Consider the following 144,179-nt stretch of genomic DNA (forward strand, 5'->3'; position numbering starts at 1 on the left):
ATGCACCGAAAAAACCCTAAAGAGACGAGGTGCTCACATCCCATTAAGAGTTTCCCAGGCAATGACACAGAGGTTGACTCACATTTCAGAACAGTGCCACACAGAGGCTCCCAAGTGCAAATGATTATTGATTTCCAAATGAATGGATATTTGGCCTTATTTTTCGCATTAAAGAAAAGATTTTTTTGGCCCAGTGGGGCCTCTTGTTGGCCCGAAGGCCCACCAGGCCTATACAATAATAGGGGAAACATTGGGCTGTATTTTGGAAAGTGTATGGATGTTGCGTGTTTGTGCTGCAAACTACCACTTAAATGAGCAAATTTTGATCGTGCGATTGTTTGTGTAGAGAAAGAGGTCCACATCTAATAAAATGTGATACAATATAATACAATACCAGATAGATATTTTTCATGTAGATTTTTAATATGATTGATACATTTAATGTAGGCAGTGATCTCTTAACAAGATTTTCTTATTTTTTAAATTCTTTATTTAATTTTGTGCTGGGCATAAATGTACTGCACTCCATTGTTTACTAGAATAAGTACAACAACAAATTCCATGTACAACCCATAAATGGAATTCAGTAAGGCAAAAATGCTGCCAAGCTGTGACAAACCAATTAGCTGAGAGGTTACTTCGCTCTTGTCCTGTGAAAATCAGGTCGCAAGATCTATCAGCTGTGGTTTTTTCATTTTTCAGGCTTTTAATTTGGTAACTTCCGGTTTTATTTTGTTAAAGGGCTAGGTTAGGGTTAGGGGGTTAGGGATTAGGGTAAGGTTTAGGGCTGAAAAAAACAACCTGTTGTCATTCCTGCATAGGCTACTATTCATGTAACCCTGGAGATTTTTTTGTACCTTCATGATTCTTGGTTTTGGGATTTTATGTCAGCATGACATACAGTAGCACATTCAGTCAGCATCTGTTTTATTAGCCAAATCGCCACTTCAGTGGGATTTCTTTTCAGTCTGTTTATTTTGTCCTTGTAGGGCACTTGTAGTGTAGGGGGGGAGGATACCAAAGTTTTCCCCTCCTGAAGCTATATCCACCTGCAATCACAATTATTGAAGTGTATTACAGTATGGTGAAGTCTAAAACACACATGCATGCATTGATTGCAGGTGGATATAGCCTCAGGAGGGGAAAACTTTGTTGTCCTCCCCCATACACTGAAGGGACAACCCTAAAAGATTTCACATGGATGATTTTTATTTACAGCCTTCCCATTCAGATAAGAATCCCAAGGTTGCCTGCATTAAGGCTGAGGAACACCATTCTTCAAAAAGATATTCCCTCATTTGGTGTTTTGATGATGGTGGTGGAGAGGCACCTGTTAGGTGTTCATTTGGGTTGAGATCTGGTGACTGTGAAGGTCATAGCATATGATTCACATCATTTTCATACTCATCAAACCATTCAGTGACCCCTCGTGCCCTGTGAATTGGGGCACTGTCATCCTAGAAGAGACCACTCCCATCAGGATAGAAATGTTTCATCATAGGATAAAGGTGATCACTCAGAACAACTTTGTATTAATTACTTTTTCAGTCTGATCCCCACAATAATATCTGTACAGTCCCTAATAAACTAAGTTAAGTAATACCCACATGATCTGTAAAAAAACTCAGCAGTGACTTCTTTGTTTAACAGGTCTTTGATGTTACTGTTTTATAGATCTTATTGAGTCAGTTGTTGCATTTTCTGTTGTGATGCTTTCGGCTCTCATGGCCAAATAGAAAAATATGTTAAATAGGGTGGAAAATGTTTGCATCATAATCACTGGTACTCGAGTCTATCTGTTCTGTGCAACAAGCAGCATTTAAAGGGCTCCCTGGTTCTATTTCCTAGAGTCCTGTTAGCTAAAATCAACAAATAGATATGATGCATCCTCCTTGTGTCCCAGTTCACTCAAGTGGAACTTCTTTTGTCAACAAAACTTTATCTGTCACTCGCTACTGTTTGGACTATCTGGTTGGATGCTAACTGCATTCTGTTGAACCATTTACTGCATGCAATGACAATAAAAGTGAATCTAATCAAATGTAGTACATAATATATTACACAAGATTGTTTATTTTTCTTCACATAAACTCCCTATATTAGCATATATTTACATACCAGAATTTTCATAATTCCCTACAACAAATACCTTGGCGCCACCAAAACATTTACCTAATACGGTAACTTACAGGTCACCAGTATTTGGAAATAAACCCACATGTTACATACATTTGCATAGACAACTCATCAAAATGTGCATAACCCCTCACCTCATCTTTAAAATGTGAATATCATTCACCAGGTAATAAGTCACCAAACTTTGTGTTGTACAGACACATGTGTCCCTTTCTTCTGCAAACTAGTCTCAACTGTAGCTGTCAGATAGGTCTGGGTTGTCTCATAGCCTATGCTTGTGTGAGGATGAGCTGCCATTCTGAAGTCTTAATGCTGTCTAACAACACATTTTGTAAAGTAAAGAAGGACAACACAACAAACTTTGTAAAGCTCTACAATGTAAGTTCCAAGCACGTAATATGAGTAATATCAAAAATTAATAAAACCAATAATACATTTCTGAAAATAATGATTTTGTTTTCCCTCCGTTTGTTAATATATGTGGCTTTAATACCACCTACTGGCAGGAGGATTAAAAAGTCTAGGGATGCAATATTATGACATAAGCAGACAACAAATATTTATATGAGTATATATAATATAATGTATAAATTCGATATATATATATATATATATATATATATATATATATATATATATATATATATATATATATATATATATATATATATATATATATATATATATATATATATATATATACATACACTGTATATTGATATATATTTTACATAGAGGCTGTATATAAATATAAATTCTATATAGACTGTATATAAATGTATATTTTATATATTCAATGGTTTCAGCCGAGCCCCGCATATTTCTGCTCCTCAAAACTGGTATTTTAATGTAACAGAGTAGAACTTAATTTGTGGCGACAGGGGGAGGGGGAGAAATACAGTGCTGCACATAACAAGACGCATACAGGCCATGGATGTATTACAGGCAGTAAAGTTGCTGTTTACAGTGAGCGGAGCTGTTTCCAGTGTTTCAGGCTTTTCTCCACATTTCAGCACACAGATTGGTCCATAATGAAAACTGTAGAGAGCACAAAAGCCTCAAATCGTGTGTCTTTAATTAGCAGAGGTGCACACACACAGAGCTCTCCACAATCACAAACCAACTTTCATGTATTTTGCTTCTTTTACCTCTCTAGTTTTTCGCCTCAGGACTCAGGCAAGTGTGAAACGTGATAGATTAATGTCTGAATTTTACATTGGTGTCGTTCAGGAGTCATTGAATGTATCCAGGATGTTGCAGAAACATCAGTACTGATGTTCTGTTTGTTGCTCACTGCTGCTGTCAGGATCTGACGGTACTAAATGTTCTGTGTTCTGCTACACATCTACACTATTGACTGTATATAAAGAGGTCAGCTGTTACACACAGATTCCGGGTTTATACGATGGAATTGTTTGTAACATAGCAGCCCTTATGATCGCCCCTGCTGAAAACAGTCCTGTGTAAAACAATGCAAGGGGCTGCGTTGGTGTGGGCATGTTGTTTAAAATGTTGGCGAGACAATGAAACATGATCCAGCAGTCCGATAGGGATAACAGATTATTGCATTTAAAGGCGGAGCAGAAAAAACACTGCACAGCGATAATATTCACAACCCTGTTTATTAGTGCGCACATGTGGAGTGCATCTGTGTCCGCAGAAAATATGAAAAGGCCACACACACACACACACACACGCACACGCGCATGCACACAGAAACGTTTTGGCCCCCCGCACTTCTGTAATAAATCCGGCGCCCCTGGCTATTGCTGCAAAAGGTGGTCACACCAGTTACTGAAAGCAAGGGGTCAGTTAATGTTTTTAATGTTTTTGTCTCATTTGTTTAATTGGGTCCCCTTTATGTAGTTGTAGGACTTGTATAAAAATCTGATCATGTTTTAGGTCATATTTATGCAGCAATAGAGAAAATTCTAAAGGGTTCACAAATTTGCAAGCAGCACTGTATGTTATAGACTGCACAGATATTTTTTATATGTAGACTGTATATAAATATGTATTTCACATATAGACTGCATATAACTATAAATTCTATATATAGACTGTATAAAAATATATAGTTTATATACAACGTATGGTACGGCAGCCCGGGGCAGGGTTCAGCGGGAGAGGCACAGATGGATAGTAAGAGCGCTTATGATACATCTATGGGGAGAGGAGGGCGCTTACAGCCAAACACCGTGGTGACGCTGCACTTACCCAGCATTCAGTGGCAGAGCATCATGGCGGAAACCAGGGAGAAAGCGCTGCAAGATTACAGGAAAAAATTACTTGAACACAAAGAAGTGGATGGGCGATTAAAAGAACGTGAGGATATAAAATTTAAATGTGGCTTTCGTGTTGTGGCAGAAAGACATTTTGTTTGTTTTGATGACATACACTGTATTGGACAGTCAGAATCAGCTAGCTGGCCGGCTAGCTAGTGCTTTGTCATGCAGGAACATCGTCGTAGAAAACCAGCTAGTTACAAGCGTTAACTAAACAACTAACTAACGAGAAGAAGCAGACAAACAATAGTTACTCTGTGTAAAATATAAAATTGGTTAATAACTTGTCAAAGACGGTTTAACTAAACCTGCAATGCTGTTGCTTGATATACATAATGAGTCGTATTTTCGTCGCTTCTGTAATGGTTATCTTTTAGAGCTTTATGCTAAGCTAACGTTTGGCAGCTACCGCTAGCATTACGCTAACTTGCCTTCACGAACATGTTTCTGTGACAGTGTTTGACTGTTTAGCAACAATTGAAATGACGCTTTGCATCCTTGGTGCCCTTTCTGTTTTTTTTCCAGTGAGAGAGCAGCTCAGAGAACAAACTAAACAGTATGAGAAATCAGAGAACGACCTCAAGGCTCTACAAAGTGTTGGTCAGGTAAGACTGTTTTCAAGTTGTAACAGTAGACTCAAGCCTAACTCCTTAAAGTAACGTTACCCTTCCACTCAAAAATGTGTTTTTCTTATTGCTCCTACAGATAAATGTTTGAGCTTCACTGTACAGAATCCTTTGAAAGTAGGAAGTTTTTCTGTGCTCATTGAAAATCCGATTGTTAGGGGTGAGCCTACGAGCATGATTTGTGACATCGCAATTAGTTTGGAAGCCAATCGTGGTCCAATAATCAACTTAGACACAGTGTTGTGCCTCCAGTGCACAAACACTGAGAATGGACTTTACAGTGAAGTAGGAGACATAAAAAGTATTAATTTAATATTTATTCTCTCATGGTTATATTTTTAATTCTCTCTTACACACACACACTCTCATTGCAGTTGTTTTTGACTTTCCTTGTGCGATGCACATCACCTCCCTGTGGCATTCGGAGGCTTCGTTGTCCTTGATAGCCTCCAATTTAAAAAACTTTGGTGCCCACAATAAAGCTGCTGCCGGCAACAGTGTGAGCAAACATTGACTGACTGCTCTCATCGAAAACTAGCCAGTCATGTAACTCCCTGTTGTCAGTTCTTCTCCACCTCTCATTGAAAAATTGCCTTTTAACTTTTGGTTTATGAGTTGTCTCCCGTTGCGTAGGCGTACTGACATCAGCCAGTCTTTTTACACCCGCAACGTAACGCCACATTGTTGTTAAAATAATATGTCAGATTAGGCTAGAAGCACTCTCCAGGTTTTTTTAATTTTCTTTTTAATCTTCTTCTTCTGATGAAATTTATGGCAGACTAGAGGCAGCAAATGCGTATTGCTGCCCTCCCCAGGTTATTTGTAGAACTCCATTGAATGCCAGCGGTCACCATGGCTGGTAGGTTGAGTAAATTCACCAGCCACTCCACAGATTCATGGGCATTTGACCGATGCTAATTTCCATCCCTAATCTAGGGTTGCAACTATCAGTTATTTTTATTATCGATTACCTAATCTGTCAGTATTTGTTTCGATCAATCAACTAGTTGTTTGGTCTATAAAATGTCAGAAAATGTTGAAAAATGTTGTCTACTGTTCACTTTACTGTCACAGAGGACTTAAGAAACCAGAAAATATTCACATTCATAAGAAGCTATAGCCAGCGAATTTGGAAATGTTTTCTTATAGAATGACTCAAAATGATTGTCAAAACAGGGTCTTCCCTGCTTATATAAACTCAGAGGCCTTTGTATTACTGGCCGCCGCCTTTGTTGAAAATACCGGCATGTGATGTTGACGGAATGAAAAACGTTGAACTCAACTGCCAGCACACTGACAGTCTACAGCTGGCACACACTAGAGGTAATTCATCCTCAAAAAAAGGCAGCGGTTGCAAACATTGTTTTGATTTAATGACTCAATAATCACCTTTGCAAGATGAATGTGAAGTATATTGTGAACTTTCTATGCCATCATTCAGAGACTAACGTTAGCAGAGCAGTGAACTCCAGCAGTAACAAATGAGACCAGCTGACCAACACACACTGCAGCATTAAACAACTTATTGCTCAGTGTTCAGTGCTGTTTCACCTCACAAACCCTGCACCTGCTCAGCACGTTGTGGACAGCGATGTCTTTTCCCGGAGCTAACGGTGCAGCAGAGAGGCTGCTATCCACTGCTGGAGACATGACATAAATAACACAACGGAGCACTCCGTCTGTTATTATTCTCATACAGGCAGGAGACCGTAAGATGCTTTCAAATGAATTTATTCATTAATTAATGCAGTTAACTTTTAAAAATAAGAAGCCTGCGGACCATTTATCTTATCTGCCAGTTATGTTTCATATCGTATTTCAGTGGGCTAAGGACACCAGTGAATAGTTTGTCATACATTATGCTGGAGCAAGAGACTGAAAATTGTGCCATCTTTTCTATTCATTCGATCGATTCTGAATCGACACCAAAGAATCGGAATCTAGTGGAATCGGGAGATAAGCATATCGTCCCAGGCCTACAAAATAAACTGTCATTTGACACAACCTTTATTTTTCATCTTTTTGTTCCATCTTGGTACAAAATGTAAATCCCTGTGGACACTTGCATCTGTCAAATCATGGGTTTTTTTGTTTTTTTTTTCTGCTTAAGCACACAACACTCTAAAGGTGTGTGCACAAACTGTGTACGCCGCACCACGCACATTCTCCGGCCTTTGCCACCTTTGTCTCAAATAAATCCAGGGGAAACCCTGCAAAATAGTTGGTCAAATTTAATAGCTGGCAGCTCTAGATTAATCAGCAGTGAAAATAATGTCCATTTGTCAACAAAGTCAAGAAGCCAGTGTTGGTTCCAGACTCTGAAATAGGCTTTTTGTCTTTTTATGTTCCACATCACACAATACAGGTGTTGATTTTGAAAAGAACGCCTTTGTTATAGTCAGACAGCTGCATTGTTAAAGTATTAAATGATTTCATCAAAGGTTTCAGTGTTTCCCGCAGGTTGAGAATTTACTTGTGGTGGTGGGTGGCGTGGCGTGGGACCGATGTGCACGCAGAGATTCATGCAGTTTAGAGGGAGGGGGAGTGTAACCTAGGTTTTCTCTAGCTACAATTTACAGATGTCTCCTTAACACCTCACATGCAGGCTATCGGTAGACACTAGCTAGATGGCTGCACAAAGAGAAGCCTCTAGTCCTCACTCAGTCACAGCAGCACACAACTCAGACAGATTTTATCTACATGGGTGGGCAGCCCAAGTAGAGCCTATGTATGGGAAATGCTGGTTTTTAAATTCAAACAGGCTAACCAAGCACATGCATGTAGAGACATGCTAAAATAGTACACATGGTAGTTGTTGCTATCATATCCAACATGTTTATCACCCATCTCATATTTACTCTGTATCGTCCAACCTAACTTTTCAAAGATTCAATCCAATTGTAAACACTTTATTTTTCCCCAACGAGCAATTTGCAGAGATTTACAAAGATGATGATCCAGTGGAAAGGAGCTAACTAGGCAGCCGAGAGAGAGAGAGAGGAGTAGAGGCTGATTTATTCTGTCTTCCTAACCACATGTGTGCCTTGTGTCTTTGCAGATTGTTGGAGAAGTGCTCAAACAGCTCACTGAGGAGAAATGTAAGTTCACTGGTAGATATCTCACATTTATATGTAAAACTGTGTCAGACATGTGATGCTAATGTGTTTCTTGTTTAATTCCAGTCATTGTCAAGGCTACCAACGGCCCCCGATATGTGGTTGGATGCCGCAGACAGGTAGGTGCTGAACAGTTACTTTCATACATCATCTTCTCCAGGGTTTCTGAGCCCTTTCTGAACCTTGACACAACTTTAAGGGCTAAAAACTTCATGACACCACCAATTAAAGAGTTGACAAATGCCATGGATACTTGATTATGGCATATTTTTGTTCTTGTTGCTCATTGAACATTTACGTCAAACATAAATTGATACATTGCAAACTTACCTCAGAGATGCAAACTCCTCACCTTTCGGCAAGACTCACCATTTTGAGATCTAAATAGGTCACCTATGAGATTTGTAAAGAATTTTTTCTTGGTCGGGCTGATCGGTGTTATACAAGTAGCGTAGCTCTTTTAAAGGATAGCTCAGTGTGCAGGTTTTGTGCGTAGTGAGTGTGCGGTGAGGCAGTCGACCGGAGCAGAGAGTATAAAGTTATCAGCATAGCTGTGAATAGGACTGGGCTATATGACCAATATCTCATATCCCGATATAGGTCATTTCAAATCCTGATAGTGATACCTATCCTGATATAGCACACCTTAATTCAATGAATAAATTGTTTCCATGTACCCCCCCCCCCCCGGCTGTCTGTCCAGCAGTTGCTCAGATTAAATTAAATTACTCCTCTTGGCTTTTTACTCCTGAAGCTTTAATTGCACTTACAGTAATGTAACCAATGTAGTTGTTGTCAACCCGAGTACTTCACCTGCTTCACCTGCACACACGGAGGGCTCTGCCCTGCAGCGGTGAACCATAGGGAGCAGAGGAGAGTAGTCTTACCATAAACGAAACGACAGCAAAAAGCAGCAGAGACTCTCACATTGAGCTGAAATGAAACGAGTGCATTTGGTAAATAACATAAATAAAGACAGTCTCTACTGTGTTTTGCTGTCATTTATTGTGGCCGTCTTGCTGCTTCTCTGCTCTCTCTCAGCGCAGGCGGGGCTGAGCCTTCAGCAGCGCAGGCGGGGCTGAGCCTTCAGCAGCGCAGCAGAGGAGAGTTGACAACTAAACTTGTTATGTTACTTTAAGTGCAATAAAAGCTTCACAAGTAAAAAGCTAGTAAAAGTAATTTATCAATATAATCCCGTATTATTTTTTTTTCATAGTTTATATTACTTATAGTAAACAAAGAAAACTGAATTCATTATGGAGCAGCTGAAGCTTGTTAAGGGCTTCATAAGGAGTTAATAATTAGAATAGGGTGTGTTAGAGTAGAGACATACTTCAAACTTGCAAGGCGGGTTGCTGACCACTGGGCTAGATGTAAGCTTCTTATGAATTCTACCCATTACATGCCTGATAGTGGAAGAGTGTTAATAAAGAAACACAACATACTTTTTCATCTTGTAGTTGTCTTCTTGTTTTTGTCTTGTTGATGTAACTCCCACATCTATTGATTCCTTTTATGTGTTATATGTAGGGTTGTTTTACCCCATAATGGCTCTTAGAATTAGTTTTCAAGCAGATGCAAATATACTAAAAAGTAACTAGAATATATTTCAAAATGTTCTGTCAGGGGAGCACGTCCCTGGACTCCACTAGTCGTGGCAGGTTTTCTCTATCCATGCAATGTTCTCACCTTTTTTTTTTTTTTACCCCTTACCTGTTTGTACCCCTGTACCTGCATATCAAGTTACCCTTTTGTGTTTGTTGTCATAAGCTATGCAAAACATTATGACAACATAAAATGGAACTGGTCAAGTGAGAACAATGATAATGAATCTGACCTTATTTGAATGGTGAGCTTGATATAATCAATGGATTTTGATGGGTCAAAAGAACATTTGTAATGGTGCTTATCATGAGATGATTCAGCTGCACATTGTCAGAGATGTTGTCATGCTGTATACCATGGTATCTGTTTCTTTATTGTCTCTGGTCTCGGGTATTAGTCACATGTGGGCATTGTTGTAATCACTGAGCAGGTCTGCTTTATGCAAGATTGGATTTTTTTTTCATCTACTGTTGTTGTTATGTCTGTGTTTGGCTGATCCATCCAAATGAATTCCTGACCAGTTTAGGTACATATCATTTTGGCTACACATTTATTTATTTTCAAAAATCAAAATTGTTGGATGAAAAATTCAGTTTGCCAAGACAATGCAGTAAATCTTGACCTCAGTGTTGAGAATGTAAACTCTTAATGTGTAATATTTTTCATTCCAGTTGGACAAGTCACAGCTGAAGCCAGGCACCAGAGTGGCTTTGGACATGACTACGCTCACTATAATGAGGTAGACTGGACACAGTCATCACACTGAACTGGCTGATTGTGTTTATGTGGAATTTTCTGTTTGAAATAGTGCCACTGTTCTTTTTCTCTGAAGGAAACTGTTTAATTTTAGAGCACATTGTTTGATAAATCATGTTAGTACTGGTGAAGCGGCCCACCCTTCATGGACTTTTTAGGTTGGACTAATAATGTCTGAGGTTTTGAAGGGTGACTATTAAGCATCTGCAAACGGCTGCTTACCTTACAGAAATAATTACAGCTAATAAACCACTTTTTAGTGTTTTATATTTGGTTTCCTCAGCACACCAAAAACATATTGAGCAGTGATTCCCAAAATGTTTGTTCACAACTTTGAATTTAGTGTGCCCAAGCTATACACGTGCCATAAAAGCTGGCAGTGAGTGAACCATATACACAGCTGGTGATGTCTGTGTGCTCAGCATGAGTTTTCCTGTTCTTTCAAAGGTACTTGCCCAGAGAGGTGGACCCTCTGGTGTACAACATGTCCCATGAAGACCCTGGCAGCGTCTCCTACTCTGAGATCGGGGGCTTGTCTGAACAGATCCGTGAGCTGAGAGAGGTAGGACCAAGCATCAGCAATACAATATATAAGGCAGACTCTTCATTTTGGGCTGTTTTTGAGTCTGGTACCCAGGACTGGGCAATAAAATAATCTCCATATAGGATCGCAATAAAAATAATGTCTAATGATGATAAACTTTGGACATTTTTTACTTTATGGATGATCTAACAGCCTATCACACAGCAGAAATAAATGTGACAACAGCCAGTCAATCTGCAGTTTTTGGCTTGCACGTCAAAGTACATGCCTGTGTCCTACTGCAAAGCATTGTTTAAGCCACCGGTGAAGAAAGCGGATGTCTCTGGAAAAGAGGGAAAAATTAATGGAACTGAGGGACACGAAAGTGATATGATGATGCCAGCGTTAGAGGGGCGAAGAAGGACAAACTCTGCTAAATCAGGGACACTTCTCTCTAGTAGAGAGAAAAGATGTTGGGAGTGAAGGCAACAGAGGTGCCAGTGGTAATTGGAGCACTGGGGGCATGTTTGCAAAGTTAAATGTTATGTTATTCTATTTTTAATGTTAATAAACTATATTCTAAGGTTTAACCCTTTATGAACCCTCTGGTTTCTTCAGGCTTCAGTCATCATCAGGACTTCAAACTGGCAGCATTATCAAAATATATATTGTGATAAATATCGATTTTGATCAATATGGAAAAAAAATGATCGATCAGACTTTTTGCCATATGGCCCAGCCATATTCTGATGAGTGTATCTGCATGATTTCCAGTATGTGTTTTATGAGGTGACAGCTGTATTGGTTGGGGTTCTGTTTTAGATTAGACAGGCATCAAGTCCAGATGATTTTCAAGCCAATGATTTCAAACCAGTGCTGTTATGATTTGATGGCAGGTAATTGAGCTGCCTCTGACCAACCCTGAGCTCTTCCAGAGAGTGGGCATCATCCCTCCTAAAGGCTGTCTGCTCTATGGACCTCCAGGTTAGTAGTCTGATCATGTGTTTATCATTCAAACTGACCTCACACAGTAAGAATACATAAACCATTAACATCCATATATACACATCACAACACGTGTTTCTGAGGTACTATACTTTGTGTAAGGTTCATATTATTCATTTGAATTTTGTGATAACCTTAGAAGTGTAGCGTAGATAGGTGATTGTTTGTTTAATCCAGTTGATCTGCTATTGATGTGATTATTTCTGTAACAGGCACTGGGAAGACTCTTCTGGCCAGAGCAGTTGCCAGTCAGCTAGACTGTAACTTTCTCAAGGTGAGTGTCAGTGCCATTATCAGGGTGTTCTGCCACGCTGTAGTCAGTTAGCTGATGGTGTGTGTGTGTGTTTGTGCTACAGGTGGTGTCCAGCTCCATTGTGGACAAGTACATTGGAGAGAGTGCCAGGCTGATCAGAGAGATGTTCAACTACGCCAGGGACCACCAGCCATGCATCATCTTCATGGATGAGATCGATGCCATCGGTGAGTGACGTCTAGGATTAGTTTAGTAGCTATGTAAAGGCTTTTATTGTGTAGCAGCTAAAGCTTCCTGTAGCTTTAGCAGTCTCTGGCCTCTCATGAACCTGTCGCTCTGTGGGTGTTGTGTTGAGAATGTAGCTTAATTTACATTCTCTGCTCAGACTGGACAGATGACGTCTGTCCGTATTACACAAGGAAGTAGTTCATTTCCCCGAGTACACAATAACTGTTTGCGCTCTTTGCTTGCCGCGAGATACGTGATGATGAAACTGTTTATAATACAACATGTTTGGCATTGCGGTCATGTATCTGGCTGCAAGCATACACAAGTGCGATTGGCTCTCAACTGTAATATACTGTAACTTGAAAATGTACTGAATATACACAGTTCTTCTTATTACAAACAAGGTTCACGTTCTTCACTCAGGGCTCGATCAGTTCTACCACTGTGTGCTGTGAATCATGTCTGTGTTGTTCTTGTAGGCGGCAGACGTTTCTCTGAGGGAACTTCTGCTGACAGAGAGATCCAGAGGACTCTGATGGAGGTAATGAGTCACTTCAATGTCACAGTCTGCGCAGCCTGCCACTGTTGTTTTCTATGCTGCTGTCTTATCTCCTCGCTGTATTTTATTTTATTTACTTTTTACTTATTTTTTATTTTTATTAAAGTCTTTAATTTCCAGTCAAGTTTACTACGTTAGGAAAACTTATTCTGTAACTGGAGAGTTTGAGAATTGAATGGAAATATTTTGAAGAAAAATTAAGAATTTTAAGAATTAATTTGCTGTTTTCTTTGAATTGAAATCTCATAATAATACATCATATTACAACTTTTCTCCAAACTTCCCCAAATTATGAGTTTATCAAAGTATCTTGATTTTCTTTCTGAAATCTCTTTTTCTAACAGTGGCCCTAATACCTGTGGTACTTTATTGTGTAAGATTTACAGATTGATATATTTCTATAGATAGATTTATATTTGCTGTTAGTGTTATGTTTTTGATGCTTATTATACAACTGTCAAATGTCCTGCTCAGTGCATATTTTGGTCACAATTTTTTATCGATCGAATTTAAGCAATCAAAATAGTTTGTTAGAAAAGAGATATTTAAACTCTTATCGATTAGACTCAAACCCACTGGATCTAATCCTGAATGTATCAGTCCCTCTGCTATCATTGTTACACACTGAGGAAGAAAACGTCAAATACAGCAGGCAAACAGGCTGAAACCACATTCCTGATATTGAACAATGAACATGTAGCACAGTACAGTCTATATGCAGTGTATTAGAAAATGAACTCACTCAGTAAAGTGTACTTTAATACTGCAAAGCATGGCCAGTTTATTATATTTCAAAGGTCTATATTTTTAGTCAAATGGTTAAAAGCAGTGGTTGGTTGAGTTGTTTAATGTGTGTGTGTGTGTGTGTGTGTGTGTGTTTCCTGTCAGCTGCTGAACCAGATGGATGGCTTTGACACGCTGCACAGAGTCAAGATGATCATGGCCACCAACAGACCAGACACTCTTGACCCAGCCTTACTTCGACCCGGCAGACTGGACCGCAAAATCCGTAAGACCTTCTCTCCTGTTCCTGTTGATCATCTGTCAGCTCTGTATGACCTCATGCAGCACAACTAATCTTCTTCTACCTCTGCAGACATCGAACTGCCCAACGAACAGGCTCGTCTGGACATTCTCAAGATCCACTCCAGTCCCATCACCAAGCATGGAGAAATAGGTGAGTAAGCTCAACTGGTACCTTGATGAATCCTCTTCATATCATTTCCTCTGGCTGGCTACGATATGCTCCTGTATGCCAGTTTAACCTGCTCACTGTAGTTGACTTCCTTTTGTCACTTCTCTATCCTACATGATCATTGAAAGGTCACAGAAACGGACTATTAGTTGTGCTGTCAACACTTTGTAGCTCTCATGTTACTTGTAATTCTGCTCATGTAGGGATTTTACAGCCTTATCTCACTGTTGTACTCACTGATGCTCTGGAGGAGCGTCAGCAACAAGTCTTGCGTAAGCTCACTTGCCTTAAGTAAGCAACTACTGAATCACTTATCATTCATTTCATTAGTCCTCATCTCCCTGACGCCGTCCTTCTCATTCAGATGCTACATAGACAATACAACCATTGTGCTTTCAGAATGTACTAGTCCTCGCTGGCTGCAAGTTGATTGCTGATCTAATAGCAATTTGTAAACACATTTGATTTTGGATTGAGATGCATTAATATACTTTGGCTGATAAACATATACTTATGTATATTTGACAGCATTTTACAGAACTTATTGTTTTCTACTCTCTTAATTTTGGGTTGAGGTAGTAAATTGGGAAAGCAATTTTAGAGAATGATGAAATGGATCTGCAACAATTTGATAAGTGAATAATGTTTAGTTGTGCATCAACACACTTGAAGACGTCACATTTGGCTTTCAGCACTTGTGATGAGTGTCAGAGTTTACGCCAGACTTTTTTTTTGATGGCCAATATGGCCGTTAATATTCCATACAGAACATCTACCAGACATATGTTTAAATAGCCATATAATAGCCTACATTTAAACAGCAATAAAACACAACAAATACAAACACTGTGATCCAACAAATGTATTTTATTAAAAGTATTCAGCAGAATGAACTCTTCACAAACTGAGCATATAGGCTACAACAATAAAATAAATCATCAGGGCCGGGGAAAAGTTCAATATCCTCCATGTAAAGTTACCTGAGAGAAAACAGTCATGTGAACTGCTCTTGAGCCAAAGCGCCAGGCTGTCGCTGGAGTGTGCCACGCTTAGTCACATGACCAAATACTCAGTGTCGGTCTTTTCATGTCTTAACGGTGGAGGCAAAACCAACTTTTGCATTATAGAAGTTTATATTTAAGTTGTCTTGGCAACATACTATAGGTCACACAATATTAGGCTATTTAATATGCTATTAATGAATTGATTTGTTTATTTGGCAATCAGCATATTTCCCACTGGACATTTTGGCCGTTGATATTTATTGATTATTTTGGCCAGACCACTACACGATACCAGCAAAAAGCCGACATATGCTGGTTAATGTCAACCCTGATGAGCATTGTTCTTTGTTTTTGGATATTTCATAGAGTAAATGATTCATCGATTTAATTGAAAAAATATTAGAGATGCATCTAGTCATAATTATTGTTATGACTATTATTCAGTAGTAACAGTATAACACTCAGACTTTATCCAATACTGAAAAGCTGATCATATCCTCACCAATTTACTATGAACTTCTGTCAATACGTGGGTTGTGTTTTTATTAATGTCCTTGTACATTTACAGTACACTTGTAGCCATTTGGTGGACACCGTGCACCTTGTTTGAGAGTGGCTCTTCTAGAAAGAGCTACAAGGGTTTCTAATAAAATAAATACATAGTAAAAAGTGGAAGAAAACGGGCTGTAGTTCTGCATTCAGCTTTACTCTCTAGATAAGTTACATCATAAGCAACTGATAGTGAGAAGGACAGAGGTTAGACAATATTTCTGTAAACACACAGAAAGAGATGCAGTAACTTTGGTGTTGAGACAAATCAAGCTAAATTGTTTTATGTTTTCAGATTTTGAAGCCATTGTGAAGCTGTCAGATGGTTTCAACGGTGCTGATCTGAGAAACGTGTGCACAGAAGCAGGTAGGACATTGAACTATTGTTTAATTTTCTGTCTCAAGCTCCGTCCATGAAAAGCTTTATCCATGTTCACTTTTTTTTTTTTTTTTTGTTTGCAGGTTTGTTTGCGATCCGCTCTGACCGCGAGTATGTAACTCAGGAAGATTTCATGAAAGCCGTGCGGAAGGTTGCTGATTCAAAGAAGCTGGAGTCCAAGCTGGACTACAAGCCTGTATAAACCCTCTGTGTCATAGTTCTTTTCTCTACCTGACGTTTTTCCATTGCATTTCCATGGATTTGCTGTGTTGTATGCTTAAGGCCAAACAGTTTCTTTATGTTTGTGGGAAGCAACACTAGAAAAAGTATGTTGTCCTTAAATTTGCCAACTAAGTGACTTTCACTCAGTAACAGTAAGCTCCTGTTTCCACTTGTTAGTCTGACCTGCCTCAGTACTTACACTGGATTAAAGAGGCTGGTCACTTCTGGCATCCCACACAACACTTGTATAAAATACCTTCATATACTGAAATAAACCATTATATCTAAAATTCTGTGTTTCACTTTGTGACCACTCATTCATTTCTTTTATTACCTTCAGTTGAGTGAAAGTAATGAATTGATTAACTGATTAAAGTGTGTATAATTTAGTGGCATCTAGCAGAATGGACTTGGCAGAAATGGAATATAATATTCATAAATGTTTTCATTAGTGTAAAATCACCTGAAAATAAGAATCGTCGTCATGTTTCTGTTTGTTTAGAACGAGTCCTTTACATCTACATAGGGAGTGGCTCGTCTTCCATGGAGCTCGCCATGTTTCTACTGTAGCCCAGAATGGACAAACCAGACACTGGCTCTAGAGAAGGCCTTTGGTGTGTTTTGCTACCACCGTAGGTTCTCCTACACGCTTGGAAGGGAGGGTGAGGGCCAGGATGCTGCTAAATCTTACACACTGGTCCTTTAAACACTTCATATTTAGAGTGTAAAAGTTTGTTCCTGATAGTAATTTTACTAGATAATTTCTTGACTCAAGGTCTACTCACTAGATTTTTCTATAGCTTATAGCTCTATAACTGTTCATGGTCCTGATCAGCAGATGACAGCTGTTTCCATGACAATTTGCAACTCAATCCTCTGATGAAGACTGAAAGATTGAAAGCTCTGGAAAAAGTTAGTAAATTGGAATTTGAGTGGAGATTATATTGCCCGACTTGATACTTTTGTGGTGAAAACAAAATTTAAAGAAGCACTGACAGATGATTTGTGGAAATGTGTCCACTCATAAAAAAAAAAAGAGAACGCATGCATGCATGTCAAGTCTTGAATTCTTCCTCACCATTCACCTTCATTTACAGCGTCAGATTAAAGATTAGGATTTGATTGACTGTGGCAAGTGAATACTGCACTGGTTCTGTAAAAGAGGTCAAACCAAACTTGCATCATCTTCTACAAACAAATATATCTACAATATTGAGTAAACATAAACAATCTGTACATGAAAATATCACTAAATCTTTGTTATCTATATTCTTTACAAACAGGAAAACAACTTCTCTTCTTCCTCTGAACTCGTTCACAGAATGTTGCAGCAGAACATCCTGTACTTGGTTCAGTGCCTGTGTATCATCTAGTTCATAATATACCTATCAACAAAAACCATCATCATCATCATCATCATCACTTCTATTTCATGTTCATTTCATGAAATCATTACAAGCTTAAGTAACTTCATGAAACTTCCACATAAACAGTTTAGCTGCTCTGTAACCATAATACATGAAACAGTACATGTGTTTCTATGAGTGTAACTATGGAGATGTTGTGTCTGTTTGTTGCTACACTGTAGTAGATCCTTAACCATTGAAACAACATGTTGCAGCTGAGCTGGGAGGGATGTTAAGGATGTTTCTAACCTCTGTTTGCATAAGATTTCTCTGCTGTTGAGTTATACATCATATAAATGATCTGCTGTGTATGAGAACAGATACATTCATACTGAAAAAAAATGGACAATGACAGGTCAGCAGCAAACACAGTTACTGTTCAAATGTGGGATAAAATAAAAGTGGTGCACAACAACCAGGCAATGCTGCTGTGAGACTGAGCGTCATCGCCCGCTCCGCTGGAAAACTGCAGAATGAATTGCGGGTGGTAAAACGGCTCCAAAAAGATGCTGTAAACCCCCCCCCCAAAAAATGCGAAATCACTGAAAAGCATTTCTCTTTGAGTTTCAACTGACGGCAGCAACTGGTTTCTGATAGCAAATGTATTGTAATGTGTCCTATTAGTATAAAATGGTTAAATATGTTGATTTCTTGTATACTAACAGTATAGATTAGTACTGTATACAGTATGTAGAGTGGAATAAGGACAGTAATCATGTGTAGACAGTCACACTACCACATTCAATTATTATCTCTCTGCTGGCACCTGCAGTAGGAAGGATGGTTCTCATTTATCACTGACAAACTTGTCCCACAGCCTGAAAGAGATGAATCTTCTCTCCTTCTTGTTTTATTCGTAGATCTCAAAATGTTTGACCACTGGTTAAATGCTGGAGACAGTCTTATGGAGTTTTTTTTTTATATTGTTGCTGCAGTTGCTGCAGTGTATCTACAGATTTTGCTATCTCTACAGTCCAGCTGAACTTTTTTTACTCATGGAGGTTTGATATAAAATCATTATTTAGGGTCTTGCAGGTATTACCGTATTTAGAAGTTAATTCACTGGCTCATTGCACATCATCTGGGTGAACATTCTCTTGTTGTACATGGAGTCATTGCTCTGCAGCAGCTGCACCTTGTGCCAGGGCGAAGGACTCCAGGACAAAGGCCCTGCAGATGGGGCAGTGCTGGAAGTGAGACACACAGCTGTCACACACGCAGGCATGTCTGCAGGGCAGCAGCACTCTGTTCACTGCTGCATTCTGACAGACCACACAGTCTCTGCCCCTCCCCTCTGACCAGTCCTCCTCCTCCTCCTCCTCCAGCACCTGCTCCACCATGCTGGCCTCTTCCTCGCTGGGTTCACCGGGTTGGGTGTTCTGGTCTGGTTCAGGAGGCCCGGGTGTCCCCTCACTGCCAGCTGACATGAAGAGAGGCTGCAGGAGACAATTGACGTTTTCACTTATGATAGCAAGAATAATTCATGTTACGCAGAAAATTCAGTGAAATTGACAGAAAGTGCCATATTAGTGAGCCAGTATGCATGTTACCAGGACCCTGGACAGCTCACGTCAACATCCAAGTCACAAAACAACTGTGTCATTAAGGATGCTATTGAGTTGCATTATGGGGAATGTTGGTTTTGGAGCTTGACCCATATTATACACTAACAGTCAGGGTATCTCAGCCTCTGCTGCTTAAACCATTCTGCTTTAAATTGGTCCCTTGCAAGCTTCCCAAAATTGCTGAAAAGAGTCTGTTGAGATATTCAGTCCATCTGGTTCTTCAGTTTTGGACCGAGGCAAAACTTCCTGTTGTGTAATATTCTTTAAAGCCACAATGAATGGCCAGTAACATGGCCCTCTATCTTCTGGTTTTTGAAGTGTCACAGTGTGGTCACCTTGCTAAATATTTGACCTTGTTCCAGCCATATCCAACTCCTGTACAGAACATGTGAAGCTGCTATCTGAGTTTGAGGTAGAAGTAGGAACAACTTGCTTGAACCAAATGTGACATACCTTTAACTCATACATGTTCCCTTGTGAGGTGAGAAGGTACTGAAATAGGATCCTTGCAGACAGGCTGTATTTGTCATCAGGAACATGAATAACTGTCACACTGGCCACCTGAAAGAACAGAGACAGGATCATGGTATTTCCATTCATTTCTGAGGGTTTCTAACAGTGTTTCCTTGTCTTGAGAGCTTGAGCCTGAGTCAGGAACAGTTATATGACGGGACTATACAAATAAATTGAACATTATTTTCCCTTGCTTCTAGTCTTTATGCTAAGCTGGGGTACATTTCCTCTATAGTTAAGTCAGACAGATGAAATGTCTCTGGATCAAACATTTCTCAACATATCTGAATGTTTCATCAATCTATCACATTTATTTATGTAGCACATTTCATAAAATGTAAGCTCAATGTGCTTCACACACAACACATGAATACAATAAAAATAGATAATTTATACATATTTAAATATATATATATATATATAAAAACATAAATTCATAAAAATAATTCATCCCCTGCCCACCCACCTACACAAACATATGTTTATGTAACATACCCACTCACACATACCCAAAGAGAGAAAGTGAGAGACAGAGAGAGAGAGAGAGAGAGAGAGAGAGAGAGCTGCCAGCTGCTGCTGAACTGCTGAAGCTCTGCCCACACATACCAAAAACAATCTGGCCCAACCAAATCATCTCAGAACAAAAAGAAAATTATATCAAATATTGGAACGAAACTACAAAATCACAAAGTAAATTGGACCTAAATAAGTGAGACATTTTGCAAAATAGCATTCAAATAATATTCAGAAAGGACTCTAAAGAAGAGGTAACAACATTAATCAGCAAGAATAGAAGAGAAAATATCATCTTTGGATATATGTATATATTTTTTAATCAAAACAACTAGCTAGCTGTCAACTGCTAACTGCTACCTGCCGCTGTTAGCAACATTCCAGAGGAGAAACTGCACCAACAGAAGACTTATTTTATGAAGACAAGAAGAAAAGTGAAAGGTTGGTAACTGTGACGGTCCAAGAGCCTGTTGCCTTTGTGTCTATGTGTTGCAGGTCTTTGGATGGATGGAGCTGAGTTGCTACTTGAGTCCCAACTGGGAACACCTGGCCATCGCCCCAGAATGTATTTAAGCCCGTCTGCCCTGATTCCAGTCCTCTGATCCTTTCCCCACTTACCAAACAGTGGTTGTTTTTGGCGTTTCCCTTTTTGATTTGGTTTTGCACTGACAACGCATTCATACACTTTCAAACATCACTGATACTGACTTACACACCCCATTGTAGTTATTGTTATTTACTTGAATAAATTTCAGCTTGTTATTGCTGAGTTTGGCGTCTCCCTCTTCTGTTGTGGCCCACAAGCTGGTCATAACAGTAACATCTGGTAATATCAATTCATCTTTACATAGTTTAGTTTTTTGCCAGTTTGCAGGCTAGAAAAGCAAGCAAATAGTTAGTGGAGGCAGTGATAAAAAACAACAGAACAAGAACTAATAGAAAACATCCAGTCCATGAAAACTAAAAAGGCTTGTGGAACTGATGGATTGAAGGTTTAATAAATCCAATTCATAAATCTGGAGATAAATATGACCCAAAAAACTACTGGGGGAAAAAATACTCTGCAACATCATTAATAAACAACTTGTCAATTTTCTTAATGACCTCAACGTTCTGCATAAAAGCCAAATTTTGGAAAGGAATTGTAAAGAAAAAAACAAAACACAGAGTAAATTCAAATGTTATCTGGCTCTCAAAGGAGAATTCACAATCGCAAATGACCTAACCACAATAAAATCTCCTAAATGAAGAAAAGTCTTGACGAGAGAGACTTAGTGAACACTGCCTTGCCATAGAAACAGACAGAGCGTTCTGGAAGGTTTGGAAGCATGGACTCACTATGTTGTATGTGTCCCTGGCTTCTGGCTCTGCCAGTGTCAGCACAGCCACTAGAGGGTAGCGTTCTCTCGGCAACAGCCCAAAATCTGTGATCCCCTGGTCAGCTGGAATCTGTGTGTGATGCCCCTCTCTGTCTTCACTGCTGATACTGAGAGGTTGCGGTCAAAGAGCCTAACAACAGGAGCTGATACAGGAACAAAGATAGAGGACTATATCTGAAATATGATTGTGTTGAATGAACATCCACCCCAAAACACTTGAAAAGTGTTAACAAGCTGCTATTGGACAATTACTTTGAATTTCCAGATCCATGTTTGGTGTATTTTATTATTCCAGCAGAACATAAACATTACCTCAGAATATTTCCTATGCAGCTACAAATTAAATGGACAGCAGATAATCATCAGCAGTATATGAACTTTTAATAAATTATAAATTAATATTATTATTATATCATCATTTAGTTATAGGCAGATAAATGTTTATTCATGTTTTTGTCAATAACTGTAACTCCTCCTGTGGGGGCTGCTGTATAAACAGATCATGAATGACAAAATAGTAAAATACAGTTGTAATAATATAAAATAAATCTTCATAGGAGAAGTTAGAACTGTTGACAGATACTGTACATCAAAGGACAGGTTCACTATGTTTCAAGTGTGTCTTAAACCAACAGTCAGGTGTCCATATGAACAGTGAAAGAGGTTTTCTGTAATCATGTCACCCTTCATATTGGATATTAAAAGATCCTTCAAATGTGCTTTCAATGGAAGTGATGGAGGACAAAATCAACAGTGTGTCCACACAGTCATTTAAAAGTCTCTGTGAAGCTTATATGAGGCTTCATCAGTCTGAGTTAGTCATATCAAGTGGATATCTGACACATTTACAGTCTTTTTAGCATCAAATTCCCTCTTTGTGTTTCCTCAGACAGTGTTTCCCTGTTGAGCTGCAGGTGGAAGTATAGTAACAAAAAGAGGAACTTTGGCACTAAAAAGACTGTAACGTTGAAAGATATCTACTTGATTTGACTCATTTGGATGCTGAAGCTTCATATTAGCTTCAGATAAACTTTTGAATACATTTTTGTACAGAGGGAGGACTGTGGATTTTGTCCCCCATCACTTCCATTGTAAGTGCATTATGAGGGAATCTTCTAATGGTCAGTATGAACAGGAGGAACGATCACAGCAAGAAAAACAGGTTTCAATGTTCATTTGGGCTCCTGACTGTTGTTTTAAGACAAACTTGTGTGCATTGTAAAGGATACTGGAAGCTCTGGCAGTAGTAGTAGAGGAAGTGCAAGGCCTCCTGGAAATGTTGGGGGGTGCTGAGTCTTGGGCCATGCTGGTGAGCCTGCAACGCTCCCTGCAGGGCACCAATCTCACAGCCCCAGAAACAGCTCAGGATACAGGGCTCCAAGCAGCAAGCCCTCACCAATACACCATCTGCAAGGGAGAGTTAGCTACTGTTATCATGACCTGGGACACAAAAGACACTGGTACTACTAGATGGTGACACTGTTCTCACCAGTGACTGATACTGGCCCAGAGCACATTTCCAGGGCGAAGGGATTGGTCACCTGAACCATTTGCTTTTCAGGGGTTGGTAGGATGGACTCTGTCTCATCAGAGCTGCGCAGGATCACTGGGACATCAAAACCAAACCTACAAGACATGAAGCACAGTACAGCAGCTGTCAAGAAAACCAAGCAATTCTGTTCTACATAGCTCTCTTCTCTCTTGATCTTGAGATCTGTATGCACAGAGACAATCTATTTAAGTTGATCTTTTGCATACTCAGAGCAACCTGTTAATGACCAACCGTAATGACGTAATAATTTATTGATACATGTACATGACTGATTAGGATTTTTTAAATCAAAATACTCTGTTGCCTCTCTGTTAATAAAACAGTTAAACTAGATTTAGTCATATGAAGTCATAGTGTTTTTGACATTTTGGGCTTAGATACACAGACATACCTCTGCCCAGATAAAACATTATTGCTGCAGCTGTCCTATTTCTCCTATAGCATTTAGCCCTTACACTCTCATGTGTATGCTGACTGAGCACACAGGTGATTTTAATTCTGTATAGGTTTAGTGTTGTGAAGACATTGGGACAGGGACATTCACTCTTTCATAGTTAGCAGTGAAAGCTGTACTTCAGATAGATATGTGTTACAGTGTCATGGTTACTTTCGCTTTGATAATGTAGTACAGATGCGAAGTCGTAAAGATGAAATGTTATGAATAAGCCTAAATTCTGAGGGATACAAGTGTGGAGGTAATGTGCGAAAATAATGGATCACACTGCTGTTGTAATGATAATTTAGTGGCTACGCTAACTTGCTAAATATCACTTACCAGCCGAGCACCATGGCGGCGGTAACAACGAAACACAAAGAAACCACACTAATATAAAATAGTGGGGAATACTCATACAAGGTCACCAGGAAAACCGCTGCCATTTCCTTTCATTTATGCAATTTAATACGCGAATTTATTCAAAAATCCTTTGGTAAACACTCTCATGACGGCCATGACAGAAACTCCCAATCAACAACTACGGTGGCTTAAAAGGTCCTAAAGTAGACAACGACTTTTGGAAAAAATCACAAATGCAAATATTTTAACCAAGAGTACAGTTAATAAACACTTTACAAAATATTTTTATTTTAAATATGTTACTGACTACATTTAAACGAAATCTCAGGTTCTCGTATTGAAGCTAACAACCTAATAGATGTTAAGTCATGCTCGCGAATGATAGCTAGAGCAAAGCTCATTATACAGTGAATCTGCCTTCAAATTAAAAATACACAAACTTCAAAGAGCGCGATACAAGCGCAGCTTTTGAAAATTAAATGGTAGTAAATTGGAGTAGTAAAATACTTGAGTAGTAAAATATTTCAGAAATTGTGGTTTCACCAATTATATTTTATTCTTATGTGTGTGCTTTCTGCTGTATTACAAACAATTTAAATCCGTTTATGCCTGCCCGTCAATATGGAGTTTATTTTGAATGTTTGAACAGGAAGTTAAATTTGTCATTTTTAACTTGACGTCATTTAGAGCCTGAGTTTACCATCCTAGCTAGTACCGTTCACTGGTTATTCCAGCAGTAAGACGGGGGGAAACAGGAGAGTGATCGGGAGTATGGACAGGCAGAAAAACGGGAGGAAATGTGTCGTTTAAATTGCCAGGGCTAATCTTTTAAAATCTACAGCTAAAATGATAAGAAATATTGTCGGGGTCAGGGCAGTTCGGCATACAGATGTTACCAGCTGGAGAGAAAGCCGTTAGTCTGGCATAACGGTAGCTATAATAGTGAAGAAAGAAACATAACAGTGATATTTTTATTAGTCTATATCCATGTTTTTAGTCTAATGATTTGCGACAGAACCATGAGCAATATGAAGGATAAACCGACTATCCGCCAACAGAGCTCGGAGAATAACTCTGTCAGCAGTAGTGAATGGGATATGGCAAATGACGTGTTTGTGTCCGGCTACGACGAGAATCCGATGGGAGATGGTGTTGCCCGCGGGGAGAGGGACCCAATGCAGACCGACTTGGAGAGACACCTGCCGCTGTTACGGGGCGACTCGCATCGGTTATCCCAGGATGGCATGATGTTGGGCCTGGGTGGGGAGGAATATTCGGGCTCATCGTATCTGGACATCGAGCCAAACTACACCGAAAGTGACGGGAACGTCTCAACCAAGAAACGCATTCGGTCTAATAGCTCCCGGCACCGGGGTGAGGTCGTCACGGAGCTGGGACCAGAGGAGGTTCGGTGGTTTTACAAAGAGGACAAGCGGACGTGGAAGCCTTTCGTCGGACACGACTCTTTGAAAATCGAGATTGTCTATCGGAGATTCTGTGAGCAGAACCCCGACAAGGTTAAACACCCCGTTGATCCGGTCGAGGCCGAGGGGAAGGAGACCGCCAAGTCCGGAGAGATCCAACCGGAGAGCGCGGCGGTGGACGGTGGAAGTGTCCGGGCGGAGCCGGCGATGCAGCGTGGCGGAGGGCAGTGGCGCTCAGCGTCAGAGGAGATTAAACATTCGGACATCAGTATCAGCGTGGAGGCAGTGTGTGTCAGAGGAGGGCTCTATGAAGTGGATATCAAGGAGAAGGAATGCTACCCTGTTTATTGGAACCGTGAGCATGCCAATGATTTATGTCCAAAATGATAAAACTGCTGCCATAACTGTTTCTCGTAACACCGCTACCAAGCCACTACTGCTACTGAATTAGAATAAAGTGTAGCATTAATGATATTAATAATTTTCTAATAATACTGCTACCAATACCACCAGTACTGACATTACTTTCAACTACTAGAGACCAGCGAGATCAGCACTACCACTATTACAACTAGCATTGCTACTATACTGATACCACATCCAGCTTGGCTACTAGTAGCTCACTGTCAATATGACTTTACTGTGGATGACTATTACAAATTTAATGCAATGCCCACTGTGTCTGCCGTGACCACTGCACTCGTCATTGCTGAAATTAGTCAGTCAGTTAATCAGTCATTTCATCATCAGACACAGACTAAGCAAACAATATGAAAACATCACATAATTATGTCATTATTTGTGACATTATTTATGTCTGCAACTGAACCCTATTTTCATTATCAACAAACGTGAACTATTTTCAACAATAGTTTGAAAATTGTGAAATAATGATTCTTGCCCAAAGAGATCTTGTTTTGTCTGATCAATAGTCCAAAACCCAAAGCTTTACTTTAAACTTCATTTAACTTTACAATGATATTTCAAGCATTTTTTCTTGATAAAGTACTTTAACGAGCCATGGATTATCAAATGTTATTGATTCTGTTGATCAACTAATCAATTAACCGACTAATCATTTCAACACTGTTTTAAATATTAAGTTATTAATTCACTGTCAAAATAAAATATCCATCTTTGATCATGAAATTGTTCAGTTGCAGCTCCCTCATGTCAGCGAGATTGCCTCAACTTTGACTAATTAAATAAAGGCTGCAACTAATGATTATTTTCATCATAGATTAGTCTTAGTTATTAGTCTGCTGATTCATTTCTCGATGATCAATCAATTGTTTAACCAATAAAATGTCAGAAATTACAAAAAAATACCCATCGTGATTTCCTAAAGTTTTGTGATTTACTCATTACTCACGTTGCTTCTGTGTCCAAAAACAGGCCCAAACCCAAACATAGGCTATTCATTTAACTATCATAGCAGGTTAGGAAAACCACAGACATTTTTGGCATTTTTGCTTAAGAAATCACTTAAATAAATGATCTATTATTATAATAGCAGCTGAGTCATTTTCTGTTGATCATCTTATTGATAAACAGACTAATCAGTTCAGCTCTAAATGAAATTGTAATTACGCTCCTAAACACTACTATTGCAACAATTATTGCTACCTCTGCACTTACAGCTGACCATGATAAATGCATTATTTCATGTACAGTTTTTATCTTCCCAAATGTTTGTTTATTTACATAGAGGAAATGTGTTTCTGGTATACACACAAATATCTTTCCTTTTCTTCTTTTTTTCACACACAGCTGCTATAATGTTGTTATACTGTATAGAGTACATCCAATGTGGCCTCTCCATCAGATTACATCTATTTATGCTTAAAAATGCTCAATGAAAGAGGGAGGTTGAACTTTTGATTTTGTACCAGAAAGACACATAAATTAGACAAACAAAGGCTGCACAACCCTTCAAATAGCGTGGCAAACATCATGTGCTGTCCCTCAGAGCAAGACCGTATTCCTGTGATGAGGGGTCAGTGGTTCATTGATGGAACATGGCTTCCTCTGGAGGAGGACGAGAGCGACCTCATCGAGCTGGAGCACCTCGCCCGTTTCCGGGGGCAACAGATGAGGGACACCTACGAGATGGAGGCGGTGACCACCACAGTGGACAGCAAGGACATTAAGGAATGTAAGACATTAAGGAATGTAAGACAGGGTGTGAAAGAAAGAAAGTAGACCTAGAAAGATGCATATGTGTACAGTATATTTGTGTGTGACGGACAAAGAAGATCAAAAGTGTGTGTAGAGTGTGTGAGTGTGTTATAGAGATTAGATTGACAGGTAAAAACAGAAGTAAAGAGAAAGGCAGGGAAAGGCTGCAGGTGCTTGTGAAAGGGATGTGTGTGTAACTCTGCCATTCAGAACAAGGCCACAACACAGGTCAGGTGATGCTATTTTAGCTGACTCAAGCTGAACAAATAGGAAGCTCACCTGAGAGAAGAGGAGGCACTGAGTGTGTGTACAGTCAGACTTTTGTTTCACATGTTTCACACACACACTCTACTCATACTCACAGGGAATGATGATTTAATTAAGCTGGATAAAGTGTGTCACTCGTTAATTAATGTGTGACTCTCTCTCCCAGCCATCCACAGTCTGAAGCTGAGCCGGAGTCACGTGGACTGGCACAGTGTGGACGAGGTGTACCTGTACAGCGATGCCACGACCTCCAAGATTGCACGCACCGTCACTCAGAAACTGGGCTTCTCTAAAGGTACATGGATAAATGTACGGAAGTGTACACAAGAGAAAAGATTGGATCATGGGGAGTCTTGCTCAGCCAATCAGTTCCCTGAGAAAATCTACAGAGACTTTGACCTGGTGAACCATGCTGACATATTGTACAATGGGACTGAGACACAAAGTCAAGGGTCACCAAAGGACTACACTGTAAGAGCACTGTAGACAAATAAGATAAAGAAGTATGGTATGGTCAGAAGAACAAACAACATCTGACTGGTCAAGGTCAAAAATTAGATAAATTATCTGGCAATTTATAAAATATTGGATTAAAATATGGTTGTTTATTGCTATTTTTAATGTACTCAATGGCCATACTGCTAGCCAAACTGGACTAGTTACAGATTCTGAGCTGAAAAACTCACCCAAATTACAAAAAAAGTAATTTGTGGTGCTCTGTGAACTGCTCTGTGAACAGTCTTCATTGGAACTACTTTCTACCAAAGAAATAGCCCTTATGAAGAATATTAACAACATTTGACAACACAATCCCAGCTCATTGTCCACCTACCAATTTCATCCTGTGCTTTGAACTGTATCATATGTTTATCAGCGGTGTGAGTTGGTTTAGTTGTCATGGAGATGGATGTGTTGGCATGCAAGCTCAGTAACTGCTATGATTTCTTCCATGACACTTTTAGGACTTCTCGTCTGTGTTGGAACTGTTAATTAATAATGAATTAATACACGTGAGCCAACATCGATGAGAAGTTCCTAAAAGTGCTGTTGACTTGGATGAGAACTACTGGTAACACTTTCATTTCCTAATAATTGCAGTGTTCAATTGGTAAAGAACCAAATAATCACTTCCAGTTAAATGCTAGTCAGTGTACAGCAGGTCAGGTCAACATGGGAAAAAGTGCAGTTTGTCCACAAGTATGAAAATCAACAAAAATGAACAATAAAGTTTCCAGTAATATCAGTAGTTTCAAGTAATCTTTATTTTTTTAGGTTTTTAGAATTCCTCTTGAAATCAACAGTGACAGTTAAAAATCTGTAACAACTGCTGTTAAACTCAACACAATATATTAAACTAAACTAGCTTCTAAACTCTCTATTTTCTCTAAAAAGAGTTCCAGATTATCGGGGCATGTAGTATGCTGATCGCTTGTTCACCAACTGATAAAACAGTAGACCATAAAAATGAGTATACAGCACATACTGTGTGAAGTAAGTATGTAGGATGAAACTGGGACACAGGTACTTTCTGGAGAGAGACGCCGTTGGTAAATTTTTCAGATGTCATGCATCACCACTGTGAGCAGTACAAACTGAATTTCATTCCCCTCCATTGTGTTGTGGTGGAGGCAGAAATCTCTGAGACAGATACCTCCAAACCTGGACCAATAAAACCAAAACTATCTACATGTTGTTTTGTACTTTGGGTGAACTGACCCTTTAATAAATCTTGAGCAGCTTTGTTAAATGGAGGAAATTTAGATCAGTCATCAGTGACTTCAGAGACACTGCTGTGGAACACATCACCTCAATTAGTGATGTGTCCTCTTGTGTCCCCAGCCTCCAGCAGTGGGACCCGTCTCCATCGGGGTTACGTGGAGGAGGCAGCACCTGAAGACACCCCACCTGAAACTACCCACATTGTGTTTGTGGTGCACGGCATCGGCCAGAAGATGGACCAAGGCCGCATTATCAGGAACACCAGCATGTGAGTTAACTGTAGCTGTTCATTGGTAGCAGCGGTAGCACAAAAGATCGAATTGAATCAGAATCATTCTGGAGAATAATCGTTTTGTCTCGGCTGGTGTGCAGGATGAGAGATGCTGCCAGAAAGATGGAGGAGAAACACTTCTCTGATCGCACCACAGAGCATGTAGAGTTCCTTCCTGTAGAGTGGAGGTCAAAACTCGCTCTGGATGGAGGTATGCTTCACCACTTATCACAGCCATCCAAAACAAAAGCTGTCCTTTTGCAGGAAAACTGTAATGGCATTATGTGTTCCACCTTAAGACTGTGTGTAATAATGACATTATTCTGTACTGATCCACCTGTCCACCTTTTAAAACAGAGAGATTGTAACTGAGATTAATTCAGTATTTGTCACAGTTGTGAGTATTAGGCAAACAGGAGGAGGACCCAAACACAGACACCAAGGCAGGATAGTTAAATGAAAGGTGCTTTAATAATCTAAAATCCAAAAACGGAAGTCTAAGCAGGCAGCAGGTCCAGAGGGCAAGGCAGGCAGGCAGGTCAAAAACAGATAATAGGTAAATCAATCAATCAATCAATCAATCAATCAATCAATCAATCAATCAATCAATCAATCTGACTTTATTTGTAAAGCACTTTCCATACAAACAAATATAACACAAAGTGCTTTTGTTTTATCATGCTTCACACGATAAAACAGGACCCTCCCCATCCACACACAAAGAGATAAATGGCTTTGTAATTAATAATGCATCAATAATAACAGCACTCAATAAAAACAGGAACTGAGGAAACGCTATTATAAATCTCAGGCAGGATTAGAAATCGATAAAAACTAAAAATAGCAAAAATAAATAAATAAAAACTCCACACAGTAGATAAAAAGTAAATGAATGGTTAAGAGCACAAGATAAAATGATAAAATACTAAAAGAGAGGAGATATATTGAAGTAAGTAAAACCAGAAACAAAAGGTAGGGTATTAGAAAACAATCCAGAAAGTAAAAAATAAAATAAAATGATATACCAAGAAGTAAAACAGACTAAAATACACAAATAAATAGACAAATAAATAAATAAAGTTAAAGTTTGCTTTTAAAAATATTAACATTCTCTGCTACCCTCAGGTCTTCAGGAAGGCTGTTCCAGAGACAAGGACCATAGGAATGAAAGGATGCCTAACTGTGGGTTTTTGTTATGACTTAAGGGATAATCAAAAGGCCACTACCAGAAGACCTGAGGGTTCTAGAGGGTTCATAGGCTAAAATCTGATAAATAGGTAAGCCCAAGACCATTAAGAGCTTTATAATCCAATAAAAGGATCAATTCTGAAGCAAACAGGTAGCCAGTGCAGAAACTTTAAAATTGGTGTAATGTGTACTGTCTTTCTGGTCCTGGTCAACACATGTGCAGCAGAGTTTTGAAGTTGAATTGTAATTGAGCTATATTCTTTTTAGGGAGACCAGATAGTAGAGCATTACAATAGTCAGCCCTGCATGTAATAAAGGCATGCATTAGTCCCTTTGTATTGGCTTGAGGAAGAAATGGTCGCACTCTGGCAATGTTATTAAGATGATAAAATGCATTCTTAGTTATGTTTCTAATGTGAGGCTAAAAACGAAGATCTGAATCAAAGATAACTCCTAGGTTTTTTACTTGTTGACGACCGGGGTGTAATGCCAGTGCTTGCAGTTTCACATTGAGTTTGTCTCTCTTAGCTTCTGTACCAATATCCAATACATCAGTTTTGTCCTGATTGAGCTGTAGAAAATTATCTGCCATCCATAACTTGATATCTAAGATACAGCTAAAAAGGACATCTATTGGCTCTGAGTCATCAGGAGACACAGCAATGTAAAGCTGTGTGTCATCAGCATAAGTATGGAAATTTATGCCATACCTCTTGATGATGTTTCCAAAAACCACAGGTAGCAGAATACAAATGGATAACCAGAAACAAGGGAACAGGAAACAGGTACAGGATAACGAGAACAAAATCAGGATCAGGTAGGCTACAGGTGGCTGGAATGCAAGTGTACCACATGACAACCCAACTAACTGGTAAAGAGTGAACAATCTGGACAGGTATATATACGAGTGATTAGGCAGAATGGGGGATAGGTGAGCCGGTGGGTGTGCGAATCAGGAGAGCATGTCCGGGGGCATTTTGTGGACAGGTGGAGAATGGCAGGGAATGGAAATGCAGAGGCCTGGGGAAATGGGAATATGGCTAAAGGCGGGGACAGGTAAAGACCAAATGCCATCGTAACCACGGTGACCATGTGGCACATAAACATTAAGGTTTATGCCCACAATGTAATTGATGCCAGGAAACATACAATATACAACATACAATATTTCTTTTGATGAAATGGAAGCTAGAAAATTGATAAACATTTGACCATGTTATTAATCCCGCTAGTTAACCTTCCAGTGTTCAATACAGAAGTATTGGTGAGAATGTAAAAGAAACTTTAAAGTCTTTTCCAATTGTGGGACTAAAAATGTTGACGTGGGACTAGAGAAAAGGTCATAGGGTCATAAACATGAAAAGGGCTACTGGTTAGATTATAAGATGTGTGGGTACAAAGCATAGACTATAAAAAATATGGACGTAGCCACCATGATGTCACCCATTGGTTTCTGAAGAGCGATTTTGAAGCTCAAAGTCGGCGGCTTTTTTGGCACTTCTGCATTGGCTTCATTTTTCAGCCCTGGAGGTTGCCGCTTGGTACAAAGTGGCCATTTTGGCTTGTGAATTTTCCAACTGGAAAGAGTTAGAGGTTAACTAAAACGCTGATTTTCAGCTAATTTCACTGAAATCTGGCAATTAGTGTTTTTGTGATAAATTGTCATAGACAAAGGGGGTTGGTCAAGGAAACAGAACAGAGGTGCTTGATGTAATATCCGAGGGTCATCACAGTCATTAGGACCCATCCTCTGAGGACTGTGACTGTGGATTCCAAATTTCATGGCCAGCAGTTTTCAGGACATAGCTCATACTGGACCAAACTGTTGGACAGATGAACAGTTTGCAGCTATTGACATTCAACATCTGCCTATTATCAGTGTAAAACATTAACATACTGTATGTGTTTAATAGCAGATCAGAATCAATGCTTTTCACTGGAACATAAATCCAATATCCAACAGCTGTGTTTGATGTATTCATGTGTTCTTGCAGACACGGTGGACTCCATCACTCCAGACAAAGTGCGAGGTCTCAGAGACATGTTGAACAGCAGCGCCATGGACATCATGTACTACACCAGTCCTCTGTACAGAGACGAGGTGAGACTATGATATAGATTTTTTTTTTTTAACATACACATCCAGCCTTAAGTTCAGCCTTGTTCTGTCTCCTCACATCTGTGTTGCTGCGGTTTGTATCTCTGTCACCCTGCTGGTAGTTAGTCCCATGACTGTGTATTAACTCCTGTCAGACACAATTTAATTTAATTATGATCCACTGCCAGTCTGTGAAATAACAGAATATTTATTGAGACTCTAAAGCGTTAAACATGACCAAATATTTTCAAATCTTATTGACAAAATAATGTGTGTTACACAATAATAAGTACACAATAATATTAATATGTATACATTAACACAAAATTAAAATTGATATATATTAATTATATACTGTGTATACAGTATATCCTAAGCATATATGCACACTGTGTGTTTGTGTGTGTGTGTGTGTAGATTAACAGGGGTCTGACTCTGGAGCTGAACCGTCTGTACTCGCTCTTCTGCTCGCGGAATCCAGACTTTGAGAAAAACGGGAAGGTGTCCATCGTGTCACACTCGCTAGGCTGTGTCATCACCTTCGACATCATGACTGGCTGGGACCCCGTGCGCTTTCATCATCAAGAAGTGCCGGACTTCGAAGAAACGAAGGCCTGCTGGCCGAGCGATGAAGAGCGCCACCTTCAGGAACAGCTGAGACTGACACGCCTCAGGTACTGCACAGATTGTTAGTTTGGTCCGTGTCCATGTTAAGAGTCCACATCTGTTAAGGGAAGAAACTGTTACTGAATGTACAAAGGCTGCAAGTAACGATTATTTTCATTATCAATTAATCTGTCAATTATTTCTTAACTGTTTAGTCAATGAAATGCAAAGAAATGGTGAAAAAATGGCATTCACAGTTTCTCAGAGCCAACAGTTTTATTTCGTATAGGCTTCGTCCTCTAAGAGCTGTTGGTGTTTGGTTCATCCGCGTAGTCATGACGATTTTCTTTTGAGCCACTGTACATTGTACAGTTGTCCTTCTCACGTCCTCATCTGTGGTATATGACGGCAGCTGGGCTGACCAGGAGGATTGGTCACCGGAGGCAGAGCTAGACCTCTTCATCTGCGAGTTTCCCGCTGTGGCCTTGCTTCACGGAGCTCCAGGTCTTCATGGAGGCAGCGTTTTCTGACCCCAGAAAACTGAGAACGCCGCTGTCCTGCTACAAGCGTTTCGCCGGAGTCCACAGGGATATTGAGGAGGGGGTTCCTGCCATCCTGCCACTGAAGCAAAGCCTAGCTACCATCCTGTTTCCTGAGGCAACTTTTTTCAGCAGACACAAGTCGACGCCAACGTTGCTGTCTCCTCAGGACGAGGTTTATGTTTGCTCCACTGACCACTTGCACCAATGTGCTGCTCAGGTGGCTGCAGCACAAAACAAAATCTTGCTGCTGTCCTTTGCTGTCTCCACCATGGCCACTAAGCCTTGGGCTCTTTCCCCAGAGCTAGCCATGGACATTGGAAAGGCTATGACGGCTGTCTTGACTCTCACCACAAATCCAACGGTGGCCTCGTACAGGATCATGGCGTGGCAGATGACAATGCAGCGTAACATCTGGCTCCACATGTCTCAGCTTCCCTCTCAGGTGAGACAGGAGCTGCTGGATGCTCTTATATACCCCGGTGGGTTGTTTGGGCCACTCCTCCAGAGCGCCATGGCTGATCTGCACGAAGCAGCTAAGGCAGAGGAAAGGGTAAGGAGACACACCTTCTAGAGCAAATCTGCACCTCATAGCCACTGCTGCTGCTGCACCTCAGCATGCACCTGCTCTGATGCCACTTCCTCCTCCTCTCCTGCAATGTCCTCCTTGGGCACCTGCAGCCCAACAAGCTCTGTGCCATCCCGGCAAGAGCCACTGGCCAGCGTCTTCTTGGCCTAACCTGCCTGTTGAGTCGCCTCACAAACACCAGGGTCAGTGGCAATGATGGGACATGGGGAATGGATGTCCCAATCCAGCTGAGCAAAGGAAATACAACGGCCCTTTTCAGGGCCACCCACTTTCCTCTAAAGAGCAGTTTCCTCTCAGTCAGTCCGCTTTTGCCCCCTCTGAGCATTTTCCGGCTTTTTCCACTCAGATACATGTTCCCTACACACAGAGGCTTGCTGCCACACACACACACACACAGTGCAGCAGGGGCAGTCCAGACACCTCCTCACATTTTCACGAGTAGGGATGAATCCCCATCTCGAATGTGCATTGCTGACCATAAACAATTAACACCCACCTCCCACCTGTTCAGACTCAAGGTTTGAACACACGGAGCTGAATGCTGACTCTGTCATGCATTTTCAGCACCAAGGCCAGAGCCAGCCGTTGGGCTCTGGTGAACAAGCACTCAGTTCACACAGCAGCGGAGAGGGCTTTGCACTGGTTGGTAACTATGTCAACAGACCCTCCACTGATACACCTTTTTGACCAAGGCAGTTCGAAGGCCGGTTTGGAGCCAGTGCCTAATCTCTAACCAGTTCTTCGCTTTTCGACAGCCAAAGAACCAGCTCTCAGCCAAGATACTGGTTTCAGAGTGGCACCAACTTTTTACTGGTCTAGAAGTTAAAACCAAGATTATCGTGACCAACCAAAACCAAATATCCACCATTGTGGCGGAGATTTTGAGCCAGGCTAAAAGCTGTTAATATGTTACTTCATTAAGTTTTAATATTTTTTTCAGGCAATAAATTAACCATTTAGATTCCTAATGTGGTCAGTTTATCCAAATAACACCTGTTTGGAAATTTGCTGACTACGTTTTCGGAGATGTGAGGAGCTGCCCAAGACGGCCATCAGTCACAGTCATGTGACTGCATCACATCCATCTTTTGTGTGGATTACATTAATAAATTACTCTTACTGGCTTTTTACTTGCATAGCTTTTATTGCACTTGCAGTATTGTGACAAGTGTAGTTGTCGCTGTCTGTCTCTCCTCTGATTTGCTCTGTGTGTGGAGCCGGAGGGGCTGAGCCCCACCCATGGTCAAACACAGAGCAGAGGAAAGAAATAGCACAACCATAAATGACAGCAAAAAGCAGTGGAGACTCTCACGCTGAGCTGAAAAGAAATGAGTGCATAAATTAGGTAAATAACTTGACTTGGCTTACTAGCCCATGGAAAAGCAAGCTGGTTCTTAGAAGATTCAGTAGTTGAATCAACTGCAAACCGGCACCAGTCCAGCACCAGGTTCCAGTTGGTGAAAAGGGGGTAAGACATGCGCGTGACCACTTTCAGAGCACAGCTCAGCATGCTATGAACGCATGGATGTCAAGGCTAATCACAAAGGGCTACACATTTCAGTTCGCCAGTCCTCCCCCCATTTCCTAGTGTGGTGGAAATGGTCATGTCATCTCAGATGGAGATAATGGCCTTGACGTCAGAGTTGGCAGAGCTTCTAGAAAAGCTATTTCCAGGGTTCTTCCAGGTGAGGAGAACGAGGGGTTTTATTCCCACCATTTTCTTATACCAAAGAAGACAGGAGAAAGGCCAATTTTGGACCTATTTCTATTCAACTGTTGCATAATGAAACGACCATTTTACATGCAGACCATCAGACATTCGCTGGAGTATGTGCATCCTGGTGATTGGTTCACATCCATTTACCTGAGAGATACTTATTTTCACGTGCCAATCATTCCTAGGCACGGAAAATTGCCCTGTGCTGCAGGGTGCTGTTTTACCTGGACGACCTGATCATTATGGCCCCCTGCCAGGAGTGAGCTGCACTCCACACAGTGGCACTCGTCCAACACCTGTCAACAGTGGGTTTTGCCACAAATTGGCAGAAGAGCTCCCCGTTTCCCACGCAGTTAATAATTATCTGGGTGTGCACATGGACTCTGCCACCATGAGAGCAAAGCTGTCCCCAGCCAGGCTGGAAGCACTAAACTCTCTACTGTCACCATTGCACCTCACAAACTGGTGATGGCGCTATCTGCTGGGCATGATGTCTGCAAGTCATGTGGTTGTCTCCTTGGGACTCCCCCACATGAGGAAAATTCAGAGATGGTTCAGCCCCCTGCATCTTGACCCAATGCCGCACAAAAGACACATGCTGACTATTCCTCCCTCACTCAATCAGACCTGGTGTACTGGAAAACCCTCCATGTTCTGTCAGCGGGGGTTCCCCTCAGGAGAACTATGTCACACATATCAGTCTACAGGGATGCATCTCTCTCTGGCTGGGGAGGGATGTGCAAATTTCAAGTTGCTGGAGGGAGGTGGAAGAAGCCTCTGTCTCTCCACATACACTGTCTGGAGCTGTCCACGGTCCTGAAAGTGTAAAATACTTTGCTCAGCTACTGATAAGCAGACATATTTTAGTGAGAACAGACAACATGATGGCAGCAGTGTACATCAACCACCAGCACAGCTTATGCTCAGCTCGGCTGCTGGAAATAGCCAGGAGCGTCCTGCTGTGGTCTCACAAACACCTGCTCTTTGTCAAGACTTGATGTCTTGCTGGGGTCCCTCCCACAATGAGTGGAGTCCTTGTTTAGATGTTGTGCTACAAATTCGGAAAGGCGGAGGTGGATCTGTTCGCTTCACGAGAATGTGCAATGCACACCGTGGTTCTCCATGAATGCACGAGATTTATGGAGGACCACAAAGGTCATGTAAATAGTAATTAAGCATTTCATAATTTATCACTATTTGTACAATTGAAAAGAGGAATTATAAAAAGAATTTACAAATGAATTGTATGAATTAACAGTGAACAATAACAATGAATTATGAATACACCTTTTAATCAGGCATTTAAAAGGGCATTTCCCTTTCCCATTTCTATTTGCATTTCCATTTCCCCACTGCTTTTCCTATTCCTATTAGCTATTGCATTTGCTGAGTCATTTAACCTCTCCTTTTAGCCTTTTCATAACACTTTAGGTCCCTGTGCTGCTGAAACAATGCAAATCAGTCTCCCCTGGAAGCCCCCCCTCCAGTCAGTGGCTCTTGGCCTTCAAAATATAAGCTTTGTTGAGTCTAATCAATACAGGCTGTCACGGTATGTCGGTGGTTTGAGTGTTTGTAGTGATTTATTCTAATGTTGTGTTCACACCAAATGTGAAGCGAATTTTTAGGGTGATGAGATTCAAGCCAATGTAAAGACCGCGGATGACACGAATGATGCGAATAACATGACGCGAATGGCATGAATATGCAAAATTTGTAGTGCGAATAACGTGATATTTTCCTCTTTTGCGTATACGCATGAGTTGAAAATATTCAGCTTGAGCAAAAATTTTGCATCTATCAATCAATCAATCAATCAATCAATCAATCAATTTTTATTTATTTAGCGCCAAATCACAACAAAAGTCATCTCAGGGCACTTTTCACATAGAGCAGGTCGAGACCGTACTCTTTAATTTACAGAGACACAGCAATTCCCCCATGAGCAGCACTTGGCGACAGCAGTAAGGAAATACACCCCTTTATCACGTAGAAACCTCAAGCAGAACCCGGCTCTTGGTGGGCGGCCATCTGCGGCCATAGCCGGGGAAGGACACCAACAGGACTGCAAAGGACCGCAAAGGCTCCGGGGAAACTCCGGGGAAGAAGCCTAGTAGCATGCATTAATGGTACATGAATGCAGGAGCTCAGTGCATCATGGGAAGTTCCCCGGCAGTCTAGGCCTATAGCAGCATAACTAAGGGCTGATCCAAGGTGAGCCTGGCCGGCCCTAACTATAAGCTTTATCAAAAAGGAAAGTTTTAAGCCTACTCTTAAATGTAGAGAGGGCCTGCCCCCCCGGACCGAATCTGGAAGATGGTTCCACAGGAGAGGAGCCTGATAGCTGAAGGCTCTGCCTCCCATTCTACTTTTAAAGACTGTAGGAACCACCAGCAAGCCTGAATTCAGACTTTTTACAAATCTGCATCATGATGTAATTATTTTGGCATCTTTTTGATTCATTTATTGCAATTAAAGCATAGCAAAGCATCCAAGTATATTTTGGGTTCATACCGCTGTAAGGTCTGTAGTTGTAGTAGTCTGGGAAATGTAGTAAATAAATAGACTTTTGGGGGGAGTTTTGTGTGTCAGATTAATTCAGTTTATCACAGCAGAACGAACAGAGAAGAGTTGATAATGTATATCTCAGTGTTTACAGATAAGTGTCGGTATGACTGTTGTTATCAGGAAGACTGAGCTTGTAGGCAGGCTGAGCTTCAGTAACATCACTGGCTGGCTCCCATTGTCCAGGTGGGGACTAGTTGTGCCTGCCATTGCTCGCTGGCTGTTTGGGGCGAATAAGCACAAATGATCCCGCGGCCAAACTTGTGTGAATAAAAACAAATGTTCCTGCGTTCAAACTTGCGCGAGTAACACAAAAACTTGCTTTACTTTTGGTGTGAACACAGCATTACAAATGTAGGCTGGCTATGTTGTATGTACGTAAATAACATATGTCTATAATGATTAGTGCCAATCACCAACTCGTAATCTGAAATGGAGTGGAGATGTTAGCTAGCTAACGCTAGCTTTCCTGAATTTGCTGGTTCGTCTCAGTAACTTACAGAAGAAACACTACCATGATGTCAGATACTGGCATCATAACTCTCTGGAAGGCCACGGAGAGTTTGCCAAGTGCTGGGAGCAACTAGTGCAAATCTACAAGCTGCTGTTGGGATAACATGCATCGTTACCTCAGTAAAGGCGAGTTAGCCCAGCTGTTAGCATTGCCCCTGTGTACCTTCACATTACTCAGCTAACTCTGATATCTAACTGAAGTCACCCTATCATGAGATGTTTGTCAACAGTTTAATAAGCATGAACTCGAGACTCAAAGTAGAACATGCTGTCCCAGTCCATACAAGCCTCCTGGATGACGCTGTGTTTTGTTGTGAAGCCCACTTTCTGTCAGACACTCTGCCACAGGATGTGAACCTCAGCAGGACTTCAGGTGGTGTACAGAAAAGCAGCAACATGCATATTGAAGACCGTTGTTATCGAGCAATGACTAAACAGGGATGCATGAGCTGAGGCAAGGGACAAACAAGTGTAACAAGAAAAAGTGTTCATGATATAAAAGAACAAATGAAAACACACACATGACAATACACTAACTCTGAGTTGATCATATAACTCCACAGACTACCACTGTGGTGACTACAAAAATTAAACATAATCTGCTTCAGTTTCATAATACCTCAGTGCACAATCTTGAAACGAGTTCATGCTTTAAACTGTTGACAAATGTCTCATGATAGCGTGACTTCAGCCAGATAATCAAAGTTAGCTGAGTAACGTGAACTTACAGAGGGGCAATGCTAACAGCTGGGCTAACTCACCTTTACTGAGGTAACGGTGTGTTTTGTCTTGGCCACAGCTTGTAGATTTGCACTTGTTGTTCCCAGCACTTCACAGCACAAACTCTCCGTGGCCTTCCAGAGAGTTATGATGCTGGTATTTGACATCATGTCAGTGTTTGTTCTGTAAGTTACTGAGACGAACAGGCAGATTCAGGAGAGCCAATGTTAGCTAGCTAACCTCTCTGCTCTGTTTCAGAGTACAAGTTGGTGATTGGCGGTAATTATCAATTAGACATATGTTATCTACATATATACAACATAGCCAGCCTACATTTGTAAGAATAAAACCTGAGTATCATTACAAACACTCAAACCACCAACATAGTGTGACAGCCTGAGACTCAACAGAGCTTTTATTTTGAAAACCAGGAGCTGCTTACAGGAGGGGGGGCTTCTGGGGGAGATTGATTTGCATTGTTTCAGCACAGCAGGGACCTAAAGTGTCATGGAAAGGTTAAATGCAGAGGTTAAATGACTCAGCAAATCCAATAGGTAATATGAAAAGGAAAAGCAGTGGGGAAATGCAAATGGAAAAAGGAATTGCCCCTTTAAATGCCTGATTAAAGGCTGTATTCTTAATTCAGTTTACGAGTTCATTTATTTATTTATTTTTTAAAAACTACATTTTCAAATAGATTATGAAATTAATTTTTTTATTTAGGAATTCATTAATGTATTTTTAAATGATGTTTTTATTGACTATTTTAAAGTTGTTTTTGTAAATCCCTTTTTAATTTGTACAATTTATTGATGGATAATTATTTCATTTGTAAATTCTTTTTATAATTCCTCTTTTTAGTTGTACAATTAGTTATTAATTAATGAAATGCTTTATTACTATTTCCGTGCCCCTTGTGGTCCTCCAAAGAGATGACCCTCTACTGGGACTGGATGCCTTCTCTCACCGGCCCTGGCCCAGAGCTTCTCTTAACGCATTTTCTCCTGGTTCCCCTGAATCCAGCATTCATTCTGGTGGCCACAGAACGTACAAGCGCGTCATGTTTCCCAGTCATGGTAAAACTGCTGGTGGGGAGGCTGTGGCAGCTCCCATGGTGCAGAGATCCACTGTCATAGCTGCACAGTATGATCCTTCACCTCCTGGTGTTAGGCAATGGCTGTGGGCTTAGGCCCTGAACCAGAGCTTCTCGAAAGGTGAGGACTGCCTGCCGCCTGCAGTGGTATGCACTATCCAGGGGGCTACTACAGCCGCTTTTCAGGTCCGCTTTTCAACGCTGGTGCATGGAGAGAGGCTCAGATCCCACGTTGTGTCCTCTGCCCCTCATGCTGACCTATCTCCAGACACTGGTAGATGGCTTTGGAGAGAGATCTGTGTTTGCACATCCTTTGATTAAGCATTTTCTGAAAGGAGTCAGATGATAGAGAGCTGTTATGAGCTCTTTGGCACCTCAGTGGGATGTACACATAGTGCTGTGAGCTATGGGGAAACCCCCATCCGAGTCAATAGACAAAATCTCAGTGCTCCTCTTAGCCCTGACTTCGGCTAAGAGAGTGAGTGACATATGTGTGTTATCAGTCTCGCTGTCTTGTCTTACTATCAGGGAAGACGAGAGTGTGACTACTTTACAGCCAAATCCCTCTTTTACACATAAGAGCATAAACAACATCTCAAGGGTTATCTCTCTGGAGGCCTTTCCCCCCCCCGCCTCACAACAGTGAAGGGGAGGTGTCTCACCAACTCTGTCTGCTGTGCACTTTGTCTCATTATGTTCTGTGCATGACTAACATCAGACAGATGCAACAAGTGTTCATCCACTACAAAGGACATTCACAGGGTATGCCCCTGTCAAAACAGCGTCTGTCTCACTGGCTGTGTGATGCTCCGCAGGGCATCTGTGCTCACTCCACGAGAGCTGTATCCTCATCCACAGCCCTCCTCAGAGGGATGACAGTGGCAGACGACTGTGTAGCGGCATGTCGGGCCTCTCCATGCCCCTTCATCCGTTTCTATCTACGTGATGTATCTGAGTCCTCCCTTGCTCACTCAGTTTTAAATGTATGACAGCCATTACGGTGTGCAATTAACGTCCCACTCTCCTGCAGTGGCAGGTATGTTGTGTGAAGGGAGCGTAATTTTCATTCTGTTTTTCCACACAGGGCCTGACATGGTTAATGACTATGACACAGCCCGTATCTCCCTGCCTTATACTGTCTTCACACATATTGGGTTGTAAACTGGTGTATGTTATCTGCTTGTTGGCCTTGGTGTCACAATGGGCCATTGACTACATCAGCTTTTCCCACAGCAACAGCTTTTATAAGATGAAGCCTATATGAAATGGAACTTTAGTTACCTAACTCCAGATTCTATGAGAATAGGTGTAGTCCTCTAAGATCCAGGCCCCCCCTGCTCCACCGGCATTAGGTATTAACCTTTATGGGCCTTGACAGTATTAAATACCATAGATGAGGACTTGAGAGGGGCAACTGTAAAGTGTAAGTGGCGCGAAAGAAAATCTTCACATCTGTGCATGCATGTGGGGATGAACCCAACAGCTACGCCTATACTCAGAATTACAATACGTAACTAACGTGATGTCTTCACTTTGCTTGTTTTGTCTGACTAACAATTTAAATGAATTTAATGTCATATATGGTAAAGAAAAACAGCTAATCATCACATTTGATAAGCTGGAACCACAAAATGTTTTTTTCTTGAAAAATGACTGAAACAGTTAATTGATGAGCACAATATCTGCAGATTCATTTTCTTTTGAACGATCAGTCGAATAATCATTATGACTAGAATATTCTGAGGTACTGCTAATCCCTTTATTTTGTGAGCAGAGGTCATATTTACCAGCAAGTGTGCTTTTTCTGAACCCTTATGTGGACAAAGATACCATATTGAGGTCAGCTCCAGTCAAACTATCAGAACAGTCAGAATTCAATTGTCACTCCTAGTGGAAGACATTTTATGTTGGCATGTCATGTCACCTCTCTGCATTTTTGATAAAAAGCCTTGAGTGAGGAGAGGCCTTTTAAACCTTTCTGCCACAGCAGATCCACACTGACATCCTCTCTATGGGTATGCAAAAATATGAGGAATGGAGGAATCTATATAGGAAGGCACTGAATCAGTTTAAGGGTAAACTTAGAAGCACTGGAAATTTAAACATGTAAACCTATGTTTACATGTGACATACTGTGCAAAGCATTTGAAGTGTAAAGGCAACAGAGGAATCCCAAAGCTTTGAACTGTGTTTTTTAAAAAGATGAGCCATAGGTGAACTGAAAAAAAAAATAGAGCAGCTTCATCACAGAGCAACAACATGAGACTGCTGAACAAGAGAATATCGAATGCTGACAGAGCATCAGTACAGGTGAGGCGAGACTGTGATGAGACATATTTGTGTGTGTATTTCACTGTGTGTATTTGAAGAAAAGAGGAGAAGGACGAGTTCATTTAATGATGCCCAAAAGCTGTAGAGTTACACGTTAAGTAAGTAAGTAAATTGAGTAAAAGTTTATTTGTATAGCACCTTTCACAGACACAAAATCACAAAGTGCTTTACATTAAATGATACACTATTAAAGGTAATATTAAAAATAGCAATGACAACAAACAGCGCAGGGCAGACAAGTTAAAATCACAGCAACAACAAACCAATGAGGACAGGGACACATAAACAAGTACAGAAGTTTGAAACACAGACGAGGAAATAAACCAATAAAAAGCCATAAATAAAGTGGAGCAGCTATTTATAACCATTTTTATTCAGACAGGCTTTTGGTTGGCCTGTCTGAATAAAAATGTTTCAGCTGTTTCATAAAGATGTCACAGGAGTCTAGGGATTGCAAAGATAAGGGTAGAGCATTCCATAGATTGGGTGCAGCAGCTTGAAAAGCACGCTCACCTCGGGTTTTATAGTGGGTTTGAGGGACAGCCAGTCATTTTTGTTCAGAAGATCTAAGAGTGTGATTAGGCGTATAAGAGAGGAGGAGGTCTACAATATACTGGGGTGCTTGACCATGCAAAGCTCAAACAGTTTGCAGTATTTTAAAATAGATGTGAAATCTAATTGGAAGCCAGTGCAGAGAGCATAAAATTGGCATGATATGTCATCTCTTGTTATTTCTAGTTAAAAGCTGAGCAGCTGCATTTTGGACAGTTTGGAGACAATTCAAAGAAGTTTGATTTAAACAGGTAAAAAGAGTGTTACAATAATCTAAACGAGAAGAAATAAAAGCCTGAATAATCATCTCCATCTCAACCTTGGTCACCACAGATCTTTATTTAGCAATGTTCCTCATTGGAAAAAGCATGAGCGCAGAAGCTGGCTGACATAATTATCAAAGACTCAATGACCCCATATACTGCTTGATGTTTGGAATAAAATTTTCAGGAGCAATTATAAGAGCTTCTGTCTTATTTACATTTAACTGAAGGCAATTCATTTAAAATTGATAATTGGTTGCTCTCATCAGGTTCAAAAGGACAATACAACTGAATATCGTTGGCATAGAAATGATAAGAGATGCTGCTATAACGGCTAATAATCTGTCCAAATGTCGTTGGTGACCTTAAGTAGAGCTGTTTCTGTTGCATGCAGTTTATGATAACAGTTATAAGCTGTTTGGCAACAGCTTTTTCCAGCAGTTTGGACACAACTGCTTAGATATAGGCCTATAATTCATTGGGAGGGTGAGGTAATTTTTTTTTTCAGCAAAGGCTGAACTATAGCATGTTTAAGGGACAGAGCCAGTTGAAAGGGAGCTATTGATCATGGCTACAATAGCGGAGCCAATTGAACAAAAAAAAAAAAAAAAACATTTAAAAACAAGGATAAGGGAAGAATGTCAAGGGGGGCAGATGAAGGCTTAATTTTATGCAACAATTTAGTGATGTCCTCTAAGGAAACAGGAAAAAAGGAGTTCAGGATTGAAGAGCAGGAAACACCAATGGTATGATGGTTTGATGATGGGGGGATATTTACTCTGATATCACTGACTTTGTCCACAAAACATTTAAGAAGGTTATTGCAATCAGTGTTAGAGAAGACAGGCACTTGTGGAGTGGTAGGAGAGACAATAGTGTCTATAGTCATCATTTCATTCAAATGGATTCAAATGGACCTCTAGTTTGGTGGCTTTCCATGAGCGCTCTGTCTTCCTACATTTTCACCTAAAACTGCAGATTGACTCATTAATCCATAGTGAGGATTTGACAGAGGAGATTTGTCTAGATTTAAAAGGAGCCACTATATCCAATACAGAGGACCAAGGTCTCCACATCATTACAGTTTGATAGCACATCAGGGTCAAATAAAGCTGTGAGGTTTTCAGCTGTGCTCTGGTTAAATATGTGCCTATGAGACATATGTTTAAGGGGCAGCAGATCCAAATTACAAGAAACATTAAAAAGAACACACTCATGATTGCTGACAAAGAAATCCACCAGGCAAACATTATCACTAGTTAGACCGTGTGAAAAAACTAAGTCCAGAGTCCATCTTTTTGAAGAATGGCATTCCTTAGCCTTGGCATTGATTCTACAAGTCTTTGGAACTCTTCTGGAGGGATGAACACCATTCTTCAAAAAGATATTCTCTCATTTGGTGTTTTGATGGTGGTGGTGGACTAACACATCAGTCCAAAATCTCCCATAGGTGTTCAATTGGGTTGAGATCTGGTGACTGCGAAGGCCATAGCATATGATTCACATCATTTTCATACTCATCAAACCATTCAGTGACCCCTCCTGCCCTATGAATTGGGGCATTGTCATCCTGGAAGAGACCACTCCCATCAGGATAGAAATATTTCATTATAGGATAAAGGTGATGACTCAGAACAACTTTGTATTGATTTGCAGTGACCCTTCCTTCTAAGGGGAAAAGTGGACCCAAACCATGCAAGCAAAAGCCCCCCAAAGCATAACAGAGCCACCAGATCCCCTCACTGTAGGGGTCAAGCGTTCAGGCCTGTACCAGTTTTTCCTTTAATTTGTCACCCATCTGAATATGAGAGAGAGTATAAAACAGCCAGTGTAAAATGGCACTGTTGACGCCACCAGTCAGCAAGAACCGCATGTAGGCATTAACATTAACGTTAGTTAGCCAACTTATTAACGCTCATGTCAGCTAAAGCGCCAAACCAAATTCTCTAGCATTAGCATTAATGTTACTTACCATGAGCAAATCGATTATGTTTGCTTGCCTGGTGACAATTAGCTGAATAATTTTTGACCTGTTCACTTCCTTTCACAAAGTTGTGATTACGTTTTTGCTGTCCAAGGCTGTGTTTGGGTGGGTGAGCCCTGCATGCCTTACAGAAGAGGAGTCATCTTATTCACCTCTTCAACACCAAACCAGTCTATTTTCCATTTTTCAAAGGTAGAAGCAGCAGCTTTCTTTGCCAACTTATTTGCTGGGGCTGGTGTTGGTAATGGCTCAGGATTTGGATTGCTTTCTTCAGTTGGAGCAGTTCAATTCAATTCAGTTCAGTTCAATTTTATTTACATAGTTAAGTTATCTCAGGGCACTTTTCACATAGAGCAGGTCTAGACTGTACTCTTTAATTTACAGAGACCCAACATTCCCCCATGGGCAAGAGCTTGGTGACAGTGGCAAGGAAAAACTTCCCTTTAATGGGAAGAAGCAAAACCAGGCTCTTGGTGGGCGGCCATCTGCCTTGACCGGTTGGGTTGAGAGAGAAAGAAGAAGGGAGAGGGAGAGGGAAGAGAGAAACACAGAAAAGCATAACAACAACAACAATGACGACAATAGTGTTCCTAATATTTTGCCCCCCTCATGTATGTTAATGAAGTGCACAAAATATTAGGAACACTACTCAATATAATGTACCCCAGTACACCACCACCACACACAACAACCTCAATAATAAACATAAAGTAGAATTATCACCTTTCTGACAATGTCAACAAAAAGTGAAAATGTATAAGCTTCATAAAAGTAGAATTTATGGCAGAGTTGTTGTATGTATTGGATTGCATTAGACTGCACAGGTGTACCTAATGAGGTGGCCTGTGAGTCTTGTGTATTTGTGGTTTGGGACTTCTTGGTGCTTCGAGGAGATGAACTTTTTTGAACTTTTTTTTGATGAGAGGACCTAATGTGATTGGTCATTATTGAAAGTCACTCTGACTCCACCTGCTGATACCTCTTACTAATAATGTATTCAGCTCTCATCCTCATTGTGCCTAGCTATGACAGAATTGTGCTACCACCTATGGTCACCAAAAGGAGGTCATGGTGAGTTTACATAGTGAGTTCACCCTTGCTCACAGTTTTAGAGGAAATAGGCCCATTGCAATGTAAAACTGCCCAACAAATTGCCTTACATTGGAGTTGTTTTAATCTTCATATCGTATCATATCCATCCATCCTGTCTAGGTTAAGGGACTTGGAAGATCAGTTCCAGGGTCTGCAGACCTCGTCTTGTGTTTCAGTGCCAGCCTTGAAATTCAAGGTAATGTTGAGTGCAGTACTGTACAATATCTATAATCAGTTGTCACCAGCCGCTGACAGACATTTGCTGTTCAGTATGTTCCCTAGACATGATTCAAAATACAAACCCACTGCCTGAAGTTCATAGGATCTAACAGGAGGTCTTCCCTGACCTGTAATATATGTAAAATGTGTCTGCTTAAAATCACTTTTTCTCTTTTGTTTGTGTCCTTGCATGTTTTAGTTAAAAAAAACTAAATTTTACATTACTGTTGAACACAACATTAAAAGCATGCAATAATGTTCCAGACATTTCACTTTCTATGCCGGATCGCACCCAATGACAAGAGATCACTTTATTTACAAAAAATAACAAGCAAAATGTTTTCCACCTTCATCAGTGTCACAATCATGCAGTGTAGCTGCCTTTTAAGTAGCACACTCACACGTGATTCCCCTCAAAGTAATTAGCATTGCAACTGGTAAGGTAATCAAATACATGACAAGCAGTGAGCATTCAGTATTGGAACAAGAAAGGAGGCTGAAACCTGTTCACCACAGGAAAATGTGGGATTCTTTAAATGGGTCCACCATTCCCTTTCTTCCACATCAAATATTAACTGACATTCCAATAATTACTAGATAACAGTTAAAAAACTAACAAACAATATCTCTGTTTTTTTTTTTTTAAATCTAGGTATACACTGTAGACATCAGGCATGCAGCCGTTCATAAAACAGTGAATACCAGGTTCAAAGAGCAACATTTTTTACAAAGATCATTGGATTGTATTCCTCGTTCAAGCCATTATGATGTCAAGTTTGCACATGAAAATGTGTTAGGAAGCAATGACAGGTCTTATTTATATTAATGGTTGCAAAAGAGGGTTGAGTCAGAAACCTGCTTGTTCCACACATACACAGTTGTACACATTCACATGTTAGAGCGGCCCAGTACAGATACACTCTTGGTCTCTGGGCAGCTCTGTTGGAGCAGAGAGTGTCTGACAACATCTCAGGGGGGAGAGTGTCTTATTCCCTCATGTGTTACATGTGTTACAGGTAGAGAATTTCTTTTGCATGGGCTCTCCTCTGGCAGTTTTCTTGGCATTGCGAGGGATCCGTCCTGGAAGCAACAGCGTGCAGGACCACATCCTCCCCACCTCAATCTGCAAACGCCTCTTCAACATATTCCATCCCACTGACCCTGTGGTGAACCACCTTGTGTTACTGTCCTGCTGAGATTGCAAACGTCACTCACTTTAAAAATCAGTCTGCTGATGATTGTCATATTTTAGGCATAGTTGTGGCTGGTAACAAACTTTTAATGGATAGTATAGAAATATGTGGTATTATTATTATCATATTACACAACAAAGTAATGAAAACTTAATGACAAACTGGCCATTACATTAAAATAAAATGTGCAAAAATAACATTGCTGAGAGGTAATGTTAGGAGAAAAGCTCATCTACACAACCTTTTATTTGTTGTTGTTTTTTTTGTCTTTGCAGGCCTATAGATTGGAGCCTCTTATCTTAAAGCACTATAGTAACATCTCACCTGTTCAAATCCACTGGTAAGACAAGTCATGTAGTTGTATATGAGAGAAAATATGCTGATTATTGGTGAACTTTCCTGATTGAAGATGAGTTGTTTTATTCTCTGTCTCTTGCTTTTTTTGTCCATCTGATATTTATGAAATAATTTTGTTGTTTTAAACATTTATTACTGGTGTAATAAGGTTAAAATAGTAATGGTTGTGTTGTATCTGTCAGTGATGCTTATAATCTGACTGTAACTGGAGCTACAGTATGTTCAGTTGAATGAAATTAGAACTGAAGACACAGAGAGGACCATATTTTTCAGTGACCTGAGGTTGATGTGGCTGTGATGTGCAGGTATAATACCACCAGCCCCACACCGTACGATCAGATCCGGCCCACACTGCTCAACCCTCAGAAGGAGACCACATCCATATCAGACTCAGAGAGCATTCCCAGCCCATGCACCTCCCCACCCCAGGCCCGACGGCACTATGGAGAATCCATCACCAGTCTGGGCAAGGCCAGCATTATGGGTGAGCACACATGAGGGTTATGGCTGCATGGATGACAGATGTAGGAGATAGTAGTTCTAGTTGTCATGATTAATAACCAATGTTATACATATTGATCAGGAAACAATCTGCAATGAATGTGAAACTAAAAGTCATCCCTTTTGGCCCTAACAGCTATATTGTGCACCTGATCCAAGCTGAGTGAAACAGCAGCTGCTTGTTTTGCTGACATTGTTCATGGCAAGCACGCTCTAAACAAATCAATGGAAGCAATTAGCTCCTGTCTACTGGACTGACAGCATGATGTTACTTTTCCTTTATGCATCAGATAGAGAGTGTAGACTAGGCGCATTCTATAGGCCACTTTAAACTGCTGAGAGATGTTTTAGGCCTCTATACTCTCAGACGCTATTTCAGTTTTAATTCAACTGCATCTCACGTCATAAATGGGCTCACTGTTTAGTAACTGATGTGACAGCATTGTTGATTTTAAAAAATAAAATATGACGGCGCTCATGCTTAAAAGAAAGTTGGAGAAGAGGCAGTAATGCACATGATTAATGAGCCATTGTAATCCAATGTTTAGCTCATAAACAGACAATATGGTGAGTTAGGGTTAGGGTTAAGGTTAGGGTCAGGGTTAGGGTGATTATATTGGGTGTCGCTGTGCCTGTGACTGTGACTCAGGTGTATACATAGAAACCTCACTGTTGACGTCAGATGTTTGACTCTGGAAGGGTAAAGGGTTTTTGACCGCCGTGGTGCTAAGGTTTGCTGGTCATGCTGTAAGTTATGTGTTTTATTTATCACTGGAAACTATTGGAAGTGGACTCACCTTGCACCATGGAAAAAATAAACAGACTATTATCATGCAACATGAAAAACAGCCGTCAGATTCTTAAATGCAACACACAGCAAGTAACTACTGTAAAGACAGTAAAGTAAGCAAACACATCAGCTGGGTCACTCCTGGGTTATCTCAGTAGCTTTTAGTAATAGACTTTTTGGTAATAGACTTAGCTCTTACAGCTATGTTGCACTATTCATTTATTTATAGTTTATTTATTCCTCTGTTGGAGCACAAACTGTTCCACTAAACAGCAGTGGTTTGCAGACATTTATGAGACAGGAGTCAACAACACAAATACATGTTTTACATAAACTAAATGAACTTATTGTCCTGCTAATAAGTTACAATAGTTTCCTCCATTTTGGAAATTAGTTCCCTCAAAGGTCAGCACTGTCAAGACAACTTTCTATTGGTCAACGGCAAGAATTTGCTAGTAAAAATTCACCCAACAGGCACAAATATATAAACTACAGCTGGCTGGCAGACTTATTTTTAGAATTGATAAGCATGAACAAAGAAGCCCTAAAAGCTTGTACTGAAAACAACAACAAGATCCAGGAACCAAAACTGTGGGTGGAAAAGAAAAGAAGCACACACACAACAACATGGTCATTCCATATGTGGCTGCAGTATCTGAGAAACTCAGGAGGAATTTCCACAAGCATGTCCACTGAGACTGAAGCTCGTCCACCTTAAAAAAACACACACACCCAAACACAAGTGGAGCAATTTAGTGTATGCAGTGAGGAATGCACGGACCTATACATCAGGGTGACAAAACAACTGCTTAACAAGCACATGGCCCAACACAGGAGAGTCAGCTCCTCAGGTCAAGACTCAGCAGTCCTACTGTACATCTGAAGGACAAGGGACACTTCTTTGAGGACAGTAATATACACGTCACAGACAATCCAACATGACGTAAATCAAGCTGACATTTGGATTCTGTTCTGTTGATGAATACATTTAGATTGTTATAGATGATATACTGTATGTACAATATATTTCAAATGAATGGATTACATGCCTGAACTTTTCTGCTCCTCAGGTGCTGCAAGTCTCGGAAAGGGAATTGGGGGAATCCTGTTTTCCCGCTTTTCCCGATCCAGCAGCCAGGTGGGCGGAGTGGAGGAGGAGCCGTCAGACTCTGAAGGTGTCGCCTCTGAAGTGGAAAATGTGGCATCGGGAGAGGAAGGAGCGGCGGTGGCAGAAAGTGAGGATAAAGACAAACAAATGGAGGAGGAGACAAAGGAGGTAGAGCCTGCTATGTCCCAGTCCACCTCAGCAGTCATGGACCACACCTCATGTAAGTACAGTTTTGCTTTTGTTTAGTAACTCACTTAAATTGACCTCAGATGAATATCATATGTCAGAAACTTCAGGCTGAAATGATGACAGAATGACATTCACAAGATGGTGTGCACATTCATTAAATTTTGTGATCCGCCACTGCTTCATTTTTAATTTGTGTTTAATAGTACTGTCTGCCTCGAGCCGCAGCTAAGTCACCCTTTCTATAAGACAGACTAATAGACCACTGCTCATTAAGCTACGTGTTCATACTGAACAACTGCAAGTATAAAACATTCCTTTGTGTCATTTACAACAATTTACTTTGTGATATACTTGTATGTACTTTTAATATATAGCACAGCTCACAGTCAAATATGCAAAGTTACCTAAAAATGTATTGAGCATCATCATCTTCTTCATCACCACAGACAGCCAACACTAAGAAGCTCATAATGACATGCAGGTGCACTAGCTCTGACATGCTAAAGGGCTTTGGGAAACGCATGTATCAATTTAAGAGTGTTCGTAGAAATGCTTTTAACCTCTAAGATCAATTGTTATCGGGAAACGGGCTCAGATCTCAGATTTTTTATTAATACTATTTTATTTGTTTTAGACAAAATCTAAGATGAATGAAGTCAATTCACTTGAAAAACAGAATGTTTGACTAATTACACTATGATGAAAGGTCCATATTTAAGAACAAACTGCAACAAAAGTCAGCACAACCGCCATTAATAAGAGTCCATTCTTTTATCTTTCAATATTTTGTATTGCCCCCTTTATTTTGAAATGTGACAGACTGGATCCTCCTGGGCACCAGTCTTGCACAAATCTGTGGAGAGATGTTCTGTCATTCTTCAGAGATATTTCTTTTCAGCTGCTCTTTGCTGGAGGGATTTTGTTATTCTACCTTCTTCTTTAACATACTCTAAAGGTGTTCTGTTAGATTCAGGTCAGGGGAAACACTTGGCCAAGTCATAGTTTTCACTCTTTAAAAACTCTTATATGTTACATCCTGTGCTCATGTCTGTCAAGTAGATTCAGCAGCTATGCAAACGTGCATCTGATTTTGAATACCTTTAATGACTGAATAATCTGCAGAAACTTCTTAGTTCTAACCGAAGTTAATCATTTTTAAATGAACAGATCATTTCAGATCAGTGCAAACTGAGGACAAAGACAATGGAGGGAGGCCAGATCTCCCTACAAACTGTTTGGGAAGCCATCCAAAATAGTAAGACTGATGTGCTGGCTCACTTTGACTCAAAGGTGGATCCCATTAATATTCTGATTTCAATACGCTAACAAATTACTGCTCAATAAATCAAAAATCCATTCAATGCTTCTTGGTTTGAGACAGAACCTCAACTCCAAATCCAACTCTTTGCTCTGAACTTGTAATGATGATACAACTCTTCAGAAAGTAGAAAAAATGAAATATCTAGGTGTGTTACCTTCAAACCATATATTGATCAGGTCATGAAAAAAGTAAACTTTGGTGTTGGTGTTCTGTATTGTTCCAGACATTGTTTTACACTTAATGGTAGGAAGAGACTTGTTTCACAACTTATATTACCAATAATGGACTACGCCGACATTGTTTACCAGAATGCTTCGAAAACTAATCTTTATCCCCTAAGTGTTATATATAACAGACTCTGAAGATTTGTACTAGGTTGTTCTTTTTTTACACACCATTGCACAATGTTAGACACACTCAGATGATAACCCTCTTGAGATAAGGCGTCAATTTCACTGGCACCAATTTATTTTAAAATGTATTAACTCTAACTATCCTTATTGTCTAAAAAAGTTTTTTGTTCCTTATATTTACTGTTTACTAAGACGCTCTGATCAGATCCTCTTTGTGGTCTCCTCTGTATGTAAGGAAGTTGGTAAAAAAGCTTTGAAGTTTCGGGCTCCTTCCGATTGGAATAAGATACCTGCAAATATCCACTCTCTGTCATGATTTTATTTATTTAAGAATTGAAAACCAGATGATATATCTCAAGGGTGTGTTTGGGATCATTGTCACCTGCCAACCGTCTTGAGACTGGTAGTCATCTTTTCATTCAGTATTTGAGTATACAAACTTGCACTCATATAAATCAATTTCACGTGAAACTGCCAATACACACACTGAAGAAGGGCGTCTTGCCCGTAATGTGTGGAGCCATGTTGCATGAGACACAACATGTAGTGAGGTTTGATATTACACACAAACAGAATATTTATAGCCTGAATAATTTGAATTAGTTTATAATCTGCAGTCAGACAGTCAAAGGTTGATCTAGCAAATAACAACCTACAATCTCCAGCTGCAGGTTTGATCTGAGTATTAGCAATCAGTGCTCATTTAAAGGAATGGTTTTACAGTCCATAGTGTACCAGCCGTTATTTGTCTAAACAGCACTCCCTGCACATGCAGTGCATCTTGCATAAATTGTGAGCTCTTGGATTAATTTACATGGACATGATTGAGGATTGCTGTCTTTATATCATGTAGTGAATTTTATCCCTCTTGGTCCGGCACAGTTGCAGACTTAACATCATGACTGTGACATTACTGTCACTGTGACCACACGACTGAAGTCTGTGAAGGCTCAGTCCTTCAGTCTGCAGGATGGATATTTGGATTCAACCAGCAAAACAGTGCTTTTCAGCGTGGTGCTAAGTTTATCTTCACATAACTAAATTAAGATAAATTTTTGATTTTCAAAGGAAAAGAAACTACTAAGGAAAATATCTTCTTATGACACTGTATGCTACTTGATACTAACGTCTTCTTTTCTCTGTGTTACAGTGGAACTGGAGAGACGCATCGACTTTGAGCTGAGAGAAGGCTTGGTGGAGAGCCGCTATTGGTCAGCAGTGACCTCACACACAGCCTACTGGTGCTCCTATGATGTTGCTCTGTTCCTCCTCACCTTCATGTACAGACCACAAGAGCCGCCTGAAACTGAAGAAGACAACACGGACACCTCATAACATAAGTGCAAACTAACACATGGAGCCATCCATCACTAGGGTCAATTCACTTTCTATTCATGCTTTTTGAAACAAAAATTGAAAGCCTACACCATGGGATATAAAGAGAGACTTCATTCTTCATTTTGGAATTATTGTATAATTAGAAAATAATCTGTGCTTCATACAGTTTTGAAAAGTGCTAAATATAAAAAATATTATTTAATATACTGTTAAAATACATTTCTGAAACGTGAAATATTGGAATTACAGAATGATTTGTCGGTGAAGTTTTAAAACATGAAAATGAAAGCTGTAGTTTTTGTACATGGTGGGATCACAGATGGCAACTAAAATTTCCGTTTGGTTGAATGATTTCGTTGTAATATCGGCAGTCCTCGGCTTCACACGCTGCTAGCAGAGCAAAACTGGAATGACTGTTATAACTGAGTGAATTGAAAATGAATTGACCCACACATACACACAATTACACACAATCACTGATTTCACACTACATCTAAATTCCTCCCAGTTTACACACTCTAACCTCGATGTGACCTTTGACTGAGCGGACATATACTGTGCCCAGACCCAGCCCTCAGTGAAGTATTTGCTCTCAAAGCCTGTCCTCTGTTTCCTGGTCCTTCCTCTCTCAGCATCAACCCTGCTGTGTTTGACTGTATCAGTTACGCTCCCGCTGATGGTTACTTGTCTCACTAAGAAGCTCTGTCCATTGGTCGTCCAGTTTCTAGACTGTCGATGTGGTGCTGAAGCTCTAGCCCCCATGCTTGTTATCCAGGACTAACCTTCTGATGTATATGTCACTCCTGTGATTTCTCAAAATCTGATCTGATAAGTGATCATGTAGCTGTCTTATTTTAGAGAAGGACAGCTGTCATAAGGGAATTATTTTCCAACACGATGCACTACACAGAAACTGAATCTTAAAACCAGAATACTTTACAGAGAATCAGAAACAATCTGACAAAATATCCCAGTTAAAACAGCATTAAGTGATTTTGACCACTAGGGGGCAGAAAGACTTTCAAAATACACTCCCTGCAATAGAGCTGTGATATACTATCAGCTTGTCTTATGGCTAATATACTGTATTAACAAACACTTGCCTAACTCTGCACAGCTATGCACAGCTACCCGGATTACAGTCTGCTTTCTCCTGTAAGATGACTTCTAAATGTCATGTAAACAAGAATCTAATGCAGGTGGGAGATAAGAGTAACCTGATTTCTGCTGTAGAGCCCCAGTATCTCTGCCATGTGTACAGGTAACGTGTGTACAGGTTTCTACTCAGCTTTTTACATACATGCAAGTGCTTAACAAGAAAAGTATCAGAGCAGAGCATGTAGCAAAACATTTTTGTATTTAAAATAATTCAATTCAATTCAATTCCAAGTAAATTTGAGTAAATTTATCAGAGTAAAACTGAAACTAACACAAAGTAGCCTAAATGAGTGGGTTTCTACCACTGAGCATGTTAAACTGGCACACATTCATGCTGTGAGGAAGAGCTGTTCTGTCTGTCTGTCCTCTCGCTGCACTGTCACCTCCAACACGCACAACAAAAAAAGAAAAGAAGTTCTGGAAGCAGCTATCTTCTATCACTGATACAGTTCAAATCAGTGAGCCATGCTTCCAAAATAAGGTTTAGGGTAGAGGAAAAAATCTGGTTACTGATCTGCTGCATGTATACTTATATTAAAAGTAACTTGATTACTTAAAGGAAAACTCTGGTTCATTTGAACCTGATATATTTCCCAAAAATGCGGCCATTGTGGCTCTATGTGTCATGCTAACTTTGCTCTCTCCAGCTCGTTTAGAGATTTGGGGGATTCACAAAAAGACGGTTATTGCTCAAAACAACGATCATCGAGCCAAGCTGCTGAGACACCTACATCTTTCCAAATAACATGATTTTTCTCTCCATCTGTGACTGTCTGCGGGAGGAAAAGCTGCTGGCAGCAACAAAAACAACAGAAATCCTCCTCCTTGCTTCTCGCCATGCAGCTCTTCAACTTTTCAGCTGTCTGTTCCTGCAGTTATCAGCTGGTAAAATCTTGTTTAAAAACGTTTAATTGCGGTGTAACCAGAGCTCCACCGAAACTGCCTGTCCTGTCTTATCAGCTGAAGCTGTCTGCTGGTGGAGCAGCTCTGCCGAAACTGAACCTGCTCCGCCGAAACTGGCATTTAGGTGGAGCTGCTCTGCAGCGGACAACTTCAGCTGACAGGTTGGCTGCTGCTCTGCAGTAGACAGGTCCTGTCAAGCTGAAGCTGATAGCTGAAGCTGTCTGCTGCAGAGCCTAAACGCCAGTTTCGGCAGAGCTGCATTGCAGGTTCAGCTGACAGGTCCACTGCTGTAGCAGCTCTGACCGCTGTGGAGCTGCAGAGCTGCAGAGCTGCGGTCGGACAGGTTCAGTAATGGCTCCGGTTGCACTTTATTTAATGTTTAAAAAAACATTTTACCAGAGGATAACTGCAGTAACAGAGAGCTGAATAATTAAATTCATTAAATAATTAAAGAGCCACAGGACAAAATGCGAAATAACTTCTGGCCCGTTTAAATTTTGTTGCACTGTTTGTCTTCCTCTCGTTATTATTATATGTTGCTGCAGCAACTTCTGCCCCTCTGCCTCACACAGCCACTCACCCTCAGTTCCCCCTCAGTTCACTCGCCCCCTCTCTCTTTTTCTCGTCTTTTTTAAAATGAGTCGGGAAACCCAACGCTTTATTTCTGTAATTCACAGGCTTTCTCTCTCTCAGAGAAAGCTTCTCACTGCTGTCTCTCCTCACCAGTGCTGTCTCTCTGTTGCTCATTCTTATGCTTAGTTCGTTCGCCCTCTCTCTCTTTTTCTCTCCTTTTTTCAAATGAGTCAGAATCCCACAACAAAGCCTAACGTTAACGTTATCAAACGAAGAGAGATGTCGTCTCCTCCTTTCTCTCATGGGTGGGTTGTACAGCTCTGACCATGACATGCAATAGCAGAGCCCAGAAGCCCCACCTGCTGGTGCAGAACTGAGTGACTGGTGGTTTGCTTGTTTATTTCAAGTTCATTAATATTAAACATATCGCGTGTCCAAATGGCACCAAATTTTGACACTGCACTCCCTTGTATCCCCAGCAATGCACCTGCCGATTATGAAGTAGATTGGATAAACAGTTCTTGAGATATGCGAAGGACATACATACATACATACGTACTTACAGACAGACAGACAGATATTCCTTGCTTTATATAAAGAGACATAGAGAGATGATTGGTTGCCTGAAAAGGGGCGACAGTGACAACACCAGCGCCTTTCTGAAAAGTTCAGAGATTTTCAACTAGAAGCACTCAGAGTGGCCGCACAAAAAAGTTGGAGCACTCTGAAAAAAGAGCACTTTTTCTCTAGGCAGCCACATACACTCTCTCCTCACTCAGAAAAAAGCACTATATGGACACTCAGCCTCAGGAGGTGATCACTTCATGGCCAGTATGGAGAGGAGGAATTACAATCTGAAACTGTCCTTTAATGTGAAAAACATCACTTAATGGAGCTTTAACTTTGAAGCTTTGACTGAAGCATCAGCTCTACTCTGCACACCAACTCATGTGTCATATCATCATGTTTACATGGAATGAACTATCTATTAGGAATTAAGAACATAATACTGATTGTTTAGGTGATAAAAACTGGTGGCCAAATGTTTGTGAGTTGCCAACAGACCACGGTTGTTCTTGTAGATAACGGCAGGATGTCTGACTTTAATGTCAGTCAAATATCAGGCACAAACTACACTAAAATCTCATATTGCATATGATTTGATACTTGACTGCTCTTTGTACTGAGGCAACTCACCAAATATCATTCATATCAGACCAGGGTCAAAGATTCTAAATAAAATAGTGACCAAGGTTTGATATCCATGGAAAAAGTGACATCTAAGAATATTTTATACACATTTATTTGTTGATCTTTAAGAATTTTTAGTTTTTAAGGAATTAAAATCACACTTAGGTTCAAACAAAGCATGATATGGATATGTGCCATGTGCTTCAATTGCTGAGACATGGAGAAATGAGCATGCAGACAAACATTTAGAACCTGCAGATTCTACAGGGTTTAATTACATTTAAAACATTAATGAGGAACTGAGAAACATTTAAACTTGCCATATGTGAAGCTTGACATTTTTTATTTTTACATTTATGTTTATTATTTTGTCGTGATACATGTTTACAATACAGTTTTTCTGTTTGATTTTCATACTTGGTGTATATGTACCTTATTCCCTTTAGTAAATTAGTTTTATGCCTAAAAACATCTGGAGGTGAAGCCTGTGGACGCAGCTGGACACTAAATGTTTCAGGGTGGCAAAGTAGAGGGTCAGGTCTCGGCTCTGCCCAGTGAGGTGAGGTTCAGTTGATGAAATGATTCTGCCTCCAAGAAAGGTTTATGTAATAAAGTTATTTAAGCATTTTCCTCACTGGCCACCTGCAGCTCAAACAATGAAGTCAATTTGATTAGAAAGATGTGGTTCACCAAAGCATGATTGTTTATGTAACAGCGACACCATATCTTTGAATTGTGTTTCTATGCATTATGTTTTGAGTTTGAAATGTAATGCTGAATGTTCACTTTCTGTTATTCAAGTCGTTCTTCCTACAATACCTGGATTTACACTTGAGCGTGGTTATGGTGGATAAGGTCATTAAGTTAAGGCACCTCATTTTTTATGTTGATATAAAAAAAAGCAACTTTACCATTATTTAGTAAAAATACCATAATTCAAACATCAAACATCATGATTTATAAAATGACTTAAGTCATTCTAGCACATGATCAGCACCTTCTATGCATTTCCTCCTTCAGTTTTCTTTTCACTCACTATTTTCCTATCTGTCTTCATGATAATAACATTGTATACCGTAAGATGATAATAATTTGCTAACCATCAGAGATTTGGATTAATGTTTATACTTTTGTCAACGCTGGTAAAAACGGACAACAATGAGCCTGAATTGAAGGTTCAGCAACTAATAGCACTATTGTATGTAAAGGATAGAGGAAAGTGCTGAATACAGTTAAACAGTAAAATATAAATTAAAAGCCACACTACTTTTTGCATTGGTACTAAAAGATGAGGTTGCAAATATGCATAATAAGTGGCATAACAATTCTCCCTGAACATAAATTGCTGATGCATAAAGTTGCATTATGATTATAAATTGCAGAGACAGGTTAGCATTGTTTGCAGCACTGGGTGGCAGCCTGGTTATTGACAATCACTGCTGGTGTTTCCCTCTCTGCTCCTGTGTAATGTTACTACTGATGTTACTGCTGCCTACCAACAGCTCTATCTGTCCTTGTTTACACGTCTTTCTGGTAAACACTCTTCTCCATATGGAACACCTTACGCCTACCATGACCCGTGCCATATCTAAGCATCATGAACATGCACTCTAGAGAGTAGTGTGCCCTACTGTACTGAAGACAGAGGTGGTGTTGTGATGTTGGGGTACTCTCCACCCAGCAGCTTTTTATTGCCTTGGACTGTGACTGAGGTTCATTTTCCTTCTCTTCAGTAAGTTGAAAATAAAATTTCAGATAGCTGTAGATCAATATTTGGAATAAAGTAAGTTATTGTAACCTAAAGTCATTATTTGGTGAGAGTAAATATAATAATATATAAATTATTTTGCAAAGTGCCATTGACTATTTTAGAATGAAACACATCAAATGTTGAACTACAGCTCACATCAACATGATCTTTCATTGAAATGAACTGAATGATGAATAACCCTTCATTGCACACAAGCACACTGTCATTCTGTTGCTCACTCTTTCTACCCTCGCTGTACTGATACTTCTCGGATGATGTGGTGCTTTACCTTGATAGATCTTTGATTTTTCATTAAAATAAAGGGACGTACACCTCCCCTCTGGTCTCCATTCAGTCATTTAGAGGTATCTGTGTTTCTTCTCTGTTTGTGTCACAGTGTTTGCTTCTATTTAGATTTTTTCATGGGCAGTCATAGAACTCTCTTTGTCCGGTGAACATGTCAGCCATTGTTCCTCATGCTAACTAGCCAGGTGTTCTTACTGTGTACTTATAATCTAAAATCCTAAAGTATCTGCAGAAAACTTACAGTCCAGTCAGAACATGCTTTTAAATGACGTGCAATAAAATACAGCCATAGCTGTAGCCTCATAGTAAGAAAGATTTTCTCACAAAGAAACAGACACCCAGAAATCCATCTGTTAAAAATACAAGAGAGCCAGACAGCAAATCTGAGGGCATTTAAATAGTATTTTCACCTTTCACAGGCTATTACTTCCTAGAAAATGTTAATTATTTTATTCTGATACTTTACCTCTTTTAATGTCATGTTGTTTCTTACACATCTTTTATATTAAATTCCAGCATTTATAATACAAAATAAATTCACATTACTCAAACAGGACTTGAACCTGTGATGTGATATTACATCAGAACAAACTGAGCTAACAAGTTCAGCAGAGTTCATCTCTATTCAGAATCTGAGCTCACAGCTGTCAATCAAAGCTTTGTTCATGGTGTGGTTTTATTCCTTTATGTGTTATTATTTTACTTTAATGTGCACTTCTCTGTGGCGACACACATCGCAGTTTTGTTTTTAGGCTACATGTCAATTATTTTGTTTTTTGTGATCGGTGCTTGATGTCTGATGAAGCAGCAGTTTTTAAACTATATTTCCCAGTCAGACTAGTGTCCAGCCTTTCCTTCACCTCAGGCTTAGACTGACTAAGACAATGTTTTCTTCAAAGATCCACATGCTGCATCTATGTATCTGCACACCTTTCCAGTCACCAAACATTTGCTTTGTACTACTTTATGTTATTTGAGTACTATAATTAAAATATAGCAAATGAATTAAGCTATTAGATATATTTGACCCATATCCATAACCCTATAGTGAAAGTAGCATTTACACTGAAGTTCGATGTTCATTCTTGAACTTGGAAAGAGCAGTTGAGAAAACAGGAGGAGTAGCTGTTCAGAAAAATGAAATCTACAACAACCCCACATTGTAAACTCCTCAAGAGACTCTACACAACTCAGGGCACACAATCAGTAGGCTGATATGGCATCTGTTTGCTGACAGATTGAAGTAGTTTATCACTGTAAAATGACGTCTCGAATCTAAAATAAGTAGTTTACCTGTTGGAGGTGTACTGGTCATCTGGAGCTCTTCATCAAACATCATCATCACTGTGGCTGGTTTTGCTTGTACTATTCCTCCCTGCATTACCTCTAATGTTCAACAAACAGGCTCCAAATATGTTGTTGCGTCGACTTGTTTTTATTGAAGAAAAGTTCCGCTAACTCAGCGATAAACACGTTTCATTTCCTATAAGTTCTTCACATTAAAAGTCTTCCATTGGCTTGTCAGTGGAAAGCTTTTAATATGAAGCAGCAGCAGCCGCAGCAGGAAATGTTCTCATCGGCTCTGTTACAAAGCGATCAGGATGGGAAGAGAGAAATACGGCAGATATGTGAAAGTGCGCATGGCAAAATACTTGATGAGTTTTCGCTTATTAAATCTCAAATTACCGCCACTGAAGTACGCATTCTATGTATTGTATTTTCTCTTTATTTTCTCTCTTATTTCTTTTTTTATTAATGTTATCAAGTGGGTTTTATTTTTCATCTTATGTTACAATAATATTTTTTACTTTGTCCTTTTCATGTGAAGCAGTTAGTACATGTAATTTATTTAGCTGTAAACCACTTTGAGCTGCATTTCTTGTATGAAAGGTGCTACACAAATAAAGTTATTATTATTATTGTTATTATTATTATTATTGTTATTATTATTATTATTACAAACAGGAACACAGAAGAGAAATGTTAGACGCTCGGGTGCGTCCAATTACAATGTGCGGAGTCTTGTGTTTGTGTTTGTGTGTGTGTGTGTGTGTGTGTGTCTGTGTGTGTGTGTGTGTATGTGTGCGTGCGCGCGCGCGCGCGCGCGACACAGATGGTGACTGTTCTCTCACGTCCACGTGTGCATGTCAGCCTCTTCAAATGGGATGGACCGCGGCGTGTGTGCGCCTTCACAGCAAGGCACGCCGCTCGGTGTGCCCGCCAGGGTATAAATTCATGACGGAATCTGTGGAAATATTGATTTAATCTAACAGGCTACTAATAACACTTTGAACTAATTAGAAACCTCCCTGTACCAGAAGCCACTAGAAGATTGAAGCGTCACATTTCTTGGCGGAGAGCAGGACAAGACAAGGTAACTCAAATCGTTTCGACCTACAGTATGTTTCTCAATTTTCGAGCCTTGGCTTAGAACCATGAACGCACTCTTGTGAGTATAAAGATGAAGACTTTATTCGCTACTTTTGGGCATCTTTATATTGAAACACTATTATCACTGTAATAAATACATTTTATGAAAATGTAGAACAGCAACACCTGAACTTCAAAAGTCAAAACTGAGATAATAAACATTTGGCTATACCACGCAAAATCTATAGACACTAAACTCTGGAGATGGAAAGTTATGGTAAAATGTTGTACCTTTATGATTTCTTATTGTATAATGATATAAAATGATCGACCGACAATATATTTTATGCTGGACTTCATGTCATAAGTGTTTTAAATGTATTTCTGTCATAACCCATTTTGATATACACAAATACAGTACATCTACTGACATACAAACATAAAATAAATCAACATTTTAACAGGAATCCCTTAAATTTGATTATTTAACAATTTTGACCATTTTAAACTGTGTAAGTATGTACAAATTATTTAATGGAGGCACTTCTAAATGACAGCAATTCTGTGCTGACATGTCTTGCTACTTAATTGGCTGATACATACACTAATACTGATGTGATAAACTCATTTTCTCCAGTAATTTCTATCTTATTTATTTCTTTTATCTTATCTTGCTCACTAAACACTCACTGTTTGTCTTACACATATAAATATCCTAACATAGAAAAGATCACAATCTTCAATCAAATCTTTTGCAATATTTGCAATATAATTATATCTGTCCCATATAAATCAAACTACACATTAGTATCATTCTAAGTTGAATGACTGTATTGTAGAGGTTGTGATCTGAGTTGTTTTCGTCACAGACACTTGTTGGCAGAAAGCAACTGGATAGATGTTTGACCCTGATTTGTCTTTTTTTCCCAGCCACACTAGCTGGTCCAATCTCTAAACAGACCTAACAAGCACAGTCATATCCATCCATCACCTGAGTAGGTCACGGGACTACAATGAACATTCAGTCTTCCATCAACAAAGAGGTCTTCATCCCCCGTGATGAGCGGATGCTGGTGGCAGTGGAGGTGAAGAGGAGGCAAAGGAAGCGGATGTCCTTCTTGCCCACTGGAGCCAAAGGAAACTACGCTACATTCATCTGTGTTTCAGGTCAAATTTGACTTTTAGGTTTTCTTTATGTGCTGAAGATTAGCTGAGCATCTGTATTTCCCAGACATGCACTACTAAAAATGAAAAGGAAGTCCAACCTACAGGACAGTAACAGGAGCTCTGATTGATTGGTTAACTAGTTTAGTCTTGTGAGAAAGATCCTCTCTCGTCAGCTGACTGGCTGCAGGTTCTGATGCTGCCATGTTTAACAAAGTGCACTGCTGCATAGCATTACATTTAAGAGAGCTGCCTCACAATGAAATCTGTTGTTAAAACAGTAAAGTAGAAGACAAATGAATGAATTATTAATTTATAGTATAGAGAGAATAGTGAAATAGAAATCATTAACTGTTAACAGTGCTTTTTAATAGCATCAAGCATACATTTGATTAATTACTTTATAGATATATTTTTAAATGTATCAATCAAAATTGATTATACATAAACAACCAGTCTATAATTATTCCAGACTAGTTCTATCAGCATTGATCCAAAATAGGGTTTCATAGCCATCAGTTGTTAGAATGTTTTCTTCCTTTGAAAGAGACACAGAATTATTTAAATGACTTATTTTGGAGACATTTTTTAACAGTTTTAGAGGGTGTTGATGAATGCTGTCCTGCCAATAGGGACGCTAAATCAGTTCTGTTTTTTTTAAATTAGATAAAAGTTTATTTCGTGGCATTTAGCCTTCACTTATACAGACGGGGAACATGAAGAGAGAGAGTGATATGGCATGCAATAAAGGTCTTTGGCTGGGACTGAATAAGGCATGTTGCAGTTAAATGGTCAGTGTCTTAGTCACTAGTCTTCCAGGACGCCACCATACTAGGAAACAATGTGTTTTGTCATTTGCTCACAGATGGGCCAGTGTTTGAGAAACCACTGGCCACAATTCATTCCTTGCAATTGAACATGTAGAAGCTCCTCTACATCCATTGGCCTCCACATTTGTCCAGTTAGCATCTCTTTGAGCAGTTTCAGTCGAAAAGCGTTACTCCTGGGTAGTTTGATGGAAGTATCTGAGAGGCAAAAACCTGATTCCCAGATTAACAGGCCAGTCTGTGTAACATTTTTGGTTTATTCCAGCATCACTTTTGGAAATATAAGTCTGTTTTTTTTAGGAGGTTAAACTCAGTTATTTTGGCCCAGAACAGATGCATTGTTGAAGAGTATCACAGCAGCCATTGTTTGGGAGAGTACAGAGATGTCAGAGCTGTGAGAGCAGTGCTGTCAGTGAACATGGAAGATTAAGAATTTGGCACTGTCACAGTGTTGCATTTTGATTGACGTTTGTGGGTTCATGCCTTGAATTGTATCATTTCCCAACAACACAAAGTGTGTTCATTTGATATTATTTTTTTATTATTTTGCTTGAAAAGGACATTTTTAAAAATGTTTTATGATTATAATTATGAATTGATTGTGAGTTGTATTAACATTAAATTTGTACTATTTGCATATCTAATATAAAGCTTTGTGTTGGTTCAGGCTCAGTACCATTGGCTCATTGATGGATCGTCGATCGGCTACGAGCTGACTAATAACATCCAATCACATTCATACAAATGTATTAGGTGGGCTTCATAGTCTGCCAGTTCTTACTGCTGGTGGAAATTATGAATCACCTTACTGATTCAAATTGTTTTGTTCAGTTCAAAGAGTTGTAGTCACTGACTATGTAGTTTGTTCATTGTTGATGCACTTCAGTGCGAACATCAATAAATGAACATATCACTGTTTAAAACTCTGTGATGTTCCATACTGCTTCTCACTGTCTTCAGTTCAATAGATAAGTTCGGTGCGTTGCTGGTTTGAACTGTTATATTTAGTTCAGTACAAAGCTAGGCCTATACAAGCACTGTTCACAAGGTAAATATCTCAGCAGCCATCTATCTGCAACAGAGCTTTTAAAAAAGAAGTAATATACTGGATATCACAGCTGGGCTGAACAGTGCTGTTACTGGTCACCACTGAGGCTCCACTGTTAAAAGCTAAATTCAACAGAGTGACCTCAGTTGGAAGATTCCATGTTAAAGATTTGCTCGTTCTTAGACTGAACACCTCTACTTACTAATACCCTGCTGATTCTCTAATGCCAACACTGTTTGCTTCTGCAGCTTACTCCACCACCTCAATCATTTTCTATTAATAGTCAATTATAAAAATGTTAAGTTTCCAATGTCTTCTGTCTAGCTATTGTTCCTCAGTTGTTCTATTTTAAAACTGAAAGCTTTCATATCAGATTTTAGAAGCAACCCTAAATTCGTATCAAGAGAACTTAATGCATGGTCTTGTATATTGTCTGTGTAGTGACCAACACGAGGCCACATCAGCTCTTCATTACAAAGGTGAAGCAGTTTGGTGGCTCTTCCACCTTCACCAGGAGGTCCCAGTGGACAGTGGAGCAACTCCGACAGGTCAACGGCATTAACCCCAACAAGGTCAGAAACACACAAAAAAACAAGTCTATCAGCAGGCTCCAGTCTTGTTTACAAGTGTTGTTAAAAATATTTAAAAGTTGTCTATACATTTGAATATTATGGATACCTGTGCTCTGCTTGTTCAGGACAGCCCAGAATTCGACCTGGTGTTTGACAATACTGTGGATCAGTGGGTGGCCAGCTCAGCAGCAGAGAAGTGTATATTTGTCCAGATTCTGTACCATGCCTGCCAGACCTACTGGGAGGGGAAGGCAGGGAGTCTGGGCAAGGCTGGGAAACTGGGCAAAGTTAGCAATCAGAGGAGAGTGAGCCAGGGCGCTCATCATGAGGTCAGAGCTGGGCCCAGTGACTCACCCGCCTCTGCATCCAGAACCCTGCAGGCCCGACGGAAGAGCTACATTCCGCCCAAACAGGCAGAGTTCATCAACTGCCAGTCCAAACTCACAGGAGGTATATGACTTTTAAGGTTTATGATGCTCTGGAAATCGCTTTCTTTATGTCCGTTGTTGTAACATTTTGTCCTCGTCCTACCAGATGCCTGCACCATGAATTTGGTCATCTACCGCTGCAAAGCCTTCTTGAATCGTGTGAAGAATATGATGGTTGCAAACCAAAGTCATTCACACAGTCGAGGTAAGGTGGTGACTGAAGGGGAACTCTTCCAAATTTACATAAAAGATCAGTTAATTGGTCATCAAGGTTATCTTAGGTCAAGCCCAGAGACTTCATATTTGTAACAGAAAGTCTGTTTTACAAACTAGGGGTGTAGAGTTTGAAAAATGTGATGGGTTTACTGGGTATGGAGGATCTAGATTGCTAAAAACTACTCAGCTCTGTAACCACTGAATCTAAATTTCATCTCATGGTCTTCTCATAAAATCTCAAATAATCTTGCTTTTAATTTGACAAGTTTACATTATTAATTTCTAGCTGACATTGTGGGTGTATGTGATGTGCTATTGTGTGTAGCTTTGTATTTTGTATAATGTGTCCTGTGTGTTTTTTGCTTTGTACTGTTTGTTATTGTGCTGTTATATGTTTTAATTGTAAGGGACTGCAGATGAAAATTAGTTATAAGCTAACTCTGGTGCAGTACATCAAATGTTAACATTTATGTTTAACACTGTACATGGTCCCAATAAATACATTTCAATATAATTACAATTGGTTGCATTATGGGAAGTGTAGGATCCAGTCTTTTTGGAACTTAAATGGACTGCATCTATATCGTGTTTTTCTAGTCTTATCCACCACTGAAAGCACTCTACAACACATGCCAATATTCACCCATTCACACACACGTTCATACAATGATGGCAGAGGCTGCCATGCAGGGCGCCAACCTGCTCATCAGGAGTGATATAGTGCCTCCTATCCAAAGTACCCCACAGTGTTTCTGTGCTCACCCACATACACTTACACACAATCTGGGGTTCACTATCTTGCCCAAGGACACCTTGACATGTGGACTGGAGGAGCTGGGGATCAAACCACTGACCCTCCGATTAGTGGATGACCCACTCTCCCTCCGAGCCAGAGCTGCCCACAGACTTGACCGATAGAGTAACTTTTAATATGAGCAGAGATATGAAAGCTAAAACAATGACACTTTACCAGAATGTATCTTCTTACCTATTTAGTTGTGTAAAGGATAAACACTGCTGTCTTTTTCCTTCCCAGTCAGTAGAGGGAGGGTGAGTGGGCGAACAGCAGGCATGTGCGAGCAGAGGGTGACGTCACACCCATATGTTGGATTAATTTGGTCTAATGGCAAATGTCAACTAGGCAAGAAATGGGGGGAAACATTCTTACATGATAGTATTTTTGTCAGGACACTGTAAGGCGTGCCAGATGCTAACTGTTTCTCCTGGCGTTAATTTCCGTTCTCGGCGCATCATGTCTGTTTGTGACACTGATATTGCCAAAGAGTGTTACTCATCTTTGTCTAACAGTTGCAACAATGTTTCAAATGTTGCAACAAACCATTTCGTATGTATTTTGAGATACTGAATGAGCCTCAGGAAATGATGAACTTTTTTGAAATGGATACAGAATTAAATCAATGTTATATTACTCCATGCCAGTGCAGGAGGTGTAGTGTAGGCATCACATTAGCAGAGCAGCAGCAGCTTCAGTCTGTCTACACAGGATGTGTTCAGGCACAGTATTTAATTGTAGGCCACCTGTGTTTTGGCAGTGCTCAAAGCCCAAAACATAACCACTATAGTAAGGCGGAAAAATGGAGGAAAATAGACTTGAAGCGTAAAAATACATGAGTGACCTGCCATTATGGAGCCATTATAGATTGCTGTATTGATCTTAATCAATACGTATCATCAAAAGCCTGTGAGACCAGCCTTTAGTGAGGAGGCGGAGAGTAATGTTCTCTCAGGTTGCCCAGAATTCCTAGCTTCACCACTAAATGGATATTTAGCAGAGAGAGAAGAGGTATCGGAGTGCTTTAGCATCTCCAGTCCAAGGTGCTTAATGGAGTCAATGATCACAGGAAGACTGCTTTGGTTTTTACTCTCTTTTCTCATAGATATTTAGGATTTTGAATGTCATCTTATTCTTTATTCTGAGACCCAAAACAACTTCCTGTCACAGGTCATATTATCCTGGGCTTGTGTCTCTCTGGGTTATTTTCCCTGCTGCCTTTTTGTCTATTGTCCTCACTGTGCTGCACCTCTCTGCAGCAGCAGAAAGGCTTCTCTGTGCTCTGTGATGTGACGGTCAGATGAGAGAAGACTTTGTTTATTTCGGGGAGGTCAATACAATGGCTCGTCTTTAGGAAGCCCGGAGCACTGAGACTGAGAGGGAGCACGGTGCACCATTGAACCCACTGACAGGGGCAGTGTAATGGGTGGGAGAGGTGCCAGGCTGCAGCAAGGCACCAAATTACACTTCAACAGCACTGCAACATGCTTAACCTCAGTCGACCTGTGACACATGGTACAACTGATAAAACATAATGATGCTTCAGTGAATCAGACAGGGGAATAACCTCTTACTGACTCAGGGTTCAGTAAATTTACTTGAATTTCAGCAGAATGCTGAGCTGGTAAATAGGACTTCTATTCTTCTATTATAATCTTATTTTTATTACAATTTAATCTGAAATATATTTGAAGCTAGCAGGAACTTTTCACATTGTCATACTGACACACTTATCAACCAACCTAGCTGGTCTGTGATGTTTCACACTCTTCAGTCTGTCAACACTATGGCCACTAGTTGTTGAGATATCTTTGTCTGGAACAGATTGCCATGACATGTCGTCTGCATATTCATGGTCCCACATGACTTCAGTGATGCTGGCACCACTGTAAGGTCAGAATGCTTATTGACAGTCCCTAGAGGATGAACCCTAAATGTATCTGATGACCCTCTGACCTTTTATCTGTTACCACTTTCACAACCTTTTTTGGCACTTGGAGGAAACATATTTATTAGTGAGAAAGTCTGTTCTAAACTGTATTTTATTAATTTATCACTTGTGATACACTGACTGTTTGCCTGAATGAATTTTCATTTACACGTTTCTCTTCTTTTGTATGTATGAACAGGTCAGCCTGGGCAGCGTGTCAGAGGGAGCACTATGGGTAATGTAGTTCACAGAGTGAATGTTGCTCTTGGGGAGCGTGGTGACAGATTAACTCGTGCTGAGGACAAGACTGTGGAGCTGATGCACAAAGCCCAGCAGTTTGCAGACACTGCTCACAAGGTTACCTCAACATGCAGATGTTTCAACGTCATACACCTTTTCTACAAGATAAATAATTTATAATAAGTAGTGGAAAGTGACTAAATAGCTACATTTACTCGCGTACTGTACTTAAGTACAATTTTGAGGTACTTGTACTTTACTTGAGTATTTCCATGTGATGCTACTTTATACTTCCACTCCACTACATTTCAGAGTGAAATATTGTACTTTCTACTCCACTACATTTATTTGACAGCTTTAGTTACTCTTCAGATGAAGATTTGACACAATGGATAATATAACAAGCTTTTAAAATACAACACATTGTTAAAGATGAAACCAGTGGTTTCCAACCTTTTTGGCTTTTGACGTCTTAGTCGGGGTCACATTTCAGATGTCTATGAGTTGTTAACAGCTCCACCAAATAGTGATTTTTCCCTCTAAACTTCTCAAATGGTTTCATTTCAATACATTTTCAAATGATCCAATATTTCAGCAAAGATTAGAGAAAAAGTCAAAAAACTGAAAATAGATTTATGTATCAGAATCATCTCACGACCCCTCTGATTTATATGGTGACCCCTACGTTGGGAATCACTGGACTAAACTAGCTAACTGTATATAAAGTAGTGTAAACTAGCTCCACCTCCAGCAGCTACAACAGTAACATGCTGCTCTAACACTGATGCTTCACTATTAATAATCTAATGATGTCATATATAATAATATATCAGTCAGAGGGACCAAACCACTACTTTTACTGCAATACTTTAACTACATCAAGCTCATAATACTTATGTACTTTTACTGCAATACTTTAACTACATCAAGCTCATAATACTTATGTACTTTTACTGCAGTTGTAGAGTTGCAGTTTTAGAGTTGCAGTTGCAGTTGCAGAGTTTTCATGCAGGACTTTTACTCGTGATGGAGTATTTTTTACGTTGATTTATTGGTACTTTTACTTAAGTAAAGGATCTGAGTACTTCTTCCATTGCTGTTGAAAATATGAGAGTTCAGATTTGAATATGTGTTTATATTGTTTTTATTACAATGAAGATATTTTGTGTTGTTTTATTTCCTGTGCAGCTGGCCCTGAAGTATTCAAAGTAGAGCCTGCTGGAGGATGGATGGAGTCCTTCAGGAAGATAAAGAGGAATCACTAACACTGTCTGAGGCAGTCTGAGCCCAGCAGATGCAGCTAACTCCTCATGAAAACCTGTCTGTGAGAAGACAACTGGAGAAGAGAATGTCCCACTAAACTGTTTCTTTCATAACCTCAGGAGAACCGGCTAAATACTTTGCCTTTGTGATTTAAATTTTTGCTTTTCCTGGTGGAGACAGCTCGTTCCCATGGTCTGGGGATCATCTGCACTGTGTTCAGTTTTGATGTCTTGCCTGCTGTCAGATGAATCTCCTGTATTTTAAGAGAAAAAGAAAGCTGGACTTGTAGATTTAAGCTGCAATTATTTTACATTACTTTTTTGTGTTTTTTTTAAGCACCCTGCAGAAACCTTGTTTCAGTTGTTACCCGGCATTACATTATTTGAAAAGATACTTGCCTAACCTAAGTACTGTGTGATAGGTAGTTCTGGTCAGAGTGAATGGTACTTCTGTTTTTGTAATGTATCGCATGGGTTGGATTTAATTTGGTTTAATTGCACTAAATGTTTGATTTAAAGCAGTCCTCTTTGTGCTTTGTCATCATCAGTTGTTGTCACCATTCTGTGTTTCTGTCAACTCTGTGTTCTCTGTGTTCATAGTGTCAACTGTCAGTCTGTATTTTGTCTGCTGTGCTCTGTCTTGTCGTCTGTGTATGTAATCACTGTTTTGTATTAGAAGTGTTGTATTTGAGAGTTGATTGTAGGTGGATCAGGTGGTTCAGGTATGTTGGAGTATTTTTCATTGGGAGCAGTGAGAGTGAGGCTGGTCTGTGTATAAAGGTCAGGGTAACTTTAGAAGGTCAAAATGTTGACTTAAGTTTAATTGCTTTGTGTTTGCATGACTTCTTTCAGTGAGCTGGTGTAAGGCTAACTTGAACAGCAAATGAACTATGTTCTTGTGATGCTGAATTCAGTTTGATATTACACTTTTATACATTACAGGGATTCTACTGAGACTTTAATGTTTTGTATTTTACCTTTGGTTTCAGTTGAATGTAAGCAATGTATGTGTCTGTGATTAATTAACCTATTCACAAAGCTCCCATTCCTCTCTGATCCAAATAAATAATACTGGACCTGTGTTAAGCTGTGCTTCTGTTGCTGCACTCATCCAGGACCAGAGCTGTTCAGGTTTTCAACCACCAGATGGCTCTCAAATCAAGCAATAGACTTCCCACAACTGTACAGTGGAACAGTTCAAATGTAACTGATGAGAGTTCAAATAAAAATGTTTATGTGCTGCGTAAACCCTTCAAACACAGTGTTCACTGTAATGGACATCAAATATTAATTAGTAGATTTTGACTTAAGTCAAAAAAGTAAGAAAAAGTAGTAACATGACAAAACAAGAAGTGGAATAACAAACACCTTGTGGACACCTTGTAGACACACATGCAGACCTCACTTTCTTCCACTGGGTATAATTTTATAATCATTACTAAATCAATTATTTTAAAAGTTCATTTTAAGTTAACAAAATCTATTTTTCAACAAAATAGTAATTTTAGATGGTATAAAGTTAATATTCAAGTTAAAAAATGAATTCCTTATATCACTTTGAATATAGAGCTGTAGAGGTTATTGGTTATTGTCATAGCCCATTTACATCCATATCTATAAAATATTTGAGATTGATTTGTTTAAAACAACCATTAATCAGAAACTCCATTGAAATATTTAAAGGGGACCTTATGGTCATTTCTAGCTCTAAGTTTTTATTTTTGGACTCCACTAGAGTAACTTTGCATGATTTACAGTTCAAAAAACTCTTTATCTAGTCTTAGTTCCTATGTCTTGAAGGCCCACTCTTTTCTGATTGGCCAGCTTTCCAAAACTCTGCACATATCAATCATGTTAAGTTACCACTGATGCAAACCCACCATTTCCTGCTTCACTGATTCATATTAAAAGCTTTTAAATGACAAAATAACAGGAAAATTTTATTGTGAAGAATTTACAAGAAATGAAACATGTTCCTCCTGAATTAGCAGGTCTTTGTTAGCGGTACTAAAAAAAAATTAAAACAACAACATATCAACATATTTGGAGCTGTTTGTTGAGCAGATGAGTTAAAAATAATGCAGGGAGGAATAGTACAAGCAGAAACAACCACAATGATGATGTTTGATGAATAACTGCAAACAACTAGCACACCTCTAACAGGTAAACTACTTATTTTACTTTGTGCCAGCTCCACTTCAGTCATGGCTCGGTGTGACTTCTCCCAAAACAATTGAAAAATGCCTTTAGGTTAGTGGAGCGGAGCAATGAACCAATGTGCTGTGCATGGAGCAGATGACCATATAAATAAAAACCATCAAGAGCCAACGTTGACTCTAGCTGAAAATAGAAAAAGACATTGGAAACCAGTGCTTTTTGCTCACAGGGATTACTTCTACATACGTTTACCTCATTATTTGACACTTTAGCCACATTTAATATAAACATCTGACATTGTAACATTATATATATGACTGAAAATAAAGAAAAGAGTAATAGATCCCCTTTAAGACATTGACATGTCAGTTGAAACTACCATTGTACATACAGTATACATGAAAGACTACAATAGAGACGTCATTTAATATGAAAAAATAATGATTTAACTTTCCTCATGTGTGAAGGATAAGACAAAACTGTAAAAAAAATGTGTGCATGAGTGGAAAAATAATCACCTTTAAAGAATTAATTAGTGTTTCTTAAATAAAGGACAAGTGATTTGTGTTGGTTCAGCAGCAAACAGCTGCTACTAGTAAAAATATAACATTCAAATAAAACATTAATTCATATCATGTCACAATGGTGTCTTTCAAGTTCTTACCACAGACAGTCATGTGATGTCACTGACCTGAGACAGAATAATACATACATGTCCAAAATATGGTAAAAATATTGTGGTCGTATTGTAAATGAGGGCTTAACTACAGTAACAGCAGAGAACATGCACAGTTAGTCTGACTTTACTTCCACATGTGATCATAGCCATGTTTGGTGAAAGAGGACAAGACCCAGGCTGCATCCTACTTGTTTCCTCTCTCTGCTCCTTCACTACCACTTATTTCCTAGCAGAAGATAACTGTGAGAAATTGAGGAAAGTGAACATCACAAGGACAGTGGTTTGTTTTATATCACCATAAATGCTATCATCCATTATAAATGAAGTCAGGAGCCACTCACTGAAGTTTATATAGGTAAAAATTAAAAGATTGATTAAATTGTTTTCTTCATCTTTATATGAATGAACATGAGTCATAAATACAAAGAATAAGAATACATATAAACTGTAGTTCTTTCTACTTGTCAGCCATTGCTGATAGAATGTTGAGTCCAGTCAACTTAATTTGTATAACCCAATATCACAAATCACACGTTTGCCTCAGGATGCTGTACAACCTGTACAGCAATAAAACACCCTCTATCCTTAGACCCTCAGTTTGAACAAGGAAAAACAGGAAGGGAAAAAATGGAAGAAACATCAGGAAGAGCAACAGATAAGGGATCCCTCTCCCAGGATGGAAAGACAGGGAATAGATGATGTGTGTACAGAATAAAACAAGAAAGACAAATTACAGTTTGGAAAACCAGGATGAATTATTGATAGATTGATAACTTATATGAAGAATATATTGGGAGGACATTGAGCATCTCCCAGCTCCCGTCAAGCAGATACAGATAGGACCTGAGCCATGTGACCTCCATCACTATGGAGACCTGGAAAGAGGACAGACTACACATACACACATGGGAAACTCACATCACACTATTCACATACACACAGAGGAGGGAGGGACTAGAAACCACACACGCAGGGAGAGAGAGAGAGACAGAGGTGCAGCTGAATCTCCTGCAAACAAACAGCGGGTTAGAGAGATACAATGTTTATCAGAACAATTATAATAATCTCGTTGGCAGGACAGACATGGCTTTTTAATTAGTAAAGCTTGATAATGTCATTGAGACAGAGACTGACCCACTGGGAGGATAATGGTAACACAAAGGCCTGAAATAATCAATTAATAAGCAACTATCTGAATGAATTGAAATCCTAATCCGACAGTGTCAGGGTCGGAGGCCCATTTCCTTGATTTTTAATTTTGAAACTGAAATGTATTTTGGTCCAATACTAACAAACAGCAAAAAAGGAAATTACTACCAACAAAATAGGACAGTAGAAACATAAATATTTTATACTGATGAAGAGGTGTAAGCTGAAGTTAATTGTGCATACCCTATTTATGTCAAAAAGTAACATCAGACATTACATCATCTGTTTTAATGTACACTATGTGCTACACATTTTTTCAGTTTCACACTTCAATTGTTCCATGAATTCAACCCTTTAACAGAAACAACTTCTGTTTAAGAATTACTACCTGGAATTACTTACTCAGGTGGCAATTTGTATTTGAACAGTTTATTGTGAAAATGAAACATGTGGGTTAAAGCTGAGTGCTGCTGTGATTGTGGTGGAGGATTAAGGACACATGTACAGCACATAGCTATTGGGAGTTGATGAAAGTAGGGCAGGAAGGAGAAAAACACAATGAATTTTAGTAGCACATGCCCTCTCCACTCAGAAAGCATGATTTGTGAGCTGAAAGCCACATTCCATGCTGTTAACCATACGCATGCGTTAGGTCTTCATATTTGTAGGTTGGTTAACAGCAGTTGTACAGGATGTGCCACCACTGAGAGACCACTGTGAGACTCCACACAGAGGACGCAAACCAAACAGCAGGCCAGAAACAATGAAGATGAATAAATAAAATGAAATAAAATCATTAAATGAAATACAATAAGTAAAATAAGTTAATACATTTAAATAATAAAACAAAATAAAATAAGGACTGGACCCTCTCTAACTTCTCTTAGACTTAGAAGCAACTTTTACATATTTTATGAATTACTGTTACAATAAAAACGTAGTCCTAAAGAGTCCTAAAGTCTGTACTACCCAAAGCCCAATAGTAATAGATATGAAAATAGGAGTTAGAAGGAATTTCTTTTTAAGTTACTATATCCTATTTAAATACACTCATTATATGCACCCTCTTTAACTCTGATATAAGTTACGCAGGGTTATTTATATTATAATGCATTTGAACAATGCATTATAAGACATGATGTACACACTCAACCGCCAGCAGTTCACTAGCAGTGTGTGACAGCAACAGGTAGCATCACAGTCTGGATATCCAGTTACCTGATATTGTTGTCCTAACAACAGCATTTCATTTAGATTAACAGTGATAATTTGGTGTTATAATAATCAGACTATGTAAGGTCCGGAGGGGCACTTCAGCCGAAGACGGCAAAGGGACAGCAGCTCACGTCACTTTTGCCACTATATCACAGTGCTCTGTCTCCATTGTACCCATAAAAAAACACAAACATGCCAATGTACAGTTTCACTACTCTTCTTCATAAAATCCCATTTTCTTGATTTCAAGGAAAAGGGTGACTAATGTAATGTAATATGTGGCATACTTGAGACTCCACACAGAAATCATTTGGTAATTTCACAGTGTGTATCCATATGAATCTGATTTCTCAACTAAACACATGCATGGATAGTTGGAGTTTGTAGCACAATGTTTTATGTGTGCAGCAGGGCTGTCTGCTCACAGTAGGACCATATGGTGTTCTCTGCTTCACCTTCAGCCTCGCCCACACTCACCCAGCATCACCCTGACTGACCTAGACTTCAACCAGACTTCATCCATCTCTGTGTTCCAGGATGTGCAGGGATTCTATTGCACATGGTGAATTCTTTCAATAAGAGGTGAGCAAACATGTTCCCTTATTACCTGTTTAACAATCCAGGGTGTTGCCACTGTAGGGTGGTAGTCCCTACCTGATTGGGCTGTACACAGGCCACCTGGTATGGTAAAGGCCACCTGATAAAGGTTTTGAGACAGACTTTAACTATATCCCAAATCTGTAATAAAGACTACAGTACAACTCTATATCTCTTAACAATATGTGCATTTTCATTATCTGTATTAGCAAATATGTTTGGTAGAAAAATTCTGAATTATGTTGACAACATAACAACATATTCACTCTCAGAATGAATGTCATACAACACATACATTCTAGGTGTGTTAAGTTAGTTGTTCACAAAATACACAAAATGCTTGGTGTTTGTTGGCTTTACCCTCTGCAGGTCAGTCCATTTGACAATTTCTGTAAGGACTTTGTCGTGCCTCCACCTATATTGGTCTTCTCCCAGTGCTTTGGGACATCCAGTCAAGATGTGATTCAGGGAGCAAAGGGTTGCTCCACACTGCTTACAAGATGGGTCTTCTTTGCCCCAGATCTTTAGATTGTTTGGAGTTGGCAAGAGGTCAGCCACAGCATGCAGGAGGAATGTCAACTTGCCCTGGATGACCTATATTATTGATCTGGCAAAAAATTAGGAACTCAATGGAGCGTGTAACTATGATGTCAAAGAAGTGAACTGTTCATACTGCTTTGCTAAGCTCAGAGTACCAAACTCAATTGCCATTATTGCCGAGAAGTTTGAGTGTTTGAGTTGACTCCTTACAGTTGAGTCCAGACTTCTAAATGTATCGAGTATTTTGAGTTTTCCAGTGGTGGTTGTTGCACCTCTCAGGTCTCTATAATGCAGGACACTCTAACCAGATGCGTGTGTGTATCAAGTGGTAGTAAATACATTTGCTTCATTATCCTCCCAAAACTGTATGCTAAATACAGCTGATATTTTATTAAATCAATTAGTGTTTTTTTATTTACCTTTGGTAATAATTGTTTTGATGATACATGTGTATGATTTTTACAATAAATATAGAAATGTACCAACTTGTATTTGTATCATGACAAGAAAAGACCTGGTCAATTATGAAAAGTCTGTTTGATAAGTTAATTTACATTGTAAATGACCGACAAAGAGACAAAGTCAACTATCTGCTACTGTTAGAGGAAAACCTCCATTAACATATTGTTAAATTGCCAGTAAACATCTACTCCTTCTAAAAAATAATTTATGATTTCTTATGACTCTTAAACAGACACTAACTTATTGAACATTTAACATAATTCAGTATCAATTTTAGTTCCATGCAAAGTGAATAAATGTGATGTTTCCCAGCTAATGCTTGTCTGCTTTAACAACACAGTTTAGACATTTTTATAACTGCTGATTTATTAAATTGGAGTTCTAAGTGACACAGACGCCAAATTCAGCAAATGATATATAAAAAGTCTTTTTGTTAGGTAATAAAAATTATTAGTGTCTGATAACCAATAATGATGGACTGCCATTATTTATGGTTAGACATTCTGATTAGGCTACCTCTGTTGTCTTTATCCCTTAATATCTTAGTGTAGTTGGGAAAGATCATGGTTTGGGTTAAAATGATCGCTTTCATTTCAAGGGAGAGTGTTTATTTTTGGAACAAAGGTTTCATTGTGGATTAATGACAATCCGCTTTCTCCTTTGATTCTCAGAGACAGTCATGTTATGGCCACAAGACATAGCATGCCAAGTAAATGTTAAGTAAAAGTAAATGCTAGGTCATTTTAAGTCTTTGACTAAACGGCCGATGCTGCTGTTTTTCTCATGAAGCAGTCTCTCACTGTTGACCACTTGAACCACTTTAACCAATTTGACATGTTGTTGGGCTTGATTATGGGTTTGGACACAAAAACTATATCACTTGAACAAAGAGACAGCAGCCGCTGTTGAGGGGCTGATATCAGATCTGAACATCATAAAGTCCTGAAAATAAATCATGATCCTCCTCCTTCTTATCCCTCATTCACTTGCTCCATGCTTCCATTTCCCTCTCAATGACAGGCATGCAAGGTCACACACATGCACTGATACCCCCATCTTGTATGGCATCATATGTCACACTTACTGTATTCTACTTCCTCCCGCTCTATTTATATCTGTGATATAATCCGGGGGTCATTACTCTGAACCTCCTGCTGTGTTATCAGAGATGTAAGGACGAGCACATCAGCAGGCAGCCTGTCCACTGGTGTGTGTGTAATGCTGGCGATTAGGCACTGGGAGCTCTGCTCACATCGGCTGGTCCTGATGTGGCTTTTATGAAAGAATCCACCGCTCAGCAAGTGCCCCAAAACAACATATATTGACATTCCAGTGACGGCGCCCCCTAGCTGTAGTAATTATGATGACTGAAAAGGGGAAAATCAGGTGACGTTAATATTAGAGATGTCAGTTTTGGTTAATTTTGCTTTTGACAGGCTGACATCCATTAACTGGTACCTAAATGGTTAATTTTTAAGAAAAGTTGTGATGAGCTGTCCAGCAGTAGGTGATCTGAGCTTTCTTGACTTTTAGCTCATCCTTCTTCTCATCAAATTGTTAATCACTGTGTTTAGTCACAGTAGCTCTCAATGGCATGAGGTTCGAATCTAAATAATACTATGAATATAAGGCAACCATGATCATAAGATGACTTTGATCTTTTTAACCTTATCACAGCATTTTAAATGTACTATCTTTTTAAACTTTTACAAACCATTAGTGTATTATCCTTTTAACTTATCACATTAGCTTGTGCAACATATGATAACCTCTTGACTTTGTACTACATTGTAGATTGTAAATAACTTTGGTATACTTACAATGGGGGCAGCACTACCAAGGATTACAAAAAAGGATTATGCATTGTTGTGAGGCTGATCTTTGATATATGTATGGTCACAATAACCAGTAAATTACCAGCTACAACAGGCTGACAGCATAGGAGATGCCCCCACCAACCTGACTCAGCTGTTACACCTGAACACCATGTGCTGTAAAAGCTAGTTAGACAGTGAACAGACAAGTTGAAATAGAGCTAAAAGTGCTGGAGGGTTAAAATGTCCAGCTTCACTGTGTCTTGTATGAAAATAAATAAAGCTCACATCTTTATTGTTTCTTTAAATAAATATAGTATGCAGGAAGCTTTAGATAGCTGCAGTAACAGATGGGAGATATACTCTGCCCTTGTTAACCACATATGGTTTTATTTTTGCAAAGATTTGGATGAGGAATAACACCAGCCTGCTTTGTGATGGAGGGATTTTGGTCAAGCTGCTACTGCTACCAAAAATATACCAACCACATGTGGAGATACAAGGAAAGCACACACAAACACTCGCACACAGAGGATACTGTACATTTTTCCATGCTGACAGCAGGGGGCAGTGCTTAGCTCCGTGGTTTTGGGTCAGCAGCAGTGTACCCAGAGGCCAAGTCCTTAGGAGGGGACAATAAACCTGAGTGCTTACCTGTGCAAAGCCTGTCTCCACCTGCCAAGCCAGAGCCTGAGGCCATGACACCACACACATCCATAACAACATCCCACCGCCAACAGGAGGACAGAAACCAGGAAATTCTTGTTTATCTAACAGGGTCCCCATTCTTTTTAAGAAAACTTTTGAGGACATCAGTGACTTCCAAACATGGATCTTTGCCTGACATGCAGTGCACAGGAAAAGGAGTCAGCAACAGAGGGAAAAGAGAGGAAAGAGAGAGAAAAAGGATAGAGAGAAGGAAGAAAGAGGAGAGAGTAAACTGAGGGAAGAGAAGAAAAGAGAAGAGACATTCTGGCTAAAGAAAGAAACAGGAGACTGAGAAGAGGGAGAAGAGGAAATAAAGAAGAGAAAAAAAAGGAAAGAACGAATAGAAAAGAGGGAACCCATAAACAAAGGAGAACAGGCAGAGACAGATGTGACAGACAAGTAAAAATCAGACACACAAGGGAGTGAAGAGGAGGGAAGAGAATGAATTTTTGACAGGCTTTGGCACATTAACAGCTTTGCAAATATGCCATTTACATACCTGTGGCTATAGTGCTACATAGCCATATTGCTATGTAGCACTTAAAATTAAGAAGAGAACCGTCTCTGAACAAATACAGTCTTATTTGGTAGTGAATACACTGTAAAAATGGCTGTGAAGTCCACAGTAATTTACTGTGTTTCTGCACAGTTAATATTTTTACAGTATAGGTCTGTGTATTAGGCCTAAAAACACAGTAATCATAATGATACTGTAGAAATCACAGTAGTGAACACACTACTGTAGAAAATCACAGTTACTATTATAATACTGTAGAAAATCACAGTAAGCATTATGATACTGTAGAAAATCACAGTAACCATATGTTACTGTAGAAAATCACAGTAACCATTATATTACTGTTGAAAATCACAGTAACTATTATGTTACTGTAGAAAATCACAGTAACCATTATATTACCGTAGAAAATCACAGTAACTATTTTAGTACTGTAGAAAATCACAGTAACCATATGTTACTGTAAAAAATCACAGTAACCATTATATTACCATAGAAAATCACAGTAACTATTATAGTACTGTAGAAAATCACAGTAATATTGATAGTACTGCAGACACCATTATGTTACTCTATTTAAGGTAGCAACTTTCCCTTTTGTAAAGATTTGAATATTTTTTGTAATACCTTCAGATAAAACCCTCAAATTCATGGTGCAGATTAAATAATTTAAACATTAGTTTGAAGTAATTATTCTTTTCACATGAATTCAAATACTTCAAGATGAGACCTTATTTGTTCATGCTTCTGCAGGCTGTTACTTTCAGTTTTTAAATTTGTTTCAACGTTTATCAGGTCATGACTTTTTATACAGTCTATGGTCATAACCATAGACTGTATAAAATATGGACATAGTTACCATGACGTCACCCGTTGGTTTCTGAAGAGCCATTTTGAAGCTCAAAGTGAGCCGCTCTGGCCATCGCCATCTTGGCAGTGTGAATGGCTGAAACAAGCCACCTAGCAGCTGGCGGACCTGTCACTCAAAGCAGCTATGTCCTTCATCATGCATAACTTTATAACTTAATAAAATTTATACGAGTGAGTTATAAAAAAATTCACCCCCGAACAGTTGTCATGAAAGGGGAAACAGTTAACAATAAATAATTGTCATTTAAAGAGTTGGTTCTGTACTCATTTATTGAAATTTAAATGTGGTTTGAAAGTTTACAGCATTATATGAATAACTGTAATCTAATTTACCGCAAAATGTCTGGTGCTGTAATCCATTACACAGAGGCATAAAATTACTGTATTTTATTTTACAGTTATGTACAGCTACTGTAACAGTAGATACAGTACCATTAAATTACTGTTTCATTTTACAATTGCTACTGTAAATAAAAAACAGTACACTTACTGTTATTTATTTTACCGTAAGTTTTCTGTGTTTATATTTACAGTAATTAACTGGCAGCAATTGACAAGTAACTTACTGTGAAATAAATTACAATAAGTTACTGTAAAATGAATTACAGTAAGTTACTTGTCAATTGCTGTCAGTTAATTACTGTAAAAATAACTTACTGTGATTTTTACAGTGTAGTAAATAAGGAGGTAAATGAAATTGAGTCTTAGCATCGGTCATAGAGGAAGTGAGAGAAAGAGGGGGAGACAGATAAACAAAGAGGATGAACCTGGGGCCAGATGCATAAAACTCTGTGTAGATTCCTGACTAAAACTGTGTGTAGCTACGCACAAAGCCAGAAATATGCCGTCAAACCAGCCGTTTTCATATCAATTCGCTACCTGCCCACCAGTCTGTACAGCTGTCCATGAAACAAACGGGCAAGAGGAAGTGCTGTTTCACAGATTGCTTTGCGCCGGCGAAGTTCTCCAACAGCCAGAATAGCTGTCATTACGCGCGACCATTACGCTGTGCGGCTCTTTATACCGTCCATATCATTAATTCGTTAAGTGGACCTGTAAACCATCATCAGCAGTGATATCTCAGAAATTTTATCAGTGCGTTTGTAGCGCTCATATCTAAAGCGACTTTACAAGGTGTGACACAACTAAGGATAAAATAAAAAGAATATTAAGAGCAAAATAAACTTTTATGTAAATTAAAAGAATGAAAAATTAAACACAAAAGTAATTAATCAATGTTAACTTAAAATGCGCCAGTGCAGCTGGTTGTCAACCTAAACAAACAATGTTTCACTAAAAGACTGCGTCTCTCACCTTATATTTCATCTCCACCTCATCACATCACCCTCCGATGTCTGCGCCTGGTCTATAGTATGCATGAGGTATGCACATTCTCACCGTACATTCTGTGTTTATAAATACCAGTTTATGTGCGGGAAATGGCGTATGCATGGTTTTTGTGCGTACGTATCGTTTATGCATCTGGCCCCTGTCTAATGCATGTGGACAGAGCTGTGTCTGCGTGCTGCTACTGTTTCCCTGCCTCCAGGCTAAAGCTAGCTAGTCCTGACTCCAGCTCTGTTCTTTACACACACCCATGAGATTATCCATCTGAACATCTTACTCCCAGGAAGACAGCTATATGTGAATTTCTAAAAAGGTTGTACTATTCCTTTAATAGGTTTGTTGCTGAGATATAAAACAAACATCATAATGAATAAGGCAGAATAAAACCGATCTATATGCTTGAATCCAGAAAATGTTAAATTCCAGCAATTTGACAGTTGTCACCACTGACATTTTTGTCTCTGTCTTTGGTGCCTAGGAGTCACTGGAGTGATGTCATCTGTCTGTCAAATATTGTGTACAATACTGATGTCTTTTTGATTCTGTTTATGAGTTCTGAGTTTTTGTCACAATATAGAAAGGATCAGAATGAGAACACAGATTTAAATAAAAAAGCAGCAGACTGTTATAGAGTCAGAGTAAGGAGTGAGTAGTAAAAGGTATATTTTTTGCAGTGGACTTTGGTGGGTTCACATTGGGCTGCGGGGGCTGTGGCAGCCAGGCTGGCTTTAGTCCTAGTGTCCCAAACCACTGGCCTACTTCACCTGAAAAACAATGAGACAGAGAGGCAGCTGCAAATCCCATAATCCACACATGCTGCCGGCTGCTGGATGATTAAAGAGGCCAGACACAATCATACTCTCTGCCTTGAATAACACCAATCCCAAATATGCTAATGGTCTCTCTCCATCGAGGGACAGTACCAGATGAAACGAGGGCAAAACCTGTTAAAGGGGAATTCAAAACTTACTTTTAGGTTGTTAATCACTGAAAGCAGACATTTGTCTGTTAGCGGAACAGCTATACATTTTTTCCCAACATCTTTAGCATTGCAACATCAGAATAGCATATTACACCTTCTTTGATAAAATAAAAAACAAAATAAAAAAGATTCACTCCCTGCTAGTGGTATCTCTCCATACAGATGTTTTATTTTTATTTGTCCAGGTTTTGAGAACTCAGTCTCTGATAAACAATGTCTCCAGTCTCTCTGAATTAGCCACAGACCTCATAGTCAACAATTTTCTGTGGAAACTCCTTCTGCTGAATAAATTGTTATCCATGTTAATTTAGTTGAAGTGACCCATTAAATGTTAGTAATACTTCAGAGAGGCTATAACATAGCCTACAACACAATATTCTGGAAGAAAAACAAAGCTTAGTTCCACTCTTTACCATCCTCATAGAATGCCTTGAAGTCTAGTGGACTAAAAGGCACATAGGGCTTAATGCTACTGTATTATTTAACCCCAAAAACATTGCACAGATATTATTTTTTGTCGTAGTGACTTCCTGTAAACAGTAGAAATATGCTACAAAGTAATCTACCAGGAATGTATGCCTACATAGATTTGATTGGCCAAATTTGCTTCAAAAATTGAACTAGGTTCAACTGGTTTGCCTGATGACTCAGTATGGAGAGAAATTAGGCTCAATATAGCTGACAAACGTGTATTACATGATCTACAAATAAAAACACATTATATTGCAGTTTGTGCGTAATTTATTGTGTTCACAAATGCATTGTCCAATCCACACACAAATACCAAATTATTTGAACAAATATAAAACAATTTTACAAATAAATACATTGCAACCAGTATTAATATCAGTATTTTACATATATATACAGTATATTCAACTTCAAGTTCATAGATCTGTCAAGTTCTTTTGCATTTTTTTTACAGATTGTTAAATGTGTGTGCACTGATCACCTGACACGTGTGGATGGGGTTACCTTTGTTTGTGGGGTTTTGAGACTATTTTCACACTCTCCAAACCTCAAATGTATGCTGCATGTAAATTCTTTTCAGCACATTCCTGCCTAATTTCAAAACAGGAAAGACATTTTTACGAAAAGATGAAATAGCTTGTCACCCCATGGTTAGACAATAATTGAAGTCCCCCACCACTCAAAAATCTGTTTTTCTTATAGTTAATTCACTTGTATGTTTGAGCTTCACTGTGCAGAATGATGTATGTGCAGAATTTGAAACTAGGAGGTTGTTTTGACATTTATTTGAAGAGAGAAGAAAGTTTCAGTGCAGAGGTCTCACTGCAATGTTTAATTTTATTGTTTTATTGTTTTTATTGTTATTGTACTGCTTTATGTATTGTAGCGTGTCTGTAGGTTATTAGTGTAAGCCTATATGCGCTAGCTAGGTGGGGCAAGTTGGCACTAGCTTGTCAGTTACAATGATAGTTATCTTTAAATTAAACAGATGTAAAGTTTGCCTGACTGCACTGATAGATATTTAGGTATTTAAAGATTTAATGTTATGGTGTTTTGTGGTTTGTATTTTCATTGTTTTGTTCGTTTTCCTCTAGCAGTTAATAACGTTTATTTTCAGTATGTTTATAACAGTTCATAACGTTTATTTTCAGTTGTTTACAACGGTTATAGAACATAGTCAGTTAGAGCCAGAGCCCGAACAGCTGATTAGCAGCACTGTCGTTTACCGTTGTCTTTTATTGTAATTTTACCGTTGTCTTTTTATTGATTATATTGTAATGTAAATGTTGCGTGATTGAAGTTATGAGGGAATGAGATCATTGTTTTATTCCTGGAATGATAAGAATTGTAGATAAGACTGATATAGCACTTTCAATACTCTATTACTCATTTTAAGCCTATTTTATGTATTTATATATTTTGTGATTCTTTTAGCCTATTGATTTTAAATGGAAATAGCTAGTTTATACATGATTACTGTATTTTGAATTATTGAATTTTTATATTATATTGTTATTGTTTTGCATTGTTATATTGTTCCAACTAATTTAAGTTGGCAGTTAACGTTAAAGGAGTAAAGCCACTTAAGATCAGCCCACTCACACAGTGTCAATTTGTTCTTTCAGAATAAATTATTTTTCTAAAATATGTCACCCCTCGAGTGAGCTTCCACTCTATGGGCGTAACATTTGCACATGCCCACAAATGACCGTCTGTTCTGTAGCCATTGTTGCTAAGGTGTTTTCATGGGTTATTTGTGTTGTCCACTGTCATACAGTGGAAACCGCTTTAGTGATCACGGTTACAGTGATCAACCGTTTATATGGATCAAAAAGCTTGGGACAGAATCATTCCTATACTAATGCTGTTTAAATAATTTGCTTAGAGCAATCAAGTAGTCCGCTTACAATGTTCATTTTGGGTCTTTTCATACATGAAGACATGAGAAAGAAAATTAAAACAAAATTCTATTTCTTTTGTACCTCACTCCCATGAGGTAGCAGCTGCAGCACCATTATCAGGCACTGCGGCGCACCTCTGCAGGGTTGTGTGGAGGTTCAAAAGTTGATTCTGGTTAGCCTAAATGCAAAACCTGTCTGTTTTGGGCTGGTAACCTGAGGCTGGTGCTGCGTGCACATTAAGATCATAAAGGGAAAACCAGTCATTTTCTCTCAATGAAAAACATAGTCTCCTTGAAACTTATGACAAACTGCCAAAAATGAGCCAACGAGATGCAGCAGCGAAACAAGCGTTTAAGCAGCTGTACTGTATTTTGAAACAGTCAATAAGATTCAGTAAATACCAAAGCTGCCTGTTGCATTATTTTATATTCATGTAATAAATATACAAATGTCAATTAGATGGTAATCTGCATGAGAAATTACGGAGGAGAAAAAAACCCGGTTATAATAATCATCTGCTTATAGTGATCATTTTAACCTGGACAGACGTAATTACTATAGGTGGTTTCCACTGTATTTTGGATCGGATTCCAGCTCCTACATGTACAAGTGTCAGGGTTTTCGCTGCCTATCTAACTCAAAGGCCTTAGTCAAAAAAATTCTGGCCAAACAAAAAAGGCGGGACTCACTTTGAGGGCAGTGTAGCACCAGGACAGTGCACAGTGCGCACAAGCTGAGTTAATCTCCAAAAAAGCAGTAACAAATGAGGTTGGTGGACCAACACACACCGCAGCACTTAAACAACTTAAACCAAATGTGGTGCTAAGAAAATAACTCAGTGCTCAGTCTGTTTCACCTCAAAAACCCTGCACCCGCTCAGCGTCTTGGACAACAATGGCTTTCCCCGGAGCTAAAGGCAGAGAGGCTGCTCTCCACTGCTGGAGACATGATGTTAATAACAACACAGTGGAGCAATCTGCCTTCTCCTCATTTTGTTATTCTCATACAGGCAGGAAACTAACTTGCTTTCATATTAATTAATTAATTAATTAATGCAATTAACTTTTTAAAACAAAAAGGTTGATGGCCATTTATCTTATCTGCCAGTTTCATATTGTATTTCAGTGGACTAAGGACACCAGTGAATGGTTTGGCACACTGTATACTGGAGCAAGAGACTGAAAATAATGCCCCCTTTTCTATTCATTCAATCGAGAATTGGTTTTGAATGGAGAATCAATTCTAAATTAAATTGGCACCCAAGTATTGTGATAGTATTGAATCGGGAGATAAGCATATCATCCCAGGCTTACAAAACACCTAATGAGTTTATGGTCTCAACAGCTAGTTTCAATCTTTCAATACAGCATGATTATATATATAAATTATGGCCACATTTAAAGTAAAATAGACGATAAAGCAGGGTATGCTTTAGGGCATGGCTACTTTGTGATTGATAAGTCAGTGTGTGAGGTACTGTAGTTGGACCCTGGGGAGCTCCTCCCCAACTCGACGCTCTTGTCCAAATATGGCCAATTCACTTCTGGCTCCAAAAAAACAAGATGCTGACGGTCAAAATGCCAAACTCAAGGCTTCAAAAGGGGAGTCTACGAACCTATGGGTGATGTCGTGGTGCCTATGCCTATTATTTTTATACAGTCTATAGTGCACACACAAACTGTACGCTACACCACACACTCTAGCCTTTGCCACCTTTGTCTCAAAAAAATCCAGGGCAAACCCTGGATATATTTGAGAGGTTTCCATTTCGACTAAAGAACGAGAAAAAGTAGTGAAATCCTGCTACTACTGTTTGTTTAGGTAGCCTCCTGAGCTGTCAAAAGTCGCTGAGGGGCTTATCAGGAACTTATCCGAACACAATGGGCTTATCAGGAGGGGGGTCTTAAGGAGACAGGCGCTAACACAGCCTATTTCAGTCAGAGGCTGAACTGAGGGGCTGCATAAAGAACATTATTTGAACTGTAAATTGTGCAAAGATATTCTAGTAGAGCCCCAGAATATAAATATGGACCTGCAAATGTGCAGAATATGTCCCCTTTAACATTTCACTTCAACACATGAGACAAAAACTGTCCTCATGAAAAAATGACAGCATTGGTTGTTTGTTCAAATGCCTAAAATAACTCATGTTGAAGTTTTCTTGAAGGAAATACAGACCGATGACTTGAATGAATTTGTGGTAGAAGAGATAGCAGTGATTTTAGTATAAATTCAAAAGCTAAGCTACAAATCCATCGACTGATCATGGGAACTGTCAAGGAGGTGATCTGTATAAATGATAGATATAATTATGCAAGATTATTTGATAAGCATGAACATACTGTATGTGCATCATGCTGATCCATCAGAAAGTGAAATAAAGTTAAAACAGAGGTCTGTCCTTCTGTGAATATTGCAATGGTTCCTCATCAAGAAGTGAATAAAATGTAGTAATCCTGCAGTAACTAACCTATAATATTACTGCACAAGATTCCTGGCTGGATACATAAACTGTTCATAGAAAGTGGGATGAATGGTGTCAGATTGTGACACAGTGATCCAGTTTGCTGAACTATCCTCGGACTGTGCTCTAGCATATGATGTACCAGTTTTAAGTGAGGAGTCATCCTGAGATTTACAGGCAGGGTAAAGCCCAAGCTCTGCTGCACTAATCTTACTCCGTCATCTGGGCCCCAGGAGGCCCCTCACAGCAGTCCAGACTGACTGTAACTCAGCAAACCAGGACTGCAGTCACACACATACACACACCAGGTGGCTGACAGCTTTGCCGCCTCACTGGACTCTGCTTTTCCAGTTGGGTTGGGTTAAAGGGTGGGGTTGAGGATGTCCTGTTGCCCAAAACCAGTAAGTTCTAGATCCTCCAGAATATCCTCTATATAAGATTGTACCGTACCATTCTGTCACACTGCATTTGGGCAGTCAGCTTTCTCTGTGAAAGCCAAAACTCAGTGGAATGTCCTACCTGATGATATGAAGAACTGTAGTTAAACCAATACATTCAATGCCAAATTAAAAATCTACTAAAGACCAATCAGCTCTGTGACCACTGAGTCTAAACTTCATCTATGGTCTTCTCATTAGCGCAGGTAGTCTTGCTTTTAATTTAACAAGTTTACATTATTAATTTCTAATTGACATCGTGGGTATATGTGATGTGCTGTTGTGTGTAGCTTTGTATTTTATGTGGTGTGTTCTGTATGTTTTTTGCTTTGTACTGTTTGTTGTTGTGCTGTTGTATGTTTTGATTGTAGGGGACTGCGGATGTAAATTAGCGTTGAGCTAACTCCGTTGCAGGGCATCTTATATGTTAAAAACGGTACACTGTACCAATATATAAATACAATCTGAAAAAAAAAAGAACCGTCCTTTCTCCCTGATGACTGCATGATGGTCACACTGCTGGCCCAGAGCATCCTGGGTAATGGCGGTATGGTGAGCACTTCCAGGTGTCAGCACATTGCACCCTGGGATGCCACAGCACATATTTCACAGCACCACAGTCTGTCACATCACGGAGTGACCTCCAAACCTGCATGTCAGCAGGATGACCCATGATGTCACATGGTGTGATGCTGAGATGAGGACGAAGCTGGAACAACAGACACAGAACACAACAACAAATACAAACACAGCTCGCTCATTGGTTGTTTGTTTTGCTGTGTGTGACCTCTAAAGGGGCTGGGAGTGGACCAAACGGAGGACACCAGGGGGGTGTTCCATCAAGCTGGCTAATGGTATAGCCTGGCTTACTTCAATAAGCGTCGCTAATTTAAGTGAGTGTTCCGTTCCATCACTGAAGCTTATATGAGTCCCAGCTCAGTAACCATGGTAACTTAGTCAGCAGAACTAGCCTGCTCCGTGGCAGGCTAACTGTCAAGCTTAAATCAGCTGCATGTCAAAGAATGTCTGACGGACAGAAACAGACTCTCAAAAGACACTTCCATCAAGTGTCTTTTCACACTCTCATCACTTGTCCGTGTTCAGGAAACATAAAATAGAAGAACTGTGAGGCACTTTTACAAAAATACTGAAGTAAATCCCCATTTTATTCGTTGTCACTCCTGTGTTGGAGTGAACCATTTTATTTAAAAGCTTAGTGTTTGTAATTTAAGAAATAAAAGTGTCAGCGTTATTTTGTAGTTATTTATTTTTTCATCCACTCATTTTGTTCAAGCTGTGAAGACAAAAAGAAAATGAAATAAAGTCCAAACCATGCCCTTCTGTGTTTAAATACAGTGGTAACTGCTTATAGTAAGCAAAATTCACCGCTCAGAACCTACTGCTTCTAAAATGCTCACAATGCGTTTGAAACAGCTGTACTGTATTTTGAAACAGTCAATAAAATTCAGTAACTCTATATTCATGTAGGCTAATAAATATACAAACTTCAATTAGATGATATTCTAAATGAGAAATAAAGAAAAAGAAAAGGTTGTGATATTATAGTGATATTTGACCCAGACAGATGTGATCACTCTAAGTGGTTTCCACTGTACTTATATCCTTCTCCAGTTTTTTTTATCTCCAACTGCAACTTAATTTTTATCTTTCATTGATGCTTGTAAATGGACATTTTGTGGAAGAGAAAATGTGTCAAAGAGTATGATAATGTTGGTAAGTTGGTTCTCCTAAGTTGCCTACACCAGAATTTTAATTATACATCCGATATTATCTAGCCTAGTGATAATATAACCACAGTCACTGATCTGAATGCTCATTTATTAACAAATAAAGATAAAATCATGACCAGGGACAAGTGCTGCTCTTCACTTTCCCCACACAGACTCATCAAGCCAGATGTTGGATTGAACCGTCAACCTTCTAGTTATAAGTTCACTCCTCTAACCAGGTATACATTTAATCTGTCATCAATTTTGTGCCAAGCTATCTCCTTCACCTTGTTAATTGTAGCAGTATTACTCTTTTTGGTGAAAACTCCTTTATATTCTTCATATAGTTTCATCAGCAGGTTTGTTCTTCTGCGGGGAAGATTACCACTCTAGTTTTCCCTTCTTTTTGCAATCGACTGTTCTGGGCTGCTTACTCCATGCACGCTCACACTGCAAGCTTATTCCAGTCTGGCTAGACCTAGTGTTGACTAGATGCAGCTAAGCTGCGTTAGTGAAACGGCCTGAGCCTCAAGTGAAAGTTGACATTAATTCTAGCCAGGCTTTTTCAAGTAAGCGCAGCTTTCTTTAGCTACATTAATGGAATACCCCTCTGGATTCAGATGATCTGAACGCAAACCACTTTAAACAACAACTACAGTCAATGTCCAGTCACATGGTAGTTGCAGTGTGGCAGAATTTTGTAGTAGTTGACTTCTGACAACTACACTGAAGATATGACTGAGTTAGGCCTTTTTCCTGATACAAAAGTTCAAAGAATCTTCTGCATATTTTAGCTGCAGCTTCTCCTATGTCATTGATGTTGGTTAACAGTGATAAAGCAAATCAACAAGTCTTACAAAGGTCATTTATCCTTAACACTCCTGCATCAAAACTTTAAGGTGTGACTTGAAAGTTGAATGTGGCAGGAATAGTTGAAAAGGACTTTAAAAATGGTCATTTTATACAGTATAATTCTGCACCCACCCCACCTGCACCTTCTACCTCCCTCTACGTCCCAAAGCCACTTACAAGAAGCCACTGTCTTTTGGCACCATCATCAACAGGATTATATATGGAGGTTGGGGGTGAACTGCTGTGACGGCCAAGCAGTTTGTCATGGATGACACTTTGCTGGATAGATCCAGCATGCTGAGGGAAGAAGATGCCGGACTCTGGTTCTAATATTTTCCTACACACAGTGCAAGTCTAGCATACAAGAGAGAATCCTATTCTGTATATCTTTGTGTAGAAGGACTGCAGTCACACAAGGATTTGGATTACTCTGTGTAATGTCAATTAGTTCTCATCAGAATCAAGATAACCAATCTAACATAGTCCAGATTTAACTGCTAGCGATATCTTCCTGTTAAAAGGAGTTCCTGTGTGTCCATTTCAACAACATATTTTACTGCATGGACAGTTGATCATATCATCTTTTTCTCTTTGTTTTTTGTCCTACAGGTTTTTAGTGAAATTTACAATTTGTGTTCCTTGTGAATTTGCAGTTGACACAATCTCCACACTTAACCCAGCAGGTATTTGACTTGTGAATTTATTGCAGATATGTGGACCCACTTTGACATCTATCTTTAACGTTCCTCCCTCACTCTGGTTTATTTCAACCTGATGTATTTGCCATAAATGTGGCCATTGCGACTATTTGTCGTGCTAATTTTGCTCTCTCCAGCTCTGTTATAGGGATTTCGGCAATTCACAAAAAGATGTTTATTGCACAAAACGATGAACATCAGAATAAGCTGCTGAGACTCTTTCCCAATAAATATGATTTTTACATGAGTTGCTTCAAAAGTTTGTTTCTGAGTCTCAAAATCAAGGCACATGCTGTGAATTTTCTGTACCGCTACACCCCTAGTGCTCAGGGTTCAAGTCCCTGTTGGTGCATATCTTCAGTTAAATGAGGTGGTAAAAGGAGTTGGTAATAGACGGTTTCAGGTTGCTGAGAGGCAGCACTCTGATTTTACTGACTGATCTGCCCCGACACACAGACATGTGCTTATTAGCCTTTCTGCCTGCTAAGGTCACACCTGTTCTGTCCTCACCTGCAGTGACAAACTCTCACAACTCCCACATGAAAAGACAGATATCAAGAGGGGTAGATCTGCACGTGAAATAAACTGATGTGCTCTAAGTACCGTGTTTAACAAATGATTAGTCAATGTTTCCATCCAGGACTACTTGAGAACACTGGAGGAGAGGGGAACCCATTCAATTTACCCTGCACAGTTTGTACCTGCTGCCTGATCTGCGTCTTTCTCTGTCTCTCCTTATTCTCCCTATTGTTGATGTTTTTATTAAATTATTTCACACTCTGTTAACGACACTTTTGTGCTCATATTAGACTGAATTATGCCTTTTGAGAGACAGCCATAAATCAATAATCCTGTTGTCTCCACGCTAGTGGTGTGTCTTGTGGCAATGTCTGTCAGTCCACCACTTTGGTCCAAACATCTCAACAACTATATGATGGATTACCATTAAATGCAATAATTTGGATGCAGTAGTGCAAATGAATCTGTGGGGGATATTTATGAAGCCTGTCACAAATGACTGTGCAGGGGTTCCACCAATGTTTTAATTTAACCTGGTATTTACCTAGACTACAGATCTGAGACTATCTACAGTTCATCTGATTGGCATAAAGTGCTGCTAAACCAGTCCAGTCTCACATCAAAATGTATAATAGCTATATTGGTCCACAGTGCAAAATGTATTAGTTTCACAATCAGGGCTCTAAAATTGTGAGATGCTTATGTTTTTTTGGCCTATTCTTTTCTATTGGCCTGCATTCATGTCATGTGACTGTCAAGTTTCTGTCTGTGACTGTCAAGTTTCTGTCTGTCTTTCTTTTATTCTCAGCGGAAAATGCAATATTTCTAGCGAGAAATGTGCATTTTTTATTAATCTTTGTTCAGTGAATGTATATGATGTTTAGTTCATTAGTTATTACAAATGTTGTTTCAGGTCTCTTGCTATGGTGGTTGCTATGGACCCTGCTGTTGCTGAAACCTTTGCATTGTGTAGTTATCTGAGCTATTTAGTTATTTGTGTTATTTTATGTAACTGTTTGATGATGTTATTTCAATAAAACTGTAGATTTTGGGGTGCAGAAATTAATTGAATTTGAAATCTAGAATTTGAAGCTTTGCGACCGGAGGAGCCACTGCCTGGAAGTATTTCACCATGTTAAGGTTTTCTTTTAATGATATTTTTATCCGCCACAACCCGAATCCAAATGCCACATCTGTGTTAAGAAAAGGTATTTTATAGCCTGTGTTTGTAAAATGTGAAGATGTTCATGTAATTTTATATTTCCAAGAATATGTGGCTGAGCATGTTTAATATGAAATCATCTTTCTTGAAACATAGTCTTCCTCAATGAATAGTGAGCCATGTCATCCAATAAAGCACTCCACCGTTGTGTGTGTGTGTGTGTGTGTGTGTGTGTGTGTATGCGCGCGCATCAATACCACATTGAAGATGGGGTTATCAAACTGGACTTTACATTTCACATCCCTCATTTAATCCTTGCACTTGTCACTTTCATATATTTCAGGAAACTGGAATTTGCATTCAACCTCCACTGTTACATAATTTAATTATTTATGCACATGTCACATTTCATTTTTGCTCTTGTCACCTTCATGTATTTCATACACTTCATTTCTCTGTCCACAGCACAGTCAATATTTCTTTTCCTTTGTACAGTCAATACTTCATTTCAAGTTTTATATCCAATTTCAAAACTATTCCTATTCCTTTCTGTAAATAGATTTTAAAATTTTAATTTAATTTAAATATTACTTTGTTTATTTGATTATTATTATTACCTTTTTTACCATTTTTATTCTTCTGTGTTATGTGTTTTTGGGGGCAAACACCAAGACACATTCTTTGTATGCTTGCGTCATACTGACATAAAATCCCAAAACCAAGAATCATAAACATACAAAAAATCTCCAGGGTTGTGTAAATATTAGTCTCTGCATGTGTTGGAATTTGATCTCTGAAGGTGACTCATTTTGCTCACTATTTCCATCAGAAAAGAAAAAACGAACAAACAAACAAACAAACAAACAATTTTATATATTGGGCCTTCAAAGTGCTCTCTGAAACTAGGCCTGGGATGTCTTGTGTCCATGAAATGAGAAAATTAAAACTTTGTTGTAGAGTTTAACCAAATACATCGTTGGAAAGGTCTCGACCTGGAGAGTAACATATGTCAGTATGAAGATTCTACATGGCTCCTGGTTTGAAATACTGACCTTTGAACTTTGACCTCTGTGCGTATTTGAAGGCTTATAATTCAGCAACAAAAAGGGGCTGCAGACACGGAACCAACTGTTATAGAGACCTCAGCTACCATGTGAGTATAGTCAACAACTGGGGGTGCTGTTAGATATGGGTAAAATATGCCTAAAATTAATTTTCACCCAATTAACAATTAGATATTTAATATCTGAGTCCACAACTGTGTTCATCAGCCCCTTAAACTCCTCAGTGTACTCCTAGTTCAGTATTTAGAACTTCAAATTCTGGGAAAAACACTAATATATACACCATGCAGCTTGATACAAATCAGCACCACAGTTGTAGTTCTTCCCGTGTGCAAAGTAGGGTTGTAAAATAGGGTTGTGAAAAGATATATCTACTGAATGTATCAAATATCTAGTACAGCCGAAGTAGTAATTACACTGCATCTAGATGATCTATCTATCTAAGAAAAAATAAATATGTTGGTTTATTTCAGATATTTTAGTCAAAAAAGGAGTTGAACGCACTAAGTGTGTGTGTGTGTGTGTGTGTGTGTGTGTGTGTGTGTGTGTGTGTGTGTGTGTGTGTGTGTGTGAATGGGGTGGGGGAACTCAGTGAACCAACTGCACACAAAAATCTTAATCAGTTTGGAATAAATTCAGTAATTAAAAGTAAATAGCATATATAATAGTAAATAAAAGTTTTGTAGTGTAACGCAAAGTAGACTTTCTTCATCTCTATAGTAACGATCGATGAGACTCATGGGTAATGAAGCTGTATCCGCAACTGAAAACTGACACAAAAACTTTATTTCTCAGAATTGAAGGAGAAATAATTAAAACTGATGGCCATAATATTAACCTATAATATTATTGAGTTATCAATAAGTGTTTTTGTGTTGAGAAATGTTAAAGATATCATTAAAAGAAAACCTTAACATGTTGACAGTGAGGAAAATACTTCTAGGTGGCAAGTCCTCCAGTCAGCCAATTGCAAAGTTTCAAATTCTGGATTTCAAATTCAATTCATTTCTGCACTGATTCTGATGTTTATACCTGTAAATAATAAGCTTTTACTTTCCAAGCTTTGCTGTGAAATGAGGTGTTATTACAGGTAAGTATATATTCTCCTCTGGTAGAAAAGGGGTTACAGGAGTGTGAGTACACAGTAAATGGTGAATGGTAAATGGACTGCACTTATATAGCACCTTTCTAGTGTTCCGACCACTCGAAGCGCTTTTACACTACGAGCCACATTCACCCATTCACGCTGATGGCAAGGTACCAACCTGTGCATCAGCAGGATCTAATCATTAGTACACACAACATACATGATGGCATGGCAATCAGGAGCAATTTGGGGTTCAGTATCTTGCCCAAGGACACTTCAACATGTGGAATGGAGGAGTCGGGAATTGATCTGCTGATCTTCCGATAAGTGGACAACTGGCTCTACATCCGGAGCCAAAACTGCTGCATCTGTAGAACACTATTTCTGGAAAATTGTTGTGGTGTGTTCCTGTTGGGTGACAGTTAAGCTCTACACAGCTCGTATGGGCCAAAACATTCTCTCTCACTGCTTGCTTGTCCTCTTTCTTTGAAGTCTGACACAAACCTAACCTTCAACTTGACTAATGAATGTAAATCCAATAAGAATATTTCTCCACCTGTACAGGGCTAACTCTTATACATTTTGGTAAAAATAAATGCACACAAACGTTTATTTCATCTTGACACAACATTTTATCTGTGTGAAATGGAAAGTTAAAGAAGATTAGTGGCACGTACAAGTCAGTCTAAAAATGAATATGCACAGTATGTAACTTGCTGTCGTTACTACAGCTACAAGTTTGGGTAATTCCTCAAAATCACTTTATCGTAATGACAGCACTTCATCCATGGCAGGGTGAGGCTCTGTGCTGCTTTTAGCGCAGATTCCACATTGCCAGGAGTCAAAAATATGTCTGGAATGAAAGTATTGATAACAACAAAACACTGCCTTTGCTTTGACAGCGCTTTTACAGATGTTAAAACAAGTTTCAAAGGCTGTTCATTCTGAGGCATGAGTGCTGCCTGGAGTGTGTACACACACTCCACTCTTGTACAGGACACTGTCTTTGCAGTCAGTCAGAATTTGGCAGCCAGGATTGCATATTGATGTCAGGTGGACTGAGGTGACTCAGGGTTTGATTTCCTTGAGGTTGCATGAGTCATCATTGTGTGTACCTTCTTTATGTTCTGCAGCAGCCCCTCTGATCTTACTGTGGTCTAATATAAGTGGCATGTTGCTCAGGCCATGATCAAGACTTCAGTTAGGAACTGTGCTCACACCAGGTCAAGCTGAACAAACTCTCTTCTTTGTTTTATGTGTTCTTATTGGCTTTCATTATCTCTGCTGGGACAAAATGTTTCTAATGCTTACTCAGCCATTCACACACACACACACACACTCACAGACTGATGGCACAGCCATCGAGAGCAATTTGGGGTTCATTGGACGACCGGCTTTCCAGATTAGTGGACGACCTGCTTTCCTGAGCCACAACTGCCCATGACGTATCTTATTCTGTTTGTCCTTGACTGTGGAACTTCACACCTATAGTATGACTCAGCACTGTGACATTTCAGTCAATGCAGCTCAGTGCTTTCTTTGGCTGAAGTCTTGTCCCCTGTGCCTGATGCTATTCTTACATCCACGAGATGAAATCCTTCTCATGAATATGAATTGATACAGCTTCTGTTATATATGTGACTAAATCTCAGGGGAGTTTAAAACATCAGTCAGCTCCACTTCTGTTTCTCATGGCTCAGTGACTTGCTTTGAAGCCTTAGTCTGCTCCAGCCGAGAGGACAGGAGTGGCTCTCATTGTGCTGAAGAGGGACAGACAGGTAGAGGAGAACACTGTGATTGCTGTGGATGGAGGAATATTTGTGTTCTGTTTGATGTCTCATCATATATCTGTCAGGAGAAACTAGATACTGAACTGTTGTGAGTCTGATTCTGCCACCCTACACTCACATGATTTCAAACGTGATGCTAAAAAAAACACCCTTTAAAAAAGGGGAATTTGAAGATTCTTGTTTGATGGTATGGTAAGTGATAGCAAGAGAAAGACAGAGGATGACATATTTTTTTAACTTTTATTTCTTCGGGGAACGTTGACTCAGCGCTGAATGCTCTATTTTAGCAACACCCTGATTCACTCCCAATTGGTTACAAAGACACTTGGTCAACAAACGACTTCACTGAAGCAATGGAGGCTTAGTCAGTATCCCTCTAGTGCCACTATATGAAGTTTATAGATTCATAAACAAAGTTGGAGAACAAACACCACGCCTTGTAAACATACCATTTCTGCTCAATAGAGAATTTAGGAACACCATCTTGTTCTTTCCCCTTTTGTCTCAGTTTGCAAGTGACCTGTGAAAGACTTGCATCGCAAACACTTACCTCCTGTCCGTGCTCTGTGATCCATGTTCCTCTGCAAAATACTGTCCATGACTTGTGATCCAGCAGTACCAACGAGATACCTCCTTCACCACCACATCCACATAGAGGCCGTTTTCATCGGTGCTCCTCGAAGGAAAGCTACTCCCCCAGAGGCCACACTACCAATCAGCTGGGATCCAAGCATTCCATACACACCCATGCAATAGCCGACTCTGATACGAATCATTTTCCTGCAACTGGACACTCACCATCTCCAGAGTGCTCTCAAAGAGAAAGCTTGAAAAGAAAATTCTGGCCCATCACCTCCTTTTCTTTTTATGCCTGATGGTTATCCCATGTCTACATTCTAATTTATTCATTACTAAGGCAAATGCTTTAAGGTACACTTTGCCGATTTTCAATCTTATTTCTATCTATCTGAATCAGGGATGTATTGTAAAAAAAAAAGAAAAAGAAAAAAAATCTGCTTTCTTGGTCCATACAGCACACTGTAATGTTTAAGACAAGTCAGTGTTATTCATATAATGCCAAACCCAACTAAAGCTGTCTCATGAGACATGATGCAGGTCAAGACCATACACTTCAAGTTAGAGACCCAGCATGGTCTAAGCCTTCTGCAGTACTCAGGCTGCTCCTTCAGGATAGATGCTGCTACTTCCACTGCTTTTCAACTGGCAGTCAGCAAAAAAGAAGTTTGGATCATTTGGATCACAGGCATGATGTAGATGACCTCAAAAATCCAAAGGACTTGCACAGGTGTCTACAAACAAAAATGTCAATGCTTACAATGTGAGCAGTGGATGGCACTGTTGGTCTGTTCACCCCTTTGATCCAGATTAAAATATCTTAACAATGAAAAAGCAGAAAGTTATTACAATTTGCCCTGAGGGGGGCATGAATTTCTGTACAAAATTTCATGGCAATCAATCCAATAGTTGTTGAGATTTCAGTCTGGACCAAAGTGGTGAACCTACCAACAGACAGACCAATGTTGCCATCCCTAGAGCCATGCTGCTAGCATGACTCAACACCACTGATCCAGTCAGTTCAGCATCAGAATAAAGATTTGTTCATTTGCATACACCTCTTATTTCAATTTGAGTTTTGTAGTTTTAATTTTGAGCTAACCTGCTTCTATTTGAGGGAGATATCCCACTATGTGGTGCACCTGTGTTCTACAAACTACAGACTTGTAATTAGACCCGTTTCACTGTAGCAGTAGGCATATATACTGGACTCTTTAAGCCCCTTCAAAGAAAACTGCTGAGAGCCAATTTCATCATTTCAATGATAGTTCAAGTGAAATCTGAACTGAGTCAAAAGCTTCTTTCAAAACCAGTTGAGCATCCATCGCATTCCCTGCCATGCTGTGTCTGACAGACACAGCCATCGATCATAAGTGTACACAGTCAGCTGCTGTGGGGTATGAATATTAATGATGAGAGGCTGTGTGTCTGAAGAAGCTGAGTGGCTCTGGCTGGTTTGTATATTCTTCTGAGAAAACACACACACACACACACACACACACACACACACACACACACACACACACACACACACACACATACACAGACACACGCACTCACAGACACACACACATACTCACCACACAACACACATGCATGCACACACACACACACACACACACACACACAACACACACACTCACAGACACACACACCACACAACACACATACATGCACACACACACAAACACACAACACACACGCACACATGTGCATGCCCACACGTGCATGCACGCACACACACACACACAGGCCAAGAATGTCAGTGAAAACACAGGCCTTTGTAAATTTTAAATCTGATAGTAAGCTAAAAGTGGACATGAGCATCTGAGAGAATCAAAATCAACAAGATAAACCACAAATAACAGAGTACAGTGGATATAAAAATGTAGAATAAAGTAGAAGAGAATATAGTAACATAGAATACAATTTTTTACTATTGCTAAAACACAATTTCTGAAACTAGAGCCCTCTTTATCGAAACTCTACTTACAAAAAACAAAAACATATACACAAAATACAAAAATATCTTTCTTCTCTTGCGAAAGCAAACACTTCATTCAAAACTATATAAACTCTTCTAAAAATGGTATTCTTGCATCACAACTTTACACAAAAGTAAATCGTTCTTCCCATATGCCAACTGCACACTGATGTGCCAAGTATAAAACACTAGTCACACTAGTCTTTCATTCATGCTGGAGTCAGGCATTTTTATTTATAGCATACTGTAAATATAGACTATGAACACAAATGCAATAGGGAAACAAACAAATTAGTTTATTCTCAATACTCATGTACTCATGACAATATCAGACACAATTATTTTAACTGAAGATGACATGAACATAGTTACTGTATTGTGCTATAAACAAAATACAGTATATTGCAATTACAGTCCAAGTTCATCCCATCTTCAATGTGGATCTGGCCACAACACCTCATCACCAACATCACCAGCAATGTCCTCTCTGGCCAAACATCAGGGCAAGTACTGTCTTGAGTGGCGTGTCCAGCCCTGGCATGCCTCCACATCAATGTTGCCACAAGCCTATTCCATCGCTGGGAGGAGAGTTGCACGTTGGTAGGGTTGGCGGTTATATATGTTCCAATGCCATGCCGAAAATAACACCTCAACAGGGTTCAGGAAAGGAGAGTAAAGTGGGAGGTGGAGAACGTGAAATCGTGGGTGACTGTCAAACCAATTATGGACCACAGCAGCCCAGTGGGAACTTATCCACTCATATGACAACAAACGTAGTGTACACTGGCACATTCCTCTGGTCACTGGGAATGAGGATGTCATGCAGGGTGTCAAGGAATCTGATAATATGAGCTGTGTTATATGGGCCAAGAGTGGCATGATGGTGAAGGACACCATTCTGGCCAACTGTAGCATACATTGTGATGTTGCCACCACACTGCCCAGGAATATGGACAATGGCACGCTGGTCAATGATGTTTCTTCCACGGCGCTAACCTCATCAAGATATATATGCATATATATATATATATATATATATACAACCATGCTGGTTTGCAGGAACATCTAGCTCCATGACTCTCTGAAACAGTCAGGAAAAACATACCGTATGACAGAAAGGTAACAGATATCAGTCCATATAGTGTAGCACAGTTATACAGTAAGCTGGAATACAGTACCGATATTGTAATAGGCCACAGTATAGACTATGCTCAGTTGTTTCACTCTTTCAGTTTCTTTCAAACGGCACTTTGTACAGTTGTTTCATCCGAAGTTGATGCCACTTCATTAGACAGCCCAGTGTGGATAAACTTACCCTGTTTATGTTGTTGAATGTTTTGCTGTCAGTCATGATGTGGTATTGCAGTTGTAGCAAAAATATGCTGTAGTTTGCAATGGCCACATTTATGATGTGTTGTTCCTGTTCTTGTGTGAACAGGTGATGACTTCCTCCTGTGGGGAGTTGCCTTGCAATTCTGCAAAAAACAGAATGCAAATGTTTAGGATCTAAGATCTCCTTCTTATGAAATATTGCAAAATCATATAGAGGGCAGGATTTCCTACCTGTCCTCATTTTGAAATGTCTGGATGACACCTGCTGCAGTGAAGGGGCTCAAATTAGGCTGGACCCTCTGACCAGCCTCCTGTAGACTCAACCCATGGTTGATCACATGGTTAAACCAAAGTGGTCTGGATCTCATCTGTGACAGTTCTCCTATTTCTTCTGATTTGTCCTCTTGCTACTCCTCGTTTTGCTATGTCTACCTCCTTGTCCTCTTTCCCTTTCTCCTCTTGCTCATCTTCCTCCTTCTCCTTAACATCCTCCTCTTCCTTGTCTTCCTTCTTTTCCTACTCCTCCTGTTACTCGAACACCTCTTCCTCTAACTCTCTCCAAAATTGGCCTCCATTGTTGTGCACACCAAAGAGCAAACTTGAATCCTATTTATAGTGTTCAAACTCTGATTTCTAAGTGATCTAAGTGGTTATAGATGAATTCACATGTGCATTCTGGGTGCAAGTGATTGATAATTATGGTATTTCAATGGCAGTGTTTAGCAGACAACACACACTGGGTTTTAGTTTTGAATGATGTGTCTAATGTAGATAACCTAGAAACTTAGTGTAAAGCAGACAATATGCTTATGGTTTAGTATACCTGGTCACTAGATAGGCTACATGAGTTAGTGGTTTCAATAATTGTGCCACAACTATCAGTTTGTGTGTCTTAGCAATTGCAAAAAACTGTAAACTTGAATAGAATTGTGAAGAGATATAGAGTAACAAAATATTATAGTAGAATGCAGTAGAATAAAGAATACAGTACAATAATATAAAATACAATTACATACAATAGAGTACTGTAGAATAGAACAGAATAGAATAGAGTTAGAGTAAAGCAGAATAGAATATAAATGTAATCCTTAATTGTGTAAAAGCATCCTGGTCGTGATACAGGATAAAAATAAAAGTCATCAGTATGCAGTCTGTTATACCCACTGAACTCTTCTACATATTCAAATGTTTCAAAAGCATGGTGAGAACAAAGCACTGACATCAGATCAAGGCTTGCCTCAGTGGATCATTGCTGGCTGCAGCCTTCACTTCTGTCTCAATACTTTGCATACAAAGGATGCTGTGTGTTCATAGCAGAGAGAGGATGTGAAAACACACTTGTTGTGTGTGTTCAGGCTCCAGCTATTCTTTAGCAGAAAATATTTTTACCTGTCCTGTGTTATCAGGCAGGTTGCACTGGAAAATATTAGAAACTGATAATCCAATCCACCAGGTTTAAAACTGTCCCTCTGTCAGGATAATTCTCCATCCTGCATATTCATCTGTGACTTTTTAATCACTGACCTCTCCCCAACCCCGCTCAGACTCCTGGGAATTAGTATTCATATTTGAAAGCTACAGTGGCTGCTTGATTTCCATTAAAGCCCCAGAAGCTCACAGAAGTAACTTGATGAGGATGTTTATGAACATGATGATCATGAAAATGACTATAGAGCCTAGGGATGTGCAGAGAGCCCAATATTTGTATTTGTATCTGTATTTGTTGAGGCAGCAAAATGGTTTGTATTTGTATTGTATTGCAGGAGTACTGTGATGTTGTTATAGAGCTGTAAAACCTTTTAGGGAGTAGGTTAAGGTGGATAATTGGGTATACTAAGTGTGTGACACTGGAGGCCACTGTCATGGAAACAAAGAATATCAATAAATATTTGAATTTTATAATGTGAGATTTTTGAAATTTAATCAACAGTGAATACTTAATGGTGAAATTATATACCTCTGAATTTATGAAACCTAGAATTCATTCAGTTTAAAGTCCCCTGTTTTTTGTTTTTTCCAATTCATGAAAGTATATTACCATTACAATTCATAAAATATTTATTTTAATTCATTCCAATTCATAAACATGACATCAGTTTGGATTTAGTCTTTTGATCAGATATCTATCAGGTTACAAAGAAGTTTAAATGAGTGACTGGAAAGCATGGACACTTTTGTCATAAATTCAGATAGATGGTTTTCAAAGTAAAATATGTCAGCGCTATAAAGGAAGTGCTATTTAAATTTCGGCATAAAATATTAAATTTCACAATTTAAGGTTATTAGTTATGTATAATATTCAAATCATTGTGGCCTTTCTTTGCTTCCACAGATATTCATATCTTGACAATTTCAGCAGCTCAGCTGGTCTCTAGTGATTACTCTGCGACACACTGGCGCACCAAAATAATCTTAAATCCACTCTGTAGCTTTTTCCGCTTTCAGCCACGTTGACTAAGAGGAGCTGTCCACAGATACACTTCTTATTGTAATTTACAAGAATTCACAGGAGCAGCACTGTTGTACAATATTACACCTTCTACTGAAAGATTGAAAACATGAACTTTAACCATACCTTCAGACAACAAAGTTTATCTTTAAAAACAAATTATATCTTATGTTTAAAACACTCCTAACATCTCCAAAAAACAAAGAACAAAAACAACAACAACAAAAAAAAAAAAAAAAAAAAAAAACAGGGCAATTTTGTATTTTGTATTTATTTATCTATATGAGTGTATTATTTGGATAAATCATCACATATTTGAAATACAAACTGTTGATTTTTCACCTGAAAAATCCCAAAACTTAAATTTGTATCACAATTACAGTTGTAGAATAAAACACACACAATGGAGCAACAGCGATTTTGGGCATTTGGAACAATCTCTACTAAATGGTAAATTTCTTCTGAAACATACACAGGAGTGAGGAATTAAATTCCCACTTAGTTAAAGTGTGTGTGTGTGTGTCTGAGAGAGAATGCAGGTGATAGTGTGTTGCATGTTTGAGAATGAGAGTGCTGAAAAGGAGTTTATCCTTCACTTTTTCTCCTCAGTGTTGCAGTCATCTTTGCAGGACTCTGCCCCACTGCCGCACCACCATCTCATACACATGCATGTATTCACACACATATACCTGTTCACATACAGTATATCCACATACAAATCCTGCTTCCTAGATGGTTAAATGCACTTTTTCATTTTGTCATTTTGTCTTTTGGTTGATAGTAATTCAATATATTTATGGCCATGTCTGTGTATGACTGTGGAATATATTACTTCACTGTCTTGTGAATACCATGTCTTCAAAATGTCAACTTTTCATTAGATAAGAAAGCCAGTTCTGTTTATAGCTTTGTGTTTTTCAAATATTCCAAAAGGAGTTATTTAGCTTAAGAAAAAGGAAATCTCCTTAACCTGTAAAGGAACAATGAAAAAGTTTTTCTAAAAAGAATTGGAGTTACATGGTTTTCAAAAGATAGCAAGGCTGGCTAAATTCTATATTTCGCTTACTTTCAAAAATAATGCATCCTCCAGTACTAATAAGTATTGTGTAAATCTTCTTCCCCTGTGCTGTTAAGCTCCTTTGTTGTCCAAAAACTATTAAAAACACATCAATGAGCCACACTGCTGCACTGGGTGACATGTTCCTTTATTACCATGAACACACATTGTAGTTTATTTTGACTCAATCCCACACACACACCGTCCTGCTGCCAGAAATACTCACTAGAACACCAAATGTGTATTAATCAACTGCTGAAAATAGTACCCAACAAATGCATTATATCTTTCTGTTTGAGTAATGATGTAAAATTACTGACCCTTAAAGAGCAAACAAACAAACAACAAGAGATTTGCATCTTCAGTAGGAACCAAAGGGCTTGGAGTTCAGAGCCACAGACAGGGTAGGGAAGTCAGAAAGTATTGGTTTGGGTTTTTTCATGTGATTGGTTGACAATAAGAAAAATATAGAATAATCTTAGCCTTATCCTTTACTATAGTTTCCCAAGCTGTCTTCCCACGATTTAGAATCTCATAATTTTTCATTTCTCCAAGGGTGTCCAACATGAAAGCAGCCATGATGACCTTGTAGGCACCTTTATTGAAACCTTCAACATCACACACCACACTTATCTAGTTCATATAGCTTCCCTTTTATTACAGATGCTTGTCATATTCATTTAACAGTGACATAAAGTATTGTAGCACCATTACCACAGTAATGCATCACCTGTTTTCCCAATGAAATTCAAATATATGCTTCACTTGATTAAAATCAAACGAGTCTAGATTAAAATCACCCTGGAATATGCGATGGCTAGTTGGGGTTTATGTTACAAATTGAAATCAAAGATGACAGCAGCATCATTTCCATACAGGTCTTCAGATGATAGAGGATGATATCATGATAGTCCAAAGTGGAATTTCATGTGTTTTTATATCTCTGGATGATATTAAAATACTCTAAAGATGTATGTAATATAATATATTTATTAACATGAATGGCACTTGATGACATGAAAACAAGAAACATCACAAATGAAAGAGATGGGCGCTTAGGTGTAATAGAAAAAATAAATGGCGGCGGGTTTCCAGACACCACCTTCCTTCAGCTAAAGCAAAGGAGTGATTGTTAGGTTAAGGTCAGTGGTGCAAGCACAGGCATCCAGAACAATGTGATTGCTAAGAGATAGATATTTGAGATGAGAGATATACTGTAAGAATGTGTTATGTATTATAATGTCAAAATAATCTTGTCCTTGACACAGCCACATTGTGTTTTACTGTAAAAATATTGTTTGAAATCACTGGAATGTCATTAAAACACCATCACAGCTCGAAGCAGACAGATATGTTCATTTGGCTTGTTAGTGCAAGAATACACTCGGTGTCCCCAGACATCAGAAAACCACTGAAATCTCATTCACTATTTGGCCAAAAGTATGTGGACAGTCCTGTGCAAATGCTTTTTGTGTACTTTTGGTCTGGGGCTGTATTTCATGGTTTGGGCTGGGCCCCTTAGTTCCAGTTAAAGGCGCACTCCATCAAAGTTACACATGAAGTCAGGTTTTCCATCATGAGGAGTACTACTCAGCGTGTAAAAAAAAGTTGTATATTTTCTGTGTTTCTGGAGGTGTCTGAGAAAATAAAAAAGAAAAGGTAACATGCACATTATTGTAATTAATTACCAGTTGCCAACCTTGCTAGGAAACTGAGAGTTTTGATATCTCCACTTTGGTGCTTGATGATACAGTAGTAAAGTAATCAAATCTGGAGGCCTCATGCCAAAATCCATCATTCAAGGTAATTAAACCCATGTTTAATTAATTTAATAAACAATGTGAACATGGCATGAAGCCAGACACTATTGAGTTGCATCATGGGAAATGTAGGATGCAACAGTTTTGGAACTTGACCCATATTAAGGACTAAAGGTCAGGATATCTCGACCTTAAGAGTGCCCCAACTTTATACAAGTGCAATACTATATAACTGGAGCTATAACTGATTTACCCCTGTAAGAGAAATTTCCAGCAGTTCAACAACTTTGTGACAAAAGTTTGGTGATGGCTCATTCCTTTTTCAAAATGACAGCGTTCCTGTGCTCAAACTCAGCTCCATGAAGAAATGCTTCACCCAGTTTGCTATGGAAGAACTTGACTGGGCTGCACCTCAACCCCATCCAACACCTTTGGGATTAACTGGAACACCGACCGTGAGCCAGACCTTATCACCATCAGTGTTGGACCTCGCTAATGCTCTTGTGGCTGAATTGGAGCAAAACCCTGCAGCAGGTTCCAACATCTGGTGGAAAGCCTGATGCCTGAAGCCAGAAGAGTGGAGGCAGTTACAGCAGATTAATGAACATAGTGTCACCACATGTTCAAGTTTGGGAATGTTTGGGTGTCCACATACTTTTGACCACGTAGTGTATCAGCCTAGGCTTTTAAGAAGCACTTTACAAAAAAGAAAACCCTCATTAGTGTCTTCTCCTTATTAATCCGACAAACAAACATTTGATTCATTTGTCTCTTGGTTGTTCATATAAGACAAATACAGTTGATATCATGCCAAATTCAACACAAGCTTGGCAAGATAAACTGTTCATCTCAAGGAAAAAGTCCAGTCCCACTGAATTTCATTTGAAGACACAGGCTCTATTCACCATCATTCAAATCTCTGATTTCTTGGAAAGGGTGAAACATTCTGTTAAGGGGGTACACATTATAACTACACTTGTTTCTGATGCAGTGTGATTTATTTCAGAGATTTTATAGAAACAGAAAATCTCTGAAAGAAGTTGACTTCCACTGGAAACAAATAAAATCCCTTCCCCTTAATCTCAGAATGTTTTACTTGTTTTGTTTCAAGAGTAAATATGGAAAAATAATTTGTAATGTTGAATGTTTTTGCTCCACATTCTTGATAACTAGTTTGTACACAGCTGTCCTGCAGCCTCCTCTATGTATGTAGGCAGTTACACATATGCAGAGTCACTGGACTGAGTGCGCCCAAAGTTGGGCATACTCATCCTGGGTAAGTCTTTGTTACGGATCTCGTAAATGGACTTCCTCCTGGCCTGCACTCCTCTCACTGCAGTTTTGATCTTCCTCCAGCCCAAGTGGTTGAGCTCTGCTAAGTTCAGCACCACACAAATGCCACTGACTGCAAACATGAAGACCAGAAACACTGTCTTCTCTGTCGGCCTGGAAACGTAACACTCTACATCTTTTATGCAAGGATATCGATCACACTCGTACACTGCAGGGACGTTGAATCCATACAGGAAGTATTGACCCACTAGAAACCCTATCTCCAGTGCATTTCTAAACACCACCTGAATGATGTAGAACCTGGAGATGCCCTCCTGCCTCCTCATTTTTGACTTTGTAGTTCGCAGGGCTGAGTGAGGAATGTCCTTGACCTCCAGGCAGTCAGGCTCTGCCTCCTTGTTGGAGTTTTCTGTGTTCTGCAGCACTCCATTCACAATGGTGTTTTTGATCTTCTTGCTGTCATCTCTCTTCATGGAGTCCTGGTCCTTGTCCAGGGAGAGGTACACTGTAGAGTAGCGCCGCTCCTTCTGCTTGGCAGACTGGTGGACAGAGTAGGTGATGAAGCAGAGGCTGGGGCAGCACACCATAATGATCTGGAACACCCAGTACCTGATGTGGGAGATGGGGAAAGCTTTGTCGTAGCAGGCCTGGTTGCAGCCCGGCTGTAAGGTGTTACACACAAACATGGACTGCTCATCGTTGTACACGGTCTCTCCGACTATCGCCACAATCAGAATCCTGAAGATCACGACCACTGTCAGCAGGATCCTGAGAACAACAGCAATAGATATATTGAGATTTGCATCAGATATGTAAATCTAGCTTCCACCAAAATAAAATAGTTAGTGTTCTTGAACCTTTTTGATCCTGGATTTCTGAGAAGTGGAGTTCACTATCAATAGGTCAGAATAGTCAAAAAATCTGAAAGTGACATTGAACCAAATTTACAAAGGCACAACATGGACAATCACTATTGATTGTGTTATATTTATAATATATTAATTGTTACTAATTGTGTTTTTAAAGCTACTTGGTGATCTTGGCAATGGAGCCATAGCCACAAGGATGGACACAGACTGTTCCAAATGTGGTGATGACAACACAAACTGAGGAAAACATGGTTTTGTCCAGTGTTTCTATGACAACGTCACCAATGATGGCAAAAACGACCACAAAACAAAGAAAAGTAAAGACCGCTGGAGAGAATTTATATATAAACGACAGAGGTTTGATAGATTTTTGAGTTTGTGCGACTAAAAACTTTTTAGTTTGATGAACTCGTACAGGTAAAATGGTAAAGAGTTTATAGGAATTCAGCTTGGACATTAAAATGTTTTACACTGATAGAATCTTGAGGCTCCAGGGTTGAAATATATTAGGAGTCAACACGTGCATCAAAGACCCCCATCAACCCATATTCTGGTTGCTTCAGGTTAACACGTATTTAGCCACACTACTACTGACTACTGACTTTCCACTAAAGTATAACATAATGTTGTAGATGTTTCATGTCTTTTCTGTGTTCTTCCAGGCAGCACTGGCTACAAGAGATTTTCCATATGAAATTAAACTTGCAGAGACTTGAAACCTGAATGAATTAGGTAATCAATCATTGCACATCTGCTTTTAGTGCTGTTATATTATTGTGTTGAGTGCAGGCCACTCAAATCAGTCTGCACTTACACTACATTACCACACAGTTATTAAATCATTTACACAACATTAAAAGCAAGGGTGATGTTCACTGTGATGGATCAAAATTCTACCCAGTCACGATTATTAAATAGCTTAAAATTCGCATTGTTTTCCGATATAAATCAAACTGTTTTACGAATTTTCCAAAATTCAGGTGTAGTTTTGAAGTAAGTGTTGAAGGCAGAATCTGAGACAAGATGACTTTTTTGCATGTACAAGATTATTTTCTTTATTTACAGTCTTATACTGAAAAAAACAAATACACTGAATTGTGCCTTCATGCATAGATTGATGTCAGAAAAACGCACGTAAAGAATGAAAACATTATTGTCATACCAGTATTTTCATATAGTAGTGAAATGGAAATCAAACAAATACAAATCATTGCCTACCAGAAAAAAAAGATGAATTCACAAGTCCGCAATTAAACTCTTCAGCAATTGTTCCAGTTTCTCTACAAGTGAACCGTCAGTGAGGTGTAGGAGAAAACGGAGCCCTGAGTCTTCAGCACTGGACAGCTCCCAGTCTGATTTGGCAGCTGTTTGGGAGCTTTCCACTGCTGAAATCCTGTGTGGGATTCTTCATATTGTTATTAGAAATATACGTTTGCCCTAAACATTGTCTTCAAAATGGCCTGAAGATGAAAACACCTGCTTCCTTTGATAGATCACTTTGATTTTAATCACTAACCAATGCTTTTCAGGTATTCACTGTTCACTGAATCAGTGTATTCTAGATGTTGTGTGGGATTTTCCCCAGCTGTACACTCGTTTTACTTGTGCTGCATTTTGACATCGACTCTAAAACCCTTATTCAAAAAGGAGTATAACGCTTGTTTCTGTGTGTCTTTTCCCAACTCTTACCTTCCGATCATGGTAGAGTGCTGCTGGACAGCCGCCTCCAAGAGACGCTCTAATATGGTCCACTCCCCCATGATTGTTCATCCGGAGAAGATCACACTCAGGCGCAAACTGTGCACAGAAAAATCAACAGAGGTTCCTATTAGTCCCCTTCTAGGTCTCCGAGAGTTGCAACAGTATCCATCAAATTCATGGACGTGTTTGTGGTGAGTGTATTTACGCGTGTGCACGCGTGTCTGAGCTTGAGCTCTCCAGTCCCTTCGCTCTCCAGGCGCTGATTGGTAGACAGCCCTCCTGTACGGCGGTGTTGGATCGTGTGTACACGGAAGAAGGGTTGTGTGTGACTGAGTGCAGTGTGGAGCTCAGTGTGCCGCTCAGCGCTAATCCCGCTTAAGTAGACTCCTTTGCGTCACACACACACCGGTTGGTGTTTGGAGAGGCTGGGGACGCACGCCTGTCGAGAGCAGCATATCCATCCATCCACCGCCGCCCTCCGAGTGAGATGATGTGCCACACTGCAAAAAGTGACACGCTCAACAAGTGATTTTATCCCATATGCACACGGACTGATCAGTCTGACGTCAGAATAAATTTAGTTAATTAAGGTATACTGAAATGGTAGACTTATGACTCCCACAATGTATAATAATACATTTTTATGATGGATAATTCTTATTGTTATTGTTATTGTTATTGTTATTGTTATTATTATTATTATCATTATTATAGCACTTGTAGTGCTGTAGTACTACTAGTATACATAATACTCATAAAAGTGTACATGTGTTTGCGAAATGATAGCTGAAGAGTTGTCCCTGTAAACTACATTTGACAACATGTGATAAGCAGCACTAAAAATTTAGATTTACTTACCAAATCTAAAGAGTCACCTGTTATCAGTTCCTATGGTATCATGGCAATGACTGCTGAAAATATGAAACATTTATGTTGTAAAGGTTATGATGGTTGGGTGCACAATTTTGCATGTGAGGATTTACACAATGAGCATGTTGATTGCTGTGCTTTAGATTAATACAAACTATTAATAAAGCAGCCAAATTCACTTTGGTCACCAGGGCAACTGTCAAGGCATCATTGGGTCGAGCGACTAGAAATGTGAGAAAATTAACTGCGGATTTGAGGATTGCACAGTGTGTTGAGTTGCAGTTGTAGTGTTAGTTTTGGTAATTTGTACTGTATCTTCCAAATTTAAGTGCATTTTAAATAAAACAAACAAACAAACAAACAAAAACACTACTTGCCACGATTTCTTGCCAGTGTAGGACTCTCTTGCCTTTGCAGTCAGAGGTCTACTAATACGTCAGTTACTCTCTGTCACTGGTGCCACTGCAGTACTACTGCTCCTCTGTTGAGTAAATGAGTGACAGGGTTACTGAGTGAGGATGATGTGAAGACACATCAGGGAAGTATAGGATATCATTTGCAGGAGAGAGAAGACTTTCTATATATAGCCATTTGTTCCTGGCTGTTTATAGCAGGTTGAAGTGTATTGGATAAACTTGCTTCCAGAGAGTAATCTCTTTAACTGCCTCACTTTGTTTCCAAATACAGAACAACTTAAGAGGACAGCCTGTTGTATTGGTCTGTCAACAGCAATCCAATTAATACAGTACTCACAGTAAATGATTTAGGATGGATATACTGTACACAATTAAGAGTAAAATACAGATTTTAATGCCTCCTTTTGACTTAGGAGTTAATATTCTGCTATCACAAAACACAGATCTGTAAATATTAGTCACACAACCAAAGAAAGGACTAAGTGTAGGTATGTGTCCCGGTACTTGTTTATTTATAAACCAATAGATATTGAATATCCGTCCAAAAGATGAACCACACAAAAATTGCGCGTGTGTAAACAAGCTACCAAGAAGGCTACCTGGATATTTTCCTTTGTGTCCAGAGTGATTACACTAAGGAGGAACAAGGACCTGATGGAGAAGAGAGGAACATGGACTTACTTCACATGTCTTCTCCATTCCAACCCTTCATGCACTATAGGGGTTTCAAATCAGGCTATATTAAGATGTTTACACCAAACGCCGAGACCAGAGAGATATGCAGACAACCAACGGGAGTTTATTGCATTACACATGAACATACAAAACTCAGAAAATCACCAATGCAGCCCCCTTCAACTCACACCCAACCCCTATTTATTCCAAAGCGGATGTGACTTCCTGCTTATGTTCTTTGGCACTTTCGTGAGTCAATGGTCACTTGGATTTTGACCAATGAGAGTAGGACATTTCTTAATTTCGTCTTTGTGCACTGTGTGTGTGTGTGGTGTACTTTGCCCCCGTTTCTCACTATTCCTAAATGTCTCCTTTTTGTCTGGTGGTCTAACATTTTTTGGGTGTGTCAATGGTCAGTATAGGTCAAAGTGACCTGGCAACAAGAGTATTTGCTTTTCCAGAGATTGTAACCGGATCTTTCGAAAACAACTCCTTATCTATCTCTTCTGGTTACGCAATTGTTTATTTAACATGAAGTGCTCTGTGTATTATTTGGTACAAACAACTCCTTATCTATCTCTTCTGGTTACACAGCTGTTTTTAACATGAAGTCCTCTGTGTATTATTTGGTACAGTTCCACACGTTATATATAACGTTTTTCTGTTTCTACATAATCCCCCCTTAGGATGAATCCTTCATCATACCAGTCTCAGATAGCATGTGATACATGAATTTTATATGTGTTAAGGTACAATTGGATACTCGATTTTGTGAGCACAATCAGTGTCTTCTCACTAAGCTAGCACCCCTGATCATATGTAAACCAAATAGATATGAGAGTACATAAAAATGCATATATATGGTGTCTGTAGTAACACATGAACATAACACATTCTAGCTTCTGTCCATTCCTCCTGATGGAGGCAAAAAACCTAGTGGTTGTCTTTCCTAGGAAAATTCCTCCATCGCCCCCTCCCGTCGGGTGGCAGTTCCACTCGGATGGACTCAGGCAGCTAGACAATATACTGCTAAATGAAGAAATATGAACTGGGTGTGAGTAACTTCCTGACATTAAAACACAAAAAGCTAATATAGTCAAAACATATGAAAATGATATAACAAGATAAATGCTGTATGAATAATATGAGTATTAATATAGACGCATATAGAAATAAAAACAGAGTAAAAAATTATATAAAATCAAACATGATATGGGGTTAACACTGATAAAAATGAATACAAGAGTACAAAGCGATAACATGTGATATACTCAGTGTCCTTTTTCCTCTTACACCGCCCCCTCTGCTTCTGAACTGTCCTTATCATCCAGATAGTCGGGGATTGGGAACAGATCTGGTGTATCCTCCCTTTGTGCCAGAAGAATTCTGCGCACCAGTTGTCTTGGGTCAACATACTTATTTATATGCATTTGGGCTCCTTGTATGTCCATTACAAAGTCGAGCTTTTTGTCCATGGCTCTCACATACCATTTCTTCAGGATAGGCACGATGCAACATGTCAACAAGAAAAATATAATTAATACTACCAATGCACTCGCTCCTATTTTAGCCAAAGCGGCTCCCCATTTTCCAAATTTTAAAAAATTTTTTTTTTATTTGTGATATTGTTGACAAGACATAGCGGGAAGGAAAAAATAAATAAATAAAGGACAAATCAAGCAAATAGACAAACAAACAAAAATAATGACAAACAACAGCAATGACAACATCATATTGCAATGAAAAAGATAGTAAAATGTAGAAAGCAACTAAGCAATATGGGTTGATTGTGGGAAAGGGGAAGGGGGGGTGAGTGAATGAAAGTGAGAGAAGAAGAGAGAGAGAGGAGGGGGAGAAAGAAAAAGTGAGAGTGTCAATAATTATTATAATAATAATGATAATAATAATAATACAGCAATATAATGTAATAATGATAATAGTCTTGTTTGATAGTGTACTGTGACGGCGGTAGCGGCAGAGGCAGCCACAGTAACAGTGAAATGGGTTAAATAATTAGCTATTTATATTAATTTATATCAATTTATTTCTATTTGAGTGTATATCAATTAAATTAATTTAATATGGCTATGGGGGGTGGAGCCAAACATACAGAGCCCAAGGAGGGGAGGCCACCATCACCCTCCCACACGACAGCCAGCCCCCCCAGCAACACAGCCACAGCCCAGGGACCAGACCAGCTGAGACCAACTAAGGGGTATTCCTCTTGTAGTATTTGTTTGTTTTACTTCTTTCCCCTTTTCCCCTTCTCTGTCTTTTGTTGTTTGTTTGTTTGCCGTTCTGTTTTGGAGATGGTCCAAACCTAGTCCAGCTGGACCACTCTCAGACCCTTTGGGAGAGAGTTTGTCCAGTGGAAGGTGACCATAGATTTTTTTTTTTTTTTTTGCTATAAGAGAGGTAGGGGTAGAGGTACCACAGCCAGTTACCTCCTGCCGTTCTCGCCAAGGACCGCGGCCATACCACCGGAGGCGAAGGAGTCGGGAGAGGTAGGCGCCCCCCTGCCCCACGCCCCGCATGGCTCCACCCCCCACCGCCCTGCAAATAAGACTTTACCCGGACTTACGACTGCCTCTACCTCCACCGCCACCACACTCAAGGACTAGAACAACAGCAGTAATAATAATAATAATAATAATGATTATAAAATAGTAATGAATATGATAATAATGATAACATCAACAGCAACAACCATAATAATAATAGTGTAGTTGATCATATCTGGAATAACAATAGTAGTGATAATAATAATAATTGTATAATTCATAGTATGTGGCATAAATGACTATATTAGTGATAGCAATAATAATAATAATAATAATAATAATAATAGTAATAATGATAAAGATATTTAGTTTCTAAACAACAATAATTAGCCTATACATGTTGGTGATATAATAATATATAATATAATGTAATGTAATATATATGTATAACTTTCCAAAAATTTCTTCCAACCCATCCAACTTAACGCTTCCACCCTTACCAGCATTTCCAGCCATCTCAACCTTTAAAGCTTCTAGCTTACTCATAGCAATGGAAAAGGCTCCATCAGCCGATGTATAATTTGAAATCACTGTGCAACACAGTGTCCCAAAAAGTTTACAGACTCCTCCTCTTTCTGCTAAAATCCAATCTAATGCCTGTCTATTCTGCATGGCCATGACACTGGTTTCATGCAGCTGTCGACCTAATTGTTTAAGGTTATAATAAATGTAATTGATCCAATTTACATTTTTATTATCCAAGGAAGTATAGACTCCAATCCTGCCCTGATCTCATTCTGAGCCTTGAGTTCCTCTGGAATTCCTGTGGGCAGACTGTTCATAAATTTGTTCATCAGATATCTCCTGTCTCTTCTGTCTGCGTAAACGGTCACCCCCTCTGTCAGTTGCCAACACTTCCTCTACTCCCTCATAAGTAATTACAATTGGTACTCACATACACACAAGAGAGCAAAGCCCAATCCATCGATTCGGCAAAGTATTTGGCTAAGAATGTTATCTCCACACATCCATGTGTCTGCAACAGCATGCGTCTGTTCATTTAACAAATGTACACTGGGAAGGGTCATAGTTAGGTTTTTACACTCCTGATCTAAAGAAATATTATTTTCATACCACACTGGTTTGCTTACAAATCGTGGATTCATATTGGATTCTGGGAACCAGGATAGGACCCATGTTACTGCACAGTTAACAGAGGTATTGCCTACTACAACACCTCCATACTGCCCTGTGTATCCCCCAGTCGCACAACATTCGTACTCAGCACTCTCGTCTACTTTGTAATTTGTTGGGGGTTCTTTTTGTGAGGTGGATATGTCAAACCTCTTACATTGGTCGCACACATCACAGTTGAAGTCTTCACACTGGGTCAATAGTCCGTGTCTCCGAGGGGAGCCGTACAACATTCGACATATAATGCCGCACACTATACACATCCCATGGCATCCCTCTCAGCAGATCTTCTTAAGCTACAAAATTCTCTTCTGTACACCTGCGTCTCTGCTCTGCCGCACATCCTGCAAAAATGTAAGTATCAGGCACAACAGTAGGTAAAACAGTTGCCACACTATACACTCTTCCGGCGTCATTTCTTTTACCGTGTACTGGGCCCACTTATACCATTCGTTCTGACTGGCGTGCCTCCCTCTGGCCAGGCATCCTCTGACCTCTCAGTTCGCTTCTGCCATTTTTCCGAAATCTTCTGAATGTCTTCTAACAAATCAGGATTTTTGTTTCCCACTACTGCAACTGGTGTTGGATACATTATGTCAGATTGCAATTTACCTATGTTCTTTTGGTTTCAGTTCAATATTGAGATTTTGTATCTTCTAAATTGTTCTAAAGTATTGTCCCTTGATCTCGTGAAGAAAAAAAATAAAAAGGTTGAATTTTCTAGCAGCTTGTAGTTGCTCTCAAAAGGAGGGGCTGGGAGGAGACTGCGCTACAGCACCTAAATTATTTTTACAAGTGCTCTTGTCTGTGAATACTGGTTCCCCCTACTAAACCCCACTGATCGCTCTTCCTTATTTCTGCTCAGTCTGTCTTCAACTTTCGACAAGATACCTTCTCCACATGCAAATCAGCTCTCTTACACAGCCCAACAACACCCTGAGCATTGCTCTCCTACTTATTTTCACCTCAAGAACTTTCCCAAATATTACTACTCTCTACCACATGCTCAAAGCGCTATAAGCACAACTTTCCTATTTGCCCTGTGCTTTCCCTGACGATGAAAGGGTTACAGCTGCTATGTGCTCCTGGTGCGTTGCCCGGAGTCTATCACATACAACTTTCAGATATACACAGCAAAACATTTTCCACCCAGTATACAGTGAATTAGCAGGAACAACACTTTTCCAATATACAGTTTGCAAACAAATCGGCACAGCAAAATTTTTCCAGTACACACAGCTCACACCCACATCAGCAAAAGCAACACTTTTTAAACATGTATACGACACAACAACAGCAACACTTTCAGATGTACACAGCTTGCAACCACGTTAGCAATTGGCAACACTTTCGTAAATGTACAAACAGTTCAGCAACACATGTGTATACTCACACAGCCACTTCAGTGACTCTCTGGAGCAGCCTCCCAACACAAGGTCACTTGTTTTAGTCAAATTGGTGTAAGGAACTTAAAAGCCTTACCTTTTGAGGATTGCCGGTTGTCACCCTGCACGGAGTGGACTGCTCCTCGGAGCCTCCTCTGACCACCGATTTTTTCCTTCAGAGACTTTGTTTATTGACGCCAATTATATAGGGGTTTCAAATCAGGCTATATTAAGATGTTCACACCAAACACTGAGACCAGAGAGATGTGCAGACAACCAACAGGAGTTTATTTCATTACACACGAACAAACAAAACTCAGAAAATCACCAATGCAGCCCCCTTCAACTCATACCCAACCCCTATTTATACCAAAGCGGACCTGACTTCCTGCCTATGTTTTTTGGCACTTTCGTGGGTCAATGATCGCTTGGATTTTGACCAATGAGAGTAGGACATTTCTTAATTTTGTTTTTGCATGCTGTGTGTGTGTGTATGGTGTACTTTGCCCCCTTTTCTCACTATTCCCAGATGTCTCCTGTTTGTCTGGTGGCCTGACATTTTTTGGGTGTGTCAATGATCGGCATAAGTCAAAGCGACCTGGCAACAAGAGTATTTGCTTTTCCAGAGATTGTAACTGGACCTTTCGAAAACAACTCCTTATCTATCTCTTCTGGTTATGCAGCTGTTTATTTAACATGAAGTGCTCTGTGTATGATTTGGTACAATTCCACATGCTATCATGTTTTTCCACCTCTACAGCACACCTTTAGGCATAATGTTTTAGGCAATGAACAGCTGGAGGAGTGAACAGGTTGGGATTTCTGAGGGATATGCAGACAAGTGTGATGGACACGCTTTTGGGTATCTTGCTGAAATTGTTCATGCAATGTCATCCACCTCATAAAGGGAATATTGCTGGATTAACACACTGAAGGCTGATTTGTTTTGTTTTGAAGCTGTTAACTTTAATAGAATTCTGATTCAAAGGAATAGTTCAACATTTTGGGTAACACACATTCTCTCTCTCTCAGGTGAGATCAGAGGATCAATGTTGTCTGTGTCTGTGTGTTAAAAACAGAGCTGAAGTCAGGACGCAGTTAGCATAAAGACTGGAAGCAGGGGGAAACAGCTAGTTTGACTTTGTCCAAAGTACAACCCCACCGTCAAAACAAAAAACAAACAAACAAACAAACAAAAAAATCAAAGCTCACCAACATGATAAAGCTCCCAAATGAACACAATATAACTCATTTACTCAACCTGGACATGAAAAGAAATGTAAAAACAGCAGTTGATTTTAGGGAGATTACATGTTGGACACATTTCTTGGTGAACAATAACCTGGTGCAGTGAGGTCCTGAGGTCTTTTTGTCACAGTGAGGTTGCCACTTGTACTCTCTTGCACACTCTCTCTCTTCTAGCTGGAGACAGTGCACAGAAGTACAAGGCGAATTAAAAAGCAAAACAAAACAAAAAACAAACAAACAAACAAAAAACAAAAACATATATGTATTTGTGTGTGCCGAGATACACAGGAGAAGCAGAAGCCAGGAGAATAAATAGGATGTTCTCCCCCGAACCATCCAAAGTGTCCTCTCAGTGCAAGGTAATAACATGAGAACAGATCCTCCCAGAGATGAGACTGAACAATACTGGGAGAACATATGGGAGAAGGAGACATCACATAACACCAATGCTCAGTGGCTAGTGGATCTAAGAGCAGACCACAGCAATCTCCCAGAACAAGATCCAGTGACCATTACAATGGCAGACATCCAAGAACGAGTGTCAGGTATGAAGAGCTGGACAGCACCGGGCCCGGACATGATCCACACCTACTGGCTAAAGAAATTGACTGCACTCCATGAACGCCTGGCAGCACAAATGAACCAGCTGCTGATGGATGGGACACACCCAGAATGGTTAACCCAAGGGTGGACAGTCCTGATCATGAAGGACCCCCAGAAGGGCATGATCCCATCCAACTACCGGCCAATGTACAACATGGAAGCTCCTGTCAGGCATCATAGCAGCTAAGATGAATAGGCACTTGGCCCGATACATGAGCAGGGCCCAGAAAGGAATTGGTAGCAAAACCAGGGGTGCTAAGCACCAGCTACTGGTTGATAGAGCAGTCACCCAAGACTGCAAGACCAGGCAGACCAACCTGTGCACCACCTGGATTGACTACAAGAAAGCCTATGACTCAATGCCACACACATGGATACTGGAATGCTTGGAAATATACCACACCAGACAGGACCCTAGGTGCAGGTTGTGCAAAGATACTCCTGAGACAGTTCAGCACATAATAGCAGGGTGTAAGATGCAGGCAGGAACAGCGTACATGGAGCGCCATAACCAAGTGGCTGGCATAGTGTACAGGAATATCTGCACTGAGTATGGGCTGGAAGTCCCAAGGTCACAATGGAAAACACCTCCTAAGGAGGTTGAGAATGACCAAGCCAAGATCCTGTGGGACTTCCAGATCAAGAATGCTGGCTAACCAACCGGACATCATGTTGATCGACAAACAACAGAAGAAGGCAGTAGTGATAGACGTAGCAATCCCAAGCGACAGCAACATCAAGAAGGAACATGAGAAGATCGAAAAATATCAAGGGCTGAAAGAGGAGCTAGAAAAGATGTGGGGAGTGAAGGCAACAGTGGTGCCAGTGGTAATGGGAGCACTGGGGGCTGTGACCCACAAACTGGGAAAGTGGCTCCAGCAGATTCCATGTACAACATCTGAGGTCTCTGTCCAGAAGAGCGCAGTCCTAGGAACAAGTAAGATACTGCGCAGAACCCTCAAACTCCCAGGCCTCTGGTAGAGGACCCAAGCTTGAGGAAGACACACCACCACCCCCCATGGGAGGGGGGTGAGAAGGGGAAAAAAAATGTGTATGTGTGCGCTGCACTGGCCCACAGCGCAAAACGTTTCAGCTCCAAAACTATGAGATGCCTATGATTTTTGGCCTATTCTTTTCTATTGGCCTTTATCCATGTCACATGACTGCCAAGTTTCTGTCTGCTCAAACAAACAAAATGGCTGACATTTTTTTTATTCTCAGTGGAAATAAAATATTTTAACATACTTTCAGCATTGAAATACATTTTGATAACATTTCCAACAAGAAATGTGCATTTTATTTTCATTCAGTGAATGTGTATTATGTTTGGTTTGTCAGTTATTATGAAGATCGTTGTAGGCTTTCTATTGTTGCTATGGTGGTTGTTGTGGATGCTGTAATTGCTGAAACCATGTAGTTGCATGTTGTTTGAATCATTGTGTTGTGTGGTTATCTGAGCTGTTATGTTATTTATTATTTTATGTAACTGTTTGATGATGTTCTTTCAATAAAAAACATAGATTTTAGAGCACCCAAGGGATGAACTGAATTTGAAATCCAGAATATGAAGCTTTGCGATTGGCTGACAGAGGACCCACCAAGAAGTATTTTCCTCACTGTCAAAGTGTTAAGGTTTTCTTTTAATGATGTCTTTAACATTTCTCAACACAAAAACACAAAAGTGTTCTTGATAACTAAGCAATACAATAGGTAACGTTAAGGCCATCGGTTTCAATTATTTCTCCTTCAATTCTGAGAAATAATTTTTTTTTGTCAGTTTTTGATTTTGGTACACTACAAAAGTGTATTGTGTTGTGGGTGAATGTGGCGCATTCAATTACTGTTTTGTCATCAGTGGGCCACATTCCATTTCAAATTGCTGCTATCCACTGCAACCCAAATCCAAACGCCACTATCTCTGTTAAGAAAAGGTGTTTTATAGCCTGTAATTGTAAAATGTGAAGTTGCTCATTTAATTTTATATTTCCAAGAACATGTGGCTGAAGATATTTCATATGAAATCATCTTTCTTAAAACATAATCTTCCTCAATGAATATTGAGCCACGCCATCCAATAAAGCACTCCAACGTGTGTGTGTGTGTGTGTGTGTGTGTATGTGTGTGCATCAAATCTTCTACCATGGCCATATAAACTGAATCTGAATCTGATTGAATCGGCTGTCATGCTGATATAAAATCCCGAAACCAAGAATTGAAAAGATACAAAACATCTCCAGGGTTGTGTAAATAGTAGCATATGCATGAATGAGAATGGGTTGGTCTTTTCAGCCCTAACCCTAAACCTAACCCTAATCCAAGCACTTCTTTCCTCTGAGCCTGTAGTAAAGCCCTAGATTGTCAGCAGTATTGTAATCTCTGAAGGTGACTTAGTGGTTACTATTTCCGCTAAAAAAAGATTCACTAGCAAGGACCACACCATCAACAAGATGCGTTTGGATGATTTATTGAGGAAAACAATTAATGTGCATAGTTCTTTCAGTTGCTGACTGCATTGTGGGGAAGCTAACGGGGAATCCGCCGCAACACCCGGGCAACAACGGACCCCCAAAAACCTCCAGTTACTTAAGATAAGGTTGAGCCAATCTGAGATAGATGTAGCGATGATACGTTCGGGAGGAAAGATGGATTGTATGAATTGTATGAAGGCTGAAAGTAGTGGCTCTGGTCTTAAAGGAGTGTCCGTCGAAATGAATGGGAATTGCAAGTAATGCATTGGTCTCGGAAGGATTAGCAGAGATTGACTTTGAAATAAAATTAAGTATGGCTGACTGGATTGATCTGTTTTGGTTCGATTTGAGTAGTCGAGTGAAGAGTTGAGGCAGTGAATTCGGAGCATATGAGCTAACCGAAGAATGCAAATGAGAATGTGACTTCTAAATTACGAGCAACGTGAGGAATGTGATATCTGGAGCATAGTGTGAATGCTGACTGACAGCAAGTCGGCAGTAAGAGGAAGGCGGCGAGAATTTTTAGCTCACTCTTGGTGTAAAAGTTCTATGAAGAGTGAAATTAAATGAGAATGGTTGGAGACCGGGCACGGCTGTCCGTTAGGAGATTAGAGAAGAAGTTGATGCCGCTCGGGTAAACATGGATGGTATGTGTTTTGATGGCCATCACGGTAATGAGATCGAACGATGGGTAGGTTATGCTGTATATGTTGTGAAGCAATGACGCTGAATAGATCTCATGAACAACTGGAGACGTTTTAGAGAATTTCCTGCAACTGCGTGATCTTGGTTGGCCATTTGGAGGGGAATCATCATCTACCATGGAAACCCCCAAAAACTGGCAGAAAGGACAGCACCTTTATAGAGCTGGTGTTGTCTGGGCATTTCTGCTGTGGTTGCTGGGAGTAGGCGGCAGGGGGCGCTGACAACTTGGTGCCGGACGCCCCGATTAAAGCTGGCTGCAGAGGTTGCTGGAAGCGTCCCGTCCCGGTGCCAGGTTCCCCTGATAAGGCTGGCTTTTGAGATTGACGCTGCTGGATGGTGGTGGGCGCTGGCATCCCGGTGCCAGGTTTCCCTGATAAGGCTGGCTGTTCAGATTGCTGCATCTGGATGGCTGAGGGTGCTGGCATCCCGGTGCCAGATGCTCCAACTCGAGTTTGCCGCGGTAGTTGTTGTAGTATTTGGCAACCCAGTGCACGTAACAGCAGATGTTACTGAAGTGACGTTAGATTAGTTGTATCAGTAGCTTGCAGACCGGTGCACGTAACAGTAGACGTTACCGAAGTGACAATTGAATTAGTTGCATTATTAACTTGCAACCTGGTGCATGCAATGACAGACGTTACCGACGTGATTGATTTACTATTGGTAACTTGCAACCCGGTGCACATAACAATAGGTATTACTGAAGTGATGTTAGATTAGTTGTAACAGTAGCTTGTAAACCAGTGCACATAACAGCAGACGTTACTGAAGTGACGTTACATAAGTTGTATTAGTAGCTTGCAACCTGATGCATGTAACAGCAGACGTTACTGAAATGGCATTAGTTGAGTTGTATTAGTAACTTGCAACAACAGACAACTTGCAACCCATTGCACATAACAATATATGTTACTGATATAATGTTAGAGTAGTTATAGTAGTATTTGGCAACCCGTGCACATAACAGCAGACCATACTGAAAGGACATTAGATTAGTTGTAGTGGTAACTTGCAACCCGGTGCATGTAAGCGCATAATACGAGAGCGGAAGAAGCGGAGAGGGTTAGGGTATTTATAGGAATGCCGGTAGTGGCGTAATTGAGGTGTGGTCCTGCTCCTGAAACTTCGCTGAATAGCTTAAAAAACAAACAAACAAAAAGCAAACAAAGTGGTTTCTGAAAGTATCTGGGATGTCTTGTGTCCATGAAATGAAAAAATTAAAACTTTGTCATAGAGCTAAATCAAATACATCAATGGAAAGGTTTTTACCTGGAGATAGGTAAATATCTATGTAAAAGATATGTAAATATGAAGACTCTACATGCCTCCTGCTTTGAAATACTGACCTTTGAACCTTGACCTCGGTGCATGTTTGAAGGCTTACAATTCAGCAACAAAAGGGGCTGCAGACATGGAACCAACTGTTATAGAGAGCTCTTGACTTAAGCTATCATGTGAGTATAGTCAACAACTGGGGGCGCTGTCAGATATGGGTAAAATATGGGTAAATATTTTCACCCATTTAACAATTAGATGTTAAATGGGTGAAATCTCATTACACAAATGTGTTTACCATCCCCTTAAACTCCCCAGTGTACTCTCAATTCAGTATTTACAACTTCCAATTCTAGGAAAAACACTAATATTTTTGAAAAACCACAATTCCCTAGAATTGCATCCTAGAATCAGCACCACAGTTCCACTTCTTCCTGTTTGCAAAGTAGGGTTGTGACAAGATCGCGCGGTCACAACAAATTTGAGGTACACGGATGTCCACACAGAGCCTACGCGTACACCCTCTGATGACAAAATTTACATCACGCAGACCCTAACAGACCCTCACATACTCACAGACATGGAAAGTTTAATTTTGACTTGAGCTGTTTTAAGTGCAACATCTGAGATCAAATTTCCACCAAGATAAAATAATTGGGTTTGCACTGCTGCATTTGAGTGAACCTCCCAGCTGTCTGTGCTTCCCCTCCCACCTGTGTACCATGCACTCTGCATTAAAATACTACAAAAATGGGCAAAGCCAGTTTTAAGGTCAGGAAAATACCAGTGGCATAGTGTTGCTTGCGCTGGTTGTAATGCCTCAGCGAAAATAGGTCCCAAAGTTGTTTTAGAGTGGAATGAGCTGAGTGCTAGACAGGATATCTCCATACACAGGATGGCTGATTGCATCAAGATTTTATTGTTTTTAGTCCCCAAATATAACTTGAAACCCATTTCGCTGTCTGTATTTTCTGAACCAGTTGCTCCACATGAGGACTGAAAGTACCATGGGTGGACTGTTATCAAGTCAGATTCACAGGTATTTAGAAGCTTAAATAAGTTCAGTTCCAATACTATTATGGATAACATGGAGAGAATCCATGGAACTTACAGATACTGTATGTGTTTACACAAGTTTAAAGAATGTGCAGAGATGAAGATTATCTTCAGATAAACTGTTGATAAACAAATAGAAAGGTCTTAGGTAGATAATATGATGAATGATGTCTCCATCAGCTGATGTTGTGCTGACATGATGTTGACATTAGAGACAGATAGTCAATCCTGTGGGATCAACATTCATAGACACCATTGTTAATCACATGTAAGAAATTTGACAGGCATGAGACAAGTTACAGTGGCTATATATTAGCAGATATTAGGCAAATAAATACATATTCTGTGCTGCAGCTGTTTCGGATACATTTTCAATGTACGGTTAGAGTTGGGGTTCAATGTCATAATTCAAAATCAATTCACATTCTCATACAGATACAAATGGCAGGTGCTTGAACTTATACAATTCAGTTAAGTTAACATTGATTTGAAGCTGTTGTCAGTTTTGTAACTAGGCTTTTCTGTCTTCCTCCATTTAGTTTTGGAAGCACTTATACATACATTTCTAGTCTTCATAAGCAGCCAAACAGACAAAAAGACTTTATATCCATGTAGAGCATGGCTGTACTTATTAGACATACTGAAGATTGTTAAGGCATTTCTCTTCTCTGTTTCCCAGTATTGAACCAGCTGTCATACAGATTAGAACAGACTGAGGATCAGAGTGTGTGGGAGGAGGTCAAAACAAACCAACTATATCCCTTGCTGCTCACATACATTCAGTCACCTGTGTATACACTGGTTGAGCATATCAACTGATTCTATAAATACATATAATGCCTTTTAAAGGCTAATGTATTCATTTAAGCACATCCTCTCAAAGCAATGGAAGTAAAGATGACAGTTAGATAGTTTTCAAATGTGTATGAAAACATGATGTCACTGGCAGGTTTTGGATTTTTTTATTTTTTATTTTTTTACAGTAGACACACACATCGACCACTGATAGCTGCTAAGTCCAAACTCATCCTTGAGATTAGATGCCTTGCTTTTTCCATCACGGTTTCCCAACTCTCATGAGCCCAGATGTCGTGAATATGAGCGTGGAAGATTATTGTACAGGATTGAGGGAGCTCTACAATTTCACACCAGTAGTTTTTTTTTTTTTACACAATAATACCTTTTACACACACATATAGGAACATAAAGACATAAAGGGCCCTATTTTCGTAAAGACACAACAATCAGGAGCAGCGCTCCGACTGTTTGGTATTTTCTGCACAGGAGGGAGAAAAGGCGCAGACGGGGGGATGTTCCTTCAAATGAAGCAGCGCAAAGACAGTTTGTGTTTGTGTATTTTGGCTGAAATTTGGTCCTAGATGTTGCCCTGAAAACACGTCTCAGAACCACGTCTATATAAATAAAAATTGGTTGATTGAAATTGATTGATTGCTGTGTTGAATCCACTTTATGCAGTTCTCTTAAATCATTTTTCAGGAGGAGATCAATGATGAGGAGACAATATCTGTGAGGGATGGCAGTGAGGGTAAATTTATCTTTATTATAGGGTGAAGTTGTGGACCCAGTCATGCCTAATGTCTCAATGACATGTTTGTAGTAGTCTGCACATAGGTTTAACTACTTCAGGTGACCTCAGATATTTAAAGTAATTAAGTAGCCTCACTTGCTTATTTATTTCATAGGAGGAGGAAAACGTGCAACATTCCCCTCCGCCTGTGGCCTCCACCACTAGGCCTTCAAGAATGCAAATGGTAAAGGTTTTATATTTTCTAGTAGTCCTATGTCCATCTTTTAAAGTGAGCCTTACCAAAAACACATCGTGCTAAGTGAATCATGAACACAGTACAACATCAACATGACTGAAAAGTCTATCCCAGTCATCTCTGTTGCTTGATGAACACCTCAATGTCTTGTCAAATAGCGCTGTTTATACAGGTTGGAGCAAACAATGTGAAGCCCTCCATAAAAGGAACCTGGAGCTGGACAACATTAAAAAAGCTAAAATTGGAAATTGAGCGACTGGAGAAGGTATTGCAGTAAATGGTAGTTAGAATTGTTTTGGTTAAGCATTATTAACATTGTATACTTAGGACTTTTTGTTCTCTTTGCCCAACAAAGACGGAACAACTGAATAAAAAAATGAAACACACCCTGTGATTGGTTTATTCTTTTTTCAAGGTTCAAGTTTAACTTGTCATTGTACAACACAGGGTTGCAAAATAAAATGAAAGTTGTAGCCCCTTATTGCTACACACCCATAGAACATAGGCTACTATGTACAGATATTACAGATAAATAAATTTGGAATACAACAGAATCAAATATAAAATAAAATTATATATAAAATAAAATACTTCTGTTTGTGTTACATAAAAACATGATTTGTGATGGCCTGTCTAATGGCTACTCTGGCATGTGATCAAGGGTGATGGGGTCCACTATGTCGGGTGCCACAAATGTCACATGAGGTGACCTGAAGTGTTGTCATCACAGTGAGGTTACCAGGTTTTGTTTGTGCCTGTACAGAGACTTAAACCAAAACCTGTGCTGACAGACCATATCTGGCTACCCACAAAGCTGCACAGAAGTACAGAAAACTACTGTTTGTTGATATGGGCAGTTGGAGTGTATGGTGGGGTTTGCTCAGTGGGTAATTCAGTTTGGGCTGTATTGATAGGGGTAGAACAGCTGAGAAAATAATCTCACTTCATTCATTTTGTTGCTGTTCTGGAGCTTTTGATCGTATCATGTGATTGTTATCAGAAGATGGAGTTTGTTCATAAGGCAATGATTTTATAAGGCAATCGAAAATGGCATATTTTGTTATGTTCAGAAGACTGATATCAAAACTTACAAAGAACTCCAGTTATGTTCCTCTAGTTTCTCTTCTAAATGGTAAATTGTAAATGGACTGCACTTTTATAGCACTTTCCTAGACTTATCAGCCGCTCAAAGCTCTCTACAATACATGCCAACATTCACCTATTCACACACACATTCCAGAGGCTGCTATGCTGGGTGCCAACCTGCTCATCTGAAGCGATACAGCACTTCCTATCCGAAGCCCCCCACAATGTTACTATGATCACCCATTCACACACAGTGTGATGACCCCTGCTGAGTCATCCTGTGTTGCTGTGTGGATCACCTGACTCTTTGTTCACCTTGCAGGTGGATCAAGGTGGATCGGGTAACTTAGAACACCTGAGGGCCCTGGTGTAAGAGTATTAGACATTTATTAATATATAACCTCGTATAATGGTCACCACCTCCTAAAAGGTCATTTTTAACATCCTGAGAAAACATTAAACCCTGAATTCAATTCTCAGTTTGATCAATCAACCAGTCTCATAACTGTAAGTTCTCTTCAATGCAGTGACCTCTGTTTACTCTGCTCTCCAAAGAAACAACTTCTTGGGATAAATGAGGACATATCTTAATAGCTAAACATATTGAGGTTACATAATAAAGTGGAAGATAAGAAAAAGGCTAAAAGGCCTTTAAATGATAATATAAATAAAATAATGAAGAAAATTGTTTAGAAGTGGCTTAGAGTGTGTGACAAGAGGCTAATATATCACAGTGGGAAATGCTACGGGAAAGCTAATTCAACTTCTCTAAAGAAATTATCTTTTTAATTTGAACCTTTATTCAATATCAACCCTTGATCACAAAGGCATATTATGCCTTGCTGTAGACAAGGATAGGTAGTTGGTGTCATCTCAGCAAGTTCGGCGTTGTGTTGGTTGAGCTGTAGTTGGTTGTGGTGTAGAGTCACCAGATGTTTGGTAGTTGCACAATCCAGATCAAACCGTGGGCTGTGGCACTCAGCCATGTCTTTGTAGAATTTACTCACCTCCTCAATTCGAAATTAAAGAAGGGTTGTTTTTCCTATGAATATAAAGCAAACGCCACAATGTGTCCTACACTGGTGTGTTCCCAGGTTGTTTAAGCCCGGCAGCGGCGCAGCTCTGTCTCTCTCAGACTTACTCTCTGGGACTTGGCTACTGCAGCTACTACTCCAGTTCTCCCCTCTTCCCCACAGAATCCTTTTTGATTTGGTTATGTTGCTTTAGTTCTTTGTCTTTGCTTTTATGCACCATACAACACTCACACACATACATCTTCCACACATTACACTACTGATTATACTGACATCCACGCCCCATATTGTAAATATTTAGTTAATTTGTTTTAATAAAATATCTTTGTTAACTCTTCAACATGATGTGTCTCCTCTTTGTTGAAGCCACTTGAGCCAGGTCATAACACACACAATTTGGGGTTCAGTATCTTGCCCAAGAACACTTCGACAAGTGGAGTGGAGGAGCTGGGGATCGAACCAATGACCTTCTGGTTGGTGGATGACTTGTCTCCGTATGTTTGTGCAGTAGAGATATACTGCTTTAGGATAAGTTAAAATGTTTTTAACTCACACAAAGGCATCTGTAAGGCCTTAATTCACCTACCTACTTTGCATCTACTTCTGTCATTCAGTTGACTTGTATGCAAAAACGATGCTTTTAAAATTTACTTTGCATTCAGCCAGAACACAACCATAAGACCCAGCCATATTATGAGTCTCACTAATTGTAACATTGGGAACATATCAGCAAATATTTAGGTCAAAATGTCCAAGGCATCATCGTGTATTCTACAATTGGCATTGAATGTTGGATATTTAGCCTTAATTTGCCAGTTACTGAGCTGCATCCATGATTCATTAACCTTGCGAGTGTAGCCCTATAGCCTGGTAAGGTAATGAGCAACATGGGCAGCAAACAGCCGTCAAGACATAACCCACTTTAGTGATGGTGGAGTGAGTCAGGAGTTGGTCTTGACCCTTCACTCATGCTTGTTACATTGAAGTGATTCCTCTGGTGTAGCATTTCTGTGCGCTGCGCCTTTCAAACCAAAGACTAGGTCCAAGACAACACCAGGCCCAGAGAACAGTATCAATATAAACCCTGTCAGTACACCAACACTGTGCCACACTGTCTGATACTTGTCTCTAGGGGCCTTTGTGGCCCTTCAGTAATGTCTGTGAAACCTCACCCTGGGAATAACGTGTGTGTGAGGCAGGAGAACATACTGCTGAGAAAGTGGGACAGGAGCAAGTGCAGCATGAATACTGTTGTTTGGGTTGAGGAAACCAGGAACAGAAACATTAAGGGATCATTACGGATTAAGAAGTCTTATTTTCATAGTTCTGGCCTTAAAGATAATATATTGATCTCAATCAATAGCTGAGATCTGGGCACACTTCAATGTGACATCACTAAAAAGAAGTCAGACAGGTCAAGGAACACAACAGCAAGATGATCACAAAGGTTGGAAACAAACCTCTTGGTTAGGCAAACTTATACATTAAAGTTTACAGACCGACTTCCGATTTTAATTTTAACCCAGAGCGCACACTCTTGTCCTGTCCAACATACCTTCCAACATCAGTCGTTGCAAAAAAAAACGTTGAGAGTAAAAAGCCAATAAGTACTTTATCAAACCACCTGCTCAACAAGCATAAACATGTAGAAAAGCAATATTTTCAACTGCTTTGCCAGCATTTCCCACCCACTGCCAACCACAGTGGCTGGTTATGGTACTGTGACACATATCCCACACAGAAACTGAGAAACACCCATTTGATTTGTGTCACTATGAAATCGGGAGATTAAAGGGAGAAATTACCGATCAGGAGCACAGAGGGACAAAGGGTTAAAAATAGGGAGAGTTGGCAGGTATTGTCCAATGAGGGATTATACCGCAATCATTTCGTATCGGAGTTATTGTAATTACATGTTTCTGACTTGTAGCATTCACATCACCATCCAAGTCATATTTATGACCAGGATTTTTCTGCAGCTCAGACATGGCTGTTCATAATAAGAGAGTAAAACAAATAGCAACGTCTCACCTCAGCCAAAGTCTGTCATTCAAAGAGATTAAACTCACGTTTACTGGACATAATGTTATAGTGTGAATGCAGAGTATTTTTTTAACCCTCATTTGACCAACTGTGTAATCATACAACTATCTTTAGTAGTCCTCCTCCTCACAAGTTGTTAACATGGAAATCTTTCCCATCTCTACCATCCGTCCACATGATGTGAACACATTAATACCAACATTTCTAGTATGCTTACATTTAAGAAAAAAATGCTGGTTTGAAGCAATTTTTGCCTGGTAAAACAAAAATGGATAAAAATGTAGGAATAAAAATAAAAATATCAAATAATTATGAGATACTAAATCAAAAGTGTCCAAATTCCATTCATATCTTATCATCCTCAGTTTCCATGGTTATTTTAGTTTACTATATGTTGTTCCATACATTTCCTCTATATTTCTTTATCTAGAGGATATGGGATTCCATACCATACCATTTGTTGCAACAGTACATACACTACATATAATACTAACTAATTATACAGCTAGTGGGTGTAATGGTCCAACATAAGAATCATATAAATTAAAAGTTTGAAATGCAATCTAAAATAGAAAACACATGTCAGATGTATTCAGAGCACAACTACAACCACAACAGTCACACCTAATGTAGCTCTTAATTTGCTCTGTTGCAGTACACTTAACTCCTTTGGGTGGTGTGGCTAAAGGTGAGCTGGATCTGCATGCAAACACATGCAGGCTTCATGAGCAAAGAGTCAAATTGCTTTGAATGTTAAAAAAGAGATAAAGCTTTATATGCAGCTACCCACAAGAGGTGGTGACATCATTTCCACTGTTTAAACCACAGGTGGTCAAGCTGGGACCTGCTGAGAAGTGCACTTCATTTGAACTCACAAAGCTGCCTACCAATGATGTGAGTGACATTTCTACATAAACCTGTGTTCTCCCCAACAGTCTGAGATTATTTCAGAAGCATCTGGCAGGCCAGCACAAGTAATGGCTAACTGGTACAAAAAGCAGAGACCTGAGTGCTGCTCAGTGCTGCCAGCAGGCAGTAATGCAACTCTATAGCATTTTTCATTAGACCTTTCCTGCCTGTTAGATGCCCTCATCTTTCAACCCAACTGGTCAAGGCAGATGGCTGCCCACCTAGCGCCTGGTTCTGCTTGAGGTTTCTTCCCGTTAAAGGGGAGTTTTTCCTTGCTGCTGTCGATGCTGTTGATGCTATATCCACTGGATATGACTAACTCAGACTAGTGAAGCTTCATATAAGCTTCAGATTAGGGATGTGCAGAGAGCTCAGTATTTGTATTTGAATCTATTGTTGAGGCAGCAAAATTATTTGTATTTGTATTTGTATTCAAATAAAAGTGGAAATAGGCATAAAAATCCTGTTTTTGTTTTTATTACACTTAGGATATTAGTGTGTTAAAATAAATGTTTATGAATAAACTATCTTATGAAGGAGGTCCCCACATCGGATCTCAAACTCGAGTATCCCAGGTCATAAACGACTGTGCTGACTACTGAGCTAAAACTCTGGTCATTGCAATTGTGCAGACAGACCTGTAGCTATTTATACACCCATAACACAGAGACAGCACAGTGTGGAACATTTAGGGAAGAACTTCAAAGGCGATTATTGCTTTGCACTTTTCATTTATTCTCTTTTTTTACAACCTAACTTTGTGGAAAGGAGAAGGGGAACAACAGGTTATGGAGGGTCCCTTGAGAGCACTTCGTGCCTGTCATGAGCTCAATCTTATCTCTGGGGAACACCCCTAAATAAGGAAATGATGTCCAAATAAATGATGGAAATGAAAAAAAAAAGGAAATGTGCATCATGTAGCAGGAAGATGTGACTCCCCTCATTGAGACCTGCTGATAAATGTAACAGTGGAGCAGAGGAGAGACTGAGATAGTGATGTAACCGCCTTGTGCTGTTGTATTTGATATGTTTTTTTTTCTTCCTGAAAGCAAATCATTTTTAAAATATTTGTACGAAATAAATGTTCATTAAAAACCCACTATTTGTACTTTGCATATTTGTATTTGGGCGCACCCCTACTCCAGATAAACTTTTTAATATATTTTTGCACAAAATGACTGTGGACACACTGGATTTTGACCCCCATCACTTACATGGGAGCACATTTGAAGAGGATCTTTTAATAGCCAGTATGAACAGGAGGAATGATTACAATGAGGAAAAGCTTTTTCACTGTTCATATGGACACATGACTGTTGTTTAAAGACAGACCTGAAAAATTGTGATTTGTGAATTTAAGTACCTTTGATTAATAAATGGTTTATAACACACTATAATGTACTTGTTAGCAAAAGTGTTTATTAATGTATTAGTCAACAGCTATAACTCCTCCCGTGTAGGCTGCTGCACAGACAGATCATGAATGACAATACAGTAAAACATTGTTGAAATAATATAAAATATATCTTTATAGGAAAAGTAATAACTGTTGACATATACTGTACGTTGATAAAAACTTAAAAATGTCCTTCTATCTGCTTATAATTACATTCTACTTTGTTATAAACCAAACTACTACAAATGCTAAATAGGTGGACTTTAAGTACAGTGTAACCGAAAACTGAAGCTGATTAAGCTTGAAAGGCAAAATGTGATCATCCCAATCTTCAAAATGCCACTTTTTAAAGCCAAAAAAGGTAATTACAGCTATTTAGCCCTCAAGAGTTTTCTGACCTTTTCTTAGTGCCCAACATAAACATGTATATACAAAGACATTATTCTGAGAAGTCTGTTTAGATGACTGCATGTGCTAGTGCTCCACTGGTGTGAGGAACTGAAGTTCTGTTCTCTTCTCTTCTCCATTACCAAAAGGTCTTTATCACAGCAAAGAGTGCTATGGACAGAAGCAGTTAAACAGATTAGTTAGAATAAACACACTGTTACTAATCTATCATGTTAGACATTGATTTGAGGGCTGTTGCATTCGAGGACAGCTGCAGGAGCCAGGGGATGAGGGACTCCTGTGATGCTGTGGCGTTTAGTCCCTCTGCTCCACATCACAAGCTGCACACAGTGAGTGTGGTGTAGATTCACGGCTGTCTAACCCAATCAAAGAAAGAGCCCCACAGGTCAGGGGAGGTGCTCCCAGGATTAGGTCTCATGTCTACATGCACCACAGCAATGTCACAGATTAAATTACCCTGTAATCACCAGTTGACCTACAAAATACACAGTTGTGATGAGTTGGGGAGCAGCCCGACCTAGACTCACAGTCAGAGCAAAATCCCTTCCTAAGTTAAGAAATATCAAGGGCAAACAGAGGAATGAATTTCATCAAGGTGATGAGAAGATTAGATGTTGCCTATTAGGCTATTATTAGACACACAGACAGACAGACATAAGAAAAAGTACAAAGAGAGAATAAAGGAGAAGAAAAAGAAAGAATGACACCATGAACATATATGTACAGCTTATTACTGATAAAACTAAAAAATCTTTTACTACTTTTAAATCCCACATCCTACCTCCACACACACAGCTGAATATGGGTGTGATGAATGCTGAAATTAGGCTGCCAGTTTAATGTTTGAGAGCTCCTGTAAGGATCAAACTTCTAATTTAGAGAGATTTTAATTTAGATGTTCATAATGATCAGAATTAATCTGAGCACTATCCCCACTCAATCCTCATATCTCTGGTGTCATAGCAGGGAGCCAATGCAATTACAGACAGAGCAGTCAGGCAGCACATTCAGCCTCTGTTCTATCTAAGCTCATCTTCCCTCTATTACAGTCTGATTCATAAGCAGCTACAGAGTTTTAAAAAAAGTCCCTATCTTTACAATACGAGTTTACAGTTATTAGCAGAACCAAGTCAGAATAACCTGGAGGGATTTAATATATAATAAAAACCCATTAAATCCTAATCCAGGTGCACAATGTAAATCCACATCTTCATCTGCATTACACATCATCAACAACACAACAAAAAGATTTTTTGAAAAAGACACATTCTAATTATGAGAGACTTTCACTTTAATAGTTAAGTTTGGAAGGATTCTCCTCTGAGGACATAACATTTACATTTTGTCATTTGAACAGTCAGACACTTTCAGCTAAAGCAATTTAGAAGTGAGGCAAGACGGACAGTGAATGAATCCCAAAGTAGGGACATAGTGCCACCTTGTGGTAAAATTTCAGTAGTGCATCTAAAGGAGTGCAAAGTATGCCCCACTATAGTTAAGGACATACCACATGGACTCTTGACAAATAAAAGGAAAGACCTGAATGAATGGGTGTACTGAAGGCAGATGCTTCCATATAGGTCACAGGGCTTACTGGGCTTATAGGTCACAGGACATGAAGGGTCATTGAATGTTTCGATGAGTATAAAATGGTGTGAATCATATGCTATGACCTTCACACTCACCAGATCTCAACCCAACTAAACACCTGTGGGAGATCTTGGAGCAACGTGTCAGACCACAGCACCCTTTCACAAGAACCTCTCATCATAGAACCCCTCCTGACTGCTGAGCACCTGAGAAACTAAGCCACAAAACGTGTTATGTTACTATGACAACTAAACCATTAGCTGTCATTGGTTGAGGTGTTACTGCATACTTAACATTTTTAATATGGTGATTTTAATATTTTTCACTTTTTCTGTTTTAATATATTTAAACGGTAACATAAAATATAATTAATATAAACATAACTTTAATTTAATGTCGTGAAATTATATTAAAATTGCACAATAAATGTAGAATGACAAGAAATGTGGGAATATCTTTTGGAAAAATGCTGTTCATCCCTCCAGTAGAGTTCCACACACTTGGAGAATCAATGAAAAGTACACCTTACACTTAACTAACACGTTTTATTGGATTTGTCACCCATCTGTATATATGACAATATATTGTAAAACATGCAGTATAGGACATATATGTAAGCAGTAGTTGCTTTTTAAATTAATTGTATATGGTGGTGGAAGAAATATTCAGATCCTTTACTTAAGAAAAATACTCCATTACAAGCAAAAATCCTGCTTAAATAAAAATATTGCAGTATTATTACATATGACATCATTAGATTATTAATAGTGAAGCATCAGTGTTAGAGCAGCATGTTACTGTTGTAGCTGCTGGAGGTGGAGCTAGTTTCAACTACTTTATATACAGTTAGCTAGTTTAGTCCAGTGGTTCCCAACCTAGGGGTCGGGCCACTCCAAAGGGTCACCAGATAAATCTGAGGGGTTGTGAGATGATTAATGGGAGAGGAAAGAAGAAAAAACAAAGTTCTGATATACAAATCTGTTCTCAGTTTTTGGACTTTTTCTCTAATCTTTGATTTTTGGTGAAATATTGGATCATTTGAACATTTATTGAAATGAAACCATGTGAGAAGTTTAGAAGGAAAATCACTATTTGGTGGAGCTGTTAACAACTTATAGACATGTGAAATGTGACCCCGACTACACACTGCTTTTTGTAAGACGTCAAAAGTCAAAAAGGTTGGAAACCACTGGTTTCATCTTTAACAATGTGTTGTATTTTAAAAGCTTGTTATATTATCCATTGAGTCACATCTTCATCTGAAAAGTAACTAAAGCTATCAAATAAATGTAGTGGAGTAGAAAGTACAATATTTCCCTCTGAAATGTAGTGGAGTGGAAGTATAAAGTAGCATCAAATGGAAATACTCAAGTAAAATACAAGTGCTTCAAAATGTACTTAAGTACTTGAGTAATGTACTTAGTTACTTTCCATCACTGATTATATATCAGGATAAATCCCTTGAGATTATTATTGAGGATGTCATGTAATACTTTCACAAAACAAAAAACAACAACTATAAAAAGGTACAATAGATAACAACTACTACGTCCTGGCAATTTGTTTATTCTGAAAGCCTTGGGGCTAAAATATAAAGTTAGCCTCAGGGTGGCACTAGAGAAAAGGTCATGGGGTTATTAAAATCAAACATGCTTATTCCCCCAGTGACATGAATATGCTTCAGATTATAAGATACAGATGTGTTGATCTTGTGGACAGAACCAGGCAATTTAGCATTTCTATTAAGAAATGACTTGTGTCATTATTAATATAGTGTCTACTCGTGCTTACAATAGTCATTACATAATAAAGGCTTCAAGGGCAAAATAAGTGTTAACAGCCATCAGTGATGCAGCCTATGACAGAATAGAAATTCATTTTTACTTTAATTTAATTTGATTTAATTTAAACACACAATATGTTATTTCAGCCGCTAGGGGTCTCTCAATCAAAACAATAACAAAATATGGAGCATGATGATAGTGTGAAGTAGTGTGGGATCATGGGAGTTGTTGTCTTCATTGTTAAAGAACCCAGCTTCTTCGGGTTAGGATTACTTCAGTATTCATCATTCAGGATGTTTTTACCAGGAGTCAAATTATCCACAAAGGTCTCCTCCTCTCCAAAACAAACAGACCTGGTGATTAAAACAGGTAAAAACAATGAATAAAGCAGTTTCACATTAAAAATCAGTGTTTCTCTGACGCTGTTCAGTGGGCACAGGACTTCCAGGAGGGGCTACTAGCTGAACTGCTGCTAACATTTGCCCAACTTGTTCCTCTGATAACTTAAGATCCAGATGTCTGATGACTAAAATCCTTTCTGGTTAAAAGATGCAGTCAAAAATGGCCAAGATTTAAAAAAATTTACTATAAAAATGTTGCTTAAAACTGAATAAAAGTCAATTTATAACAGTTTCTGTTGAACAACCACAACCCCGATATATTATCTTGTATGCGTATACTTTTTGGTAGATGCCATTGTAGTGGACAAACACAACGCCGATGCATGCATCTTGTACATCTTGTGTGTGATGTCTTTGGTAGAAGGGTATAACACCACTGACAGGCAACCAAATGAAATGGAGCATTACCTTGATTAAAATTACAGATTTTTCTGGGTTTGAAAATTGTTGGAAACATTTGGGATAAGGACAAGTACACAAATCAACAAAATATATAACATAGGTCTAGTTGTTTTTAGACATTTTAATGCAGTATAGTTACATATTATAGCTTTAGTAAAGCAATTAAATGAAATAGAATAATTACATTACATTTTATTAAATGTAATTAAATTTAATTTGAATTACATTGCATTTAATTTAATTAAACTAAATATGTAAATAGCATTGCAGAATTAAACAAAAAATAGAATGAATTAAATTAAATCAAACAGATTGGAATACATAAAATCAAATAACTATAAAATTAAAGTAAATTAAATTTGATCAAATAAATTAAATTTCATAATTATATTATATATAAAAATATATATGTTAAAAAATTATATTTGATTAAATTTAATTCAACTAAAGTAAATACAGTAAAATTAGATGAATTAAATTCAATTAAATAATTACATAAAAAATTCCAATAATATATACATACAAACTGGCACAGATTTTTTACACAAAAATGTTCAAGTAAACATGAAACTACTGACATGCATTGTCTTCCAATGGCATTTTATATTGTGTAATGGCAATAATTTGGTGTAATAATCAGAATATGGCCAGTATCAGTGGCAGTAACTGTTGTATTATTATTAATTACAATAATTTGATCATATATTATATTTATTAATTTGTCCAAAGAAGCAGCTGCTCAAAACACTTGTCCCTGCCCTATCTATGTCCTTTTCTAACCCCTGCTAAAGATTTTCATACAGTTCCTTAGTGAACATGTTAGTGTTTATTTTATGATCAAATTAATGGCATGGGATGTTTTAATACCACATCACTGATATTTCACATTGTATCATTACAGTATGCAGTCCTCTCTCATAAACAACACATATATAGATAAATTTAAAGAGTCGCAGTATTTAAATATAGCACCCCCAGAAATATTCCACAGCAAGAAAACAAAATATTTTATGTTGTCACAAATGATGAGGAAACTGACCTGATGTAGCAGCAATAGTCTCCTTTCTTGTTTTTTTCTGTTCTGACAAATTGAAAGTGAGATTTTTGTTTACAATGGAGAAAAAAAAGATCCTTCCACACTCCCTCTGCAAACTGCCTGTGGACATGACAGGCCCTGGACCCATCACTGGCTTCAGCTCCATCTCTGTGGAATGATGCAAATGATGACAAATTCCTTCATCCCTCATCATGCGTGTGCAGCTAATCGGTGTAACACAGGGAGGGGCACATCTTGGCACTTGGCTGAGGGGCTGAACTGCCTGATTGAATCATTCAGCAGTGGCCTGTTATCAGACTGCTGTCAGGGCGCTCAGTACTCTCCTCTGGCCGGGGCCTTCATTCACTCACATGCAGAGGCAGCGCTCACCTCTCTGTCCGCAGTGTGTGTGATGATGGAAGCACATTATTCCCATTTGTCACAGGATGAGCTTGTCAATTCCATTCAGATTCTACACGTGTCAATGTCTGGCAAAGGACTGTGCATTTAATATTTCTGTGGCTAGTAGACAGTCTGATGGAAGATGTCACTTTTGTGTTTCTAACCCTAAAATATCACTTTAATGTACCCATGATATCTATACAGGGACTTAAAGAGTGTCTGTATTATCAAGTTTATATCTCATATGTAATCACAATCATATTCCATCAATGGCCTATGATGTTATTCTATTAACCCTGTAAGAACTTGGCATCTTATGTGTTGATCGGTATTAATCTGTGTTACAAATGTTATCCACATATTTAAAAATTTTTTGTGTCTTGCCCCTCTCTACTGATGGCAGGCTTTACACTCCACCTTCAAGTGTGGTCATTCAGAGCATGTTTGTCTTCCGATGTGGTCAGATGTGGGAGCCTGAAGAAGCCACAATGTGGAACTTGTTCACTCATAGATGTGTAATCATGTACAACTACTAATAAATGAGGATGATCTGTGTGTGCTGTGATCTATTTGACTATTTTTCCACATTATTCCTGCTCCTGCTCTCCTCAACATTAAAGGACAGGTTCACATTTTTTCAAATTTGTCTTAAAACAACAGTCAGGTGTCCATATGAACAGTGAAAGAGGTTTTCAACGATGTAATCTTTCCTCCTGTTCATACTGGCGATTGAAAGAACCCTTTCAAATGTGCTTTCAGCGTAAGTGATGGGGGCCAAAATCCAGTGTGTCCACCAGTGGTGGTAAGTAACTAAGTACATTACTCAAGTACTTAAGTACATTTTGAGGTACTTGTACTTTACTTGAGTATTTCCATTTGATGCTACTTTATACTTCCACTCCACTACATTTCAGAGGGAAATATTGTACTTTCTACTCCACTATATTTATTTAACAACTTTAGTTACTTTTCAGATGAAGATTTGACACAATGGATAATATAACAAGCTTTTAAAATACAACACACTGTTAAAGATGAAACCAGTGGTTTTCAACATTTTTGGCTTTTGACATCTTACAAAAAGCAGTGTGTAGTCAGGGTCACATTTCAGATGTCTGAGTTGTTAACAGCTCCACCAAATAGTGATTTTTCCCTCTAAACCTCTCACATGGTTTCATTTCAATAAATGTTCAAACGATCCAATATTTCACCAAAAATCAAAGATTAGAGAAAAAGACCAAATACTGAGAACAGATTTGTATATCACAGCTTTGTTTTTTCTTCTTTCCTGGTGACCCGTTGGAGGGACACGAGCCCTAGGTTGGGAACCACTGGATTAAACTAGCTAACTGTATATAAAGTAATTCAAACTAGCTCCACCTCCAGCAGCTACAACAGTAATACGCTGCTTACACACTGACGCTTTGGTATTAATGATGTCATGATCTCATAAACAGAATAAAATATTGCAGAGTTATTGCAGAATGAGTAGTTTGAGTACATTTTGCTGCTAATACTTATGTACTTTTACTTAAGTAGGGTTTGTCAATATTTTTACTTGCAATGGAGTATTTTTACATTGTTGTATTGGTATTTATACTTAAGTAAAGGATCTGAGTATTTCTTCCACCACTGGTGTCCACACATCATTTTGTGCAAAAATGCGTTTAGAAGTTGATGTGAAGCTTATATGAAGCTTCAGCAGTCTGAGTTAGTCATATCAAGTGGATATCTGACACATTTACAGTCTTTTTAGCATCAAATTCCCTCTTTCTGTTTCCTCAGACAGTGTTTCCCTGTTGAGCTGCGGTGGAAGTATAATAACAAAAAAGAGGGATTTTCCCGGCTATAAAGTTTTTGTTCTAAAAATGTTCTAAGATTGTTGAATGTAATGTTCTAATGTTTTCACTTGGAGGCTTTCTTTTGGTTACCAGAATGTTCTAGGATAACGTTCTCTAAAAACATCCTTAAAATGTTTATTGATAAGATTGTTAGAACATTATGCCCAAACATTCCTTAAAATGTTTTCAGCAGGAAGTTTTTTTGGTTCTCAGAATGGTCTAGGATAACGTTATCTAAAAGCATTCTAAAAATGTTTACTGATAACATTGTTAGAACATTATGCCCAAATGTTCCTTGAAATATTTTCAGCAGGAAGTTTTCTTTTGGTTCCTGAAATGTTCTAGAATAATATTCTCTAAAAAAAACATCCTAAAAATGTTTGGTGACAACCTACTTAAAATGTTTAGTGATAACATTGTTAGAACATTATGCCCAAAGAGTTATAATTACTCAATTTTGGACCCAAAATGCAGGATACAGACTCAGACAGAAGCAGTTTAGAAAAGGGTTCATTGCAAATAGTGTGGTTGAAATCACCAGAGTCCGGTATAAGAACGGGGCAGAGCGGGGCAGATGGAGCAGTTGGAGTGGAGCAGGTGAGGAGTTACGTGTTGTAAAAACAGATTGGAGAATGGGGTTTCTTATCAGAGCTGGGCAGGTGATGAGTTTAAGAAGGTTGGAGAATGAGGTTTTCAGCAGAGCAGGGCAGGCGATGAGCTGAGGGTCCAAACCAGAGACAGGTGATGAAGATGAAGCTGTTTGTGGCTGGCAACTGAGGCAGCCGGCGTGTGAACCACATGGTAGACTGAAAGATCTGGCAGAGTCTTGATGGATGAGTTGGGGTTTTATGCAGCAGTGACTAGTTGAGTTGATTAGGTGATCAGCTGCAGGTGCACTGGTTGAAGAGTGGGAGAGGGAAACAAGGTTGCCACGCCCAGCATACACACACAAACACAGAGACAAACTGGGGACAAACCCACACACAAGGGAGGGAAAAAACAGAGAACATTGTTTCTCATTTCAAATAATGTTCCTATAAGGTTAAATGACATGATGATTTATCTGCTCTTCTGAGGATGTTTTGAGGATGTTGTTGAGGTAATATATTATAGAATGGTCTTTTATAAAAAATTCCCACAATGTTATGAGATAACAAAGGACGTACATTCTCACTACAACATTCGGAAAATGTTTTGAGAACGTTGTTCTAACAATGTTATGAATAAACATATTTAGGATGCTTTTAGAGAATGTTATCCTAGAGCATTCTGAGAACAAAAAAAAACCTCCCACTGAAACGTTTTATGGAATGTTAGGGCATAATGTTCTAACAATGTTATCAATAAACATTTTGAAGATGTTCTGAGAGAACATTATCTTGGAACATTCTGAGAACAAAAACAAAAACTTCCCGCTGAAAATGTTTTAAGGAATGCTTTAGATGCAGAATGCTTTTAGAGAA

At 39.3% G+C, this 144,179-nt stretch overlaps 5 protein-coding genes across 6 annotated transcripts; 3 read left to right on the forward strand and 2 right to left on the reverse strand.

Moving 5' to 3' along the window:
* Positions 1–4,325: 4,325 nt before the first annotated feature.
* On the forward strand, positions 4,326–16,731 carry psmc6 (proteasome 26S subunit, ATPase 6). The gene is made up of 14 exons (XM_044376945.1): positions 4,326–4,461; positions 4,947–5,026; positions 8,106–8,145; positions 8,230–8,282; positions 10,440–10,507; positions 10,972–11,086; positions 11,944–12,031; positions 12,265–12,326; positions 12,409–12,532; positions 13,013–13,074; positions 13,981–14,101; positions 14,189–14,269; positions 16,136–16,207; positions 16,303–16,731. The coding sequence occupies exons 1-14, from the start codon at positions 4,377–4,379 to the stop codon at positions 16,419–16,421; spliced, it is 1,170 nt and encodes a 389-aa protein (XP_044232880.1). The 5' UTR covers positions 4,326–4,376; the 3' UTR covers positions 16,422–16,731.
* Positions 16,732–17,074: 343 nt separating this feature from the next.
* Positions 17,075–24,479, reverse strand: cgrrf1 (cell growth regulator with ring finger domain 1). Its single transcript, XM_044376946.1, has 6 exons — positions 24,145–24,479; positions 23,307–23,443; positions 23,047–23,224; positions 21,777–21,924; positions 19,866–19,973; positions 17,075–19,283 (listed from the first exon to the last, which is right to left on the reverse strand). Exons 1-6 carry the CDS (start codon positions 24,246–24,248, stop codon positions 18,960–18,962), a joined length of 999 nt encoding a protein of 332 aa, XP_044232881.1. The 5' UTR covers positions 24,249–24,479; the 3' UTR covers positions 17,075–18,959.
* Positions 24,480–24,656: 177 nt separating this feature from the next.
* ddhd1b (DDHD domain containing 1b) lies at positions 24,657–55,506 on the forward strand. Its single transcript, XM_044377316.1, has 13 exons — positions 24,657–25,944; positions 27,559–27,744; positions 28,201–28,329; positions 29,874–30,021; positions 30,126–30,235; positions 33,207–33,313; positions 33,728–33,984; positions 47,992–48,067; positions 49,107–49,256; positions 49,559–49,623; positions 49,946–50,124; positions 52,002–52,259; positions 55,053–55,506. Exons 1-13 carry the CDS (start codon positions 25,167–25,169, stop codon positions 55,235–55,237), a joined length of 2,628 nt encoding a protein of 875 aa, XP_044233251.1. The 5' UTR covers positions 24,657–25,166; the 3' UTR covers positions 55,238–55,506.
* A 7,755-nt stretch (positions 55,507–63,261) lies between these two features.
* Positions 63,262–73,052, forward strand: stxbp6l (syntaxin binding protein 6 (amisyn), like). Of its 2 annotated transcripts, XM_044377286.1 has the most exons (8): positions 63,262–63,346; positions 63,440–63,495; positions 64,422–64,658; positions 66,972–67,102; positions 67,228–67,552; positions 67,637–67,735; positions 70,669–70,826; positions 71,898–73,052. In XM_044377286.1, the coding sequence occupies exons 3-8, from the start codon at positions 64,505–64,507 to the stop codon at positions 71,919–71,921; spliced, it is 891 nt and encodes a 296-aa protein (XP_044233221.1). In that variant the 5' UTR covers positions 63,262–63,346; positions 63,440–63,495; positions 64,422–64,504; the 3' UTR covers positions 71,922–73,052. The 2 variants fall into 2 exon arrangements, with proteins under 2 accessions (XP_044233221.1, XP_044233220.1); XM_044377285.1 differs by having other exon boundaries at positions 63,279–63,495.
* A 33,720-nt stretch (positions 73,053–106,772) lies between these two features.
* Positions 106,773–112,691, reverse strand: gjd2b (gap junction protein delta 2b). Its single transcript, XM_044377368.1, has 3 exons — positions 112,410–112,691; positions 112,193–112,300; positions 106,773–110,402 (listed from the first exon to the last, which is right to left on the reverse strand). The coding sequence occupies exons 2-3, from the start codon at positions 112,261–112,263 to the stop codon at positions 109,559–109,561; spliced, it is 915 nt and encodes a 304-aa protein (XP_044233303.1). The 5' UTR covers positions 112,264–112,300; positions 112,410–112,691; the 3' UTR covers positions 106,773–109,558.
* Between the last annotated feature and the right edge of the window lie 31,488 nt (positions 112,692–144,179).

The sequence above is a fragment of the Thunnus albacares genome, chromosome 16, assembly GCF_914725855.1.
Source record: "Thunnus albacares chromosome 16, fThuAlb1.1, whole genome shotgun sequence".
Lineage (NCBI taxonomy): Eukaryota > Metazoa > Chordata > Actinopteri > Scombriformes > Scombridae > Thunnus > Thunnus albacares.

Excerpts from the sequence above, each read along its gene's own strand:
- gjd2b (XM_044377368.1), bottom strand. The coding sequence starts at position 112,263 with ATGGGGGAGTGGACCATATTAGAGCGTCTCTTGGAGGCGGCTGTCCAG. Across the intron at positions 110,403-112,192 it reads CACTCTACCATGATCGGAAG|GATCCTGCTGACAGTGGTCG; the intron begins GTAAGAGTTGGG and ends TGTTGTTCTCAG.
- cgrrf1 (XM_044376946.1), bottom strand. The coding sequence starts at position 24,248 with ATGGCAGCGGTTTTCCTGGTGACCTTGTATGAGTATTCCCCACTATTT. Across the intron at positions 23,444-24,144 it reads GCCGCCATGGTGCTCGGCTG|GTTTGGTTTTGATGTCCCAG; the intron begins GTAAGTGATATT and ends CATGTCTTGTAG. Across the intron at positions 23,225-23,306 it reads TGGGCCAGTATCAGTCACTG|ATGGTGTATTGGTGAGGGCT; the intron begins GTGAGAACAGTG and ends TCTCCCTTGCAG.
- stxbp6l (XM_044377286.1), top strand. The coding sequence starts at position 64,505 with ATGAACATTCAGTCTTCCATCAACAAAGAGGTCTTCATCCCCCGTGAT. Across the intron at positions 64,659-66,971 it reads TACATTCATCTGTGTTTCAG|TGACCAACACGAGGCCACAT; the intron begins GTCAAATTTGAC and ends TTGTCTGTGTAG. Across the intron at positions 67,103-67,227 it reads ACGGCATTAACCCCAACAAG|GACAGCCCAGAATTCGACCT; the intron begins GTCAGAAACACA and ends CTGCTTGTTCAG.
- psmc6 (XM_044376945.1), top strand. The coding sequence starts at position 4,377 with ATGGCGGAAACCAGGGAGAAAGCGCTGCAAGATTACAGGAAAAAATTA. Across the intron at positions 10,508-10,971 it reads ACTACGCTCACTATAATGAG|GTACTTGCCCAGAGAGGTGG; the intron begins GTAGACTGGACA and ends GTTCTTTCAAAG. Across the intron at positions 14,270-16,135 it reads CACCAAGCATGGAGAAATAG|ATTTTGAAGCCATTGTGAAG; the intron begins GTGAGTAAGCTC and ends TTATGTTTTCAG.
- ddhd1b (XM_044377316.1), top strand. The coding sequence starts at position 25,167 with ATGATTTGCGACAGAACCATGAGCAATATGAAGGATAAACCGACTATC. Across the intron at positions 28,330-29,873 it reads GAAACTGGGCTTCTCTAAAG|CCTCCAGCAGTGGGACCCGT; the intron begins GTACATGGATAA and ends TTGTGTCCCCAG. Across the intron at positions 30,022-30,125 it reads ATTATCAGGAACACCAGCAT|GATGAGAGATGCTGCCAGAA; the intron begins GTGAGTTAACTG and ends GCTGGTGTGCAG.